Source organism: Spea bombifrons, chromosome 8 (genome assembly GCF_027358695.1).
Source record: "Spea bombifrons isolate aSpeBom1 chromosome 8, aSpeBom1.2.pri, whole genome shotgun sequence".
Classification (NCBI taxonomy): domain Eukaryota; kingdom Metazoa; phylum Chordata; class Amphibia; order Anura; family Pelobatidae; genus Spea; species Spea bombifrons.
The window spans coordinates 41,251,680-41,394,071 of record NC_071094.1 but is presented as its reverse complement, the minus strand read 5'-3'; the positions used below and the strand labels follow the sequence as shown (position 1 = coordinate 41,394,071).

At 44.8% G+C, this 142,392-nt stretch overlaps 9 protein-coding genes across 16 annotated transcripts; 3 read left to right on the top strand and 6 right to left on the bottom strand.

Annotated features, from left to right (window-relative positions):
* Positions 1-2,959: 2,959 nt before the first annotated feature.
* Positions 2,960-5,239, bottom strand: FOXA3 (forkhead box A3). Its single transcript, XM_053472673.1, has 2 exons — positions 5,067-5,239; positions 2,960-3,943 (listed from the first exon to the last, which is right to left on the bottom strand). Exons 1-2 carry the CDS (start codon positions 5,124-5,126, stop codon positions 3,095-3,097), a joined length of 909 nt encoding a protein of 302 aa, XP_053328648.1. The 5' UTR covers positions 5,127-5,239; the 3' UTR covers positions 2,960-3,094.
* Positions 5,240-9,884: 4,645 nt separating this feature from the next.
* Positions 9,885-14,010, bottom strand: MYPOP (Myb related transcription factor, partner of profilin). 2 transcript variants are annotated; one of them, XM_053472685.1, is made up of 3 exons: positions 13,810-14,010; positions 12,595-13,016; positions 9,885-11,565 (listed from the first exon to the last, which is right to left on the bottom strand). In XM_053472685.1, the coding sequence occupies exons 1-3, from the start codon at positions 13,920-13,922 to the stop codon at positions 10,946-10,948; spliced, it is 1,155 nt and encodes a 384-aa protein (XP_053328660.1). In that variant the 5' UTR covers positions 13,923-14,010; the 3' UTR covers positions 9,885-10,945. The 2 variants fall into 2 exon arrangements, with proteins under 2 accessions (XP_053328660.1, XP_053328661.1); XM_053472686.1 differs by having other exon boundaries at positions 13,822-14,010.
* Positions 14,011-20,367: 6,357 nt separating this feature from the next.
* On the bottom strand, positions 20,368-30,830 carry NOVA2 (NOVA alternative splicing regulator 2). Its single transcript, XM_053472892.1, has 4 exons — positions 30,131-30,830; positions 26,141-26,284; positions 23,501-23,667; positions 20,368-22,636 (listed from the first exon to the last, which is right to left on the bottom strand). The coding sequence occupies exons 1-4, from the start codon at positions 30,282-30,284 to the stop codon at positions 21,794-21,796; spliced, it is 1,308 nt and encodes a 435-aa protein (XP_053328867.1). The 5' UTR covers positions 30,285-30,830; the 3' UTR covers positions 20,368-21,793.
* A 14,260-nt stretch (positions 30,831-45,090) lies between these two features.
* EXOC3L2 (exocyst complex component 3 like 2) lies at positions 45,091-55,070 on the top strand. 4 transcript variants are annotated; one of them, XM_053473609.1, is made up of 13 exons: positions 45,091-45,162; positions 48,985-49,457; positions 50,118-50,554; positions 50,798-50,952; positions 51,126-51,240; positions 51,331-51,441; positions 51,562-51,662; positions 51,830-51,940; positions 52,293-52,428; positions 52,699-52,821; positions 53,526-53,681; positions 53,837-53,958; positions 54,438-55,070. In XM_053473609.1, the coding sequence occupies exons 2-13, from the start codon at positions 48,995-48,997 to the stop codon at positions 54,727-54,729; spliced, it is 2,322 nt and encodes a 773-aa protein (XP_053329584.1). In that variant the 5' UTR covers positions 45,091-45,162; positions 48,985-48,994; the 3' UTR covers positions 54,730-55,070. The 4 variants fall into 4 exon arrangements, with proteins under 4 accessions (XP_053329584.1, XP_053329583.1, XP_053329582.1 ...); XM_053473608.1 differs by lacking the exon at positions 45,091-45,162 and adding an exon at positions 48,175-48,342; XM_053473607.1 differs by lacking the exon at positions 45,091-45,162 and adding an exon at positions 48,177-48,354.
* A 12,589-nt stretch (positions 55,071-67,659) lies between these two features.
* LOC128503876 (Y-box-binding protein 1-like) lies at positions 67,660-68,538 on the top strand. The gene has a single exon (XM_053474071.1). The coding sequence runs from the start codon at positions 67,660-67,662 to the stop codon at positions 68,536-68,538; it is 879 nt and encodes a 292-aa protein (XP_053330046.1).
* Positions 68,539-73,734: 5,196 nt separating this feature from the next.
* Positions 73,735-92,605, top strand: MARK4 (microtubule affinity regulating kinase 4). 3 transcript variants are annotated; one of them, XM_053473449.1, is made up of 18 exons: positions 73,735-73,933; positions 74,812-74,997; positions 75,244-75,297; positions 83,893-83,941; positions 84,232-84,297; positions 84,459-84,529; positions 85,735-85,791; positions 85,978-86,214; positions 86,419-86,538; positions 86,630-86,729; positions 87,511-87,620; positions 87,720-87,870; positions 88,306-88,520; positions 89,001-89,104; positions 89,386-89,622; positions 90,230-90,309; positions 91,516-91,560; positions 91,683-91,892. In XM_053473449.1, the coding sequence occupies exons 1-18, from the start codon at positions 73,892-73,894 to the stop codon at positions 91,745-91,747; spliced, it is 1,989 nt and encodes a 662-aa protein (XP_053329424.1). In that variant the 5' UTR covers positions 73,735-73,891; the 3' UTR covers positions 91,748-91,892. The 3 variants fall into 3 exon arrangements, with proteins under 3 accessions (XP_053329424.1, XP_053329425.1, XP_053329423.1); XM_053473450.1 differs by lacking the exon at positions 90,230-90,309 and having other exon boundaries at positions 88,306-88,451; positions 91,683-92,605; XM_053473448.1 differs by lacking the exon at positions 90,230-90,309 and having other exon boundaries at positions 91,683-92,605.
* Positions 92,606-94,933: 2,328 nt separating this feature from the next.
* Positions 94,934-99,439, bottom strand: CKM (creatine kinase, M-type). 2 transcript variants are annotated; one of them, XM_053472699.1, is made up of 8 exons: positions 99,298-99,439; positions 97,465-97,677; positions 97,031-97,185; positions 96,611-96,743; positions 96,248-96,419; positions 95,893-96,016; positions 95,607-95,796; positions 94,934-95,463 (listed from the first exon to the last, which is right to left on the bottom strand). In XM_053472699.1, exons 2-8 carry the CDS (start codon positions 97,655-97,657, stop codon positions 95,285-95,287), a joined length of 1,146 nt encoding a protein of 381 aa, XP_053328674.1. In that variant the 5' UTR covers positions 97,658-97,677; positions 99,298-99,439; the 3' UTR covers positions 94,934-95,284. The 2 variants fall into 2 exon arrangements, with proteins under 2 accessions (XP_053328674.1, XP_053328675.1); XM_053472700.1 differs by having other exon boundaries at positions 95,337-95,540; positions 95,582-95,796.
* Positions 99,440-105,226: 5,787 nt separating this feature from the next.
* ERCC2 (ERCC excision repair 2, TFIIH core complex helicase subunit) lies at positions 105,227-112,250 on the bottom strand. Its single transcript, XM_053472780.1, has 24 exons — positions 112,100-112,250; positions 111,759-111,858; positions 111,375-111,452; positions 110,956-111,018; positions 110,495-110,608; positions 110,281-110,397; positions 110,006-110,122; positions 109,805-109,928; positions 109,617-109,713; positions 109,359-109,492; positions 109,099-109,267; positions 108,768-108,886; positions 108,613-108,682; positions 108,175-108,244; positions 107,940-108,041; positions 107,619-107,682; positions 107,283-107,404; positions 107,051-107,143; positions 106,882-106,954; positions 106,458-106,528; positions 106,220-106,363; positions 105,691-105,834; positions 105,453-105,574; positions 105,227-105,421 (listed from the first exon to the last, which is right to left on the bottom strand). Exons 1-23 carry the CDS (start codon positions 112,102-112,104, stop codon positions 105,482-105,484), a joined length of 2,283 nt encoding a protein of 760 aa, XP_053328755.1. The 5' UTR covers positions 112,105-112,250; the 3' UTR covers positions 105,227-105,421; positions 105,453-105,481.
* Positions 112,251-114,738: 2,488 nt separating this feature from the next.
* Positions 114,739-136,342, bottom strand: PPP1R13L (protein phosphatase 1 regulatory subunit 13 like). Its single transcript, XM_053473144.1, has 12 exons — positions 136,300-136,342; positions 121,736-121,827; positions 120,330-120,442; positions 119,412-119,916; positions 119,209-119,304; positions 119,032-119,117; positions 117,376-118,269; positions 117,078-117,215; positions 116,536-116,669; positions 116,285-116,451; positions 115,989-116,185; positions 114,739-115,427 (listed from the first exon to the last, which is right to left on the bottom strand). Exons 2-12 carry the CDS (start codon positions 121,788-121,790, stop codon positions 115,389-115,391), a joined length of 2,424 nt encoding a protein of 807 aa, XP_053329119.1. The 5' UTR covers positions 121,791-121,827; positions 136,300-136,342; the 3' UTR covers positions 114,739-115,388.
* Positions 136,343-142,392: the final 6,050 nt, after the last annotated feature.

The window sequence follows — 142,392 nt, the reverse complement described above, 5'->3', positions numbered from 1 at the left end:
TGGGGGCAGCTGGGGGGGATTCTGCATGAACCCCATGAAAATATACAGGGACCATCAGATGCATCAGTGTGTATCAGTGTATCAGTGTGCATCAGGGTGTGTGTATCAGTGTGTGTGTGTGTATCAATGTGTATCAGTGTGTGTGTGTGTGTGCGTATTAGAGTGTGTGTGTATCAATGCATATCAGTGTGTGTGCATATTAGAGTGTGTGTGTATCAATGTGTATCAGTGTGTGTGTGTGCGTATTAGAGTGTGTGTGTATCAATGTGTGTGTATCAGTGTGTGTGTGTATCAATGTGTATCAGTGTATGTGTATCAGTGTGTGTGTGCGTATTAGAGTGTGTGTGTATCAATGTGTATCAGTGTGTGTGTGCGCGCGTATTAGAATGTGTGTGTGTGTATCAGTGTGCCTATTAGAGTGTGTGTATCAGTGTGTATCTGTGTGTATATCAGTGTGTTTGTGCGTATTGAAGTGTGTGTGTGCATCAGAGTGTGTGTGTGCATCAGTGTCTGTGTGTATCTGAGTGTGTGTGCGTGTGAATATTTTCTGTGACATAATAACAATACATCCTGATACAGTAAATGTTGTGTATCACACGCCTTGAGCATATATGCGTGTTGACTCGGTTTGTGTCAGGTGGCCGCTCAGGTGATCGGGGATTTGGCTAGTGGTGTCAGACTGTCTGGCCAAGCGTTTCTTGCTAGCGCCCAACGTCAGAGAAGAAACAAAATCCTCTGACCGCAAGAGAACGAAACGGGAATTATTTCACTAGTGGATTGCTGCATAATCCGGTATATCAGAGAGAGATATAATAGATAGAGAGAGATATAATAGATAGAGAGAGATATAATATATAGAGATATATAATATATATAGAGATATATAATATATATAGAGAGATATATAATATATATAGAGATATATAATATATAGAGAGAGATATATAATGTATATACAGAGATATATAATATATATAGAGAGATATATAATAAATATACAGAGATATATAATGTATATACAGAGATATAAAATATATATAGAGAGATATATAATATATATAGAGAGATATATAATAGATAGAGAGATATATAATATATATATACAGAAATATATAATGTATATACAGAGATATAAAATATATATAGAGAGATATATATACCGGTATATAATATATATATTAAATATCGCATGGATTTAGAAATAGAAAGAATATGAAGAAGCTGTGAGGGAACGCTGAGGTTATAAATCAGCAATCATTTCTTCATCAAATATCCACTACACGGGGTTATGTATAAAAACTGATTGTGGTGCAAACTTTGAAAATTGGTTTTATCACCATAGCAACCAATGGAATGGTCCAATAAGCAGGAACATTCCAATGGTTGCTATGGTGATGTGAGTGCATTTTGAACTTTGCACTTGAATCACTTCTGATAAATAACCCGCATTATTAGCCTTCTGGCTGTATGAGTGATTCCGAGCTTGATTGTGGACTCTTTGGCCCTACCGTTAATTTTACGCAGAACCGGGGAGGAAATAGGATTTTTTTTTTTTTTTGGAATTTTATTAAGCTGAGTCGTTAGACTCTCCTGCTGCTCGCAGTCTAAGACTTGGCCCAGACACAATCTGAATCACTCTCTCCATTCCCTCTGCTTCCCCACATTCATCCCTTCTCTCTCCCTCTTCCATCACTTCTCCCTTCCCTCCCCCCCGTCTCTCACAAGGTGGTGTCAGGTAGAAGGCTCCCTGTCTGTCTCCGGCTGTGTATGAAAGCTGTCTCTGTGGTCTGAGGACATCCGTCTAATGATGCAGCAGGAAGCCAGGGAGAGAAAGATGCCAGTGTGTGCGAATATTCCTGTAAATGTGTATATATATATATGTAATCTATATTAAAAATGTATAGAAACATATTTGCATATGTGCCGAAATATAAGATTTTATATCATTAAATATTCCAGATATCTTACATAAATATTTTATTTTTATTATATATATATATATATATATATATACTTAGAATTTTTATTATATATATATATATACTTAGAATTTTTATTATATATATATATATATATCTTAGAATTTTTATTATATATATATATATATATATATATATCTTAGAATTTTTATTTTATATATATATATATACATTTAGAATTTTTATTTTATATATATATATATATACTTAGAATTTTTATTTTATATATATATATATTTCTGCCCAGGGAAAATATAGAAATAACAACAACAGAACTGATCGACGTTAGAGACAACGTTGAATTTTTTGTTGTTGAAAATTTTTCAAAATGTGAACTACGCTATGGGGTCCTGAAAACGGATGTAACTTTGCATCTTATTCTATCAACGTCGCCTAAATACTCTATGTTCTCTTGGGCTAATATGGCTTAATCTATTTCTGGCCTATATTTTGGGGAATTTTAGAATTTTTTGAAAGTTTACTTTGGCAGGAGACATTTGTGAGAAACATATATTTCGGATACAGCTCCTTGTGTTTGTGGCAGCGTGTGGCAGGGCCGGTGCTGTCTAATCAACTTCCTGTCCCAAAGTTCTCTTACTTCTCCTCTCTCACCCTTACAAAGGCTGCCTGAGCCAATCAGAAGCCATCAGGAACTTGTTCGATTAAAAGGTTAGCATACCTCGGAACTGCCAGCTTTTTGGGGAAGTGGCTTTGTGAGGGGCAGGGCTATTGACATATGTGGGCGGGGCTATTGACATATGTCGGCAGGGCTGGCTCCAAACACCTTAAATTTGTATGGGAGTGGGAGGGGAACTGGGCAGAGTGGGCGTGCCCAAATGCCACTCCCCTGCGACCCGGCGATTGAACACCGTAACCCAGAGAGCCAGAAATGCCGAGCTTCACCTGGAGTCTCCCGATGAGACCCGCAGAGTTCCCATGGGATAGACATTAAGTGGGGGTTTTCAACATGTATACATTGCTTATTTAACCATCGTATAGGTTTATTGAGCGTACAGAACTGTAAAATACCAGATTTGGGACAAAGCGATGGATCCACTTGGCCGCTCTTGAGCGTCTGACATTCAAGGCTCCTCAAATCCTCACTCAGAGAAGAACTATGATGCGTTTAGGAGGGACCTGGTATACACACCCTGGAAGAAGCTCGAGCCCTCCCCGGCTGTCTCTTGGATCCTGTACCCCATCAGACTCTGCTCCCCGACCCCCATTAGGCTGCTAATGGAGAACGGGTGGCTGAAGTCGTAATGGGTATCTCTCACCAGCTCATCAATGTCCAAACCCATAAAATGTCCACCTGCAACAGTCCCACCCTCTCTGTCTTCCACCATAGAGCCTTGGCATGCTCCAAGCTCCTTTTTCTCTCCATCGAGTCTCTCTTTCTCCCGGCTCCGGTTAGCCTCCGTGTCCTTTGTGGTGCGAGAGGCCGGCTTGTTTTTTTCTGGCAGTTTAAACCTCTTCTGCCTCCTCAAGTAACATCCATTCTCAAACATGTCTCCTGATCCTGGGTGCATAGCCCAGAAGGAGCCCTTGCCAGGTCGATCAGGGGCCCTGGACACCCTCACAAAACAGTCGTTGAAGGAAAGAGAGTGGCGGATAGAGTTTTGCCACCGCTGCTGGTTTTGACGGTAGTAGGGAAACAGGTCCATGATCCACTGGTAAATTTCGTTGAGTGTCAACATCTTGCTTGGGGCCTGTTGGATGGCCATCGTGATGAGGGAGATGTAGGAGTACGGGGGCTTGGAGTGGGCCGCTGTTCTCCTCTCGTAAGCCTTCAGGCTCTCCCGCGGGCGACTGGGGCATGCATAGGCTTGATATCCTTGGCTTGGGTTTGTGGTAGGTGAAGATGATCCAGGGTATGGGCCAGGGGTCGACAGTCCCACCGTATTCAGAGTCATGTATGAGTTGAGGGGTGCCAAGGGCCCCATGGTGGTTCCAGTGGGGTAGATCTGGAAGGGGGGGAGTTAATTAATAATCGATTGATGAAAAGTCCCCCAAGTACAAATTTGCACCCCCGCCTACTCGCTTGTCTTTATTGCATTCAACATACTTTCTTAGCTCCCTTTTCCTTCCATCTCTCTCCTCTCTCTCTCTCTCCCTTCCCCCTCGGGGAATAGAAAGATACACAGATATGTGTAACCTGTTCTAAATCCGGGATCACTTAACCCATGCCTTGCCAGGCAAGGTTTAACACATTCACAGCTTCAGAAAATCCATAGGAACAATTAACTCATTGTTTTCCAAACGATCACCAATGCATTTAACCCCCAACTTGAGAGACAGAAGTTTGTAAACCTTCACACCTCCTTTGGTCAAATAATCACTTGTAGGATATGTAGCCCAAATATCAGAGACCAAGCTTTAACCCTTTCCAATAAAAAAAAGGATGCAGAATATTTAACCCTCTGCATAGCCACACTGAAGAACACGAGTCGTGCCCTTTGGGTACAGCGTGTTTAACCCTTCTCGAGCTAAGAAATAAAGGAATAGACACCGTTACCCCTTCCCGGTCTGTAGAATCGCTTTAGGACACGTCAACCCCTCCGCAAGATACAGAATGAAACACAATTTAACCCTTTGTAAGTCAAAAGCATCTATACAGTACCTTTAACCCCCGACTCCCTGCTCTGGTACACAGTGCCTTTAACCCTTGACAGTTAAGTGGAAATGCATCTATTCTGTGTGGGAAGGCAAGCTGTGCGGAACAGTTAACCCTATCCTTGCCTTACAGAACTGGAGCCCTGTCTACCGTGATACGAAGCGTTTAACCCCTTACACTGCAGTAGAAATGCACCCTTCTATACAGAACAGTTCCCTGCCAAAAAAAAAATCAAGCAGGGCCAATAGCCCCCGCACACACTGCCACAGGTCTCCACCATTTAATCGCAAGAGGAAAACACGCTTTGGGGTTTGGTATTATTGTATCCGCTGGTTTCCGGGCTAAAAGGCCATATTCCAACAGCGATTGTGTTTCAAACAACATTCCAAATTGTCCCGGCTGGAGTCTTCACAAACCCTTTTTTTTTTTTCATCTTTTCTACCCCACTTTCCTGGTCAGCCGCCGCCACTTACCTCCACCGGCTCCTGACTATACGATGCCCACTCTGGTATCTCTTGCCCCTCCATCCTCATTGCCCCTTGCCCCCAAATGCCACCTCTCTTGCTTTCTTAATGGTCTCCGCTCTGGGACTTGTCGTGTGTACGGCCTTTAAGTCCGGGCTAAGTTTGTATAAGTTGTGAGACCCTCTGTGTTCTCTCGCACAGGTATATATGTGTCTCACGGGCCGTCACGCCTTCCTCCTCTCCCTCCTTCCTCGCTGTGTAAATACGCTTATGCCAAACACACATCGCACCTCCGCTGGCCTGTTATGGGCTGTCACCGAGGGGCAGAAAAGGGCCGAGAGGTTTTGGAGGGCAATATACTTATTTACAAATATGACGTTCAATCTTACGTTCACGTACCCATTATATATATTTTTTTAATGATTTGAGAACTAAGGTTGGGACGAAGCGCTGCAAAATATGGAAGAGCCATTTTTATTGTAATAACGGTGGGCCCGGTCAGAAGTCTCAGGGGAGGAACGAGGGTACAGGTTTAGGTGAGGTGGCTTGGAGTTACCCTCGGGGTTTAAAGGGCCCATTTGTCGTTAGGAAAAAGTTTAGAAATATGACCTCATATCTCAGCTCTCCGCTTTACGCGGACTAGGAAGGACCACGAAGCAGTAAGGAGCAGCACTACAGGGCTTCCTAAATGCAGGGGCCGAGGCAGAAGCCCAGCTTGACCTCGCCTATGGGCATCCCTAGGTGGCTGGGCTCCTTGCCCTGACCCCTCGCGATGGCGCCCATCCGATCTCTCTTGCATAGAAACGTAACCCTCATCAGGTCCTCGGCCTTCTCTTTTGTCACAGGTGGGTGAACACTGAAAAAAATTACTCTCGCACAAGTTACCATGGAAACCTCACTTTTCTGCCTGTTTCCATGGTAACTCCCCTCTCCCATGTTCTTTCAATCTGTCCTTTAGTCTTTCTTGACAATATTTACCTCGTAAATCTGGAGCGTTTTAGTAGCCCCTTCCTTTCTTGTTGTCTTCGGAATTTCAACTATATATCCTTCTGGAGGTGGAATAATAATAACAATACAATATACAATAATATACAATATATATAAATAAAAAGAAGCAGAAGCTGCGGCAACATATATAGTCGGTGGTCTCCTCTTAGATTCAGTAGCCACATGTTTAAATACCCTCATTGTACTAGCCTCTACCACTTCTGCTTAGAGGCTGATCCATTTATCTACCACCCTCCCAGTAAAGTAAAACTTCCTTACATCCCGCTCTGAACCTCTAGTTCTAGATTAGGACCTCTTGTTCTCCTCCCTTGGAATAAATCCCCTTTAAGTATTTAAATGCCCCCCCTTCTCTCCTCCAAGCTGCGCATATAGGTTTGACCCCTATAGCCTCTTGCTCTGCTTTTAAACGTCTTATGGTGGCAACAAAAACTATGGTCCGATCTCCAAATTTTGGTCAAGATGAAAGAAGACGGGACATATAATGGAGGATTAGACGGAGGGCCACCCCGAATTACCGCTCGCCGGGATATTAGCATAGAGGCCGCGTTACCCCAATTGGTTTGTCGCTAATATTTTAGGTTTAAAGTCCAGCACGGGGGTATTTGCTGGAAATGCTGGGAGGTGGATCAGTACACACTGTCTCTCTTTGGGGTTGCTCAACTCTGAGTGGGGGATGATGTTTAAAAAGTTACATATTAGGAGAAGTCATGTGGTCCACGGACAGTCTGTTTCATTGGCCCCGGGTTCATATGATCGATTCTTTTTTATTAGGCATGTTTTAAATGCATAACGGTTTCTTTTAGCGCGGCATCATACATGTTAGCGTGGGTGCGTAGAGGTCATAATCTACAATTAGAAGGTCGGAAGTAAGGAAGTTTTACTTTACTGAGAGCGTGGTAGATAAGTGGAACAGCCTCCCATCAGAAGTGGTAGAGGCTAATACAGGGATATAGCCCCTGAGACCAAGGACTGATTAAGGTTTGAGTCTTTGCTGTCACCTGCTGTCAAATTCTATGTTTTGTGGTTTACATTATAATAATAGGGAGCAACAACATGTACAGTTGTTTAACCTTTTCTTGGCCAGAGCTTTTTTTGCCATTTTTAGAATATCGTTCAACCATCATTCCCTGTTGCCGTGTTTAGTGAACCCACATAAAAGGGCTTTCTCTTTCTATCCATTTCTGTCATTTATTATGATTAATTTGTCAAAAAACATTTGTATAAAAATACAGAAAACTTTTGATTCATGTTCAACATCAAGGGAGCAAAATTCTTCCTTATCTACCACAATATTTTTTTTTTTAAACTTTCGAGGGGCAAGAAAGGGTATTTTTTTTGTTTATTTCTAGAGGGACACAAGGGGTTTGGGACCTATTTTTAAAGTTCAAATATTTTTTTTTATTATTGCTTTTTACACTTTTTGACTGGAGATTTTCAGTAGTCAGAGAGTCTGACTGGGTGATTAAGACCGAGTCATTCTATTGTTTCCCACAGGCAGTATGATAAGGAGTCCGGGGTGTTTGGCTAGTAGATTTGGCTCAGATAACAGAGCGAGAACTCAAACAATCGGCTGATATACAGCCGCCTGAAAAACGCGACATATTCTACAAACTAGAAAAGATTCAAAACAAAGCAAACAGCGCAATATTTTTTTTAAGCTTTTTTTGTAATTTGCTACTAGTAATATATATATTTTTTAATTATGGAAAGTTCTCCTTTAAGTGTACGGCAAAATAGACCGCAAAGAGTGTAACGCGTGACCATGTGCATCCAGCAGGCATGTGTGTTATTTTTTTTGGCTGCTGGCCTTAAAGAGCCAGGCGCTATTTTAATCCATAAACATAAAATTGCCAGAAAATGAATAGTTTCCCATAATCACCTCATTCTTTTGCAAAAGGGACAGAAACAGAAATTTAAAGGGACATCTCAGCTATCATATGCGTTACAGGCATTCATGGGAAAAAAAAGTGAAAAAAACAACGAAAATATTTTTGCAACATTAAGCTGAAATACAAAGAAAAGCAAAAAGCTTGAAGGCTTCCTAGTGACTGGAAAAACACAGGGGGTTATATATAATGAGCAATTCCATGGGAAACGTGAAAAGTAGTCTTATCACCATGGCAACCAATGAACTGTTCCCGCGTGTTGAACCATTCCGTGGGTTGCTACGGTGATAAGACCACTTAAGCATACGGATTGCAGCAGAAACCAGTCTTTCCAGTTCCTAACTGCTAACATTTCTTGTGATGAATACGTTAAATTTCACACCAAAAACCAAAGTGGCTTACGGATGTGTGGGTTTCCCGACACCTGGCGCGCAGCATAGCTTTTATTATATATATAATATATATATATACACACATATATATGATCTGCTTATGGAAGGGACTCGGCCCCTATGATTTGCCTGCATTCTATTCTCATGCGAAGACTAAGTTGGCTACAAACGATTACTGTTGTGTGTCTCCCCCCCCCACACCCTTAGTTTGCCGTGGTCCGCATGCCCTGTGGCTGCTGTTCAGTTTGAATCACACCGACTCTTTATTAGGGTTATTAAAAGGTTCTCCTCCTGTACTGTTTGTCTATGAAAGCGCCTCAGGCTTTAAACGGTCCGTAGAAGTTTGACGGCAGATCAGACGCATTCAGCCCGTCTAGTCGCCCCTTTCTCCTGCTGTAGAGACGCAAACCTTAATCAGTCAATGGTCTCGTCTTAGATTCAGGAGCCGTATCCCTATCCCATGCATGTTTAATCCCCTCGCTGTATTACCCTCTACCACTTCTGGTGGAAGGCTGTTCTACTTACCCACCACCCTTGCAGTAAAGTAAAACTTCCTTACATTTCATTGCATATGGTTGCTGCTAAACGCTCTGCAAGCACTGGCCGTAAGGTGCTGTAATTGGTTAGATGGGCTTTATTATATATTTTAAATCACACGAGTGCACTGTATATAGATGCGATATCACAGACACCCTAGAGCCATAGAAAAACTATTAGTGTTATCTATTTATACAGCACCCACATATACTGTAGCGATGTACAACGGGGTATAACGAATTTTACCTATAGTTTTATTTAATGTCATTTTAACATACGGTTAATTAACCTCAGTGTTAAGCACAGCGCCATCTAGTGACAGACAAAGGTAACTACATAGATCAGTCGATAACACCGAGAACAGCTGTCCGCTGCACGACTACGGAAGGAAAGATAGAGGGGTTCCAATATCTGGTCGGTATTAACTTAGGAGACAACTTCAAATTCATTATAAGAAGTTTCCCTACTGATGGCAAAACACGAGCGTAACTAGGAAAAGGCTGTCATTGTGTCCGAATTGCATGGAGCTAAGATGCGAGCGCAGTCCCTAAGTCGTACCCACATGACCCCATAAACTGTACACCCCAGAAAAAGGATTTAGCATACATTGGCTGCACCGTAAGGACATAAATATAGAATTTGACCACACAGCAGATCTATTCTGTGTTTTTTCTGCTGTAAAGACTCAAACCTTAATCAGTCGTTGGTCTCGTCTTATATTCAGTAGCCATAGCCCTATCCCATGCATGTTTAAATTCCTTCCAAGCCTCTACCACTTCTGCTGGGAGGCTGTTCTACTCATCTAACACTCTCTTTGGAGCAGATGTGATATACCGACAGCAGACACGGAACAGGTGCCTTTCCATATAACTCCTCATATACAAGAGTTCAGCTCCGACACCGAGGAATCCATTAAGGTGACACTATCCCCAAACTCCTACTTTCTGTATTAGCATAAAGGTAGGCGTATGCCCAAACCTGCGCGACTTCACAAACACAACATGTTATGAATCAGCTTCTTTTAATATGTAGTTATTTACATACATAATTAACACTCCCACATTAATTACAATGTGCCTAATTAACGTAACAAGGGGGTTCGTGCTATCTACAGCTTGTATACGGTTCTATATACAAATATATTGCTTTCAGTGGGAATCGGTATATATGGCAAATAGAAGATACCAGAGAGAAGGCAGAGAGGGGGCAGCGTGTTTGGGTCCCACAAACATTCGTCTATTTGGAACAGGAAAACATGTGATTGGACGGTCAGAATCCAATGCACATAATATGCAAAGAAGACCCATGTGTGCCCCCCCCATACAGTTTGCAATATCACTCATCTGATATTTTACGCATGTATTTCGCTCTCTGTGTATAACGTCTTGATTACCTCTTCCCACTACAATGTGGCTTAGTATAGTAACTGGTAAATTTGTTCTCCAAGCAATTTGAGGTTAAAGAGGGCAAAAAAAAAAAAAATAGGATGGAGGCAAATAACCATTACTCTGGGAAATGTTTTATGACCACTCGGAATGGTCAGGGATGGTAAATGCCTACAGACTTGCCTCCTGGAGCGTATCGAAAATGCCCCAGATACCTGCCTTATGGGAAATCCGGCCCTGATTAGAATACAGAAGGTGTCCGTATTCTAACTTTTTTTTTTTACCTCTAACTACATCTAAGCCATAATCGTACGTCATGCTATCTACATAAAGGAGACTTTGGACTTAAAAAAACAGTTGCGCTTGCGACCCCTGGATCAAAAGAAAGGGGCAGAGAACGGGAAAGCGAGACAGCCTCCGGCAGGTAATGCCCTTAACAATGGTTGCCTTGGAAGGGTGGGCTGCAGTCCCACGGCTGCTTACTGTTCAAGCTTTTGATTGCTAGATGCCCGTTGGTTTGTCGCTCATTAGCTTCCCATGGGCACCCAAATGGGACAGAGAGAAGAAAAAAAAGTCCTGAAGGTTTATAGAATCCCCGACGTACTGCAGGGAATTAGTTCACAATGGCCATTCTCACCCTCATCAGCGCGGCACAAGGAGGTGAGACATAAGAACAGATTCTATGGGCTTTTCCATCGACCCCTCCGCTTACGTGGAGTTAGGTACCCGAATCTTTTTCTCTTGTTTGGAGGCGGAGGGGACTCTGGGGGCTCTGCTATCACCTTCTGAATCTCATCCTCGGCTACGTCTCGGTGGACATCGTCTTCGTAATCGATAGGGCAACACGGCTCAGTGTCAGGCTCTGTCTTTGTTGGATAGTAGACCGGAGGCATAATGCCAGAGGCCGCCGGTGAAGCTGGTGGCTGCGTTGGCACAAGAGGCAAAATGGCTGCAAGGACATTGGTCAGGCGGTCCATGCTCTGCCGTAACGTATAGGTAAGATGCCTTATTGCATCAGCGGTCTCCTGCTGTGCCCTCAGCATAGCAACGGATGGGTCGAAATGTGAGGAGACCCCGTTAGGGGACAGCAAGGGCGATCCTGCGCCGGGTGGAGGTGGTGGTGAAGGCCCCTCAGACGGATCTGGTGAAGGAGTGAGGTGAGGCAACTGGACAATGTGGAGCTGGGTCGTCGGCGAAGGCGAACCCTTGGGTCGGAGCATAAGCGGAGCATCTTGACTACCACACGGTCCACTGAGGGATGTCTCTGGACTGGAAGAGCCTGTGCCTGGCTGATGATAATCTGTAGAAGCAAGAGCAAAAATAAGAGAATAAGGACACCGTAGCCGAGATAAAGCTGACTTGCTCTAGTAATATAGCAATATCTCATGGAATGTTCTGGCGCAAATAGCTTGGAGCAACACATACTTCACACAAAACACAGGCTACCTCAAAAGCCATCCGTTTCGTTTCAATGCAAGAAAAAATGAGAACAGCTCTGCGTGGGCTCTCTCACCTCTCACACGGTGACCTGACGTTTCCTCCTCTTATCACCGGAACTTCCGCCTCAAAAATCTAGCAGAAAGCAATTTGTCGCTTTCTTAAGTGCAGCGCCATAACAAACTAAAGCTGTGATCACTTAGCACTAACACAACTTAGCGTGGCCTTCCTCCTCTTTATGATCAGACCCAAGTCATCTATTTGCAACGTGGACCGCATCAAAAAGGACAACCTCTGATGTTCCTACGGCGCTACCCTTACCTTTCCGAAATACAAAACAACTTACAGGCGGAATGTGAATAAACGCACCGCGGGGAGCTTCCTCAATGGGCATATCAGGTAGAGCAGGGATAACCAGCAAGTACATTTCCCGGTGGTCCATATCACGGACATCCAAGTTCCAGAACAGTGGGATTGTTACTTGCTGGCTAACCCTGAACTAAAACAGCGAACGGGTTCAAGTGGCTCTTATATATGACAAGAGGTCAAGCGTTCGCTACAATGTTTATGGTCGTCCTGACCTCCTAGCTAAACTTTGTAGGCTCCATCAACAAGAAGCAAGTGCATTGTGAGATGTTTGATCACGCCGGGTCCAGCCATGACCTTAAATCTACACATAATCCCCACTAAAATCACACCCAGCATCCGCGCAAGCGCCTCAAGGTACATTCCATGTTCAACTCCATGTCCATCTAAGTCAACCGATGAAACCTGTAGGTGAGCCAACATGCCCTCGAGTGATTAGCACACAATAACCTTTGTATACTGTAAATCTACCTACACTCCAATATAGACCTGTTTACGCGTAAAGGCGCAGGAACGCAATACTCACCCATCCCCCTCAGCCGCGCGTCTGAGCTGTAGTGGCCCTTCTCGGACATCACTTCTGGTCCCAAGATGGCAAAAATAGTCTCCTCTTCAGCAGTCAGCGCCTCCTCTGGCGTCCCGCTCTGGGTGGAGTGCGGAACCCGGGCTAGCTTCTCTTTGGTTCGCCTTTTGAAGTCGTTCCAGCGTTTCTGAACCTCCTGCGCGGTGCGCTTCCAGTTGGTGAGGGCGTTGATCTGAGCAGCGATGCCCTCCCACACTTGGCGGCGCTCTGCCACGCTCAGCCGGCGGCTCTGTGCCCCATAGAGCAGAGGATAGTTGGCCCGGACCTCTCTGATTAGGATTTGGTTCTCTTCGTAGGAGAAACGAGGCTTACGCAGGCGAGTGACCTCCTCCGTGTCACCTGACATGCCGGAGTCGCCACTATTTCTACAATTATAAAATAAAAATGGTGACTCCGGGTTAGCAAAGATAACATCTTTACTAGCAGACGATACCGTACACCGCTGGGAAAAAGTAGAGAAGACAGAGATTAGAACGGGGCATTAGAGCGCAGAGGGAGCGTCACAAGAGCGAAACGAGCGTGCGGAGAGGAAACTTTAGGGGAGATGTACGAGCGCATGAAGTGAATACAATCCAAGCTTTGAAAAGAGGTCTTATCTCCATAGCAACCAATGGAATGTTCCTGCTGACTTAACTAGTCCATAGGTTGCTATGGTGATAAGATTCCTTTTGAAACTTTGCACCAGAATGCCTTTTTTTTCTTTTACAACCCCCACTGCACGCAGAGTAGCGATTAGTACACATGCATGATTAACGCGTGTACTTTAGCGTGTAAACTATCGGTAAGGAAAAGATCCTGCGCATACGCAGAACAAAATGCCCCGTTTAACCCCAAAGCGCTACATTAAATAATAAACAGCGTGACATAATTTATTACTATAGGTTACTCTATGTCTTCCCGAACGTGCGTGCATCTTAGATTAGACGTAAGTGTGTGCGCAACATATTAACTCTTTCAGGGCCTAAGGGGATGTGTAACCCCAATGATGCTTAGCACTGTTTAGTAGAGTGAGCCCTGTGTTGTAAGCAAGCATTATTATAGGTGCAGTGTCCCAATACATGATGGTGTAGCCAAGGACAGTGTACACAGAGGGTTAACAGGAATACAGGAAGCAGAGGAGAGAGCAGTACAGATGGTTACATATAGATATACACATACATATATATATACCCTGCATAGGAAGGCACCGGCGTCACTGCAGCGTCTGTAGACTGGCGAGCGGCACCGGACGCTAGGGGTAGTATATTCACTATATGCGCTGTGTTTAGCATGGTTGGTATGCGTGGGGAATGCAGCGCTCAGTGCTGGATGCTGTGTGTGCAGATGTGTACTGTGTGGGTCTCACCTATCGCCTGCCTTCTCCGCTCCACCCCTTCCTCTTCCGCCTCCCACCCGCCCTGTGCGCCACCGCGCATGCTCAGCGCCGCGTTACCGCATCCACCCTCGCATCTCGCAGCGGCACTCTGGCTTGCGCGGAGGATTCTGGGATAGGAACCCTGCCGTTCGATTGGCCCATCCCCCCCACACCAAGAATGCGCGTATTCCTGATAATGGCCGCTAGAGGGCGGTGTGGACGCGCTGAGAGAAGCCTCAGCAGTTTGTTTTTAAACCTTTTTACAGTTTTAATGGTGGTGATAGGGTATTCCTAATATTCACATACCTCCCAAGTGTCTCTCTTTAAGAGGGACAGTCCCTAATTTGTCTCTAAATCCAGCCTCTTTCCTCCCCTCATGTCTCTCTTCTCTGTTATCTAGTAACAGCAGAAAATGTGTTTAAAAATCAATAGGTATAATAAAATTAATTCACTAAAAATGTATTGCAAAGCCCCACCCCCTAGCCACACCTCTAACCACACCCCAACCAAAGATGCCCCTGTTTGGCTGTAATGTGTGTGGGGGGTGTAGGCGCTGATTACAGGGGGACCTCCTGCAAAGGGGGGCTCTGGGTAGCTAGAGCCAGAAGGTTCGCAGGTGTGGTGGATAGGTGGCCCAGCTGACAGCGGTAGGCAGTCCCACTTACATCAGTGGGCGGTCCTGCTGACATTGCAACACTGTGGTGGGAGGGGAAGTGGGCGGAGATTGGGGGCGTGCCACATCGCAGCACTCGTGACCCAGAGTTTTACCAGCGGTTTACCCGGAGTCTCCGGACGAAACCCAGAGAGTTCCTTGGTCTGATTATTAGGCCGATGGCCTTAAAGTGCCGAGAAAGATGTTTATCTCCAGTTTGTTCCTGAGAACAATATGCAGCGTTACGTAGAACTGGGAGAAATACTGAAAAATATATATCTTTTAACGCCATGCCACACGAGGAGTCCCCTCAAACACTGCAACGGAATAGCCGATGTGACATTGTGACTTGTGACATCATACGTTCCCGGGAAGTGAGCCGCTGGAAAAAAAAAGCTACTTTCCAGCCTTTTTCGTATACGGGACAGTTCCGTGGCAACCTCCGGCCCTTACATTCCTCTATGGTCAATGCACTTGCGCCAACAGTCCTTCACACGTTTGCTGCTGTTCCTATGAGCCTGCTTTTCTACCGTGTATTTCAAGCGATTAATAATAATTACTAATAACGACTCACCGGCAAAAAGTAAAATCCAGACTTTATTTAGCATATTTCAAATGACACAAACAATACTTACCAGCTTCCCGCAGTCCCTCTCCAGGACACGTAAGCTCATGTGCTGTCATGTATGGATCTGCCCACTCCAAGACACGCAAGCGCATGTGATGTCACATGTAGCGCCATCCACTTGAAGGCACTCATGCATCTATGATGTCATGTGTGAGTTTTTAACCCATTTCCATACGTACAGCGGCCGTTTCGGGCTCAGCATATGCAAAATCATTTGCCAGGACAGCCAAGATATAAATCCATTTGTCAGGAACGTGCTCGGAAATTTGGGATTGTTGACAGCTACCAAAGTTTGGTAATTCACACAAGTTTGGTAACCCCCTCTAAGAGGGGACTTCAACAAATGGCTCAGACTTTACCCATTCAAACATTATACGGAGTGGCGTAATTTGGGCATTTTCACGTTAAAGCTGTCGTTATTAAGTTGGTTGCGGCTCATTGGTTGATTATGGTTGTGTCCACCCCCCCACTTAGTATTATTTAGCTGCGCACTTCTGTACCTTGAGGTCTTGGCATTTGCCTAACCCTGTCTGGGGTTATCCTTGGAAAAAATAGCAACCTAATAAGTACAGTATTGGGCTTTTTCTGGATGTTCTAGGCTTCGATGCACTCTAGAACACTGGAGTCATGACCAGTTTCACACTACTTTTGTAAAGGATCATGGGAGTTGTAGTTCAGCTGCAGACAATTTTTCACCCCTGCTATTCTATATTATTCAGGTTCCTGGTACTTGTTATATTTCTGAATGGTACAATATATTTTAATGTTTTAATATGTACCCCCCCCCAAAAAAAAAATACTCTGCACCGCTGCAGATCTGCCCCTTAAAGGGTTAATTTTTGTTATATGTTATGCGTTTTTTGTCTAACACTTCATTCACAAACAAATGTTACACTTGATCAGATGTATTGGGAGCAAATACCTATTGATACTGACAGACACATGTAAAGTGCTGCCCCCGCAGTATGTGGGATGTAAACGCATAAGAGAATCCGTCATACACCCCAAACATGCCAAACTATGTGTGTTCTGGGGGGGGGGGTGGCTTACTTGGTCATCTAACGGTTATACTATGGATGAAAGTGGTAATTTTAACAGAAATTACCCAGGGACATGAACATGTACAAACAATTCTCATATTCCCAGTAATAATTTATTAGATTTGTTGGCCTTCAAGTTATTTATTCATTTATAGGACAGTCAGTGATCTAAAATGTGAGATTTCCCTTCTGAGAGTTTATACATTGTACGGCGGCAAGACAAAGTAAGTGAACCCTTTGGAATTACCAGCCCTTGTGTATAAATATGTCTTAAAATATGGTCTGATCTTCACCTAAGTTACAATACTGAACAAACACAATCTGTTTTAACTAATAAAACTCAAATTATTGTATTCTTGTTCTCCATATTGAATACATCATTTAAACATTCACAGTGTGGGCTAATCACTTCAACAAAAGCTAATAGGAGTCAGGAGTTAGCAAACCTGGATCACTCAATGAAAAAGGATTGGAGTTGTGTTTTAGAGCTACTTTAACATGAAGGAAACACTCAAACATTTTGAGTTTGCTGTTTTCAAGAAGCATCTGAACCACGCCTGAAGAATTCGCAGAATCAAGAATTGTTGATATGCATAAAGCTGGAAATGGTTACAAAGTAATCTCAAAGACTTTACATATTTATCGGTCCACAGTCAGACAAATTGTTTACAAATGGAGACGATTTAGTACTTTGACTACGCCCTAGAAGTGGGCGCCCAGCCAGGATGACACCAAGGATACAACGCAGAATACTCAAATAGGTAAAAAAGAATGCTGGAGTAACATCTAAAGGCTTGAAGGACCATGGGAACTGGTTAACATCGCTGTTTATGAGTCTACCATATGTAAACTACACTAATGAACAGGTGTGGAGTCCATGATAGGACAGCACGGAGGAAGCTGCTGCTCTCCAAAAAAACATTGCTGCACCCCTGAAGTTTGCCAAATAGCACCTTGACACCATGCAACGCTACTGGTCTGTAGTAGGTCTGTGTAGGTCTGACCCGCAGCTACTGGAAGCGTTCGTGTGAGGTTATTGCTGCCAAAGGAGAGTGGACCGGTTATTAAATCCAAGGGTTCACTTACTTTCTCCACCCTGCACTGTGAATGTTTAATAAAGACATGAAGGATAATCATTGTGCGTGTTATTAGCTGAAGCGCATTGTGTTTGTCGATGCTTGTGACTTAGCTGTAGATCAGATCACATTTTATAAACAAGTAATGCAGGAAACCAGGTAATTCCAAAGCTTGTATACTTATTCTTGCCACTGTATATACTGCAGGGCAGGACTTCACTCGTACTGGTCAGCAACATAAAAAATGTGTATGTGTCGTGTGAAACATGGCTGAAGTAGTCACCATAACCGCGGCACAACATCTTTGCCAACACAGGCACGTATCTTTTCTCCTAATTGTGTCTTCAGTGCTCCCTCAGGATACTGGTGGGGGTCATGAGGACTATATGGGGGGAATACTGGTGGGGGTCATGAGGACTATATAGGGGGGATACTGGTGGGGAGGTCTGAAAACTTTATAAGGGAGGGGACTGGTGGGGAGGCATATGGATGATGGGGCAATGCTATGGGGGAGGCAGGAAGACCATAATGGGGGAATACTAGGGAGTCATGGAGATAATATGGGAACAGTGGTGGTGGTAGCATGTAGGTAATGTGGCAAAACTGCTGGGGTGTAAGGATGATGGGGGAACACTGCTGGTGGTAATACGGGGTTATCTCAAGAGCATGTTTTTGTCTTCAGTGTGTTGAGTGGGGCTGAGCAGCAGGCCATCTGGCCACCATATTTAGAGTGGCTTTCTATATTAATCCTGAAATTCAGTGCAGAGAGTAACAACTGAACAGTACTGTGTGTGTATATATATATATATATATATATATATATATATAGAGAGAGAGAGAGAGACAGATTGTAGAATACACCTCTGGTTTGTGGCTGAGTGTTTGGTTTGTGGCTGAGTGTTTGGTGTGTGGCTGAGTGGTGTGATGTGTATGTGTGAGTGCATGGTTGAAAGTGCTGTGTGTGTTAGCTTGGCTGAGAGTGGTATGAGTGTTTAAATGGAAGTTAGTGTGGCTAAGCGTGGTAATTATGCTTGTGTTAGTGGGGTAAAACATTTTCAGTATAGGTGTGCATTTTTTAAAGGTTTTCAATTAAAATTTGATTTATTTGGCCACAGGTTTAATCTAAATTTTAAACTCTGCTCTCTCGGTTTATCTGGGAGATTACTTTGGGGGGGGGGATATGACAATATTGGGGAGGATGAAAGAAGCGGAAACTAAAACTTGCCACATATACATGCCGTGTGAGTAACAATGGCAATTATTTCCAGCCTGGCCCCGCTGCTGAACGTATTGTGCGCCTGTCCGCCTTCTTTTTTTTTTTGCAATGTGTGATGTCACAGTCACACAAGAAGATGAGGTAAACGCTTGCTGTCGCTCAATTTTCATCTCCGAGCCCGCGAATCCCTTTACTCAGCGCTGGCTACAATGCATGGTCTCTTTTATGTGTAACAGGTAAGCTCCAGCAAGATAATGGCAACGGCATCCATGATTCCTTGGATCCCTTTTACAAAGAATAATCACGAGGGTGCGATACATTTTCTGCGAGACGGTATTAATAAAGCCCTGGTCATTTTGGATCACAATGTGTAGCAAGCTGTCACTCTCCATGCCTGCTCACGCTGTATATTATCGTTGAGGAGTGCACATGCAAGGATATGAAGGTGTTAAATAGATCATGACGTGAAATGGTTAACACGTGACTTATCTAATTAATGGGTGAGTTAAGAATGTCTGGACGCAGACATGCAGCCTGTTTCGATTCCACTCAGCCCCCTATTGATAATATTATAATATTTTATATAGTATCACTAGGGGTGGTTTATAAAGACGTCACAAGATCGTGCTGAAATAAGCAGAACGTTCGCCGTAATCACAGGTATAAACGAGTGTGATACGTTCACTACAGAAATGGTGATTTTTTTTGGGGGGGACACACACATTTCTATATGTGGGATTCACTTCTTTAAAGGTGTCATTGTGAATCTGTTCGTCCACAGATTTCATTTTTGGTCTGACGGTTACATTTCAGAACTATTTTTTTGTTGACATAAGGACATTTTTTTTCATGTCTTTTTGGTGATTGTGACATCTTTATAAATGAACCCTTATACGTCTCAATAAGGTATGTTGGTTGCGGGTCTCAAGAAGTAAGCAACTTGCTTAATTAATGATTTAATGATTTCTTTCTTTAAATCTAACCCTGTTATTAATAGTTATTTAGACCTGAGATTGTGTTCTGCCTTGAAACAAATTTATGGTCACTTGGTGAAAATATGTATTGACCCCAGAGGGCCTTTAATAGACCTTCTATCACGAGCAAATGATTTAATCATACAAAAATTAGATGACACAACACAGTATGTACAAAGTTGGGGCAATTAAGTCAAAGGAGTGAGACATACAGCAGAATCTCAGTTTAGAATAGTTTAGGAAGCAGAAATGGCTCCATAAAGATCTCAATACTTTTTTGGCTGTAAATTATTGGACACTGCGGCTATCTGACTCTCGGGTTGGCTAGCCTTGGATATGTTTAGATGCATATGTCGCCGTTGGTTTCTCCCCTCCATTCGCTAATTGGAGGTGCAAATGTCAGAGGCAGATCTAAGCAGCTGATATTATGGTGGGGCCACCTGCAGTTGACTTATGTCCGCCATAACCTGTACTGGGCTAAAACCCCAGAGACCCATTTGAAATCATGGTCCAAACCCAAGGGACCCATTTGAAATCCTGGCTCAAACCCAAGGGACCCATTTGAAATCCTGGCTCAAACCCAAGGGACCCATTTGAATTCCTGTCCCAAACCCAAGGGACCCATGTGAAATCATGGCCCACCAAGAGTAGATGAGCTTCAGTGGACAAACTGGAGGTCTTCAATGTTATTTTTTTTTTAAATATTTTGTTTGTAAACCATTAGATGCAAAACCCATTCCCTTATTTCCCATAAAAGACAGACACGTACATACGTATTTATAATATAAATACTGTTGTGTTTATCTATACAGTGACATTTTAGGAGTCTACACACAATCACCTCTGATACCCAGGCAGTGTTTGGCACAGTCAGCATAGACAGGGCGCTCTGGCGTTATACAAAGGTGTATGCGTGGGTTTGAGGTTCTAGGCAGGAATAGCAATGCCTTCTTCTGGATCCGTTTGTCGTTTTCAAGAACCTTGCTATTCCTGCTCCCCTCTTTTTATGTGCACAGAATACTACTCAAATCAAAAAAGATCCTAACACATCCCCTATATTCCCATATATGCTATGCTATATATGACCTAAAATGTATAAGCTCGGATTTATGACCCAAATCAGTAGTTTTTACACCTAAGTACTAATTTGCAAGACATTTGGCTAGTTTCAACTCAGAATAGAAATGTGTGACCCTGGCAACTTTCTCTGTGATCTTAACTTGCAAACCTGGACCCAAAATATATAAGCAGCTACAAAGCAGTAAAATGGTTCACAGTAGCTCTAGATGTAGACAATCTAGCTTGCGGAGGTGACATGCAGGACTCTATGGTAAACTCGAAATGTGGGAGTGGAGAATGGTTTTGGCACTCATTTTAGAGGTAAAAAATGTAAAGTTTGGCACATATTTGTGGGCTCAAGGGAAATGAATTTATGAGAGGGTATGAAGATGTGATGATGTCATTGGTGATGCAATTAGAGCAAGCCGGAGTACCAGACCTTATCTGAGATGCTTTTCTGGAGCGGGAGGACTAGTTTTGAGCTTTCCTCTGCCTCAGTCGGTTGATTTAGTTGCTCTCCTTTAACCTAATAGTAGTTATGAGTTGTGTAACCGGGTATGGGTCCCCCCAGTCCCTAATGTCCCTCTATTGCACTGTCTGGTTTTCCTGGAAAATGACATCACAGAGCAGGTGAGATTTTGATTCTGCTCTCTGCCAGTGTGTCACACTAAGCATGCCCCTCTCTGTCTGAGTCCTCCAGCTAGGGTACGGACAACTAATTCCAGTGCAAACTTTGCTCTTATTGCTATTTCTGATATGTCGGTTTAAAAAAAAAATCTGTTTTTTTTCTTCACATTATTAAAGGGTGGAAATAACACATTATAATCTCAGCTAATAAGTAGTACAGGAGTTAGGTTCTGTCTTCCATCCACAGCTAGGCTTAGCTCCACCAGCCTGACTGCCAGTGGTGCCAAGCTTTGTGACCCTTACCCCCTCCTGTCCTATAGTTGGTACTTGGTATTTCATTTATAGCCTCTACATGCACAAGTCAGTTCCTAGCAAAATACACCAAAAACTGTCCCTTCTTACAACCCTGGCTCCTCCATCTGTTTTCCAACATCAGAGGTGCCAAACTCACCCCCCTCTTTATACCCTCCTCTCTCCCACATTCACCAACCTTTCTCCCCCATCCCTCATTTCAAATTAGCCCACTTTTTGAGGGTTGCTGGACCTTACCCCCTGCTCATAAGCCACACGCTGACCAATCAAATACTGTGCCGCCTGCGTGGCTCCTGGTGGTCCTGTGATAGTCACCTTCCGGCTTCTTGTACCTGGCACAAACTCCCCCTTCTTTGATATCTGAATGCGAGCTCCCGTCAGCTCTTGATACTCAACCAAAGTTTTCCCACCCTTGCCCAGGATAGCACCTACCAAAGTCTCTGGGACTGCCATCTCTAATGTCTCCTTGCCTGCTACACTCTCTGCTGCCAGTTTATCCATCAGAATACCTCCACCTCCCAGCCCCAGAGATGGTGCTGCCTCACTACCGTAGGATGTAAGCAGGCTCACGGCAGCAGGGTGTACACTCCCTACCAGTGGGTTGAAGCCCAAGCCTGTGCTGTAACCATAGCTTGCCAGGGTGTTGAGGGCAGTGGAAATTGCCAAGAGATCTCCTCCAGTGATGGCTGGTGGAGCCGGAGATGCGACTGGGAAAGGTGAAAGAGTTGGCTCTGCTGTTCCACCAGCGTAAGGTGAGCCTGTGGGGTTGGAATTGGCCACGGGACCTTGCGAGTTAGTGTAGCTGATGTTGAGGTGGGCATTTCCTTGCGGGGGATCCTCTTTGGCCTTGTTGATAATGCTGCGCACGGCGCTTTGGACCTGACTGGCTTCCCCACTCACTGTCACAACACGTTCATGGAGATTGGGCCCTGCTGGCTTCTGTGAAAGCTGTACCCAGGCCCCTGATTCTTCCATGATGCTTCGAACAGTGGCACCACCCTTGCCAATGATCAGCCCAGCTGTTGTGTTTGGAACGATCAGCTTGGCCTTGGGATGAAACAAGAGAAAGGAACAAAGTATCTTATAAGTATTACTGGCTACATCATTGCAGTCCTTATATTACAGTCAGTATACAACAGCCTTATATATATATATTATATACATTGTAAATATATTATAACATATTATATCATTATATGAATTAATAACATTATATTACTTCTGCGTAGTTTTCTCTTTATATTCATTTTAAGTGTTTTTATGGCATGACGCTTGCTCCTAAAAAGATAAAAGTGCTATGCAAGGTTTTAGTATAAGACTCTGTAGGACTAATTGGATGAGGCTCCTGGGAGTTGCAGCTGGCAAGCTTCCTAGTAGCCAGGGGTAATTCAAGCACACACAGGTATGACATGGATTTGATTTATTTCAATAGGTTTTCCCAGATATTTCTTTTATTTTAATGAATGCTACATTAGATCATTTTAATAACTTTTTCTACTCATTGGTTGCTGTCATCTTTGTGTAAAAAACAATTAACAAATGTGAAGTGATGTGTCGAATTATGTAAGAAGGCAAGGGACTGGATGAACACAACCCTACCTTTGAACCCTCTGGATTTGAGGATTGAGGACACTGGTATATATACCATATTCGTATACCAGGACTGGTATATGAATAGTGCACCTCAGGGGCTGTCTTTAAAGCTCCAAGTGGGAGGAGTGGTATGTTGCCCCACCCACTGCCTGGTTTTGCTAACTTTTTTTTCTGACCAGTCTCTCACCCACTTCTCCTGGAAAACTACCGATCTTGACCTGGAGAAAGCCTAGACCTACACTAGGAGCTACACGGGAGCTATAACCTGCCGATGTTTGGGTACAATGCCATTTTCACACAAGCAAAACATTTAAATACCTGTTTGGCACGCTCCACATTGACGGTGGTCTGGGGGGGCATAAGGACCCCAATGTCTGTTTTGGCTGCTCCTTGTGGCACCTCCCGTATTTTGTCTGCAATAAAGCTGTGCACAGATAGCAGAGCCTCAGCTGGTCCTTGCACCAGACATACCCTCTCTGTTGTGCCTGCGGAGTGAATGACATATAGAGCATGTAACTATACAGGGTTCACCACTGTTTGCACATTACTATAATTTATTGATTTATATAGCACCATCATACTCCGCAGCTCTGTACATTGGGTACACAGGCTAGAACAAGAAATGCATCGCATAACAATTTGGACTTAAAAAAACATATACAAACAGCTAAAATACACAACTATGTTCGGTGACGCTATATATACTGACTCTTTTCTAGAACAGAATGCAATGGCCCTCTTCATGCAGGGCGACCATATGGCTGCTTTAACTGGAAGCACATACTGAATGCATCACGCAGGGCAGTAGCTTGACGCAGCCACGTGATATGATTACATTATTTACCAACTGATAACCTAAAGGGGGCATTAAAAGTGTATGTAAAATATAGCCTATATAAATATATACACATATTATATTACTTTAATATAGTCAAGTGCATCAAACATGCTGTTCTGCGTTATGTATAGCTGTCAACAGTCCAGATTTGGTGAGAACAGTCTTGTTTGGGCTCTCCCTTGTCCTGACAGCTAACATTGGCCAACAATACAGTAATGATTAGTAGTGTAGTACAGTATTATTATTTATATCTAAGGGGAGATAACACTTACTCTATGTCTCAAAGTTACCCCCCACCACTTTTCCCTCCCTTCAGTAAAGATATGCAATATGGGACCGTCATTTTAGCAGCATATTAAATATTATATATTAAAGTAATTATATATATATATATATATATATATATATATATATATATCATAGCAGGCATTATTAAGCACTCGTCTACATCCACCAGACAAGACAAGTCTTTTGTGGTGTTTAATAATGAGGGTTTTCCATCACACTTTTTCCCCCACAACACTAATTCTTGTGAGTTTACGCATTCCACATACTTCAGGGGGCAGCACTTTATATTTGCTGGCCAGAAACATGTGATGCCATTATGGCGACCATAGAAGGACATTTTCACCTGTGAATACAGTCATTTATAATATTCTTATTGCTTTAATTCCGTAATCAGCCTCTGATTGATATCATAAAACATGATTCAATAATTAATTGTATATATAAGATATATATATATATATATATATATATATATATATATATATAAAATATTCTCAAGACAATCATTTTTGCAACTGAAAATTATTGGAAGGTTAAGAAATTGTGATTGTTGTGTCAAAAGTGCTGTGTATTGAATGCCACGTGTTTAAGAAATATATTGTTATATTACAGTAAAGTAAAGCTTGACTGCTGCAGGTTAAACATTCAAAAAAGCCTACACAGGCCTGTCAAATCTAACTTGATTCTACCATGACAACCTGAGCCCACAATGGCCCAGACTGTGGCCTAAAAGAGCCTTTGTGGCAGCGTGATCTCCACAGCAACCTGGAGGCCTACAAGGCATTGCCAATCCTCCCTGGCATTAAGCTGTTTCCATGACAACCCATTATAGTCCAGGCTGAGGTCTGCAATGGCTCACAGAAGCCTAAACTGTGGTTGGCTATTTCAGTATAGTAGTCTATTATTACAATGGCTAAGGCTGCGGCCTGTAAAGCCTGGGATGAAGGTAGGTGTTTCCATGGCAACTCGGGCCTTACAATGTCTTATCAAACCAGCTCGACTGTGAAATCTTTCAATGCTAACCTATAATAGTCCCAACTTCAGGCCTGCAGGAAATCGCCAAGCCTCTGTTGTTGGGAGCACAATGGCCTATCGTACGCCCTACAGCAAAGACACTAATCCCTGCAGCATACTCCATAATTTGATACATAATATATTAAATAAATAGCCTAATGCATCCAAGATGGCGTCACCATCCATACTAACTTACATGGGTACAAGCACAGAATCCTGTGTATGTAAACTGACCAGAGCAAAATCGGGGGCATTTTATGCATCTGCATAAGTAACATCTGGATAGAACGTTACTTAAACAAATGGCAACAGTTAACTGATGCAAAGTATGTTAGACCCAAAGTCTTAAATATGAACCCCCCAAAAATCCATTATCCATATCTCGCTGGTCCACAGGCCCAAAACACGCGGCTAATCTCCTCTGATCATGAAAATCAATCTTCACCAACAAAGGGTTGGTGGACAATGTTTAAAGGGTCCTCTCCTAGACCTCCCATATATATAGATCACATAAGGTTTATAAAATGAGTGCCAGATGTTCAACACGCATCTCCACCATCTTTTTTTTTTCTCTCATTTGCCTTTACAGAGTGAAATCTCCATCACATCAGACTGATGCCAAACACAAGTGAAGTGCAGACTCAAAAACAAAAGGCGTATATTCGCTGTAGTGAAATAAGATTTCTAAGGCTGTAGATAGATCAGAACTCATGAGGGTCTTTAGATGAAGTGGAAAATTCTTAACGCAGCTAAGAGAAGATGAAGTCAGAGAAGCCAATTTCCTGATACTTTGAGGCTTTGCTTTAATTCTCAGTTACCTGGGTAGAAGTCCTTTGACTTGGACAGCTTGATGGTGGCCCCCGTCTCTCTCTGCAGTTGGACAATGGTCTGACCACCCTTCCCGATTATGGAACCGGCGGCATAGCTGGGGATCAGAACCTTGAGGAAAAGCTCACCTTCTTCTGCAGGAGAAAACAAACATGGTTACTGGTGGTATTCAAAGAACAGTGATTGCTTAACAAGTTAAAACAGATATTAAAGGGACACTCCAACCTGTTTTATGCACTTTAATGTACGTGTCACCCATATGCATATATAACCCTGCGTATGCGTTTGCGCCAAAATCAGGCTGGGAATGGCCATCAGGCGAATGACTGCTACTTTTACACTTTTTGAAGTGTAGTATAAACAGCAGTCTAATCTAGATTATCTGCTTTATGTGATGAAGGCAATGTCTCACCACTGTAACTATGTAACAAACAACAGTAATGGGCAAGTGCAGAATTCTGAATGAGAACAATGTGCTTGATTGGATCACATAATAAAAGCTTTTGAACAACCGGAACTGAACAGCTGTTGCAATAGTCCATCCATCACAAGGGTCTATCCTACAAAACCCCCCTTCCATGCGCTGAAGGTACCTGATCCAGTCTGGGGTTAGCATGACATCCACCAGGGAACTCAGAGAAGGAGTGCTATGTTACCTGGGACACTCAAACAATAACCTCTCATTAGAACATTTCAGAAGACCCTACCGTCAGTGATTTATCGGGCACACCTTTCAGACATTCCTGGGAATCCTACATATCTGTAGAGGGTCCGGCGATCACAGCTGATTAATTTACCCTCCCACCTAGGGTTAGCCATCCCCACATGCAAGAATAGCCCATCTCCCTGGCTCATTTCTGCCCCCTCTGGCTCATATATGGAGGTTCCAATGCATTCTTGCCAGCTTCTAGCTTGAGCATTATATAAGTGGCATTGGCCTGTAAGGCCATCTGCCCACAAATGGCTTAGACTGGGTAACAGTTTACATATATCTACATATATTTAAGTGCCATCTTACTTAAATATGATACTAAGGTATATACTGGTTTGAGTGAAGCCCTTCATGCTACAATGCCTGTGCTAAAAAAAATTAAATTGTGGTACGTGAACTTGATAAAAAGGCCAAACTGATAAACTTTGGACTGCAACCTTGCACTGACTTCCCATGAGCATCCTGTTTTGAAGCCATTCCTTTTCCCCTATCTGGGTATGGAAAAGGAAATGTACGGTTGTTAATGGTTCCTTCACTTATGTTCTTCCTTAATTTTAACTTCCTTTGGTAAAGCTTTATCGTTTCTGCTCCTCTTCCTACACCCTCACACACCAAAGGCCCTCTCCAGTCTACCGCTCTCCACCATTCACCCCTCCTCTGCCCCCTCTCCTGTACCTTCCTTTCACCCATAGTCTAAAGTCCACCTTCTGTAGCCTTGTCTTCCCATCCCAACAATGTCCCTGATCTCTATCCCATCACTTTATTGTTTCTCTCCCCAGCATCTTGTTTTCTTCTCCCTTTTCCAATATATCTGCCATTGTGCTTTTGTACCTTCACCCAGGCATTGAGAGCACACAGAAGCTTTGGCATGGGCCAGACCAAAACCCAAATGTCCCCTCCCCCCATCAAATTCTATGACATATACGACCCATGGGTCCCTATACTCTGACCATAAATGATATTGCTCCAGGCCTACTGTACATGGCTATTCCTTTTGCGAAGGTTGGAAAATATAATGTACCGTCAGGTATTAATGAGGGCTAATTTATTTCTCTCTACCAGGAATAAAATAGACCTGAGCAAATGAATGGCTTCCTCAGGGGCCTAATTCATTTTTCATATTGCCCCTTTTGTGTACATTCCGGGGCCATTTTGTTCTAGGGTAACTGTCTCTAGGACATGTTGCGTAGATTTGGGGTAATTCTTTATTCCATGACTATATTTTTAAAAACATAAAGGCCTTGCTTTTAAAATCTCAAATCTGGGGTATAAAAATAATTTATATATTGCCTATTTTACTTCCATTCCGAAATCTAATTAAAACAGCAATTACCGCACAAAGAAATGACCTTGTGCAGGTTACTCAAGAGGGCCCAGATAATACAGATATCAAAAAAAATGAGAGTTAATGGGAATTGGGGGAATTTATCAATTCCAAGCAATTGTTGACAGTGATGAATAGATGTGGATAGGAATATATTAAAAATACATGACATGTTCTAAATCACTAGGCCGCAAAAATCCATTACGGGCAAATGGCAGTAACCATAGAAACCAGTTTATAGCACCAAACAGATTTTAATTGGCTTAAAAAAATAAATTAAACAAAAATAAAAATAAGAAATAATATATATATAGTGTTTTACATTGGAAACCTCAAAATGAGCATAAACCTTAAAAATGATATTAATGATAAAAAATAAATAATAAAAAGAGTGATATAAAGACAAATCAGAGGCTAAAAAAACCAATCACTTGTTCACCATCTCTCCGGTTCTAGGCCACAGAAAATCCATCTGTATCCATTCTAAATCCCTCTGCGTGTATCAAAATGTAACAGCATCTGGCGTCAATATTCACTGAAATCCTCCATTTCTTTCAGATTTCACTTTCTCTTTTAGCAAATCGGACAAAGGCCGTTTCACGAGAGTGTAACCAACCGCAACTTATTCACACACCGATCATTTATTTTTTAACTAATTTCATAAAACTGTTGTGTACAGCTCCATCAGTTAATGGAAACCGCGCAAGCTTTTAACGCCAATCTCCGTTACGGATATCCGCGCAGGATGACTACGCCACAATCTGTTCGATTCGAGAAATGGGAAGCATATATTTATTTTTCATGTTAAGACCGGGGACAGATTAAGGTTTGAGTCTTTACATGAGGGAAAACGGGTAGACTAGACGGGCCGAATGGGTCTTTTCCGCCGTCAGATTCTATGAATACTACATGCTAGGTTGATTTCGGGGAGAATGCTTTGTTACAACCATTTCCATGAGCTTCGTAGCCCCAAAAAAGGCTAATTAAACTCCATTAATCTTTCAAATTATCATACAAAATATTTTCAATCTCATTCCTTGTTGGGCTTCGAATCATGTCTGGTTTGGTTAATGACAGGTTAAAAAAATGAGTGTTACTGGAGTCTGCAGATGTTGCATGAATTCGGCCATTGTCCATCTCACACATGGTACATTTACATTAAAAAGGTTGTACGTGGCTATCTTGTAGACAATAGGGGGTTCTGCTGTCTTCTTCCACCAGTGATGCCACCGGGAAATACTTTGTGTCTCGGAACCCTATTGTACTCTTTCAGGATGCCATAAAACCAGAGGGGCAATCATTATCTGAGACGCGCATCTGTACGCTCTCGTGAAACCTTAGACGTCTCCATGAATACTTTGACATCAAGAGAGTTCCAGAACACTGATTTCTTAAAATGAAGATCAATACCTTAGGCTCACATCTCATTTTTAGATCTTTTTTCGAGCGAGGCCTTCTGCACGTTCAGCCTCTGCTGGTTTAAATATGTCATTTTTATGTAAATCCGTCTCGGTGGAAGCTGATGGAGCTATACATTTAAAAATGACGGAAATAATAATAACCTACGGGAATCTTTGTGGGCTTGTGTAGGAAATAGACATTCGCATCTCCTAGATTCTGAAAACCCTACGTGCAAGTTCTGAAACTCATTATATATATATATATTTTGCATAAAAACCTTTAGCTAATCCACGTTTTCTAAGATTTTAGGAAGGGTGAATAATGATTTTATAAATCTACATCAACTGAAGCATCCCGTGGTCCCCTAAAAACCCTACAGATGCTGTATTAAAAAATCACAATAGTTCTTAATAATAGGAATTAAATATCATTAATTTTTTTCCAAAATACGCAAGCTTGGACCATTTTTACTAAAAAAATGTCCTAAAATCCTACAAAAATCTACATCACGCCGATCCCTCAGCCTCCCATCCATGGACTGACCTGCTGTGTTGGACCTCTTGGTACTGGTAGCCTCTGTTGGGGTCTCTAAGGGTCTTTTCCTGGAGTCGGTGGTTTCTGCCTCCATCTGTGGGGTTTGTTGATGTTGTGAAGGTGGATAAGAAGCATTCTGGTGGAGGGATCCACCAGCCATCATGTCCTGAAAGGCTGAGACTGTCACACTGAGACAGGAGAGAAAGAGAAGAAGAAACAGAGGAGGGGGAGTGGGGGGTGGAGGTCTCAGAATCCCATTAATTAAAGCAGACCCTATAGATTGTAGTTCTTTTATGGCCAGAACCCCCCTTCTTCTTTGTTTGCCCTATACACTCTCCAAGGTTTTCTTATTGATGTTTATTCATTTAATATCTCCCTCCCCCCACTGTTGGGAAGAAGGAAAAAAAATCAGGGATGGTAAAAATACAAAAGGAGGAAGGAAATAGGATGTGTAAGGATTTTGGCTATAGGAAAGAGGATAGCAGAGGGTGGGGGAGGGGGTTAGCAGGGAAGAATGTCCATGATTGGGAGGTTAGGGACAAGGATCTAGTGCCTGTTCATTAAGTTTGGGGGTGATTGGAGACACCCCCTAATTTTGTAAATGACATAATCTACTAGGACTAGCACACTGGCTGGGAATCAGCATCCCTTCACAAAGGAGGGGGCATTCAAAGGGGGTGACGTCATAGTCCCTTTAAACCAGCCCACCTTGATCTCTGATTGGTCAGCCGCTGCCCCCCTTTGCACACACCCGTTGCCTGCAATTGGCTGAAACAATCCATGCTTTATTCTAAGGATGGAAGCAAAATAACAAGTGTCTTGTGTGCTGCACTGATAGGCAGGCACATGATGGGGTTAATATGCAGATATGATTTATTATTATTATTATTATTTATTATTATTATTTATACAATTATTGTTCATTAATAAAGAAAATAGTGCTGCTGGAGAATGCTAATTACAAATGATCAAGGCTGAGGATCATAGGAGCTGCAGTTCCCACTCTCCATGCCCATTCCTAATTGGCTGGGCATGTGTTTTACTCACTGACAATGAGAAGCAACTTCTGGCATCCCATCTGCTGTCATCCACAATGCCAGAGATGGGCATACCTCCCATGTGTCTCTATTCAGAAGAGACAGTCCCTCTGCAAGACCAAAGTACGTCCCTTTTTCTGCCCCTGATGCCCATTTTTTTTACTAGGAGTTCAGAATGCTTCCGGGGTATGAGGGCATCGCAGAATTCTACAGCCATAAAAGCCACAATAATGTGTATAGAAACAGCAGGAAATGTGTTTATAAATTAAATGGTGTAAACAAAACACGTTATTTTTCTTCTAACAGTGAGTGTTACTTAGTAACATTAATAGCTATCAATAAGTAACAAAGTGGCATAAAAGGTGTTGGTAACGCAATGCATCTAAGTCATCGCTAACCAGAGCGCCTTTAAACAAAAGTACATTATTAGGATGTATGGTTTCCGGTTTAATTGCTAAACCACCAACTTAATCCAGCATGGATAATTACTGGGGATGAACAATTAACCACTTGCATATTCACTACGAGTGCACTCGGCACGGCTGAACTTCCATGAGTCTAACATAATGGATCCTCATCAGTACTCCAACGTTCAATGTTATGTCTTTAGATAGTTGCCAACCATCACTGGAGGACTATTAATCCCCGGTCCACAGTCTACGGGTCCCGTCAGCCCTTGGCCTTTTGGCATATCCCTTTCTACCAAATCCCTTCACCTCAACATCCTCATAGGCCATTCGTACTCCAATACCACTACCTTGCACCCCTGGAACCTTTTAATGCTGTTGCTATGAGACACAATTACTGCTTCTTCTTTGTATTTCTGGTCTTCTGATGTTAACTTCAAGGTAGCTTGAAGACGGAGATTCTTTTGAGCCCCCCAAATAAAGCCCAACCTGATGGTGGTCCATGCCTGGCTTGGTAAAGGTACACTGTGACGACACTAATGATGGAGCTCAGTGCTCCTTAAGATACATTTTTTAATTGCCTTGCCTTGGACATGCCTCGGGGCATGTAATGGCAGCTTCTTTTTTCCCCTTCCACCTATTACCCTCTTGCACATGTGCCAATGATTCATTCAATTTTTTTATTTAAAATATATTTTATTCAGTAGACGATTTTTTGGTGTCCATGAAAATGCCACGGTGGAGCCAGGTTCCTGAAGACTAGGTTTTTGCGACGCAGGAGGTGGGGCTGGCCTTTTGGCTGCCATCTACCCTTGAGGACTCCAGTGGCACCGTCTTCAGGGAACAGGTCGATTCCTACCATTCCAGTGGTTCAGATTTAACACAACACATTTATCTCACCTCGTCCCCGGGGATTAATAGGGCCTGCGGGGGGTTCAGTAACTATCAAAGGGGTCCATGTCTCAATGCCCAATGTACGGGTGGGGTGAACTAATACGTTCTGGCAAAATAGGCTAATGATGGAGGCAAAATCAACCGGGAACCCTTATGCTTCATCTGTGCTCTGCCAGACTAGGCCTAAAGATGCTCCTTAAGTGAGAAAGGTCATCTGGCTACTTAAAACACCCAATCGTTAAAATGAATGGGAGCTTTTTCTGCACACGCTCATGTGAGGTCTTGGAAATCTGAGTATAGCGCGCATGCACACTAATATGGTCAGCTGAAGCCTCTCCTGGGAAATGGGGATTCTCACATTTGTTTAGGTGGGGGGAGATATTGCAGTGGAATCTCATATCATGCATGCGATATTCAGCGGCTCTCTCAGATGGGGGGGCTGGCCATTCACAGCATTCCCTTGCTGTAAATAGGCTGAAGGCAGCTGCCTACATATCCCTACCTATACATACAACCACCTATATAAATGGTAGGTGATCGGCAAATAATGGGTCAGGATGTAGGTAGCAGGGATGCTCTTGGTATCTGATTGGCTGCTATATATTTATGTATTAATTGATTTATTTAAGCAGCCCCAGCATATATGGCAGCAGTGTATAGTTGTATATATAGGAATATTACATAATACACTATGAAGAATGCGCATGCAGCTACTGTGGTGCAAAGGGGGGGTCTGGCAATAGTGAAAGTGAAGCAGCACAAGCAGCACTTAAGGGGGAGGGGGATTGGGGACAGACAAAGAGAAGCTGCTAGTGTAAGGGAGGGCAGAGAGAGTGCAGTAGGGGGAGGGCGACCCCCAGCCGAGGAAGAAAGACGCATTCTGAATATTAAATTCCAGTCTCTTTTGTACCCTGTCCCATCTGTCTCATCCCCCTCATTCATTCACCTTTTGTCCTGGGCCAGCAAATCACATCTGGGGTTAGCAGGTGCATCGGCCCTCCGCTATCGGTATATATATATATATATATATATATATATATATATATATATATATATATATATATATTAAGTACTCAGTCAGCTTTACACGCAGGACAAGTTTGTTCAGTCTGGCTGTAAAAATGACATCTCTAAACACAAGTGGCTCAGCACCATACCTCCCAAGACTCGTTCTTTAGGAATGGTCGCTCTTTGGGATCCAAATCCCTCTTTCCTCCGCTGATCTTGTTGCTTTGTACGAGCTGGATATGAGTGTGTCACGGTGTTCTACATAAATGTAATGATCAATTAAGATACATAGAAAGACAGTTCAGCAAACCTTACTTGCACGGTATATCTGTTCTCTTAAGTGATTCAATAAATCAAGACCCTTTGCTCACCTCCGATACTGACTGTTCCTCGACCTGTTCTGGAGTGCAGAGCTGGTCTGCGACAGTACAGGTGCCAGCTGTGTCCATAACGCACCGTTGGATCCTCATTTCAGTATCAAAACATGCTCAAGTGCACACTCATCCAAAAGAGACGCTAACATCCAATTAGACTTTCCTATCAGCAAAGAACCAAACTGCAGGACAACCAAGTTTCGCCTCCCTGCCTCCTCTTCATTCTCACCTTGAAGGTTCTGGAGACTCTCCTGTTTCTATCCTATCCGCTATATCTTGCCAAAAGGTATGGGGAGAAGGTTGGAACTTCTGGCTGGCATGATAAAAATCTAAATCACCTGCTAGTCAAAAGCCAAAAGCAACGTAAAAACTGTAGCTGGATGTCGAGATGCCTCCAGATGCCTCAGCCTTCTGATCAGAGTCAATCTTCAATGTTCCCCTTTCACAGTTTTATTATATTTATGTCAAAAGGGATTGTCCAAAACGGTAAGCAAATGCGGGGGTATCATGTACTGAACTCAAGTGTAAAAGCACAGGCTCTGGAAGAGGAGGTGGGATCCTGGCCAAAATGCCATCAAGGATGTCTAGATCTTCTGGATCCACCAGCCTCAGGCCCCTGAAGAAGGGAATCACCAACATCTTCAAAGTAGGATCTCGCGTAAGAGACTCACCTCCTTGAATGTTGGTGCCGCGCTGCATTGCAGTACAGTCCTTGCAGATTTAATGTTGTAATGTTTAGATGTACAAATTAATAACTCAGTGCACACGCATGCCATGCCTACTTGTTATAGTTGTATGTTGTTGGTGTATGTGCTTTATATGTTGCATGTGTGTTGGAATAAACTCCATAAGCCAAGGTCAGACCCCAGGGAAGAGCCAACCAATATGGAGTACCCACTATGGAGGTTGTGGAATCGGCACGGGTTCTATAAACGGATAGGAATATAGAGGGAAAGGACTCGCGTGGCTCCAAAAACATACCCGTGGCCCCCTGAAGTGACGCAAACAGAGATGCAACAGCAGGACGAGTGCAAGAGAGGTGCGTGTGACGAAAGCAGAACGCATCATCAATACACTGGCAACTTCGACCTTCAATGATGCAACCAGGGAACAGTGAGTGCAATAAGTGACGTGGCACCAGGGGGCGCAATTCAAAACATGATAATGGTGAAGCAGCCTAGCATTTCCGTTCAGTCTGACCAGGGGTTCAACAGATTCGGATAGTCTGATAGTTTAGTGGAGATGGAAGGGGTCCTAGAACTGAGCCTTGGGGTATTTTAAACAGTACTGTGGGGAATGTCGATACCGACACGTTCTATGTCTGGGGCAAATAATCACGGCTTTCAATTTTCTTCTCTGCTGACCTTTGTTTTTTTGGGGGGGGGGCGGTATATGGTTATATGGTGATCAGTGGGTCAGTCTCTGCACTTATCCTTGCTTATCCAACTTTTTTTTTTTACTTTTAGGTTAATGGGGTAAATATATTTTAGGGGTATTTTCCTTACACTACAATACGTGCGTGCAATTATAGAAAAAGGCAGAAAATGTTTTTTTTCTCTGCATGTATTATTTTTTATACTAAATAATGGGTGAAATTTATAAATGTGTGTAGGTTCATTAAATAATAAAGCGATAATTCATAGTAGCAGAAATGGTCAATTTTTTTTTTTACAAGAAATATATCAAAAACTCTTGGATACGAAGGGGTTAAAAACCTAAAAATCTGCATATTATGTTTGCTTTTTTTTGGAAGGAAGGATTTCAATGCTTTGCATGGGTGCCACCTGCTGGTAAGAACTGGGTACTGCACAAGACCCTACTGGTTGCAATATAATGAAATCCATTCAGCAGTAATTCAGTGTGAGGTAACATTATAAAGTTAAACCTCACAGTATAAGTCACAATTCTGTACTTAATATTACTAATAAAAGAGCAACGTATGGTTGTGTTCACATGCGCCTATGTATTGCGTTGTTGCCATGGTTTACGGAGACTAATTTACTATTACTGACTACATTTCTGCACAGAGTTGAGGTATCATAAGAATTTTTATACATGCATGTACCGGAATAATAAAATATCATATATATACCTCTCGACATTTCAAATGGCCAAAGGGGTGCACTTTAGTTTTAGGGGTTGTGGTTAGAAGCGTGGTTTAAGGGGGAATAACAGACAAACATACATACTAACACGCAAACTTACCCTAACACCATACACTAACTCCAATATCATACACATTCACACACACACACACTCTCCCTAGGTAAAGCCTAGTAAACCCTAGGCTCACCCTTAACACCATATGCTCAAACCATTCATACACAAAGACTTTCTCTCTCACCACCTCTTCCTCTATCCCCCTCTTCCTCCCTCACCCTCTCTCTCACCTCTACCTCTCTCCATCTGTCACTCTTATCCTCCCCCTACTCCATCTCACTTACGTGGAGCCCTTATCTGTAGTGCAGCTGGCACTATATGCGTGTCCTGCTGCTACTACCACGGGGCCACGTAACGCACGCTGGGCGCCTCTGTTACCTGGGTGCCTTTATGCCGAGTGCCCCTGTTCTATAGGCTGTAGATCACTGGGATCCACTCATACCCAGCAGAACTTTCTGATCTCAGAGGCTCCTAAAGTCATACCTTCCATCTATCACATTTTTTCTAGGACAGTCCTGATTTCTGCAGCTCTATCGAGCCACTTTCGAGGGGGGGGGGGGTCAGAGTCATCCTGTGATCTCCCTGACCAGCTTACAGCGTTGTATAAATAAGAGAGGTCTGTGCATTTGGTGCCCACATCTCAGTGACAGCTACTACTTCATGCAACCTATTGAGGCAAGCATTGGGGTATGATGTCATAGCCTTGCACGGATCTTCAATAGGAAGCGCGGAGACCATGCGCCGAATTCTGTCGGTCCCGAATGCCGCTGTCACACCGAGCCCTATCTCTGTACTGGAAGAGGGACAGCAGAATAAAGTGGCAAATCAGGACTGTCCTGTGCAGAAGCAGGACAGTTGAGTGGCATGTATTTACCCAAAGGTAAAGGTCGCTTTGATACTTAACACTTTTTTTGGGGGGGGTGTCAGGGCACAGAGTTCACGATGAGGGCTCATCTGGTCATTCGGTTTCCATACAATTAGTTGGTAATCAATAGAACACGACACGCTGTCCCCTCATTCACGACAAATGAAATGCTGCATTGATCTGACACGTGCCTTAAACACACAGCTGAACCCAAATACCCAATCCATCTTCATACGGTTTCTACGTGTGTTCATCTGCAGTTCACACATACCTACCAGGTGCCCCTGTTTATCAGGGACAGTCCCTATTTACTCTCCTGACGTACCTGGGATAAGATTAGAGGTCGCGCCATGAGCTGATGTTACGTCTGCTTTCGGAAGCACGAGGAGGCGCAGGGGCTTTGCCACCAGGTGGCTCAAGTGCACCCCTCAGTGACAGCTCTGACCTCCTTTCTGTTTGTTGTGTGTGAGTGTATCATAGTGTTATAATGGGCATAACGAGGCATATATCGTGTGTAAAATACATTATTCTTCTTTTCATACACTCAATTACATAAAGAGAAATTAATAGCCACAGAGTCCCATAAAGGTTCCACTAGGTGACCCTCTTGTGTTCTTGGAAAGGAAGCCCAAGCATTGTCTGCACGACGCATTCATCATGGGCTGTTTGAGAAAACCCTCTGATCTCCCCCGATGGGCCCATGGATCTCCACCACAAACCTCCATCTTAGCTGCCTCCTCGCAGCACCCTTCCGCTGAACACCATGAGGTTGCTCTTCAGGTAAGGTGGACGGTGGTCTCATCCAACTGTGACCTCCAGTGCTGCCCCTCCTCGCCTCCAGCCACATCTCCCAGCGGGGACACCTGAAACGCTGCAGGTATGCCTACATCTCCCCGATTCACCTACTTAGGAGACGATCCCCACCATCTGAGTTACTGATTCAAAGTGAAGACCCAACCAGTGGGCTCCGAATAGTCCAAGTTCCTTGAAGGTTACCCTCCAAACCTTGGGGTGATTAAACGTGATGGTTAAGTGAAGTCCTCCAGATGGGGAGGAGGTTTAAAAACATTTAAAAATACATGACTGCTCCTTTAAAACATATTCCAAACATTCTTAGAAGATATTTCAAAGAAATTCTTCAAAATACCCGGTTTATCTCCATAAATTTCTTGTTTTTTCTTTATATTTTGATTTTTTTTTCTTTCTTTTAGATCATACACATTCCTTGGAACTGAATCAGTGGCTCTGTGTAAATTTTCATCAAAAGCTGTCCGTAGATTGTCTTTCCAGTCATAATCATCATCATCATCATCATCATTAGTGAATGGCATGTCTGCGGAGTTACGGCCAACAATAGATGTGCGATTCACTCAGAAGAATGCAGTCGGGATTCTTTCTTAAAGGGGCTCTGTTACCTAAATGGTGCCCACGTCATCCGATATATACTACTAGTGTCATTATTATTTTTATTGTTTTATATAGCGCCATCATATTCCGCAGCGCTGTACAACGGGTATATGCAGATACACACATCAGGGGGGTAAAAATAAGTTTTAATATTTTTAGAACAGTGTCATGTGACAATTCCGTGTAGCAGACGGTGACTTCGAGTCAAATAGTTTAATGACAGGGACTGAAGGGGCTAAAAATCTGCATATTATGTTTGCTTTTTTTTGGAAGGAAGGATTTCAATGCTTTGCATGGGTGCCACCTGCTGGTAAGAACTGGGTACTGCACAAGACCCTACTGGTTGCAATATAATGAAATCCATTCAGCAGTAATTCAGTGTGAGGTAACATTATAAAGTTAAACCTCACAGTATAAGTCACAATTCTGTACTTAATATTACTAATAAAAGAGCAACGTATGGTTGTGTTCACATGCGCCTATGTATTGCGTTGTTGCCATGGTTTACGGAGACTAATTTACTATTACTGACTACATTTCTGCACAGAGTTGAGGTATCATAAGAATTTTTATACATGCATGTACCGGAATAATAAAATATCATATATATACCTCTCGACATTTCAAATGGCCAAAGGGGTGCACTTTAGTTTTAGGGGTTGTGGTTAGAAGCGTGGTTTAAGGGGGAATAACAGACAAACATACATACTAACACGCAAACTTACCCTAACACCATACACTAACTCCAATATCATACACATTCACACACACACACACTCTCCCTAGGTAAAGCCTAGTAAACCCTAGGCTCACCCTTAACACCATATGCTCAAACCATTCATACACAAAGACTTTCTCTCTCACCACATCTTCCTCTATCCCCCTCTTCCTCCCTCACCCTCTCTCTCACCTCTACCTCTCTCCATCTGTCACTCTTATCCTCCCCCTACTCCATCTCACTTACGTGGAGCCCTTATCTGTAGTGCAGCTGGCACTATATGCGTGTCCTGCTGCTACTACCACGGGGCCACGTAACGCACGCTGGGCGCCTCTGTTACCTGGGTGCCTTTATGCCGAGTGCCCCTGTTCTATAGGCTGTAGATCACTGGGATCCACTCATACCCAGCAGAACTTTCTGATCTCAGAGGCTCCTAAAGTCATACCTTCCATCTATCACATTTTTTCTAGGACAGTCCTGATTTCTGCAGCTCTATCGAGCCACTTTCGAGGGGGGGGGGGTCAGAGTCATCCTGTGATCTCCCTGACCAGCTTACAGCGTTGTATAAATAAGAGAGGTCTGTGCATTTGGTGCCCACATCTCAGTGACAGCTACTACTTCATGCAACCTATTGAGGCAAGCATTGGGGTATGATGTCATAGCCTTGCACGGATCTTCAATAGGAAGCGCGGAGACCATGCGCCGAATTCTGTCGGTCCCGAATGCCGCTGTCACACCGAGCCCTATCTCTGTACTGGAAGAGGGACAGCAGAATAAAGTGGCAAATCAGGACTGTCCTGTGCAGAAGCAGGACAGTTGAGTGGCATGTATTTACCCAAAGGTAAAGGTCGCTTTGATACTTAACACTTTTTTTGGGGGGGGTGTCAGGGCACAGAGTTCACGATGAGGGCTCATCTGGTCATTCGGTTTCCATACAATTAGTTGGTAATCAATAGAACACGACACGCTGTCCCCTCATTCACGACAAATGAAATGCTGCATTGATCTGACACGTGCCTTAAACACACAGCTGAACCCAAATACCCAATCCATCTTCATACGGTTTCTACGTGTGTTCATCTGCACTTCACACATACCTACCAGGTGCCCCTGTTTATCAGGGACAGTCCCTATTTACTCTCCTGACGTACCTGGGATAAGATTAGAGGTCGCGCCATGAGCTGATGTTACGTCTGCTTTCGGAAGCACGAGGAGGCGCAGGGGCTTTGCCACCAGGTGGCTCAAGTGCACCCCTCAGTGACAGCTCTGACCTCCTTTCTGTTTGTTGTGTGTGAGTGTATCATAGTGTTATAATGGGCATAACGAGGCATATATCGTGTGTAAAATACATTATTCTTCTTTTCATACACTCAATTACATAAAGAGAAATTAATAGCCACAGAGTCCCATAAAGGTTCCACTAGGTGACCCTCTTGTGTTCTTGGAAAGGAAGCCCAAGCATTGTCTGCACGACGCATTCATCATGGGCTGTTTGAGAAAACCCTCTGATCTCCCCCGATGGGCCCATGGATCTCCACCACAAACCTCCATCTTAGCTGCCTCCTCGCAGCACCCTTCCGCTGAACACCATGAGGTTGCTCTTCAGGTAAGGTGGACGGTGGTCTCATCCAACTGTGACCTCCAGTGCTGCCCCTCCTCGCCTCCAGCCACATCTCCCAGCGGGGACACCTGAAACGCTGCAGGTATGCCTACATCTCCCCGATTCACCTACTTAGGAGACGATCCCCACCATCTGAGTTACTGATTCAAAGTGAAGACCCAACCAGTGGGCTCCGAATAGTCCAAGTTCCTTGAAGGTTACCCTCCAAACCTTGGGGTGATTAAACGTGATGGTTAAGTGAAGTCCTCCAGATGGGGAGGAGGTTTAAAAACATTTAAAAATACATGACTGCTCCTTTAAAACATATTCCAAACATTCTTAGAAGATATTTCAAAGAAATTCTTCAAAATACCCGGTTTATCTCCATAAATTTCTTGTTTTTTCTTTATATTTTGATTTTTTTTTCTTTCTTTTCCTGATTATAATGAAAGTTCTTTGGTTCTTCTATTATTTCACTGAAATCGGCACTAATGTATCTGTAGCGTTCAGTGATTTTGGGGAGATATCTAGCATTTCAGTGAGAGTAGCTGCTTTTAGTACCTTTTTCTTTCTGGGATATTTCTGGGTCTGGAGACCGCTGGGGACCGTTTGATAACCATCTGTTGTTCTCCTTTTAGATCATACACATTCCTTGGAACTGAATCAGTGGCTCTGTGTAAATTTTCATCAAAAGCTGTCCGTAGATTGTCTTTCCAGTCATAATCATCATCATCATCATCATCATTAGTGAATGGCATGTCTGCGGAGTTACGGCCAACAATAGATGTGCGATTCACTCAGAAGAATGCAGTCGGGATTCTTTCTTAAAGGGGCTCTGTTACCTAAATGGTGCCCACGTCATCCGATATATACTACTAGTGTCATTATTATTTTTATTGTTTTATATAGCGCCATCATATTCCGCAGCGCTGTACAACGGGTATATGCAGATACACACATCAGGGGGGTAAAAATAAGTTTTAATATTTTTAGAACAGTGTCATGTGACAATTCCGTGTAGCAGACGGTGACTTCGAGTCAAATAGTTTAATGACAGGGACTGAAGGGGTTAATGAAATCATGATAAGCACTGGAATCCTTGCAACCCCCTCATGAGTAACCATATGCAAATGAAGAACTGTAATGGAGAATCATTTGCATATAGAGGCAGATGGTGATGTCAATGAAGATGAAGGACCGACAAACACATTTTTTTCTTTTGATCTGAATTCACTTTATGAAGTAATTTATGACATCATTAAAGCTTTCAACAGCAACATGTCAACTGTAAAATGTGCCACAATGTCATAAAATGAGACAAAACAGGGAGGAACGCTCTATCTTCTCCACTTCTGCTCTACTGAGACAGTAGAGTCATAAGCATGTTAAGCAATGACCACACGTGTGTTATTATATGACGTAGAGCCGATACCCGGATGGACTAAAACAAAATAACCCTACCGATCCCACCACAAAACATACATCGCTAATCTCAGCACTTTAAATAATCAACAGGTGCCCCCCCCCCCCGAGTCCTGTATATACGGCTGAAGACCATCAGCTGATTACCGCTGGAACCTTCACAAGAGATTTCATTGATATCATTTATGATCTCATTGATATTTTTATAGGTCTGGGAATTAGCGGATGGCACCTTATAGAGGGGCAAAAGAGGACACTGGTGCCCAATAGAATCCTGCTTGAGGCAGCTTTTCCTTCGGCAGCCTCTTCAGAGCTGGCGTTACGTCGTTCAACATTCTTTTTATTAGAATTTTTAAATGATTTACATTGTTATTTAGGTTAATAAAAGAAACAAAGTCCATCAGGTTCAACCATTCCACAAACCCATATTAGATGGTCTGGAAGAAGCCCCCCCCCCCACTGAGTCGGTAAGGTCGGGTACACTGGGGCTATTGGCACCTAGTTATTCCCCCACCTATGCCAGTGTATTCCATTGAGGCTTTGATTATACCCCATACACCCCACTCTTGTGCCCTAAAAGTTTCTTGTATCAAATTACTATCACTTATCAAAAATTCTAAAATATATAGAATGTGAGATATCATATAGGTTAAAATTGTATATTTTTACCTAAAACTCATATTTTAGTAACTGTTTCCTTGTTTCTATCCAAAACCCAGTTTCCTGACTCATAATTCAGATGCAAACATTTCTGCCAAGCCGTCAAGACCCCCATCTGTGCCCCCAAAGGTCTTCTGAACCCCCTCATTAATGCTGTCGTTATTTTATTGATCGCAGGGGGTCCTCTCCGCACGCGGCTCGTCTCCTTCTAGCCACGTCACCGATGTCACTAAACGAGCAGAAATCACCAAGAGGTGTGATCTGTACCGCTTGTAAAAAAACAAGGGATTGGTTTCAAACACACAATGTCAGAAAGGTCACTTCCAATCCACAGAGACAGCGATCGGAGACACGGAACCCCGGACCGGTGACATCACTGAAACAGGCAATTTACTGGGGAAAATTGGGAACAAATCGGTAAAGAAAAATATATATTGTTATATATAAACATTTTTAAAATATTAATCTATTCTTTCACAATTTTATGGGAGGTTTGGGTTGGAGACGCTCGAGTGTGTAATGCGATAAAGTACTACTTTACAGAAAGGGTAGTAGATACCTAGACTAGCTTTCTGGTAGATGTGGTAAATGACTTTAGCATGGGTATTATGTGTACTGTACACATAATGTTACTGTATGGAAGACCCGATATGCCACTGGAGCAGCAGATCCTGTAAGCATGCGGCCCTACTGGCCCACTGGGCATCTGCCAGACGGCCAGTCAGCTCTCGGGGCTCTTGGAACTATTTCATTGAAGTCACCATCTTTTATGAAAGATCAATCCCTGTTTGTTTCTTCTGCAGGTAGGGCTGAGCTGAGCTGATCGTATATAATAAGCTACAAGGGTATCGTCCAGCTGGATAAGAGTGATAGGTGTTGTATATGGAAATATAGAGAATGTGTGATAATGAATTGCTCCCCGTGTATCACAGCTCTATTATGTGCACTTCTAGGGTAGGGTGACCAGGGATCCCAGTTTTTTCCAGGATTGAGTCTAAAGGTTAATTCAACTTTTTCTCTTATCAATAACATTTTATACGTTTATTTCTGATGACATTTTCTTTATTACAAATAGTCCGCCTGGACTAACACCATGTGCCACCTGGACTAACGCCATGTGCCGTGTGGACTAACGCCATGTGCCACCTGGACTAACACCATGTGCCGTGTGGACTAACGCCATGTGCCGTGTGGACTAACGCCATATGCTTGCCGGACTAACACCATATGCTGCCACCAGGTAGATTGCAAGTCACACTTCTGGCGAAAGAGATGAACAGAAGGATCAGAGGGAAGAAAGGAGACTACGGAACATGACAGAGGACGAGAGCGGCTGAAATATGAGACAATGGCTGAAGCTGGACTTTTATAGACGACCCAGGAGAGCAAACGATGACTCATAAAAGTATTTGGTATAATGAAAATAATAATGCAGGTGAAGAAAAGATCTGCGGGAGAAGTGAGAAAGATATAAAGACCAAGGGAAAAAACAAAGGATCGGAGGTGAATTGGCTGGAGAGAAAAGGGACTGGACAGCAAGGACCAGCAGATTCATGAGTGGGAAAATACATAGAGCGGACACTACCGGCAGCAAAGGGACCAGGACCCACTGTGAACCGGTACATGGTGGGCGATCACCCCAATGCTTCCCTCTCCTTCTCCTTGGGGAGAGCTGGCTGAGCTCTGGAGTCAGGTTAGCGTAATAATATTAAAAGGACACAGAAGCCTGGTGGGGACCATGAAGAGCCTAATGCTCGCTTTCCAGCCGGAGATCAGACTGGTAATGAGCGCCGCTTCCAGGACCCTCCAGGGCGGAACCTACGGAATTTCCATGTATAAAACGGACCAATCGGAAGCCTCAATCAGCCACAACGTTGCCTGTAGGGGCGAGTGACGCCGGAGATCTCAGATCTACGATGTAAACGTTACTGCTATCCATGGGAGACCCTCGACCCTCTGGGTTCAGATAAATATCGCCGATTTGGCCTAGTCTGCCATTAATTAAAGGCCTAGTCAAAGGAGAGCGGGGACAGCAACGCATAGAGAAGACACCCATCCACCTCTCCTATCAAAGCAAAAAAAAACACACAAAAGCACCCCAAAAAACACCTAAAACAACAAAAAGTTTGAGGTGTGACTATTGTGAGGAAATTCAAGGAAAAAAACACTTAAGTTATTTTTATGGTTTTATTTTCCTGTTTCTTTTTTTTTTTCCCAGGCCTTCACATCTCTACCCCTCACCACCCTCTCATTTCCTCGGCGGGATATTTAAAGATGGCTGCCACCAGGTCAAGGGACCTTGGCATTTCCTTGGGACTGGCCAAGGCTTCCTGTATACGGGGAGGGGAGAGAGGTGACAGGAATGGGACGGGATGGGGAGGGAGGCTTCCTGTCTCCATTTATATCCCCCGCACACAACACACCAGCAGGAATACAAGAGGCATTCACTAATACCGGGGCCAGGGTGTGGGGAGGCTGGTCTCAGCTGGGTAAGTCGGTCTGTGTGTGTTGGGAGTTGTGTTATTTCATACAATGTGTATAGGTGTACGAATACGTATTGTCTATATATTCCTGTGTACGCCGCTGTCTGTACGATGCACGTTTCTTGCGCATGCACAATGTTTCTGTACAGGGCTTTTGTTCCGAGAGCTTGAATGTTGAGACCTCTAAAATTCTATCATGGAACTCATACAAAAAATCCAGCGCTTTTTAACGCTTTATTTATATGATTCCCACACGAGCAGTGGGTATCCCCTGGATATGATGAAATAAAAATAAATGCATCCAAAATAAAGGAAGTGACATCAGAAATCAACTTGTTTAATACAAAACAATACTTAAATAATATATATAATATTAAATATATATATATATATTTTTTAAAGTACATTATTAAATATTATTTGCAATATAGAATTTATTGGCTCTTTAAGTGGAATTTACTTTTAGGCTATAGAGGGTTTTAGGGGATAATTGTACGGAAAAATAGAGTCTCCTGCTCACACGACAATACCATGTGCATCTGGCTGGCTGAATTAATGGGAGTTGTAATCGGCAACATTATTAGGGAGCTTTTAGTAGCGTTATGTTTCATTGTTTCCGTTTCTAAGTATAATAAGAACTTGAAATATTTTATTTTATTTATTTTTATTTACATAAAATTGTATAAGCTAAAAAGTATCAGAAAGTGGCGGATGTCGTCGGTAGGAGTAAAGAAGCGGCGCATGTCCCCGCCACGCTCTCAGCGCGGATGGTATTGTTTTATGCCACGGCTGGACGTTACGTTGTGAGAGGTCTTTAGAAAGGACTTCCACGCACTGAAAACCCAAACAATGGTCTAATCATCAGCCCCGGAATCGGCCCACGTTAGTCTGATGTCACGCTTTAAAGTGCGTTCCAAGGAAGGGAGCATTAAAGAGGGTCAGGGAGCTGTCTGGGACTGCCACTCCCATTATGCACAGATTGTTATGTTAATGTTGCATTAATGTACATGTATCTATGGATAGTTGGCGGCAGATCAGATCCATTTGGCTCATCTAGTCTGCTCACCTTTTCTGATGTAAGGAGTCAGACTTTAATCAATCCTTACTGTATTAGACTACCACTTCTGCTGGGAGTCTGATCCACTTATCTACCACACTCCCAGTAAATCATAAATCCATGGAGTATGCGTAGATTCTGTTCCATGAATCAACTCTCTGTTTATGAAGCCATTAAGGATTTGGGGCAGAAATCTAGACATACAATTAATGCGATCTTATATTTTATTTATATTGTGTAGTGCTGTATAATAAGGTTACATCCTTAGATTGTAAGCTCGTGAGTGGGGCTCTCATAAGCCCACCATTCCTGGCTGGAACTTTGTATAATGTACTGTAAGGATAGATAGCAAGCTCACGGGCCGAGTTCTCAGCTCCTCGTGTGCCTGTATGTATTGATGTATATTATGTTTATGTTAACTGCCCCAATTAAATTGAGACTAGACTGGAGTTATAGAGGGTCCTGCTTTTTAAAGCACACAATGTAAATCAAAGTGGGATAAAATATATGCATAAAGAGAAGCTAATAATATGTCTGTATCTGTCTATACTGTATATATACACCTATATATATATATAATATATATATACCCTATATGAAAGTCTTCAATTAGGGGGTGATGTTTCATCCTTCAGATATAAATGTGTGTTCTCTATCTGTACGTATGAGTATATATATATATATATATATATATATATATATATATATAATGTATATGTATATAGTACCGGTACGTATTAAAGTAAACCTGCCGATGATATAAATGGATTGAAAATAATAATTCATATAGAACTGAAAAGGATCACTGGGGAATGTTTATCAGTCACGGTTATATTACTATATTTTAATTCATTTGTTTTCATCTTTAAAAATGTTTAAGAAGTTGGCAGAGAACATTGTATAAAGTTTAAAAAGTGATACCAGGTATTTCCACATATTCATAGTTTATATCCTATTATGCCGCGGACACATATGGAAAATGTATATTGTGTGGCTGATTTAACAGTATATTTTTTTATTTAATTTCTGGACCGGTCACATACAGGATAGTACTATATAGACAGGAACATGGCGTTCTTAATATCTATACAGAGATATATTATGTTCTTACTTTTATAAAGGAAAAATGGTATATAATATATATTATATTATATATATATTATATTATATTATATTATATATATATATATATATATATATATATATATATAATATATCAAATAACATTTTAGACTTGAGAAAGGGAGAAGAGCCCCCGAAAGCTTGTCATTCCAATATTCTGTTAGTCCAATAAAAAAGGTATTATCACAAGATACTTATTCCATCTGTTATTTGATATTCACACCACTGGACTGATACGGCTACAACCTCTACTCTACTAATATATATATATATATATATATATATATATATATACATATATACTGTATATATATATTCTACTGTGCTGTGATCATATATACCGGTAAGACTCCCAATTGGTGCTTTTGCTCCTAGTATGTTATGGTTGATATCCCTGCTTGAATGCAGGTGTATCTTTATGAGGACCGGTGTTAGAGCCATTTGGTTAAAACATTTGGCGAGTAACTATATAGAATCTTCACGATGGGCTATTATAGGGTTAATATCTTAGGGGTATTGCATGGTACATATATATGTCCTGTTCCCCTGTATAGATATACTCTGTAAATAAATGCTGTCACTGTTCTTGAAACATTCACTTTGTTAACCAAACAGCACGATGTAGCGTCTCGCGTGTGAAAAAACATTTGACGATCTGATATGCAGGCTAATAAAATAAATTTGTTATGGAAGACCCCAGATAGCAATCTGTAGGGTGTAAGCGTGAATTCATGTATGTTTACATATGGTTCACGTGACAGCTACTTCCCAGTCCAGAGTTCAGTAGGATGGAGCCAGGTAATTAGGTAGTTTCCAGTAAATCGGTAATTTATCGCCCCGGAACAGGGTGGTTTTTGTCCCAGAGAACGGAGATTTTATAATAAAGTATTTTTGGGGTTTTTTTTTGGGTGTCTCACATGCCAACATACAGAGTGCACGGAATAAACAGGTGACGGGGCTGATTGTATGCTTTTTGGGGGAGGAAGGAGTCGGTTACAGGAATTGCAGTGCACACTTTGGTGAGTTAAAGACTTGAGAGGCAGTGAATCCAGCCGGGGGTGTCCGGGAACGATCCGGGGTCTCCTTAAAAGCCCCGAGAAGGGTCGGTGGGGGGTGAAGATAGCGGGATATTTCGGACGGAGAGGAAGGAGCGGCGTTTGGATGCAGGTGGACTGTACAACCCGCATTGCAGCAATTTCTTTACATCAGCCTGTGACAATGTGTGCTTATAGAGCAACTATACTGAAACAGAAGCAATGCGTCATTGTTATTATTATTTTATATAGCACCATCCTATTCTGTAGCGCTGTACAATGGGTAGACAGGACAGAACAAGTAGTATAGTGGAGAGGGTGCGTGTATGCGAGACCCCCCTAAAAAATCTGTTTGTTAACCGCATCTCTATGACATTTTACTTTGCTTATTAGTTATATATAAGCCAGTTTATATTTAAAGTTATTTTATATTTTATATATTTTATAAATTTTAAGTTATTTTATGATGGGACTGGCGTTTTGGTGCCCCATATGTTTTACGTTCGTCAAATGTCTACAAAGTTCTAAAAAGATGTTTCCACCGGGTGGACACTTTGTGTCAACGTTATTGTAAATTATTTCACCGTCTCCTTCTCCCCCCCCCATATTCTATAGGACTGAAACCATGCCAGTTGTTGCCCCAAACCCATTTGATGAGGATACTCCTATGGATCGTCCCTCCCCAGAGGGTGGAAACCCATTCATTGAAGAAGAAGTGGAAGGGAAAAGAGAACACATGGGATCAGACGCCAAGCGCCGGGGAACACTAGAGAAGATTGCAGGCCTGTCTCCCTTCTGGAAGAGCGGAAAGGGTCTGCTTGGGGTACGAGGAACCCCAGAAAAAAGACGAGGTCGGAGAAAGTCAGAGGATGTCAGCCTGCTGTCAGCTGGCCGCAAGAAAGACACAGGGTGTGGAGAGGAGGATGGAGGAGGTCCTGGTGTTGGCACCAAGCGCCTCTCCTTCTTGTGGTTAGGAGGCGGAGGAGGCAGCGGAGGAAACCGTTCACGCAGGGAGTCCATGGTAGAAGTCGTGCCGGAAAGGAATGAAGTAGCAAATGAGAATGAAAAGGTCCGGGAGCCACTTTCAGGTGAGGAAGTCCAAGTGTCTACAGATCTCCAAAACTTCTAGAATCAGAAGCAGGATTTATTCCTCCTCATTACGTTATAGCTTCCCCTGATGTAAAGTAGCTGAATGCTGTTGATTGGCTGATGTAGCCTTATTGCCGCCAGGTTAGGGGAAAAAGAAATAACTCGAGGGAGAGAATCTGATTAGTTATGGTAGTTTTGCCACTTTTTGCCGCATATCTTAACAGATAGCAGTTACCACGAGTGAAATATTTTATTGGCATTATTTCCATGTAAGCTACCAAGTACTAAATGATGGCTTAACACATAGATACTCGTTAAAAGAACTTGTGTCTCTAATGAGCACTAATTACCGGTATGTCACTAGTGCTCTACACATAGGATGATGGTGCTTCAGACCTTTTGGAGTTAGATATGGAGACCCAATAAAAGCTACAGGGTTCCGTTACTCACTTGTGGCTAAAGTCATTGCTCCTAATACGATAAAACTCAACATTTTAGTTAAAAGAACACATATTAAGATCCCAGAAGAACTCAGCGCCTCCTTATATTCCGTTAAAGGTTCCTAATAGTCTCTGGCTGTGAAACACAGACCCTTAAAGTGCTTCATATCTGTACTACTTAAACTCATTGACATGACCAAACCTTATTATCCTTTACAGTCCTGGAAATCCTCCACCTGATCCAGCAGAGAGAGCTGCGGTCAGCAGACCAGCACATTATAGAACTGGAGGCAGAATGTGACGGAGGGGGAAGTCCGGATGGGGTCCTCAAGAGTCCGGGTCGACAAGCTAAGGATGTAACACTACTTTACGAGGCCCTTATGAAAGAGATGTGGGCCGTGGTGGACGAGTCACTTAACAACAAGGGTAAACACCTGAAACTGGACGAAGTCATTGGGGTTATCCAGCAAGAGGAGGCCCGTGAAGGACCCCCAGGGAGCAAAGACGTGAGAAGACATTGGGTGGAAGCAGTTGGGAGGAGTGTGGATCAACGACTAAAAAACAATTTAGAGGGCAAAATGGGCTCGCTACCGTCACAAGCAGAGAGGGTGAAGAGGACTGCAGTGGAAGATCTGACATCAGTGAAGAACCATCTGGTGAGAAGAAAGCATGGACAAAGGGCTGGGGAGTCCAGGGTGACATCGGGATGCAGACATGCGGGTTATGGGACTCTGCGGTCTCCCGTAGGACAATAACGTATCAGAGACAGTTGTGACTTGGAGATCCGTTATTCCTGCATGCCAAGACATACTTACGTTGACCGTGGACATCTATGAATGAAATTATTTTTTTCCGCACGGGATAAGTCACAATATTCGCTAACCTTTGTTCTCCCCTAGGTCTGCTCTTACCCAAAGGACTTTGAGGTTTTCCGGATCTACCTTTCGGCGTATCATCGAGGTATTGCTGAGTGGCTCACCACAGCGGCCAAGCGAAATCTGGAAACCAACGAGATTTACTTCCTTCTGGACTGGAACAGTAATGTCTACTGCAGGTCAGTACCAAAACCCACCCGTAGCCTAGCATATCGCATGTCTGGCAGAAGTAAAGCTCAAGTAGGGTAAGGTGACAATCCACCGGGAATTGTTTTTTGATGTTGTATGTTCATGTTGTGGGGTAAATACAGCAGCCATATACAAAATATATCAATGTTTCTCTTTCCCACAGGGATGTCCTCTCTCGACCTGAGATTTCCCTCCTTATTAACCCTTCGGAGCTGGGTCCCCTCCTGTCCCCGGAAATACAGAGGATGCTGGAAGAGCAGTGCGTGAATGCGGTGCAGGTAAATCACAGGTAGCACAGCATGAAAGTCACCTGGAGGCTTTACGGGTTTATTATTGTCTAACGCACCCTCGTCTCAATTGTCCTCCAGCTCCGTGTGTGCCAAAGGCTGGAAGAAGAGCTGAAAGGAGAGCAAGAGCGATGGAAACTAGAAGCGAAAAACGAGGAGATGCTTTCAAATTTTAGTGGCCGGGTCATCCAGGTAAATGCACAGAATGGATTCCCATTACCCTCCCGATCCAGGAGTAAAGGGACAATAATCCGGGGATTGCCACGTCGGTACGTGGAGTATTCCTCGTAACTCTGATCCTTTCTCTCCTAGATAATGAAGCCCCACGTGGACCGGGCACCTGGCATTAGCGAAGGCTTTGGAGTCATGATGTCCCGATCTTGCCTAAGCTGCTTCTCAGAGTTCCTGCACAGGTGATAACGACATTTTCTTTCTTCACTTCATAGCCACGGTAAAGACCTGGCTTCCATAGGGGCAGAATGCCCTCGAAATGTTTTTCTGTATGCATATGACAGGGCACCTTGATTTCATCTTCCACATGGTGATAGTACGAACCCTTCTTTCCCGTCTTCTTCACCAGCTTCCAAAAAACTGTAGAAAAATACCACGCCGAGAGAGACGAGGTGACCGAGACCTCCGAATCCTACATCTGTAGAGTCATCAGTGTTGTCAACTGCTGCCCTCCATTTAGGTGAGTGACACCATTTATTTTTTAAGTGGGCAATGCTAGAAAACCCAGATTTCTGATATTCTCTTGAATTAAAATATTACACCATGTTTAATGTACTATAAAGCAGCTTGTATTCGTATTATGATATTCAGGCATTTATATCTGGATTATTTATTCGTTTATGGTCTACTAAGAGAATTGAATAAGGAAATCTTGGGTTTAGTTTACTATATTTTTCAGTGAGGCACCTGTCTTCAAGCAGGGTTATATAATACCAGCAGGAAAATTAGCCTTAGTTTTTTGTGAATGCTCAGAAGAACTCTGATTCTGGGATTTATACATGTATGTTAATTTATTTTTTTACCGTCTACAGGGAATTTGCCGCTCGCATGGCACAGTTAGATGCAGAACTTGGGCGCGAGCCTCTGCGACAGGCAGAATCCTCTCTGGACCGCATCACCGGCCTCTGCACGCGTGGGATCTGCGACCTGGTGCTGCGCGACTTGAAGGTATTTAGCCATAAAGACGACCCGGTCTGAAGAATGACTCCGTCTTACTTGTCTACGGCTCAGACCCAACACTCTAAATCCAGACATTTAGCAGATTAGATCGTCTCCTTTTTTCAAGCAGATTCCTTTATCACCTTAAACTATTTCCCACTTTCAGAAACTGAAGGTTCCACCTCTTTTGCTCCATGTCAATAGAAGTCCTCCCTTCTGGTCAATGCCCGGCTAATATCCATCGACAATATTTTTTTCTTTTTTTCCTCTGTCCGGCAGCCCTGCTCCCGGAAGCTCCTGGGCCGTCGGTGGCTGAGCAGTTCGGAAGCATGTGACGGCATGGTGTCAACTTTAGCAGAACGAGCTCCTTCTCTACGCAAAATGAGCCAGGGGCCCTACCAGGTATAGCCTTTGTGACATTAGCATTCTGGACCATGCGCGAATCACCCCAGTCTTTTTAGACCAAACTAATTCGTATACCACAAATATTCGCCCATTCCCGTGTCTGTTTCGGGGGAATATTCATATACGTTCTCCGTGTTCCTTTTTCTCTTCGTTTTCTGCCAGGGGTTAATACGGGGTTAACCTGGTAACAGTTAGCAGCAGCTTTGGCGCCAGGATTTTAAAGGTCCGTAAGAGCGACTCTATTGGTCGCCGGAAGGGGGCTCCTCTTGCATCAACCAATGAAGGGCAGCTGCAAACTATTATAACTGTATAATAGTTTGTACAGCTTTCATAAAATGTTTAAATTGCCAGTATATGGATCTTTTCATAAGCCTGACAAAAAAATATAAATGTATATGATTAGAATGTTGTAAACAATAAGAAATTGGGGTTATTATTGTCATTATTATTGTTATTATTCTATAGACAATCACTATGTATATGAGCTGTCTCCTAATCCACAGACCTTTGCTTGAAACCTCTGATAGGGCAAACTCATAATGTGAGATCTAGCAAGACGCTAAATTACTTTACCGCATGTTACGAAACATTCCACACCAAAAATCTTTTGCTGTTAATTCTATTAAACAAATAGATATTAAGTATCAAAGTGATTACAGAAAACGTAAAGGGTAATTAGAACTCTTTAACCTTTTGTTCAGGTAGCGGTCTCTGAACTCCATCGAAAGGTGCTGCTTGAGCTCGTTCGTCCGCTTGTTCAAGGAAAGATGGCCTGCACCACCTCGAAGACCAGGAAAAAAGTGGCAGCAAAACTAAAAGAAGAAGCTAGACAGCTGGGGCAGATCTTCAGCAGGCTGGTAGGAGGACATCCGTTATACATCCATCCCAGTATAAACCTGTAAATATTATAATACCAGATGACCTCCTGCTGACCTTACGTTGCACATAGACCTCTGCTGGTTCCAGTCTCTGTTTAGTCATATTGTTTTCTCTTTTTTATCTGCCCCAATAGGAATCTCCTCAACCTTCTTTGGATACAGTAATCCCACGCCTTGCAGAGATTCTCGTCCTGGACGACATTGCAGCCATTCAGATGGAGGTTGGGATGTTAGCCGCAGACTTCCCCGACTTCAGGTTCGTAGCCCTGAGGCTACTTTCATGATCTGGACTTTGTCTTTCATCTCTTTCACCTGTTTAATGAGACTTTTCCTTCTTTTCAAGCCTCATCAAAGCTGGACTACCTGGTCATATTCCACTGGATCTTGGATCTACTTTCCTCCTTCTTCTATCATAGCACCTTTCTTCACCCTTCCTGTTTCAAACCTGGAACAAAGTCTTTTCTTGTCACTCAGTAGTTCCTAGGCTCAGTGCCTTGAACAACCCTCTGCTTTTCTCTTCATCTAGTCTTGCTGGGGCCGGGTTTAATTAAATTCTGCCCTCTGTGTCTGGGTATGTATATTTCCTCCAGCTCTAGAGAGCATGCTTGCTCCTCTTCATTGCTCTGAATGTTGTCCTTTTTTGCCTCTACTTTCCTTAAAGTGAAATGTTCTGAGCCGTATTCCTCTCCTAGAGAACCAATGAAATAACGATTATTATTATTCTCTGTCTCTTAGAAAGCGCCACCTGTCGGCCCTTTTGGATGTTCGAGGCCTCTGGGATCCAGGTCCCAGGCATGAGATTCTAGGCGTTCTCCAAGACCTAGAAGGTACAGATGTTCTAGTGCCTTCACGAGGTTCTCCAGGATTCTTTGCAGATATTCTTATCACACGTGACACGCGCTGCATCAATGTTAGCCTCTCCAGAGCCTCGCAACTGGGCAGAAGAGCCTTGAGTCACCTCGGTCGGCGACAAAGGAGCACTCAGAACCGAGGTTTAGGACAAGGGGAAGAAGACACGCAGCTCTAATTCAAACAGTTCAAAAGGTGGTTCCAAACAAATGCTGTTTTACAAAATCAGGTCAACTCTTGACCTTTGTTTCTTCTTGAAATTCCACTAACTTTCAGGACCATTTTGCCAATATTCCGGGCCATCAATGGACAATGGATGTTTTGGAAAAGCATGGCTCAAAACAGAGCAGAGCTCTTACTGGCCCTGCATATAATGTTTATAAACTATTGACACACTCAGGGACATCTTTGGAAAGGGCTGTTCTCTTTATAGGTGTCACACTGTATCTCACTTTCTTTGTGTATATGAAACGGTGTATATTGAAGGTCAAATTATAATAAATATTAATTTAACATCAACCTGGTGATACTGGTTTTTATCACATCCCATCATCTACCAGTACGCCGTGTCCAAAGTAGAATAAAACAGCAAACAGTAAAATAAAGTCTCGGCACATGGTGAGGTCACAAGAAAAGAATGAGTTTGGAGACATTAATGAGAGGAAAATGATAGGAAGAAGAAAACCGAAGTAGGAGACACAGAGAAGAAGGTTATTGACCAAAAGGAGGAAACGACAGACGGGAGACATTGAGGGGTAAAGTGAGAGATGGAGAGGGAAAGTGATAGATGGAGAGGGAAAGTGATAGATGGAGAAGATGGAGTGCAAGAGGTAAAGGGGAAAGTAGAAGAGGGAGGGAAGCGACGTGAAAGGCGGTAAGGGGCAAATATTCGGAGGCGACGTTCTCAGCCAGAAGGGAGTATGTTACAGTGATGCCATAACTTTGATACATGGGAGATAATAGAGAGTGGAAACAGTAACCATCTGATAACAGAACAGGAAGCAGCGACCTGGGGAAATAGGGACAGGGATTTATGACGTATAGGGGACAAAAGGTTGGCATTATCTTCTGCTCCGTGTCTTGAAATGAGTCTGAAAAGGACAGCCACCCCTCCTCCTCTTCCTTGTTGGTGATCTTGGGATGTTTTCCTTGTGACCCTGAGGTGATAGGGAGGTGTCGAGAGAGGGGATATAGCAACATAAACAGGATACAGGAGGGGACAGAGTCACAGGTCACCAGGACATCCTGTTTAGATGCCGCTCTGGAGAGGTGGCAAGTCCAGAGTCACTTGTTTAACCTTTCCGAGACCACAACCTAGTAGACTGTCTCTTCCATTGTTTGGGGGAGCGGGGGCATTAAGAGTTTCTTAAAGGATAAACGTTAAACACTCTGTGAGAAGAGACATGGATTGTTGGGTCTTCTCTGTTTTTTTTTTGCCCCATGGCCACCAGGAGCCAGATACCCTCAAAAATACAGAGGAACGTATTACTTATAGGAAGGGCAAATTCCAGACAGGTTGCCCAATCTGTTCCCATATACATCAAGGACTCAGACACGCAAAACAAAACCGGGGTAACTTTGGCAAACATCTTGGGGTGGGGTATATGATATGACCTGAGTTGTTCCCCATCTGCGTGATTGTTACCTTTCTCCGAACAAGATATATAAAAACTAGAAGTTACTACGGAAACGGATTATGTGGGGAGTCTTGGTTGCCATCGAAACGGATATATATCAAAACATAGTGTTCGTTATTTAGGAGGAAACGTTAAAAATAGGGAGTTATAAATATAGCTCTGTCTGTTTATGTATCTCACATTCTCCATCAATCATTGTGTGTGACTGCCTCTTATCTTTGCAAGCATCACTCTGGGTATCTGGCTTTATATAGCTTTGTGAGGTTAGCACTGGGGCAAGAAACACTTACTGGGCGAGGAACCGTCTACCATTGAAGGGGCTAATAGCGGATCTGAATTCCGAGTATGGAGTGGCTTAGGACTGTGTCACTTAAGCCTTTAATAGTCACCCCTCTAACCCTAGTGGACCCCAGTGGTCTAAGGGACACCTCGATGGAAGAAGGTGGAAGGTCTATAACAGATTGATGGAAAATCCTCATAAAGATATATTCTTTAGAATTCTTAAGAGTAAATTCGGTTATAAGTATTGAGTTCCATGAGTTTGCAGAATTATTAATTGTATTACTTGTATTAAAGATGGGACCCTGATAAATGATTTGGTTTGAGGGATCATAAGCTATGTCTGCACTCAAACATATAGGTGTTTGGTTGTAACCCTGGGAGAATGTGTGTGAAAGGGATGTTGAACAGGATGTGAAGTTCCACTACGGAATTCTGAAGACACGTTCATAAAGAATGCAGAAGAGGGAATTGTAGTTCAGCATTTTAAGAATGACCTGAATGCTCAAGATTCAGGGACAAAATAAGGAAGAGAGAGCTCAGCGGGGAATCTGGAAATGATGAGTGCAAAGCATGTTCAACTGAACAATGAGCGGAGAGCCCTGGCCTTTCAATGGAATGACCACCAACAAGAGCGTTCTAAAGGTTCAGGTGTATTGAATTTTAGGCAGGTACACGATATAGAAGGAAGCAATGTTGCCTTTACCATCACACCTAAAAGATGATGACATAAAGTATCACTAGATAAACACACGGGCACCTTGTTTAGGAGTTATAAGACCTGTTCCAGAGGTTCCAAATGTAAGATCCATGCTAAGGAGTTGAGGAACAACACTATACAAAATATATGAATCCTGTAAAGGTCAACGAATGTATCCCAGAAGAGTTTGATCCATTCTCACCATAGGGTGAGGGTATCTAAGGAATGCTCAACCACATGTACGTTGAAGATATTGTTCACCCTTTTGGATCTTTGCTTGACTTCCTTAATATAAGATCGGATTCATTCTTTATACAAATTCATTCACCTCCCCTGTGCAAATCGCAGTAAGATTGGCGTCTTTTGGAGAGCTCCCAGAAGACTCCCAGGCCAGCCGGCATTTACTCAGCAGGTAATAAGTTCCATTGTTCTAGGCACAAGATATAATGGAGGACGGATAATTAATCCTATCCTGTCGGGTTCTGACAGGAAAGGATTCGTAATATCAAGTCCTGCGCCGCATGCAATCAGACTCAGCCCCATGTCATTTTGTTAGCGGCAGCCGAGAGACAGAACCGAACATATTGGCGTGCCGGCGCTGGATTAACCCCTTAATGACAAAGCCCGTACATGTCCTTAAGGGGTTAAAAGACCATGATGATGGCGGTCTGAAAACCTAGGGACCCAGTGCCCAGCAGTATAGAAACATATAAACATATAAACATAGAAACATAGAAAGTGACGGCAGATAAGAGCCAGAAGGCCCATCCAGTCTGCCCAACCTCTGAGTACTCTCCTTTAGTACTTGCCCTTATCCTATATCTAGCTTGGCATTATGCCTATCCCATGCTTGCTTAAATGACTTTACTGTATTAACATCTACCACTTCCACTGGGAGGCTATTCCATGCGTCCACTACCCTTTCCGTAAAGTAATATTTTCTGATGTTACCATTAAACCTTTGCCCCTCTAGTTTATGCTTATGTCCTCTTGTTGTGGTAGTATTTCTCCTTGTAAATAAACTCTCTTCCTTTACCTTGTTGATTCCCTTTAAGTATTTAAATGTTTCTATCATATCCCCCCTGTCCCGTCTTTTTTCCAGGCTATATAGGTTAAGATCCTTTAACCTGTCCTGGTAAGGTTTATTTTGTAATCCATAAACCATTTTAGTAGCCCTTCTCTGCACTTTCTCCAACATTTCTATATCCTTCTGGAGATATGGTCTCCAGTACTGTACACAATACTCCAAGTGAGGTCTCACCAGTGATCTGTACAGCGGCACGAGCACTTCCCTCTTCCTACTGCTAATACCTCTCCCTATACAACCAAGCATTCTGCTAGCATTACCTGCTGCTCTACTGCATTGTCTGCCTACCTTTAAATCCTCAGAAATAATTACCCCTAAATCCCTTTCCTCACACGTTGAGGTTAGGACAGTACCAAATAGTCTATACTCTGCCCTTGGGTTTTTATGCCCCAGGTGCATTACTTTGCATTTATCCACGTTAAATGCCAATTGCCACAGCTCTGACCATTTTTCCAGCTTACCTAGATCGTTTGCCATTTGGCTTCTTCCTCCAGGAACATCAACCCTGTTGCAAATTTTTGTGTCGTCGGCAAATAAACATACCTTTCCATCAACACCATCTGCAATATCACTAATGAAAATATTAAAGAGAATGGGTCCAAGTACAGATCCCTGAGGTATCCCACTGGTAACAAGACCTTGTTCTGAATATACGCCATTGACTACAACCCTCTGTTTTCTGTCACTCAGCCACTCCTTAATCCATTCAACAACATTGGGATCTAAACCCAGAGATTGCAGTTTATTTATAAGTCTTCTATGTGGGACAGTGTCAAAGGCCTTACTGAAATCCAGATACGCAATGTCTACTGCACCACCTTGATCAATTACTTTAGTCACCCAATCAAAAAAATCAATAAGATTTGTTTGGCAAGATCTTCCTGAGGAAAACCCATGTTGTATGTCCAGGAAAGTCCAATTTATCTGACACTAAAACACAATAAAAATGGGTAAAAGGAAAAATAAATAATTTTCTTTGAGCATTAGAGAACTGTATACAGAAATGTAGGTCGGCTTTGACAAAAACCTGTTTTTATCTTATTTTGTTCCAATAAACTCCCTTTATCTGCAGACCTGGAGGCCGCCATTGTTGTCAGTCATGTGATGTTTTGGAAGACTTTTCCGGCTCAAACACCACACTGAGCTGATGCTTTATGGCGATGCTAATGAAGTCCTGCTTGTCCAATGGACAGACTTTCATTAATCACAATGTGTGGGTGTCTGGTGATTAAGACTGAGATATTCTATCGTTTACCACAAGGCAGCATAACGAAGAGTTGGTTTGCTTGCCTTGTAAACAAAAGAGCTGGAACATAGGATGCAGTAACTGGTCGGCTCTACTCGATCCTACAGAGCAGGAAAAGTAACCCAAAATATGGCGACACAGTCCTCCATTATATAAATGGGAAGCTTTGGGAGATCAGAGATCTCGTTTGTAACAGGCCCCCTACCCACCCAGAACCGTACTGTACTGCGCTGCAGAGTCTGTTGGTGCTATACGAATTTAAAAATATCAGTAACGATATAAAGTGCTTTAGGTTTTGGATATCGCGTTGGGGCAGTCAATGACTACTACTACTTCTCTCTCCCTTCCTCTCCACGCTCTCTCTCTCCCTCTCGCTGTTTTCCTGCGCCGGCCGTCGGAATGAGGTGTGAACAGGATATCGAGCGATCCGTCAAGCGACCGGGCATGAGATCCGTAATAGCCGCCGAGGAGGGTATCTGCGAGGCGAGCGGGTTTATAAATAGTATATCGCATGGCATGCGATGGAGACATTGTGTATTTCTAAGTACATGTGAGACACACACGCCGAAATTCCCACTCAACCCCCAAGAACGGAACGATGAATTAGTAATTGTTCTGTAATTACTCCTCCAGTCTCCAGAAGGTAGCTATTTGCTTAATTAAACGAGGCATTTAGAGGAAGACGAATGTATTTTATGTACACAATTTAATTTATAGGCGCGTTCTCTGTGTTTCCCTGCACATTATTTTATTGTAGAACGCTGCGATAGCCAGCGAACGTTCCTAGAAAAGAGGGGCATCGTGGGGAGGAATGACGGACACTGGGATTTGGGTGGCAAAGAGGGACTGTCCCTCCTAAACAGAGACACTTGGCCGTTATGAATGTGTGCCACCAGCACTTCCGACCGAATTCATTCTCAACCTGTGGTATCTAAAAAGATTATTTATAACGAGCTATTCCAGTGCAGTGTTTTTTTTTGTTTTTTTTTTAAAGAAATGATCTTATCGCCATAGCAACCAACTGAATGTTCCTGCTGCCCGGGCCAGTCCATTGGTTGCTATGGAGATAAGACACAGATAAAAACTCGAGCAGGGTCTCGGTCTAGAATAGGAGGTGATCGTCGTGATTGTTTATTTATTTATATAGCGCCAACCTATTCCGCAGCGCTGTGCAGTGCTGCGGAGCACAGAGCAGCACCCCGACTGCAAGTCCCATCATCCCCACCCAAACACTGCATTTTTCTCAGGCGAGGAAACGGTTAAAACGGTAGTTTAATGTTTTGCGGGTCCGATTCCTGGAAGAAGCCGTTTCCTCTGTATGATGGAGTGGATAGCGATATAATTAGTCTTGTTATATATTCCCGCAGCGCCAGAGCCGTTGATGACTTTGCTCCGGAAGACGTTCCGCTCCTGTTTATATAATGGAGATGGCAGGCGACAGGGAGGGGATGAACAAGGGAAGCCCAGAGGCGATAAGAGTCTGTGACAAACTATTTCTTGAGTGTATATATTTTTCTTGGATTGTCTGCGCCGTCAGCCTGGGAGAATAACAATGATTCTCGAGAACGCGGCTGAGAACGCTTCCAAATCCCCACAAATAGAGCTGATAAGTTACATCAGGGCCACGTGGGGAGCACAAAAAGGGAAAAAACAAAAAGCGCTTGCTATGCAGGGCACGGGGCGGGTTATCCGCTCCCATGGGCTTCATGGCCGTGGCATTATGGGGGTAACTAGGCCGGATTTACATACCAACTGCCCCTAGGTTCCAAAACCGAATGAGGACATCAAGGGGTAAGGGCAAGTCTGAAACCTGTGTGATGGAGGCTAAAACAGCGAGGGTATTAAACATGCATGGGATAGGCGTATGGCTCCTCAATCTAAGACGAGACCAACGAAAAACGGTTGACTAGATGGGCCGAATGGGGCCGATCTGCCGTCACATTCTACGTTCTATGAGAAGACTTCTTCCTTTGTGTCTTCTCTAAATCCATAGTGCTCCGGATACAAGTCTAACTCTGTCACCTTCCGCACGCGTCCTGTTACATTTCTCTTACATTTAGAGGTATTAAAGATCTTCTAGATTAGGACACATTCGCCTTCTCATTTTAACTGTTTAAAAATGTTAAAAAATAAAGAATTTCTTATTTAAATTGTATTTCTATTTTATAATAATTTTTCAAGATCATCACACCTGTAAACATAGAAAGTGAAGGCAAATAACAACCATTCGGCCCATCCAGTGTGTCCAACCTATATGCCCCAATGCTCCTCTTCCACCCCAGACCGACCATCCGGCACGCTGGGCAAATGCCAGATGGGCCGCTGGCAGAGAGCGCCGAGCAGTAGCCCAATCAGCCCAACCAGCAGCAGATCAGGTCCTGTGGCCCAAGCCGGCCACTGGCTTTAAAGAAAGAGGGCTGCCTCGTCATCGCCAGTCCGGCCCGGCTCCAATCTAATAGCCGGGAAGAGAAAGGGGCTGACTGTCCCAACGGGGCTCAACTAACCACATGGGGGCAGAACTGGAAGGAGTGGACAGAGCCGGATGCCACTTGCCCCCAGCCCCAGTAATCAGATTTAACACCCTGAACTTCCAGGGCAAATCCAGCGAGCCCCACAGTACGGTTGGTAACAACAAATTCATACGCGTAATACATCAATCACTATTATATATGGCTGCCTGTTCTTACAATAACATTTCTTTGGTATAATTAGCCAGAAAATGCTTATCTCCCTGTTATTAGAACGCCATTAATAGTTACGCTTCCTGACAAAGTTCATCATAACAAACAGAGCGCGCATTATTCTTCATCCAACAACCCAAGTGTTAACATATTCTACCTGCCGGCTATTCCTTAAACTTCCTATTTACATTACGACGTAGGGCTTGAAATCGGCTAACGTGTTTATCTTAGCAAACAAAACATTTTTATATGTCGGCCCGGAATACACGCTCGCCAGGGCCTGGGAATTTCGAGGAAGTCGGTAACACAATGTTGTATAAATATATTTACATTAAGTGGGGGTAACGCAAACATTCTTGTGTCTATATATATAGATATATAACAAAATGCTACATTTTTGACAGTTTATTGTATAATTCTTATCTACTCGGCCAAACAAAATATCAACCTTTTTTTCTTTTTTTTGCTGCGTTTCACAAACAAAAGGAGGTGCTGATAAGCGTTATTTAACTGATACGGAGAATTCGTGACTATTAGAGAGATCATCAAAATCGCTCAATTGCTTTGTTGACTTGCTAGAAAAATGATATATTTTTTTTTTATCACGCGACGGCTTGGCGGGTGTCTCGGCGACCAGGAGAGACCCTAACGGCAGTGATAGAGTGACTAGTGAGTGTGGGAAAGTTCTCACGTTAAAGTCACCTTCAGAAATCTAATTGACCCTTTTAATATTTTTTATATCTGAACCTCCAATTATGACTGTTTTCAGGGCAAAATTCTTGCTATGGGGGGAGGGGGGCAGCATGCATCATCCAGAGATATATTACATTGTTTTATTGGGAGATGATGACGAATAAGAAGTTCGTTGTTGCCAAAATGTTGAAATCTGAACATTCTCAATTGGAAAAAGAAAAGTTTTTTTTAAAATTCCTATGTGGATTAATAGATTTTTTTTTTTTTTGCTTGATTTATTGGAAATCTGCTTCCGTAAAATTTTTGTAAAATTCCACCCCTTTCTAAAACTAACATTAGCCGTGATTATTCTGGGAATTCTACCAACATTTATTTGGACGCTTGTTTTTATATTTAAACGCTTTAAATCATTTTGTTCTAAACAAAGGGCAAAATTATAGCAGCTCTACAAATAGATCCGATCGCATTTATTTTTTTTTTTAGTAACGGATGCATTTTTTTGGACCAAAAAAAAAAATATCTAAAATTCACAAAGGCAGAATTTAGAATTTTCCAAATGAAAATTGAAATGCATCCGTCTTCTGAGTTTTTGTGTAATATTTACAATCCTGTAGTGCTCTGGAAAGTCCAGAAGTGACACAAACCTTGTTTATTGTGGGAAGAACGTATTTTTAGTATTTTCCTTAAACAGGGTTTCTATTAATAGATGTTCGTCTCCAGGCGCTATGAGGTTTTCTCCATTATGTCCAACCAGGGACCATTGATTTTTCTTTGTAGTTCCAGGTTTCTCAGCGCGCCATCTTTGTTCTTATCACTGAGAGTTGTGAGGGACTTCGTTCCCCACTTCTTATGCTATGTAGCTATGGCCAGGAGAACCAACATGGTCTTGAGGCCTCCACCTAGTTTGACTCGCCTCAAGTGTGGAGTAGTGTGAGGCTAAAGGGTCTCCTTGGCATTGATATTTTGGTCCTCTAGACACCTTCCACACATAGCTGCTGGGTCTGGCTCAATGGGCTATACTGGGTCGGCTTCAGGACAGCTTGTACTGACCCATTTGTTGGCTCGCCCACCTTGATATCCAACAAGTGCTCTAACGTTAAGGACGATACTCATAAAAACACAGAGATGTCCTTCAAGTTAATTCTGCAAACCTCACCCAACATAGATCCAGGTCTAACACTGCTCCAATTAAGCAGGAGGTCCACTTTATCAGGGCCAATCCTCATCTTACGCAGCCGCCTCAATATGGCAACAGTTGGCCATATACAATGTATCTGTAGGCAAAGGACGATTATAATGTCTACCTACCCTGCGGAAGAAAATGGTTTAACGACTAAATAATAGCATTAGGGATATCATTCCTATTGTGTCCAGTTTTACCCCATGGATATTTTTGCCTGGCCAGCCTTATTCTAGCTTGTAGTCATGTGATACAAAGAGAGGCCACCGATAGGTTGAATGGAATTGTTGCCACAGTAGCAGAAAAGATGTGTTTAATGATTTTTTTTGAGTGGTTTCTGTTGGGTTAAGAATACAGAGGTTTGGCCACTTAACATGCTAGTTAAGCGTGCAGCGATTAGTCTGGGTGTTACTTTAAGGTCACAGCGGGGGCGTAGAAGAGGTCTGGAGGTCCGCTGTCCCCATTCTTTCATCTTGCAGAAGGATATGTGACTCCTTGCAGCCGTCATATAAACAAAGAGCTGAAGAGGGAATTCGTGAGAGATGAAGAGGACGTATAATGCGGTAATGATGTTTGAATAGCTTATTTTGGTACCGCGGTAAGGGTTCGTGGCCTGGTGTGCCGGGTCCTCGGTGTCCACAAAGTGACAGGAAATCTATTTAGAGCGTATGCGTGATAAGAGGCGATACGCGCTTTACTGCACCTCCACCCTGAGAATCTCTGCTATTCCTGTCCGGGCCGCACACGCAGACACATTGTGGCAGCCCGGCCTCAACATGCAGCCCCGCTACCCGCTCATAATTCACCCTACAAGGTGGCGTTCAGCTCCGCCATCCTCCCCACAGCGCTGGGGACCTTGGCTGCTTCGATGCAGTACATGGACGTCTGATATGGGGTATAATGTGGACAGCGGCATAACCCTAAATCCCAGGACCCTCCTGCGGCCAGCGTTCAGAGGCTCTCCTATTAAATATACATACATCCCAAGTGTCCCATTTTCCACGGGACTGTCCTGCTTCTGTAGGTAACGGGACAGCCGGCAGATCTTTTAATTTTCCATAACCAGTCCACTGAGCTGTGAAAGATAAAGGTCTGTGCTCCCACCTGGCTTCTTTATGGCGCATATAACATCATATACCTTACCTGTTGGGGGGATTCTGTTTGAATTTAGATGTTTCAGTATTTGCTTTCTAATGGAAAGTAACCACAAGGTGCCAACGGGGAGAAAAGTGTATTAGTCCCCCCAACAAGCCCTAAGGGGTCCCGCGGAGTTTGAATGGTCCTATGTATTGCCCCTGTGTGTGTACAGATATGCTGTATGTGTCGCAATCTACATGCATACATGTGCGTGTGCTAAATCTACACAGGGGAGGAAACGCTAAAACGCTTTGTCATGTTTGTCTGGAAATGTCCAGGTGATATCTTCAGCCGGTCACCGAATGTGCGACTGAAATCCAGCTCTAGATATTAAATGAACACGGAGTCATCCAAAAAAGTCATATAAAAATATATTTGAAGAGTCATCCAAAGGCAGCTATTATCATCGCTCATTTATCCAAACAACATGTAGTCTTATCACCATAGCAACCAAATGGAACGGTTCTGCTAATTGGACCATTCAATTGGTTACTATAGCGATAAGACAATTTTTATTCATTTGAACCTGAATCACCTTTCATAGCGAATCCCCGAAGCCCGATAATGTGTGTGTATCTGCTGGCACCTAGTGTTCAGTCTTGGTAATGCACCCTGGTAATCATCCCTTCTCTGTGTCTCTGCCCTTCTCCCCTGGACAAATAAACATTTTTGTTTACATACTGCTGCCGTCACCCCTAAAGCAACCCCAATTAAATGTTCAAAAAAAATTGGCCCCGTATGCAAATGAATTACATTGCATGCAGCATCCTCAGGTGATGTCATATTTAGAGGACAGGACAACCTAATGCAAACCCAATTTTCTATCCGCCTATACATTATACTAACCTTGTATGCTCTACACTCTCTATTTAGACGACGGTGCCTTTAAATCACAACTGAAAACAGTTATTCGGTTTGTTCTCAAGGTATGGCAGATATATTTTTTTAACTACCTCTCACAAGCAATTAATCAATTAATTCTATGTATCGCAAGGCTTTACTGGCGGATGAGAACCAAGAATCAAAATGAATGCCCCATAAATAGAAATGTGTTGATGTTTTATAGTAGTTACTTGGTAGATAAACGGAACAGCCGCCCAGCAGAAGTGGTAGACGCTAATACGGCCAGGGAAATGAAACACGCATGGGAAAGGGGTATGGCTCCTGAATCTAAGACGAGACCAACGAGGTTTGAGTCTTTACAGCAGGAGAAACTAGATGGGCCGAATGGGGCCGATCTGCCATCAAAATCAAATTCTTTTAGTAGGCTGCCAGTTTTGCAGAAAGTAGATTCTGCCTAAATATAAGCGCGTACCGGAGACAGGAAAGGCCTCCTTCCTGAACTTATTAATAACAGCGGTGGCCAGGCAGACTGATGAGGTACCCAGTGTCCTGGAAAAATGATTCAAAACAATACGTTCCGCCAGCCTTTCAGGGACCGTCCCTGGAGAAAGCGCGGCACGGCACCGAAATATCCAGCGGACACAAAACGCGTCTGGGGAGTTTGCGAAACGAGGCGGGTATTCTGTGATCCGGGCATCGTGGAGGACACTACATTAAAAGGAATAAATATTATTTTCTCACCGGCGTTATTTGGCAGGTCCCAAATCCAGACTGTCTGGACAGGAGAGAAAGGATGAGGAAGTGCGTTGTACGTAGAAAAGAGGGGGAAAAAAGGGAAAAGAAACAAACATGCGATGGCGGAATGCCAAAGAAAAGTCTGGAGTCCTTGATGAACACGGGGACGGGGTTACGGGTCCATCCTGACACCGGGAGGGGGAGTTCATCAGGTCTTAGGTCAAGGGAGGTGTATTGATTAGACGTCAAGGCCTCGGATAGGACGGAATGCACAGGGCACAGTTCACAAAGGGGTTAATTTACTAAATATATATTTAAAGGGACACCTGGGTCATGGCATACGCAGAAAACGCTCCCATTGATTGGCTGCTTGAACCAGAAAATAGGACAACAGAGGAGCTGCAGCTTCTCCAACAGTAAGTGAGATTTCCTTAAGTAACTTTACCGACTTAACTCGCTTATGAAAAAGCCGTTTTTGCAGCAATAATTTACCATTCTTGGCCTTTTCTAAAGTATATGGAAGTCACAACTCTCAACTGTATCGCAAAATATCAGCTGCGCCGACGCGTTCTGTTGTGTTTGGTCTACGTGGCCCACCATAGAAAGTGCCATGTTTGGTCCAAGCGGGCCACCGTTGCACGTCATGTGACTATTCTGCAACTGTAACATTTTTACTGTTGATACTTTAAATTGCGTCAGTTAATAAGCGTTGATACACGCAGGTTCCCGATCCACCTCTATATTACATCTTGCCGCTCAAGCTATTGTTATTGAATGTATGAATTCATCTCCAGCAAAGCTGACCCATCACCTGAACAATAAATACAATTTAATACGACATTCGAAAGCCACCGCCGGCAAGAGGAACCTCCAGGAACGCAGAAGTCACCATGATCAACGAGGAACAGGTAGCCATCTTGGACAGCAAGCCTGGTGATGAACCGGTGGCTGCCGTAGGAGAGAAGAAAGTTATCGCCACCAAGGTTTTGGGGACTGTCAAGTGGTTTAATGTGAGAAGTGGATATGGTTTTATTAACCGGAATGACACCAAGGAAGATGTGTTTGTACATCAGAGTGCCATTAAAAAGAACAACCCCAGAAAGTACCTTCGCAGCGTGGGTGATGGGGAGACTGTGGAGTTCGATGTAGTAAAAGGAGAAAAGGGATCAGAAGCAACTAATGTAACCGGTCCTGGTGACGTTCCAGTCCAAGGCAGCAAATACGCCGCATACCGTAAACGTTACAGACGCTATCCGGGCCGTAGGGGTCCATCGAACCACCAGGAGAATTACCAAAAGAATGAAGATGAAGGCAAGCCAGAAGAAACTGAGAAATCACCAAAAGGAGACGATACTGACCAAGAGTACCCATACCGCAGGCGTCGCTACCCACTGTCCAACCTGCGGAGAGAGTATCAGCGCAGACCTCAGTATTCAAACCCCGCAGCCCAGGGAGAAGGGGCAGAGGAACCGGACAACCAAGCTGCAGGAGACCAAGGAAAACAAAACAAGGGCTTCAGAACAAGATTCCGCCGGGGGCCACCTCGCCAGAGACAACCCAGAGAAGACTGGAACGAAGAGGACAAAGAGAATCAGGGAGACGGTACCCAGGGTCAGCAACCACAACCACGTCGATACCGCCCTAACTTTAACGACAGGCGCAGACGCCAGCAAAACCCTGAGCCGAAATACAGCAAGGAGACCAAGCCACCCAGAACATCGTCTGAGAACACCTCCGCTTCCGAGGCTGACCAGGTCGGGGCCGCGTAATACCGACCTACCAACTCTACCAACATCCAGTTTCGATATCAAACAAGTCCAAGATTGAAGTGACCTGCGTTTGCATTGCGCTGTTGCCAGACGTCATCCTGCGCAGAATGCCGCAGAGGTTGTTTTTACCGTTACGGACTCTTCTGTTATATGTTTTTGGTATCATAGGATTTATATTCTTGTTTATTGTTCTTTATCTTTGTTTCTTCTGGGGGGTTCCATTGTTTGGAGGTCCCCCACGGAAAGCGTTGTTTGTTCTACATGGTTTGCGTGTCATGTGACTGTCCTGTTTGCCGTAACAGTTTAACCATTGATGGGTTGTCTTGTGTCCGTTAATAAAAAGCCTTAAAAAGCAAAACTCGTGTCTGATTCCTAAATTCCCGATGATATAAATGCCGAATAAGGAAATATATTACATGTTCTCGTTCTACGTCTATATGATTCATTTCTTTCATCTCTAGTTCCCAAACATTCACTTCCGCCTGCCTGCTTTGAAGCCCATCGCAGTGGTATTTATATTGCCACCTCTCATTTTCTCATAATAAGTCGGATGTAAAACAAGCGACGTCCGATATCCCTCTTTCACTATCCTTGCTCATACTTAATATGGGTAACGCGACGTCTGCCGCAGGATTTATAGTTCAATAAACAGCTTGCTATGCCTGCGGTAGTGAAATGGGCGACTTGACGCCCCCCTGCCGTTGGCTTAGGGTGATGGAGGTGGCAGTACAACAGAAGATGGAGATCCCCCATTCTTGATAACACAATCCTAAATCACCGCAGCTCTACCTACGGGATTTGTTCCACTCAGCAATAGTCTAAATGGCTTAAAACCGTCTGTTCCAGTATTCCATGGATGTTAGCCGGGGCCCAGGGCTCTGTCCGTGGGATCCGTGTGTCTATTTGCCGCTTCTTGAGAAGACTAACATTAACCGTACTTCACAGATTACTTTTTAGGCTCTGCTCTTTAGGCCTAGGGTTCTGGCTACCAAACCAGATTTCTCTCATTCTCTGCTTTTGGTTCCTCTGGCGGGCCAGACTATGCAATCATATCCAGGCTCCCTTCGTTCTGCGTTCTGGCGAGGGTCGAAAGCCACAGATTTCTGCTGGCGGATATGCACCAGGAAATTAGGAACTCAAAAAGTGTTAAGACGGGATGTAAACAACCCCAGAACCGCACAATATATGTGTCCCTGTTTTCTAATGAACACCCCTGTCCAGGCACCAAAAATAACCTCATGCGGAGGCCCCCGCCAGCTCTGTGCATTAGGTAGCTCCCCAGTTTGCCTATTTGGCATGCCGGTCCTTGGAAACATTGCATATACGCTGCAATATACTCCAGTTCAGCAACCGTCCTCCTCAGTTCACTGGACTTTGGTGAATTGAACGTTGCCTCGATGAGAAGCGAAAGGGTTAGGTTAACGTGAACGGGGACACGACGTCATCCAGACAGGGAGACGACCAACTGGGTAAACAGAGAATTCGCAGAACCGTGACCACTTTCTGCACGCCATTAAATCGGCTCTGCTGGTAGCCGGAACCCAGGGTCTAGAAAGCACGGTTTATTTATTAGGTTCCAGGGTGGTGAGCTTTAAAAGAGAAAATTGCTGGTTCTCAACTTGGAAACCCAACAAGCCAGCATATTCCCAGACGTCCCAGAACAATCTGTAAGAGGATCGTAACATAGGGTATCAGGCTCATGGAGACATCTGTACATTTATCAAACGTGTGCAATATTTTATTGAGTTCTCAGGCGTTTTCTGTTAGGATAGAGTTCCTCTTTTTGCGGTGTTTGGGCTGATTTTTCTTCCTGTCCGCATCGCATGCGTACCCTTCACATGCTATTGTGTACGTTCTGTTGCGACAGTAACTTCCTGTCTTTGCTACAATGTAAACGCGTTTCTAAGAGAAATCCTCTAGACCCACAGCAATGGAGAGCTTTAGGATTATAAGCACAACTCATACACTACAATGGGCCCTTTAAAGGGACACTCCATCCATCACATGCACTTGGTCATGCACTCGGCTGCATGGTCCCTGTACTAACCATGCATAGCGAGGGAACACAAATATTTATAAGCACTCATAAAACCGAGTGGAGAATAGAAGACTCGTCACCTCCGATCTGTGACCTCACCTGGAATTTGTTGTTCATCAAGTACTGAATCATTAATGGTCAGCGTGCGCCATGTACCTCATTCTCAGGGACAATCTTTTACTTTTGTTGAACCCGCTGCATAGGCTAGTATGTTCTATACAGTAATATACAGTAAAAGTGAATGAACCCTTTGGGATTACCTGGTTTGCTGCATTAATTGTTCATAAAATGTGATCTGATCTACATTTAAGTCACGAGTATCGACCAACACAATGTGCTTCAGCCAATAACACGCGCAACGATAATCTTTAATGTCTTTATTGAACAGATCCATTAAACATTCAGAGCTGGGAAAGCAAACCCTTGGATTTAATAACCGGGCGAACCTCCTTTGGCAGCAATAGCCTCAAACAAGCGCTTCCGGTAGCTGCGGGTCAGACCTGCGCAACTTTCAGAAGGCATTTCAGACCATGATGATACCTTCATAAACTTGGGATTCATTGTCCCCACGATGATGGGAAGCTGTCCAGGCCCTGACACAGCAAAGCAGCCCCAAATTATGATGCTCCCTCCACCGTACTTCACCAACGGCATGATATTTTCATGTATATAATGAGTGCCCTTTTTTCACGCCATGCTTAGTGCTGCATATCCTTTCTGAACCATTCAACCTTCAACAGTCCACAAAACATTTTACCGGTAGCGTTGTAGTGTCAAGGGGGTCTTTGGCAAACGTCAGCAATGTTTTTTGGGAGAGCAGCAGGTTCTTCTGTCATGGACTCCATGTCCGTTCAATGTTTTGTATACGGTAGACTCGTGGACGGCGATCCTAACCAGTTCCAATGGTTCCTTCAAGCCTTCAGATGTTACTCCAAAGTTCTTTTTTACCTCGTTGGGTTTCTACGTTTCCACAGTACTAAATCGTCTCCATTTATAATCAATTTGTCTACCTCCAGACTGATGAATATGTAAATGCTTTGAAACGCTTCCCAGCTTTACGCAAATCAACAATTCTCGATTGTAGATTTTTCTGAGACTTTATTTTTGTGAGGCACAGTTCAGATGCTTCTAGATGTTTAAGTGTGTTTTTATGTCAAAGCACCTCTAAAACTCACTTTGACTCCTGTTTCAGTGAGTGATCCAGGTTTGCCAACTTCTGACTCCAAGTAGCTTTTGTTGAAGTGATTAGCTGAGGCGTTCGCATATTTTTTCAAACTCACACTGTGAATGTTTAAATGATGGATTCAATATGGAGAACAACAATACAATAATCTGTGTTTTATTAGTTAAAATAGATTTAAGACAAAATGTATACATATTTGCTGTCAATTCCAAAAGGGTTCACTTACCGTGTGTGTGTGTATGTGTGATATAGATTATATATATATACCAAAGGATAAGGAACAATGAATACAAATGATAAATGCCTGCTTCCAATTTTATTAACATAATTTAATGTACAGCGCTGCGGAATATATACATATATATAACCATAAATAATAATGTCTTATGAGCAATGCATAGATTTTAATTCAGGCAGCAGACAAATGGACCAACAAGTGACTGCAAACAAGTCCACATCATTTCTAAAGCTGGCTGAGACTCATGGGAGTTGTGGTCCACTGCTGCTGGGCCTGACTGCAGAGTAATTGATATCCGGTCTCTGATGGGTTAAATATGACTGCATTGCCTGCAATTCTAACTATTTATATGGACTCCCTGTAAATTGGATATAATTATATATTGCGGGTGAGGCCCGTGTAACTCAGCGGGTGTTTATTAAAAAAAGCCTCACCACACCCCACAAGATGACAGTTGCCTCTCAGGCCAATAGGTCACGCTTTGCAAACACCCTATAATATTATATATATTTCATCATATATTCGTTAGGCCTTCCTCCACCCCCCGCCATCGCATGGTGCAATCCTCTATAGCACCCGCTCGACGACCGGTCGTCTCGGGTCGTTCCAATGGAAATAAACAAGGAGGGGTGGTCGTTTGTGTCCTATATGCATAAATTACCCATCACCTCTTGCGAGCAACTTCACGCATAAATTACCCCTCCACTCAGAGGGGGAGGTACGTTTTCGTTGTCACTCACAGCCGGGTTAATAAGACTCTTAGCCCGGCCTCACTACTTTGATTGGATAAAGGGCTGTCGCTGGGTCCCAGCTTGGACCAATCCCCTTTCAGCAATGCCTTTGATTGACCCATCCTCTAGCACAGTGACCTGCAGAGCAATTAACCCTTTCTTTCAGTCAGATAATGCTTAATCAACAATTAACCCTTAACCTACCAGGATGGAGGAAGTATCTTCCTTTCCGGAGTTAACTCATCACTTGCCAGACGCCTATCCTTCTAGGTATTCAAAGCCCCCTCAACTCTTCAACAACAGCTTTATTTTACATCCTGTGCCAAACAAGACTCAGATTTCCTGCCACAGGGGGAGTGGTTAACCCTTCACCTGTCAGGTCCCCCCCACACACATATGAAGGGGGTTAACCCTTATTATGCCAGGAAGACCTCTGCTTGTAGCCAGGGAGACATCTGCAGAGCACGCCCTCCCCTAGCCGTGACTGCCGCTCTCTCCCCTCCCCTCAGACACACGCCTCCCATTCATTGTCAGCTCTCTCCGTAGGTGACTGTCTTTTTAAGAGGCTGGAGAGGGGGGAGGGGGGCTGTCTGTGAGCTGAGCCCATCCCAGAGAGACAGCTGGGGAGGAACAGAGAGAGGGAGAGCAAGAGACAGCTGGGGTTAGCGAGGAATACTAGGAAGAGACATCTTGAGAGGGGAAGATCTAGCGTGGGCAGGGTGGAAAGAGACACTCGGGGACAAGGAGAAATGTCTAGAGACAGAGGCATCCATAGAGAGAGACGGAGAGGAGACCTCTAAGAGTAGAGGAAGGGTGGGAAAAAAGCCAAGAGGAAAACATCAGAGACATCCATTGGATGATAGAGTTGGGAGAAAGAGACATTGATTTAAAAAATGGTGGAGAGACGTCTGCTCTCGGTGACCGCATCCTGCTGACAGAGAGAGCTATAGACCGGTATTGGAGGTCTCCCAAGGCACCCTGTCAGACGGCACTGATTAGAGTACAGAGGAATGCAATTAGAGTGCCAGGGTCCAGGTTAGAGTGCCAGCAGAGGTCTGTAAGAGATTACGCTGGGCCCGACGGTTTGAGAGAGAGTGTGATGTTGGTTTGAGGGTCTCTTTCACACCCCCCAGTGGGTTGGCGCTGTCTCTACTGGCCCGAAGATGTCTCGTGTTTCCGCTGGCAGCGAGAGGATAAATGACACGGTGAGTGGTCTTGCCCCGGGGTGGGCAGCACTTGTTTTGGGTGATGTATGTTTATTTTGCGTCTTTGTGAGTGATCGTTTTTGTCTCGTTGGTCCTCGGCTGCGCCCGTCCGCTTCGGTTATCTTGGTATTGGGCTGTCGTGTTTGTGTCTGGTGCCAGTGGGTGGTTCGGCGTGTGGCCAGGCGGTGGAATAGAGGTGCTGCTGGTAGGTATGTAGGCGGGTAGGTATGGTGCCAGCCGCTAGGTAAGTGCCCACTTATTAGACGGGTTTGAGCGGACCTCCACTTGGGTTTCCGATTGGCTGGCGGGGGTTTATTAACGCTCACGTTCCTAGAAGAGAGTGCTAGGCGGTAATGCGTTGGCGTCTTCTCCGTGCTCTCTCTGGTAGAGGGTCCTTCAATTTGGGCCCTCTTTGGTTGAGCGTTTGGCGCCGTGTCGCAAGTGACTCTACGTAAGGGTTCATATGGGAGAATTTTCATTTTATGAGTTTTTTTTGTAGGGTCCCATCGGAGGGGACACGGAATTTGTAACGGTGCGGGTCTCCTATGTGTACGTGAGATGGACGTGTTCTTCAAAATGGGGAAATTCTCTTTAAAATAAGGGCAGAGGAGCCATCCACGAGGAAGTAGTGTTATTTTTGAACATCTTTTTTTAAAACCGTGACGTAGAAGGAAGGCATCCTGGGTTTACCGGTAAGATGGCGGCCGTATCGTGGAAGGTGGTGAGGGTCCCGTTTATAAGGGGTCGAAGAGGATAACTGGCTTCCTGCTACAGCAAAGTTAAAGAGGATCTTAATATCCGTTGTCTTTCTTTAAGTTGTGGTTCTTATGTTTATATCTCATTGTGGTACTTATTTTTTTTTTTTCTACAACCTTTAGTCTGGCTCCACCCGCTCTGAGAAAAGCTCCTCTTCTTCGTCATGGCCTCCCCGACCTCCAGGAGCACGGTCAAGAAGTTCCGCCCCCGAGGAGCCACATGTTGGCAATTACAGGCTCCTGAGGACCATCGGGAAGGGCAATTTTGCCAAAGTCAAATTGGGAAGACATGTTCTTACTGGAAGAGAGGTGAGAGGGCTGTTGGAAAGGGCTGTAAGAAGGGGGATGAGGGTGTGCAGAGAGGTACGGAAAGCCCGGTGGTTCATAAATTGAGCAGCATTTAAAGGTTTGATTTGGGCCGGATGTGGCTGCTAATGAGTATTGGATGGAGAAGCTGGGTGCGTGTCTCCCTTCATCTCCTCTAAACACTGGTGCTACAGATATAGGGATCCACTGTCTGCGACATTTATATCCCTCACCTCACTATCCTTTCAGGTCGCGATAAAAATCATCGACAAGACCCAACTGAATCCCAGCAGCCTGCAGAAGGTGAGTTAAGGCATCTCCTTTATGTTTCTTTACTGCGAGATATGAATGTCTTTCCATGAGAAAATTAATGTTTTCAGGTGAGTCTAGCCAGGGGCCGCGTGTCCGGGGCAGTAATACGTGGCTTGTTTGTATAACCGTACCGGGCAGAGCACAGGGACCCTTCGCTAGTGTTTAGGAGAACATGTGAGGTTGGATGAAGGTCTCAGGGTGTTATGTGCGATGGACTCCAGAAACAGAGTTGTGTAGGATGGATTTTTCTTGCGTTCCTCCCCAATAGTGCTGGCTTTTCATGAGTTTGAAGGATACCTGAAAGGTCCATCCATGTTCTTCTGTGGATATCTTTAGAGCGACCGCTGTCGGGTAAGCTTATGAGCCTATGTTGACAGTCCATGGCACGGTGTATTTGGTAGACGTAGGGGTCTACAGCTTCTGAAACCGAGGTCTGTGTGCGCCGTGGACCGTTCCTGATGAAGGCCGGGTGCGCTTCAGAAAGTGTTCGTTTTTATTTGATTTTCTTCTTAATTGTTATTCGTTAGTTGTAATAAACATTTGCTACTATTTCCTATTTACAATGTTCTTGAAAATGTCGAAATATACTGATCTGCGCCAGGTCATTCTAGATTACTGGTTGGGGCCGGTCATCTCTCGAACTAAATGCTTGAGGCCAACATCACACCAACAATTTGATTTCGGTAACTAATAGCCGATCGGCTCAATTACATTTACCCTATGTCAGTACATAAAAAATATTTTTTTGATGAAAACCTGATGGAGCTGAGAGCAGTTCCCAAGGATATCGGTCTAGGAAAAATGTTTTGGGCGCCGTACTATTCTGGATAATTGATCTAGAACGGAGATTGGTATAATTGCTGAGAACAGATATGTTTACCACCGAACGGAAGATCCAGAACGAATGCAAAGAGAGACAGCTTGGCTGGGGGGATCTAGAACAGGGTTTTAATTCATATGGATTGCATGTAGAACTTTATCAGGACCGGCCTTCGGAGGCTGACAAAGCCCGGCGGGCCGGTGCCGGATGGCGCTCCTCGCTTAACCTTTATTGAGGCTTGTGTGGCGGATCCCGTTCGTGTTTTGGTGAATTTATCAGTCGGTCGAAGGGGTCTCTCCACGTGGCTAGGCCCTTCGCGATCCCCAAAATAGAACAGCAAAAGAACATACCGACGTCTTCCTGGTTCTCCTCTATATGAGGAAGTCGGCAGGATATTGTGTCATCACATTGTACAGAATTCCGAGGTTGCCTGGGACCGCGTCAATCATCCAAAAACAAAAAATGACTACCGTTCTGGAATGCCCTGGATGCCTTCTTCCTCGTATGACCCTTTTTGGCCAACATGATACTTAAATTAAATATTTCCTTATGGAAATTCTACAGCAGCGTTAGGATGGCAGCCATATGTGCTGTCATGGCCTCGTTTCCTCCGTCCTCACTTTATGTTTTTCAATAAAATATTTAAGATTCTAAGGAACTTTTTTCTTTAATTTATGAGATTATCTCATCCCGCTTTGCCAAACGCAGCCTTGTCTGCAACCAAACGTCTACAGAATAGAAAGCATATTACTAGAGCTCGACATAGCTTCTGATTTAATACAGATATATCCTTTTTTAACCTCAATTTACATGTCCTACCTAAAAATACAACTGTAATTATTCTACTTTTTATAGTATATATTTCCCTTTTTAAGCCTGTTCGTCTAGTTCTGACACCATCCATCCCATAAACCCAAGTGAAACACAGTCATCAAGGGGATTAGTCATTTTTAATAGTGATTACTCATGTTTTATCTCATGCCGTACCATATATTTTGGAAAATAAAAATGCATCCAGCTGAAAAAAAATAAAAAAATAAAAAATAGAAAATAAAAATGCATCCAGCTAAAAAAAAATAAAAAAAATAGAAAATAAAAATGCATCCAGCTAAAAAAAAAATTAAAAAAAATTGAAAAAAATAATACTAAAGTTTAGATTCTAAATGATATATTTTTAAAATAAATTATTTTACTTAATTGAGGAAATACCAAATGCGCATAGATGGGCCATTCGTTTTGAATGGAGATAAAGCGCTTTTAAGACGACAAATGACATCATATATAAGAACCCCCAGAGGAAGGGCTTGAAGCTGGGATCCAGAAAGATGTAGCTGCTTTGGACTAGGCTTTGTCGTGTTTTGGTCTTTTACCTTTGATGAAACTGAATAATGTAAGATGACGTACGGACCCGTGCCACGGCTTCGCAGAATGGTTTTTTGCAAGTTCACAACAGGAATATGGAGCACGGGCTTGTAATGGAGATGATGAAGGGGAGTAAGCGCCGCGAGAGAGGTCTTGGTTAGAAGAAATCACACGCAACAGAAGAAGGGTTTCCCGTGAAATAAAGCGTTGACTGAATCACCTGTGCTAATGCAGCCATCTTTTTAAACCCCTTCCCCCATCCAGTGTATGCCATAACCCAACCTTAGAAAACACGGTCATGCGCAGAGGTCTTCTGGCGAACTATAAATGCACGATCTTGTGCCGTTCTAGATAAGAGAAAGTGTCTCGGCTACGAAGCTGTGGTTTTTGAGATAAAAGCTTCGAAACGAGTGTTAGTAGGGTGTTTCTCTCCCATTCCCCCCCAACTACCTATTTCCCATAAGCTCGCATGCCCTCAGGGTCCTCTTCTCCTTCCGTACCGGTTCGTGTTATTGTTCGTTTTGTACTCTCCCGTATTGTATTATTCCGTAATCATGACTTTTGGGCTTTTCTTTTCGTATGTAATATTATAAAATGTGCAGACGTACATTATGTGTTCTTCTTATACCTGGGAACCTGCAGGGTTTCATCCGGAGTCTCTAGGTGAAGCTCTCCTTACCTGGAGAAGCAGCGATTGATCGTTCCTCCTTCTCACCAACCTAATCTCGGCCCACCACTCCCTGCCCGCTTCCTGACCCTTTAAAGTTCATTTGGGGCTAGTGCTGCCCCCCCCTGCACAGCTCCCTCTGCCTCCTAACTGAAACCACACCCCCAGAGGGGAGGGACTCTGGACAGCCAACCCAGGGAAGCTTCCATGTATGTCCAGGTGTAAGGAGTTAATACCAGCTCAAGACACGCTATGTGTAGTATTTAGGAAAAGGTATCATTTTTTTTACCGTGTAGTTGCCATGTTTCCCAAGAACGGCCAACAGCCCTGTTCTCGTTTAATCGTTAGTTTATTAGCGACCAAGGATTCCCCTACCCGGAGCTCCTAACTCTCCCACCTTTAGGAGTGTGGCTTCATTTGGGAGATGGGATTCCTGCGGTCGGGGGCAGCTCCGCTTAGACTTTATTGGGTGGGAAGTGGGCAGGAAGGACCCATGACCAAACGCCCCTTCCTTGGCCTGAGATTGAAGAACGTGACCCAGGGTCGCAGGAGAACAGTTCTTCCTCCGGAGACTCTGGGTGAAGCCCGTTGTGCTCCAGGTTATGCTGGTGGCTTTATAGCAGGAGACTCCAGTTGGTGGCTGCCATTGCCATGGCAATTAGAGGAACGTTCTTGAAACCTGGATCCAGACCCCAGGAGTTTCTTGGTCTACCTGCTAACTAACTTCATACAACAACAACGACATAGAAACCCTCATAGTCCATGGAGCGATCAGAAGATCCCAAAGTTCCATCAGAACAGATTTGTTCTTGTAGGAATCTCTCAGATAGAAGTGGCCTACAGAAATAGTGGAATGGAAGGCCCAGGGGGGCCGGTGGCAGAGAGACGTCAGTGCTGTGGGAACCGGTCTCCTTTTTTTACCCTTTTATTTAAACCGTAACAAAATGTTAGCGTGGCACTCGAGCAATCTATGTTAAATTAATTAGAGTGCGGCGGGGAGGGGTTCGATCTCGGTGCCTGGGGTGGTAACGTCACAGGCTGAAAGAGGAGATCAATAAGAAGCACAAGGCCTCGCCGGGAGTTCGGGGGAGATACGTGTAGCGAGGGCCCGTGTGATATATATTCTGGAATTAGGTTATCTACAGTAACGCTACGGTGTCTTTAAGAGCCGGGTATCCGGATAACGTCCAGATATTGCCCCTCCCCCCCAGTTACGTTAATGGCGACTCAAACCATGAAAACGATAAAGCGAATCGATTGTTATTCCCAAATCCTACAATTTATAGTTAAGTACAGTAAATAAAACCGAATTAACGGCATTTGGAGATTAAAACAAGCACGATACTGTAAGAAACCTACCATGCCTGCTCCATGGGAGCAGCTGTCATAACTTCCTGTTCTAAGGATACGAATTGTTATTCCTCCCCGTTATTATCTCTACCCTGTTGTCCAGTTGTTAATTGGATCAGGCAGCCTTTGGTTGGATGAGGAAAAGCGAGAGGACCCCAGGGCAGGAAATGTGTGCCAGTTTATGCCACAAAATGCCACAGATCTCAGCTTAGCTGGGGGTATTATAGTCTCTTTTACCCCGATGGACACGTAAAGTGACGCGCTGAGCTCGATTAATACTAAAGGCTGAATCTTATGAGTGTCCCTCGAACGCTGTGTGGCCGGACGCCCGTGCCGGGACTCTTCAGATAGACCGAGGAGTCAACAGACAGGACGGGCCACTTGGCTTGGGAGCTTAGAGGTTTTGAAGACCGTGATTGATGTGTTTATGCTTCAGGCTTTCTTAAAACGAACCGGGTGTAACCCCAAGACGAACAAAGTGCCCGTTAGACATATATTCTGTACGGCCGCATGTCTTGTGGATGTCACGGAATGCTTTAACATGGTACATGTTACAAAGTAGCCTCCCAGCAGAAGTGGTAGAGGGTAATACAGTGAGGGTATTAAACACGCATGGGATCGTGACCAACGACTGATTAAGGTCTGAGTCTCCACAGCAGGAGAAACGGGCGACTAGACGGGGAGAATGGGTCTGATCGGCCGTCAGATTCTATGCTTTTACCTTTAAGCAACGCTATATTATATTTAGCAAAAGGTCATGTGACCTATTAATGTATGGCGGGTATGAAGTCCAACGTTTTCTAGATTACTAGTTGCCGGTAGATACATTATCTAGATGAGCTTTTCGTCAGCACTCTCTGGTGTCACCAGTGGCCGGGTCTTTCAGGATCTCCTCATGGGGTGTTATATTTTTTGCAGCCCCCTTGGGGGCTTTCATGTCATGCGCTACATTTGTGTGTTTTTTTTTGTTTTGTTTTTTTTAAATTTAATATCAGCACCTGGACTTTGTTAGGATTAGCGTTAAGCGCAGGCTTATTTTGCTTTGACCCGGAGCGTTCTTAATGGTTTCGGTGCCTTTCACGTACGTTCTGTGCCATCCTAAGATCGCTCCTTTTCATTAAACGTGGCTCTGCGCCGGAGGAGTTAGTCCATTGGGGACTAAAAATAAACAAATTGCCCATTTAATATTCTTGAGATTAGCCATCCGATGTTCCAAAAAAAACCCATAATTCCGCAATTATATAAATAATGTCATTTAAAATAAAAACGGGATGCCTTTTACATAAGTTTCTCCTGTTACCATGGTGTCCTGGCAGAAGATATTCCAGCTTGATCGCTCCCAAAGAAAAATTGCCTTCATATAATTGTCTTCTGCGTCTTTTGTAGGCATTTTCCGCCGATAGTCACATAAATAGTCCCTCCCAAAATCAATAACCTTCTGTCTCCTTAATATTCTGCTCCTCCGGGGTCATTAATGGACGAGCGGCGGGCGTCTCTGCCAGCTGTGCCTGTAGGTTATTTTAAACCCACCGTGTTTCAGCTATGAAATCCGTACATTGTGGGTTATTCCGTCCCAGGGCGTTCATCTATCGATCGGGTTTTTTTCTGGAAAAAAAAAAAAGAAAAAAAGAAATAGCTGATCGAGTGCCATCTAGAAAGAAGTAACGTTTCTCGTTCCTGCCGATACGGAATTCATTAACCTTTTCAGCTGGCACAAACTCTTTGGAATGGCAAGTGCCATGGATTCTAGAACATGAAAAGATACATGTCGTAGATAGCATGAGTTCTGTACCCTGACATGGTATATCCATTGTGAGGACAGGAACCCGGGCGTTTGATGCACGTTGGGGTTTTGACCCCGATTTTAGGGTCTCCCCTAGGCCTGACGCGTTTTAGGAGGCCACGTATTTTGGTGCTTGCGTTATGTTTGGTCCAGTTCTGATGTTTTCTGGGGTTTTGCTTTCCTAGCTTTATAAATAGCATTCTGTTGTTCCGCTTTTTGGCACCCGGTTAACGTTCTACAATGTAACAAGGAGTATCTTATCAGGATCTGTTACAATCAGGTAAGGCATGTCGGCCAGAAGGTATTTACAACGAGGGCTTGCGGTGTGTTCATCGAGGGAATATTCAGAACGTTGGCTTACGGGACGTAAGTTTATGAGCGTTCCTTAACCCCTTCGCGACCTTTGCCGGTTCAGGACCGTCATGACAAGAAGGTCACTAAATGACCTTTGACGGTCCTGAACCGTCAAAAAGTTAAATAAGCTTAGAAAGTGATCAAGGATCACTTTCTTCGCTTAAACGGCCTTGCTGCAATGCCTCGATGTCGAGGCATTCAGCAAGGCCGAGATCGGCATCGGGGGCCATGTCTGGCCCCTCCCCGGGGCGTCAACAGCCGCCATACATTGTATGGCGGCGGACGCCCGTTTTAAAAGCGTTTAGGAGGCGATCAACGATCGCCTCCTAAACTTAAATGGTGTCGCTGGAATGCCTCGATCAGGAGGCATCCAGCGACACCAAACACTTACCTTTAGGTGGGCTGTGACCGCTCCGGAGAGCGGTCACAGCCGCAGCTGCCGGTGATCTTCGCCATCAAGTAAGATGGCGGCGGCCCGGGAACTACAACAATAAAGACGAAAAAGTTCGCTAGAGGGTCTCCAGACCCTCTAGAGAACTGGCTCCACTTGCTGGTTGAATACAGGTACTGCATTCAACCATGCAAGTCAATGGAGCCCAGCTTTCTAATCACTATGTGATTAGTAAAATATTCAAAAAAAAAATAAAAAAAAAAAAATGGAAAAAAAAAAAATGTGCTAACATTTAAAAATAATTATGCAGTGATGTCACTAGATGAACCATCCAGTACCAGCACAATGTGTAAAAAAAATATAAAAAAAGTATTAAAAAAATAAAAAAAATAAAAAAATAAAGTTTATTATTTTGAGCAAGTGCTAAAATTTCTCAAAAATCTCAGAGTTAAAATAAAAGCACTTCAAATACCCAAGGGGTGTCTAATATATAAAAAAAATGGCTGATGGGGTAAATTGGAGTGGCCTAGCTCACAGATAGGGCATAGGTACAGACTGACCAAAATGGAGAAAAAAAGCGCACTTCCCAAATGTGGCATTTTAAATCTGAAACAACCCGACAAACCCATGCATGTCGGGTATCACTGCACTCAGGAGATGTTCCTGAACACATATTGGGGGGTTGTTTGACAGTGACATATACCAGAACCTGTATATCTATAACTAAAGTACAATTTGTGTGAAAAAAAATTACTATTACAAAGTTTGACAAAGTGTAGTTCTATAATTGGTGCATGGAAAGGGTTAAAATAACAGCATTCGGAATACCCTGGGGTGTCTAGTTTTCCAAAATATATGGTTTGAATGGGTTAAATTGAGTTAACCGGCTTCAAAGATATTCCAAAGAGGAGATGGAGGCAGAATGACCAAATGACCACCTGGATTACGCATGCCCCAAAAGTAGCCTTTTACCAGCCAAACAATCTGACAAACCCATGCATGTGGGGTATCGCTGTACTCAGGAGATGTTGCTGAACACATATTGGGGTGTTGTTTGATAGTGACATATACCAGAACCTGTATATCTATAACTAAAGTACAATTTGTGTGGAAAAAAAAATAAAAAAAATTACTATTACAAAGTTTGACAAAGTGTAGTTGTATAATTGGTGCATGGAAAGGGTTAAAATAACAGCATTCGGAATACCCTGGGGTGTCTAGTTTTCAAAAATATATGGTTTGAATGGGTTAAATTGAGTTAACCGGCTTCAAAGATATTCCAAAGAGGAGATGGAGGCAGACTGACCAGATTTGTTAAAAAAGATTTGGAAATCATAAAACGCTGCTTGTACTTATTGCCCTATAACGTACAAAAAACAGCAAAAAAACATAAAAACATTGGGTATCTCTAAACTCGGGACAAGTAGTAGAATCTATTTAGCTAGTTTTTTTACTTGCTTTTTTAGGTGAGTAAAAGATTTTTCAAATAAAAGTCATAAAATGTCTTTTTTTTCAATTTTTCACCATGTTTTTTTTATTTTTTTTATAGTAAATAAGATGATACGATCAGAATAATGGTATCTGAAGAAAGCCCATCTTGTCCTGAAAAAAACAATATATAACTTATGTGGGTACACTAAATGGGTGAGGAGAAAATTACACCTGAACACAAGCACCACAAAAGTGTCAAAACAGCCTCGGTCCCACAGGGTAGAAAACGAAAAATGAGCCCGGTCCTTAAGGGGTTAATATGAGTATCGGCGATGTGTTGGCAGAGACGGACTGACCTCTCTCAGGCTGCGTTGAGGACCCTCCGTAGACCACGGCCTTGAAACTAACCCCTCGTTGTCTTTTAACAGCTCTTCCGTGAAGTCCGAATCATGAAAGGACTCAACCACCCAAACATAGGTAAGACCGCATGCGACTCTGTGCTATTTGCCCCATACCTGGAAACGTCCCAGCTGCCCAAAGCGTCCTCTCTCTTGAGGGTGTTGATATAATTAGGGTGCGGAGAAGCTGCGTGTAATGGCAGGGCTCGCCCCGGTTAGAAGTGGTCGGAGAGTAAATGGGACGTTGGCGATGAGTTGACGGGGTTAATTCCGTGGCTCGTCATCGAGAGATGCCAGGCAAAGCCCAGCATGTATCCCGGAACGCCCAGCCGGTGAATGTCCTCCTCACTTTCTCCTTTTCATCCATAGTGAAGCTGTTTGAAGTGATTGAGACCGAGAAGACGCTCTACCTGATCATGGAGTACGCCAGCGGAGGTACGCAAAGCCGTTCTTCTTCACGTTACCTTTCTGCTTTTATTTTCTACCCTCCTCCCCCACCACGTCCTCCTCCCAGCCTTTCCTCTTGTTTAATTTGCGTTATTCTCTTTTCTCTCCCGCCCGTATTAAACCCCCTGCTTTGTCTTTGTCTCTCTCAGGCGAGGTATTTGATTACTTGGTCTCTCACGGTCGTATGAAAGAGAAAGAGGCTCGTGCCAAATTTCGACAGGTGAGCAGGTGTCTCGTTCCTACGCTCCTCGCTCTGCGTGTCCCCTAACTGTCCTCCTTCTCTCTCGCTGCTTCCGGCTGTTGTCTCGTTGTGAATCTCCGCGCGTTACTGTAGCAAGATTTCGATTATGTATAGAATAAGCGGGTATTTGTTTACCTGCGGGGAGGTTGTATGGAGCTTTTTGTTCTTGGTTTTATTTTATTGTAATTTACTTTGTTTTCTTCCCCCTTTGGCTGTCGTTATTTTATTTAATAAATAAAATGAATTAATTGGAATTTTTAATAAATAATTTAATACATTTTAATTGAAAGAAAAAATCAATAGACTGTTCGATTTAAAGGAATAACTTTCTGAAAGGTTTAGGAATATTTTACCTGTTTGGAAACAATTTGCAGATTTAAATTAGCTACAGTCAGTAGCAATCAGTCCAGAAAAAAACGTAAATCCTTGTCTGTAAAACTTTTTTTTTTTATTTGCTGACGTTTGCGGCAACGAAGCAAAATAATGGCGTCCGCTTCGCTTTGAAGGTAGAACAGCTGCGTAAAAAGGGAGCGAGCGTCTAATGATGTTGGGAATCCTCCTGTGTCTGATCAGGAGGGTTCATGCTCTTTTTGGACGGCTACAGAAATAGCACCCTTTGCTAGTTCATGCGCAAGTTTTTGTTTTTTTTTAGAGCAGCCTGTTTTCCATAAAGATATTGAAAGACATTCAGAGAGTTTTCTCCCTTACAAGTGATAATTCCAGAAGGAAGTTAACCCTTTTCTGGGCTTGTGATTAAAAACCGCTAGTTCTGGGTAGATTTGTTGCTTCAAACTTTGCAGCCAAATCAGCCTTTTCAACTCGATTAAGTTCGATTTCAGGTCCCCGTCACGGAGGAGCAACGTCTTTATAACCTACATGTAATGTGCACTGCCTACAGGATTTGTATTACATCAGTGATAGACAATCAGTATGTTAGATGTGTAAACGCTTGTTGTATCCGCTTTGTGTTAACAGCCCGGCAAACCAATTCGTCCTACGCTGATTGCGTCTCCCACCTGGAAACGGCAAATTGTTGCACTCTTTTCTCCCGTTATCCACATATTATCAGCTTACCTCTCTCCCTTTTGCATCGGTTGCTTTTCCCCTGTGCGGGACGCCCGGTAACAACCCCCGGCATAACAACTCCTCGCGCTCACTGCCTTTCTGTCTCTTTATCTTTACAGATTGTCTCCGCAGTCCATTACTGCCACCAGAAGAACATTGTTCATCGAGATCTTAAGGTTCAAACTCTTTCTCTGTTCTACGTTGGTTGTTAATATCGCTAGGGTTCTGTGAATCTCACATTTTGGGCCAAATCGGGGGAAGGGATGGTTTAAACCAACTCTTGACGTTACCACCACCCCAAACTCCATTGCTCTCGCTTCTTCTGTTGTTCCTTCCTGAAGCTCCTCTGTTTGTCCTGCTAGGCCGAGAACCTCCTTTTGGACTCCGAGGCCAACATTAAAATTGCAGACTTCGGGTTTAGTAACGAGTTTACCCCAGGAGGAAAGCTGGATACTTTCTGCGGGAGTCCTCCCTACGCGGCTCCCGAACTCTTCCAAGGCAAGAGGTACAACGGGCCCGAGGTAGACGTCTGGAGCTTGGGGGTTATACTTTACACCCTGGTGAGCGGGTCCTTGCCCTTCGATGGACAAAATCTTAAGGTGAAGTTATAAGACGACGCTCTGCGTTGCGAATCGCTGGTTGTCGGCTCTTCGTGTGCCGTGCATGGTTTGGCCACGTGCTTTCTTTTCAGGAAAGTGAGGGATGGGATACCGAAGACAAAGAGGTCTAAAGAGACCAGTTAGGAGATGGAGAAAAGATATGAAAACATGCCTGTTAATTGGTTTATTTTAATGTTTTTTTAGGAGCTTCGGGAGCGAGTACTTCGTGGGAAATACAGAGTCCCGTTTTATATGAGCACAGACTGCGAGAGCGTCCTGCGGAGATTCTTGGTGCTTAATCCAACCAAGAGATGTACTTTAGAGGTGATATTGAACGTCTATCCTTTCGGTGTCCTTATGCGTATACAGGCTTTATCCTCCCCGTTCTGAATGTCTCTGTGACCATTTCTCCCAGCAAATAATGAACGACAAGTGGATGAATATCGGCTATGATAGCGATGACCTGAAGCCCTACAAGGAACCCGATGAAGACCACGCTGACCCCAAGCGTATCGGTGAGGATGGACCTGATTTCATTGATAATTACAAGTCAGTTATGGGCTCCATAGGCATACGTCGGTGAATCAAACCTGTGGAAATAATTGTACAGGGCTGCCGTGTAGTGTATATTTAATATTTAAACCCTTAACCCTTTATAGCAAGAGCTCCCATAATTATTTGCTTGGAAGCCAAGGTGGTTTTATAGTTCATCAGCCCCTGGAGAGCGTCGACGTGGAACATTGTTACAAACCCCACCGCGATCCGGAATTACCTGCTAATGTTTTAAAACATGGAAAGAAAACCGAATGTTATCACTCAGTGTTGGTTTGCTAAGCAGCAGTGGGTTGGGAAATGGCTAATTAGTCAAATAGGTTTGAAAGCTGTTTCCGTGTGGGGGAGGGGCACAGCACGCTACATGTTACAGATCTCCGCGTGTCACGAAGCAACCTACAGATTCAGTATAATTAGAACTGCCACAAAGCAGCGCCTAGAACTTCCAGAACTCTCTGGAACCATGCGAACCCATGCCACCGAGCGAGGTCCGTAACAAGATGTGATCACGAGAACCACGTGCCCTTCTTAACACGTGGTGTACAAAAAATGATTTTACAGCTGGCCCTGCAGATGGATTTTAAATTAATATCACTGGTTAAGAGATTTCTAAGGGATGTAACGGTTGAAGGAGAAGTCTGGTCACCCCAACCAAAGAGGTACCAGGAGAACGTTGCTATATGAAACGTTAAAGGAGAAGTTCTGTTCGTCTTCATTTATTTCCTCTGTTTCTCTCTAATCCAGAAGTCATGCTAGATATGGGGTATTCCCGTGACGAGATTAAGGATGCCCTGACCAGCAATAAGTACAATGAAGTAATGGCCACGTACTTGCTGCTTGGAAGGAAAGCCGAGGTAACGTGCCGAGAGGCTACCAAGTTCTTGAGCCGGCTCGGTTTGCTGCTTCTGGTCTGGGACGCCCGCCTGACCTCTCGATATTTTTCGCTCCCGTAGAATGAAGGTGGAGACCCTCGTACCGACAGCACACTCTCTCTGCCCCGCTCACGCGTCACCTCCGATGTCACCAACGGTGCCACGAAATCATCGTCGAGTCACAGCAAAAACCAGCGAGGATATCAGAGGCAGAGGAGACACAGTGACTTCTGTGAGTTGTTGTTGTTTTTCCTTACTTTATTTCTATCCTGTATCCGCATGCTACGGCTACTTGGAAATTAGGATTTTCCCCTGCTGGGTGACAATAAGAAAGCTGACCTTTAGCGCTGACTTTCCTCAGCAGGATAGCGCGTAAGCGGAAACCCCCGGGCGGTCTATATGTTTTTAGTAAGTGGCTAAATCAACGTCCAGTGGAGTTTACTTAATACAACCCGTAGATGTACTCCAGAGCTGATGTGACGTGGTTACATAGTTACTGTGGCTAAAAATGACCCAAACCTTCCGTTTCTACATTTCCAGTTGCCCCAAGTTGTAGGGAATCCATTTCAGCGTCTGGAATCGCTATTCCTCCTTAGAGCTGGACCCTTTCCGTCTAGACTATAAATATATTCGTAAACCTGTATATCTCTACTTTGTCTGCTTCCAGGTGGTCCTGCTCCTGCCCCATCTCAGTCCAAGCGAAGCCCCCCAGGGGCGGGGGATGACGGAACAGTTGGGGAGCGCCTTACCCCCAGGAGGGGCAGCGGATCAGTGGGTGGGAGCAGCCGGCCTCCCCCACCCTCTAGCCCTATGGTTAGTCATGCTCACAACCCCAATAAAGCTGAGATTCCAGAACAGCGCAAAGAGGCCCCACCTGCCACGGTAAGGTCATGGCTTCTACCTCCTAGTCTGCATTTAATACGCCTAGCCTAGCAGCACCCCGACCAGAGACCAACGGCCCACATACCCCTCAAGAGCAGCCATGGTCCATGGCCCCCAAACCAGTGACTGCCACCTGTCTCTTGGGCATAACAGATAAGAATTGTTTGGCCCATCTAGTCTGTCCTTGGGTTCAAACTATAATCACTGTTTGGTCGCGTCCCAGATTCAGGAGCCATATATTTAGAAAAGTAGAAAGTGGGAAGAAAGGGGTTGATCAAAAAAATGGTTAGAGACGAAAACCGAGGGATGGGATAAGAGTGGGGCCTTAATCTTGGGCCACAGCCCTTGACTGCTTCTTCTTTTGAAGCTCATCCTAGAAACTGTCCATGTTACAGTCAGTATTTCACACGATCTGTCTGTGTTATCAGACTCTTCTCATTATAAAGTGATTTATCATCTGCGATCTGCTCTTCTTCTCAGGTTAACACGCCTCCAGGTGTGATGGGACGCAGGAACACGTATGTTTGCACGGATCGCCATGGCTCAGAACGTCATTCCCTCCTTCACAACGGCAAAGAGAACAGGTGTGATCACGTGTCTGTACCTCTGAGCGCTGTCATGGCAGTGGGCACCATAACCAAAAGGGCAGAATTTCAGAATTTAGAAGGAAAACCATTAAAAAAAATGCAATTTGAGTAGAATTTTGTTACATATGTATTGCTTAGACACAAGTGGAGGCACATTGGCAGCTCCCAGCTCTATACAATTGTGTTTTTGTATTTATATTGATTAGTATTTACGTTACAAATCAGATGTGGTGGCCACGTGGCTTATAGGTAGCTGTGTTTTTCTTTTACTGTTGCAGCTCGACCCCCACGCGCCCACCGGCCCCGTCGCCTTCCACCCAGAGCATTGCAGAACGGAGCAGCCTCTCCCGGGGGTCCAATGTGCGCAGCACCTTCCACGGAGGGCACGTGAGAGATCGGAGGGGGCAGAACCCACCCCCAAGCTCACCTACGCACCCTCATGAGGGACTAAACCAGAGCAGGACCCGAGCCACCTCCAACCTGTTTAGCAAACTGACCTCCAAACTGACCCGCAGGTAATTGAGACGAGCTGGGGGGACAGAAGGGGCCGCGGACCCTAAGCTCCTTGCAGAGTATTGCACGGTAACCCCGACAGACCTACCTGAGAATCCACCAACCACATCTCCAATGGAACCATCATGAATGTTGAACTCGGTCCTTCCTTGTACATTGTGGCACGCAGGGGAGACCAGGATTTGCCCTCACCCCTCACTGGGCATTGATTGTATGGCTCTTCTCCTTCATAGCTGGTAGCGTGACATAGTGGCACAGAGCCAGCCCTTCCCTCCATAGAGTGATAAAGGGAACCCTATGCCGGTGACACGCTGACTTGTAGCCGGAAGGCTTGGATTTCTTGCCGTTTCTAGCCTGGCACACTGACACGGATGTGGCTCATGTATTTGTGGGACCGTATACACCTACTGTAGAAACTGACGGATACCCTGGGATACCCCTTTCCCTTGCCCAGGGTGTTTTAGTTTGTGCCCTCCCCCCTCTCTATGCTTTCTATAACTATCTCTGAAACCCCAGGCCACTGCTCCCGCTTCACATGCCCCCCCCCACTTTCCCTATTCTATTCATTTCCACTCTTTTCTCTCTCTCTATCTTTACCTTCCTCCTTAGGGTCGCTCTCGACCCCTCTAAGAGACAGGCGTCTCATCGCTGTGTGTCTGGAGTGTCTCTCCCTCAGGACAGCAAGATCAGTAAGTGTGATGCTCTAATACTCGGTGCTTTGTCTCCTCTTAGTGTGCTAGATGCTTTAGTCCTTCTAATGTTTTCTCTCTATACCATCCCTAATAATCTGCTTCTAACGCCCATCCAAACCATCCTCTAAACATCTTCTAATAACCCTAAACGCTTCGTTATATTCAGCTTAGGTGACAATGTCATCCTTGTAAATATTTTATATTTTATATATATATCTCTATATATATAATATATATATATATCTCTATATATATAATATATATATATATATATATAATGTGAGTTTGATGTATTTTTAGGTTGTTTTTAACTCCATGTGCTGCAATTATTATTATTATTATTAACTAGTATTATTTGACACTTTGGTTACCTATTTTCTAAAATATTAGGGTCTTGGCAGCAATAAAAGTCAGAACAGTCAAATATTACATACTTCTACCCTACCTCTCAGTTTGCTTTTTCCGTAGAGCCTATAGTTGTAGTTGATACTTTTATTGGACCGACATAGAAAAGCGAAGAAATCCTTGAGACCCCGAAAAGCTTCTGTAACTTTTTTATACGATGTTATCTGGTTTTATCATCTATTTTATATGGAAACACAGCCCACAGTTACTAACATTCTAGTACTAGCAATCTCATAATACGGCCAATGTTTCGACCCACCACAGGTCTTCATCAGGGCAAAAATATGGCATAAGAATTACGCCATTATGCCGTATTATTACCTTGATAAAGACTGATGTCATTGAGCATCGCGTGAATAAATACTAAAATTTATTGGCGTGTGCCGAGATGTTTTTATTATTTCTGTAGCTGACTGACAGACAGGAATCATGGGAATCCACATTTCTTTTTTTAAAGTTTAGTGACACTTTAAGATGTCTCTGCTTTGCATGCGCTTAACCCACTAGCACAGTATCTCACCTAGTGACTTGCCACGGTCCAGAAAATATGGTGTTTCCATACAATGAAGTATCTGTTCTTCACTCTGGAACATCTCACGTTCCTTCCCTAGTGTCTTCTTGTCTCTTGATGGATCATAGTTGATACTCTGTAGCTCCACCAGGTTCTCCCACCCATCCTTAACGTACCGCACCACATCTCTGACTCTTTATATTTCCTTTCTCTGTCTTCCTTCTATGATTTTTAATACTCCCGGGTATTAGATGACCGACTCTCGCTGTTATTTTTTTTTTCTTCAGGGTCACAGACGAATCTGAGAGAGTCTGGGGACCTGAGGTCGCAGGGTAAGGATGCGGAATTCTTATTTCATGTATAATAACCTCATCTTTTTGTCTGTCCCGCACCAAATTCCTCCATGATCTCTCTGCCACCCATTCCTCAAATATCTCTCTTTTTTCCTCTACAGTAGCTATATACCTTGGTATAAAGCGTCGGCCAACTCCGGCCTGCTCAGACCTCCCGGGGATGTGAGAAAGTCCACCCGGCGCCCCCCCTCGCATTCGCCAGCCCCTTCCACTGCTCCCAACGAACCTTCCCCGTCGGGCAGACCACGCCCCCTTCCGGGCAAGCTCCGCCCGCTTATCACCGTTGGGACACTGGGACTTTAAGAGGAGTCGTACGCTCTCTGGAAATCCATTGGGACCGTTTTAGCTTTTAAGAGCTGGGACATAAATCTTTGGGGCAGCAATGCCCACTCGTGGGTAGTTATGCCCACCCCGCTATTGGGAAGCTGTGCCTTTAAGATGGACACATCCCTTTTTACTGGATTGCCTCACCCGCCACACACATTGTGGGCGGTGCGCTGGCTTTAATGGGAGGGACTCATCTGCTTGAAGCCAGAAGACATGCCCTTTTGGATGTGCCATGCCCCGTTATCTCCATGGAGAGGACAATGACTTCAAGATGATGAGCTGTGACATCACAGGGGGAGGGGCCTTGGTGATGGGATACCCCCTTGCACTTCCTGTCCTGCCCACTGCAAAATGACATCACCATGATATGTTTAATGTGGGAGTGTTACATGATATTAAGAATTTCCTCTCTTAGTAGAAATAATCTTGTTTAACGAGCCCTCACAATACTGAACTTTCCCTCTAGCCTCTCCCCACTCTCCACCATATTAACAGATCCTCACCCATATTTCCAAGTAGCCCTCCCCACACACTTCATGCGGATTGTGTTTAAGCCGTCCTTGTTTTTTTAGAAGTTAGAGTGTCTTTACTAATATCCCGCAAGGAACCCTCGCAAAAACACCCCCCACAAAAACAGTGATTGATCCCGCTCTTCAACAAAGTATCTTACCTGTAAAAATCACACAAACATTAAAAAGAGGAAAAAAATTACCCCTAATCTTCCCATTATGAAAAAGTTCATTATTTGGTGCGGGAGCCTTAAAATGTGCCACGTGATGGCGGCAACGATGCAAGGCCCGCTCCAGCTCTATTTTTATGTTAAATGCATATTGGCGTCCACTGCGCATGTATATCGGAGTTAGAAAACGAGACTTTGGTCTTATTTAACTCCTCCCCCAGCTGCCTTTACTGGAAACAGGAAGCATTCCTGCGTATGCTCAGGAGTGCACTCATTGACATCAAGGGGAGTAGCAGCAGCCAATCACATTGTATTTCCTCTGAATTGAAAGGGGTGCTACTGAGCATGTGCAGTAAGTGTACCCATGCTTCCTGGTTTAAGTAGAGGCAGATAGACTAACGTTTTGCTTGCCGCCACTCATAACGAAATAATAAGTGCTTCGATTTACTGTTCCTGTAATATCAGTTAAGTGGCTGCATCCATTTTCCCTTTTTTCATGTTTGTGTCTCTTTTTCCCTCCCTTTCTACTTTAACAGATATCCCTTTAACGGCCCGATCACTTAATTATTGAGAGGTATACCTTCCGAGGACCCAAGCGCACTCTCACCCATTGGTCGCTGGTTATGTGGGTGGGGTCTATATATATATATATAGTGCGGGTCACACGAGTTATTCATTTAAAGACTGTGTGTGTGGGGAGGGCTGCCATGTGATGATTCCTCAACGTGCATCTCATTCTGTGCCGGTCCCGACACTCTGCTCACGCACACTCACTACCGTGCACTCTCCTGCATATTACATCCTAGAACCCCGTCCTTATCACTGCCCCGCGCATGCACTGGCGTTTACTGCTACGGAGACACCCCGGACCGGTCACCTGTACACACACCGCACCGACTGATGTGCATACATACCGTTTACTTCCGTGACACCGATACAATACCCCACACTCAGTATTCTGTAGTTATTAGCGGTGCACTTATCACTACTGTGCACACTCACTGCAATCAGAAGTATTCGCAGCTTAAGAACTCACACGGCCTCAGCACAGTGTAATCGTGGTGTACATACACAACCGAAACCTACTAACCCCGCTGCTCTCATATATAATATATATAAATATATACCTGCTTGTACATTCTGCATCCTGTTCTAGTACCTGCATGGCGCTCAGTCGTAATCTTATCCTCACACGGACTTTCCTGTTCTACACACGGATTCGCAACAAACAATGCAACGATGTAACAGGCCCGTTTAATAGACACGTACCCCGATCCTTACCGGGCCCCAGGTGCCCCCTAACCGGTGACGCTGATTAAGGAAAAGTGTCTCCTGCAGGGCAGCGGCGATTTAAATCTCGTTCCGCAGCGTGCGTTTTTCAGCAGTGTCCTTGGGCTATGGGGCAAATCGGCTCGATTCTCATTTAACGAATGCTTTACACGCACGCAACTCGGCTGGTCTCAGCATCGTGTGCACAGACTAGATCTGCTTTCAGTGGTGCGCGGCTCTCGAGGGACCACAAACAGGCACAGGAATCCTGATCAAAGATTCATGAATCTACCTGTTTTCAAGCAGGGATGCTCATAATTCCCTGCCCGTCTGTGGCCCTCGAGGGCTGGTGTTGGACCGCTTATTTAATTACTATACTATAATACAGTTGTGCGAATGCTACACGCTGCAATAGGCATTATGCACAAGCACAGAGCATCAAGCAATAATTTTTGATCTATACATGCCCAATGCACAAGTCACCGCTCTGTGTTTTCACACGCTAACCCTTACACAATGTTGTGTACCCCAATACACGCACTAAACACGTTTTACACGTGGCTTAGTCCACGGCAGCTGGAACGACACCGGCCACCTGTCTCAGACACCAAATCCCAACAATACACGCCAGTACGATCAGCTCGCTCCTGGCGTCCGTTCTATAACGACGGGTCTCTGTTCCGCGTATTTGTTCTGACCGCTCTCCGGGCTCATCGCTGCTCCCATTCGTTCAGTACTGATCACCGCTCCCACCCCAGGCACACATGCGATTAGTGGAACGCCCTCCCCTACGATGTACCCCAAATATATTTATTAAATAATCTATTCCCTCTTAAACCTGTTCTGTGGCGTCTTGTGTGACACGTTAGCTGCAGCTTCCACCGGTGATGCGAGGAAAAAAAGAAAAGTTCTCACTTTTTTTTTATGGATCCATAATGCATAAAATAAACGATTGTGTTGATTTTTTGACGTGGTTCAGGGGTCTTAATATGTATTCATATACTCCTATACATATATATAGTTCTAGTAGACATACTATAGTGATAGGGTTGGTCGAAAGAGACTAGGAAACATCAGTAGAGGTCAAATTCTGGTTTTATTGTCCTCAGCCAATCAGAGGAGGATCACAAGCACATTAGAAAATGAGGAACGGGGTAAAACTGTATAAGTAGTTGAAGTAACCCAATGCCGCTGTTACCGCCCTCAGTTTGAGAGCTACAGGCGTCTTCGGTGGGTGGATTTTCGATCTTACGTCCCTGTGTCCCGTTTCTACCGTTGGACTCTTTCTTTCCCATCTCAGTGTTTTCTCCATATTGATGGCCTATCTTTTAACCTCTAACAATTTTAATGGGGTCTCCTCTACTCCCCCCCCCTCTTCCCGGTGGTCACTTTGAGGGGAGGTCAGGCTTTGTCTGTGTCTGTTGCTCTCTACTTCTGTGCTGGAATAAGGTCATCGATGGACTGTCCCTTCTCCAGCCTCTTCTCCATCTCAATCATCAGCTTCACACCATCAATAACCAACTGGACCTGCTCCACCTCAGACGATCCCAACCTGTCAGCGTTGGAGACGTCAAACACTCCACCAACTGCAGCAGTGTCCACACCACCTGCGGGCAGGGTAAAAACGGACGTTAAGAGAATGTAATGTTGACGACGGAGCCTTTAGGGTAGTTAGAGTAAACAACTGTGTTAGTGTGACAGATGTGGCATACCCCCAAAAGGCACAACCAGAAATATAAAAGATCCTTACCGGTGCCTCTCTTCTGCAGGCGCAGTCTGTTGAGGATCTCCTCAAATTTGGGGTGCTTGCTAAGGTTTGGAAGCTTGACGTGGACACCACCTCTCAGACCTGTGCCCAAGTTGGAGGGGCAAGTAAGGACGTAACCGAGATGCTCGTTCCACATGAAAGGATGCCCTGCTGCCTTAAAGATCTCCTCAATCTTTGTGAAACAGAAAGGTGCATTCAGAAAGTTAAATTATGTGAAAAGGGGAAAGTTACATCAAATGGGGGGGGCTATAAATATGTCATTTTCTACCTTCTGGAGACCAACGCAGAAGCGTCTGAAGACCTCCTTCATGTTTCCTCCTTTCTGCATGGAAATGACCCTAAGGTGATCCTCTTCATTCACCCAGACCAAGAAAGTTTTCTCTTCGTTGTGCCTGAAGAAGTAAAATTAAGAGACTGAGTTCAATCGGCTAACATTCTTTCGACAATCAAAGAAGCTTGGAAGAGGGACTTAATATTCCATGACTACCGTGTGATTTCTTACAATGGGCCAGAAAAGACAGCAGTGCGTATACAAACCCACCCAGTGGAGAAGTGACTAGTGTGGACCCGATACTGTAATTAATTAAAATTCAACGAGGTCATAGAGATGTTGCCTCACTTACCAGATACCACGGGCATCGGGCCAATCACGGGCCATACCGGAGGCCAAAAGCAGAGGGGACACGGGCTTGTCAAACAGGAAGTGGTCATCAATCAGCTGCTGTTGCTCAGCATCGCTCATGTCCTTGAGGGGATAATATTTGCCCTTGAGTTCTCCAGTCAGGCTGTTGAGGGCTGGAGCAGATGGAAAAGAGATCGAGAGAGGGTGTTAGAATGTGGTGGGAGTGTTGCATGTCCCCGCATGAACCCAAAAGTCACTCGTATTTATTCTTCGTCCAGACACCTCAGATTCTGTCTTATTGTTGATGACATGTAGTCGTGTCTGCGAAGAATCCGTGAAACAACCTGACAAATAAAAGACGTACCTTTGATGGACAGTTTCTCGATGGCACGGCGCTCGCCGCGGCTGCAGTGGGGTGGAAGAGTGTACCCCTTAATGCTGCGTCCGGTTCTTACACGGCTGCTCAGGACGTAGTTTGGGTCCAGATCATCACCTCCCTAAGGGATGAAACTCAACGTCATCCTCTGTGTACAATTGTTGTGCTACTATATTCCCGCTCAATTTTCTGTTAGGTCTTTCTCAAAACGCCCGTTGGAACAGTAATTAATTATCTTATTAATTAACAGCTGGATGGTCTGGTAAACAACCTGCTCTAACCTAAGCCAGCCAGATGATTGTTAATCTTGATACATTCCTTACAAACAATGCTTCCATGTCAGTGTTCTACTTGGTAAACCTCAACAGAACTGTGTCACAATAGACATCTTTCTAAATCCCTCAATACCTTAAGGTTGCTGAAGTTGAGGTCGGTCTTGTGTTTGTCTGTGGGCTTATAACCTCCGTGACGGTCTTCGATGACTGGGTCAAGAAGGTCCTTGAACACTTCATAGGTTTCCTCGTCTCCAGCAACACAACCCACAGTCATGATGAAGGGGTGACCTACAGGGAGAGACACGACCCCGCGTATTACTACACCTGTCCTCTTATTTCCCACCATGCCGTTCCAAAGAAAGAACTATCTAAGGATTCCATCCTAACAATGCGTCTTAGCACAGTCTGAAAACTCAACCCGTCATTAAATGCCCTTAGCAAACATTCTAAAACAATATATCTAATAACCTGAATGTTCCAATGAGGTCTACTTCTAAAGGAGTCACCAAAATCCTACCCTCTGGATAAAATAGCCCAAATATTGGATGATCTGGGCTATGGCATTACCTGGGTTGTCAACACCGGTCTGGATGGTGTCATCAAGGGTGAAGCCACTTGGTGTCTGCTTGTCCCTGAGCTTCTTGTAGATGTCAAGGGTCAAAGCCTTGGCCATGTGGTTGTTGTGTTGAGAGAGGTCAGGAAACTCATCTTCTGCTGAAAAATTCAGCTTGTAGTTGTTGTGGGTGTTACCGAAAGGCATGATGAGAGATCGGGCTGGACCTGCGGTGGTAAAAGAAAGTTCAGACGGTGAGAAAACATGATGCGTATTGTTTTTGTTTTTTGGAAAATACATAAATGGTGGACATGGAAGTAGAAAAGAGAAAGAAAGCCCTAGATGTGCCAAGTGTTCAACTCTCCATGCGCCAGCCTGAGTTTTAATGGGTAGACCAGTCCTAATGGCGTCATGCTACTTGTCAGCTATCTCCTTCTAGAGATTGCAGATGTCCAAGTTGTGGCATAACACTCAGCTGTTCTGCCCCGGGGGTGTCAGATGTTGTAAGCCTACGTCTATGTGTGTGTCCAGACTGCTGATAGCAAGAGGTGAGCAAGCCTTGGAGATACCCCTCTTTCCTGCAATCTTAGAGGTTCTCTTTTTTCTGACCACTGCAGTCCTAGAGGTGCTGGATACGAAGCGGGTGACCTTCTGAAGGAAAGTGCAAAGCATGATAAAAGTTACACAATGTGCCTGCGTGTCTCACGGCGCACGGATCAGTGCGTGAAAGTGACACTTTGTGGAACGGTTGCGCATGTGTGTGACAGGAGCAATGACAAACGATAACATTAGGATGCAGAGACAGCACATTCCGGGTATATATAGATCGCAGGAGCCTTGTACTCCGAGCCAAGCCTGACAGGTGGCAGTAAGCTGTGATACGATATAGGAAAGAAAGCAGGGGGGGTTCTGGGAGACATGCGGGGGGGTAATAGAGGAAGAAATGGGGGGGGGAGTGATTGATCAATGGGGACAACCATCTCCCAAAACATGCCCTTCCCTTCAAAATGTCATAAGAGGACAGGATATCAGCTGTTATCGGATTGGAGGAGAAATAAGTGTTCCGAAATACCCGCTACTGCTACACCAACCCGCAACCACCCGCTACAAATCTGTCGGGGCAGAACCGGTACTGCAGCAATGGAGCAGGATGGGCCAACCCGGTTTCTACCTCTACAGGCCTTTAAAGGTCTACTAGGGGTTCTCTGCAAGGCAAGACCCCCCAAATCCTCTGCACTCTTTATAGGGATTTAAACAGGGATTTAAATGGTCAGCTGGACTTACCTTCTGGAGAACAATTAAAGGCTCTGCAAATGCGTCATGTCTGGACGTTCTAAATGCTCTGCAGATCCATAGTACATTGGGAATTCTAAATGCTCTGCAGATCTATAGTACATGGGGAGTTGTAAATGCTCTGCAGATCTATAGTACATGGGGAGTTGTAAATGCTCTGCAGATCCATAGTACATTGGGAATTCTAAATGCTCTGCAGATCTATAGTACATGGGGAGTTGTAAATGCTCTGCAGATCTATAGTGCATTGGGAATTCTAAATGCTCTGCAGATTCAGAAAACCTTGGGAGTTGTAAGTGCTCTGCATATGCACAGTCTGGCAATTTTAATGCTCTGCAGATCCATAGTAATTTGGGAAATGTAAAATGCTCTGCAGATGCACAGTGTCTATACAAATGTAAAATGCTCTGCAGATCTATAGTACTTTGGGACTTTTTAAAGCCCTGAATATTCTGCTTGGGCAGGAGGGATTTAAATGGTCATTTTCTTCCAAGGAAGTTTTCGGCGGATCGGATTTTCTCTGGGAAGGAAAAGGGTTAAGCGATATGCATTACCTGCTGTAGAGACGGAGCAAACTTCAGGGTGACCCGTCCGACTAGCCCAAAATCACATCATATATAACCCAGAATCACGTTCTATTGGCCACTTCCTCGGAGGTGTGAAGTATGTCATCGTGATGTCATAACGGAAACTACCTTCTGATTGGCTCCTATTATATCTCTGCTGATGCCTTTATCGGGAGCAAGAGCTCGGTTTTCTGTGGGTTATAATTAGAGAGAGGGGGCGAGGCGGGAGACACACGCAGTCCGGCCACGGGGTGACAAACAGTAAATCTGACATTCCTCTCAATTCCAGGTGTCAGGGACTCCGAGGGCCAATCCTTCAGAGCGACCTCGCAGCCGTAACGGGCCATATTTATAAAGAGACTGCAAAATGTGGCGCGATCAACGCCAATATTCCACTGGTTTCCATGGTGATTGCTCCACATTTAGAATTAAACAGATCGGGAATGTGGGTCCTGCTCGTGCGCTCCTCGCATTTAGATGTCATTTTTTCTGCAGTTTTTCCCTAGAATACAAATGATATCATGTGTTAAATGTTGCATCTGCCCCATTACGTTGCAAAATGCCCTGCTCCTGGTGACCCAAGGGTTAACGTCCCCACAGCTGAACTGCTGACACACACAACACATGTGATTGTATATTTTATACTGACATCGAAATTTGACTCTCTGCCAGTCCTAGCGCTCTCCGACGTGGGTCCCCCTCCTCGCTGTCCTTGTGATGACCGGGCCCTTAAAACAGATCTTACCCCAAGAGTCCAGGAGATGCCCCCTATATAACCAAGTGCAAGCAATTCTTATTTTCTGCAGAAGACCATGCGATATAAAAAAGCTCTGATCCTGCTGTATGGTGCAAGGGCTAGCAGAGTCTGCATGGTTATTCCTCCCCATTAACTCTTCCCTATTCTTAAAATACCAATTACCACTTATTGAGTGGGGCGAGGAGGAGGGAGAGAACAGAAAACTGATCTTTAATCTCTTTTTTAAACATTTTAATGCACGTTGCAATCCATTTTAATGTATATACACTGGTGCGGGCATTCTTTTATTACTGGGGTGAAAAAGATCTCCTTTAAGTCCTCCCCATCTGGGAAGCGTACACAGGAAGCATACTTAAGTACACATCCTTCAGTGTTCTCTTGCACCGAGGTTAAATGGAGCTGATCTCCCTTTCAAATCAATGGAAGGGACAGCAGCCAATCAAATGCATGCTAGTTTATCATCAGGGGACTTCTTTTGAGCATGCACAGGAAGTATACTTATGTATACTTCCTGTTTCAGTGAAGGGAAGCTGTGGGAGAAGTTAAAGGCGACATTTTTAAACTCCAATAAGTAAAGAATGCCTGCACCAATTTTCATGCAGTAAAATAAATCGGACTTCATGAAAAATGGTGTCTGCCGTGCATTAAAAAATAGAATTATGGGGGCTTTTCTAACCAACGCGACCTTAAAGCATAACAACTAACGCTATTGGAATTAAAGCTGAACACAAATTGGAGTAGCTGAGTGTTCCTCAGATTTCTTTCCATGCGTTTTTGGAAATGTGTTTGGAAGATATTGATAAAGGATGAAGTTTGGAGCTTTGCCGCATTTCTCTTCCCCGTGACACCCGTGCCGTATATTGAGATTCAACGGAAGAACCCCCAGGGCTAAAAAAAAATAAACCCGTGTACATAGAAGTCTGTTTATATGAAGTCTGTCTATATGTATACATTATTAAATATTTATATATAATTTCTTGATTCAGAAAATGATACTTTAATCTCATTCCTTCCTCTCCCCGTCTCCACTAATTTCAGTGTGGAGCGAGCGGCCAAATGCTTCGTGATGCCTTCAGCTCGTCTCTCACGATGACCTCCCAATAATGTCAGTGGAAGGTGAACTTGGTCGCAAGCTCCTGGGAGCCGGGCCCTCCTCGCCTTCCGTACCACTTTGTGTGTGATTTTAAATGATTCCACTGATTGTAACACCACTACGGAATCTGCTGGCGCTATATAAATAATAGTAATGTCAACATGGAACCTTGCAAGGTGCTGCGGCGTGAGCTAGAAACCCCTTCTTCACATGTTACACTGTCCCATACATCCCTAGTCTCCTAATTCAGACAGGGCAGTCTTTGGGAACTCAAACCCCACTGTCTCTTTTTCCTCCCCTGGTACCCCTCTTTGCTGGGTACGAGGGTATCACAGGGTTCTACAGCCATAAACAATTACTTGTATAGAAACCATTTTTACACAAAATCTCATAAAAAGTCTAAAGCCCGACCGCCAAGCAGACCCCTAAAACTAAGGGTCCTTCTTCAGCCATTTGACATCGGGGAGATGTCGGGGGGGGTCCATCTCCGTATCGGGCAGAGTTGTTAATCTTCGCACTATGTGCGACGAGGCTGGACATATACAGTTACAGTAAGTGTGTAAGTGTCGCCCATGCTGCGTCCCCCGGTCTTTTCTCCCCTCAGTGGGCTCTCTCTACGAGTCTAGGACAGACCACCGGATACTGGAAGTGCCAAAGATTGTCCAACGCACAAAATCCACTTAGAGATACTTAATAACAGAGATTATTTTATGGATAAAAGGGAATGCCGCCGCAACGTGTGAAAAGTGGTCTTGTCACCATAGCAACCAATGGAATGGTTGGGAACATTCTATTAGTTCCTACGATGATCTCCTTTCAAGCTTTACGCCAGAATCCATCCCGGTCATGTTGTGTACATGTGATATGTCACGTAATATGTCTATTTAGTCTCTGGGAACATGAAGTAGAGGAAGAGTACTTAGCGTGAGGTGAGAGGTCACCTCCTTATAGCGCAGGTCAGAGACATTGATACATCGGCAGAGGGAAAATATAAATATAGATCGGGAAGGAAAGGAAGGGGGTTAGACAGCAAAGAGAGGGCTTAGCGCAGGATTTATCCTAATTTAAAGGTCTGCATGCTTTCCCGCAAACCCTACTTTGTCTCAGGTGTCGCAATAACAGTTAACAGTGGTGATGAGTGTTGCACCTGTGGTAAAGCAGGGGTAGTCTCAGACACAGCTTGGCGTTTGCCTCTTTGGAATGCCCTTGGCACGGACTGAGTTGTAGGGGGCTGGGGAGAGAAACCGAGAAGCTTGAAGGTGCAGTTTTTTACGCTTGAGACTTGCATGGGTGGCATTGGGAAACCCAACACCGCGGCCGCCCCTTCCCCAAATAGGAATAAGCGTTATATCTGATTCGCTAAGCCGTGGACTGGAGCCATGAGAGAGAATGCGAGCCGCTCACGGCCGGCGCTCTCCACGTCCCCGGGTTTCATATAGTAAAGTCTGAACCCTCTCTTTGCTGAAAGCGACAGTCGGGGGTGTCCGAAGTCACTTTTGCCTCCCCCTAATTTGTTCATCTCTTCTTGTTACAATCGGCCTTAATGGGTTCCACACATAGTTTCCGGTTACGGTGAGCGTTCCGCGGCAGGGTTCCAGAGCGTGTGGGGAGAAGAGGACCTCTTGGCCCTACTTGAGCTAAACGACTGCGTACAGATGGAGAGCTTCGGGGAGAGCTGCTCATGACCACCGCTACTTCAATCAGCGAGACATCCCATTTTATTTGATTTTATTGATTTTTACACTATTATTATTCCTATTTTCTGCACTTTCAAGGATCCCTCCCCCTGCATCGGCGATAAAATCGCGTTGATGAAATGACTCCAAAATAGTTGCTCACATTGTAGGAATTTGGTTCTTTTTATCTTCTTATTTAATGTATGTCATGTATATAAGTGTATTTACCATATCTTATCTGTAGATGGAGACAAAGCACATATAATATAATGACACCTATATAAATATATACATATATATACATATATATATATATATATATATATATATATATATATATATAAATACCGTATATATATATATATATATATATATATATATAATGTTACCTACGCATCAATAACAATTCACTGGCGGTGAAAAGCAGGACAGTTGGGTGGCTCAGCATAAAAAGTCATGAAGCCTCGGCGGTACGGTATTAAGTTACAGTGTTAGGGATGTCACGGCCTGTAACCGCGGGTCTCGGATTTGCCCGTATATTTTACTGGCGGGCATTTTCTTACAGTACGTTTTATTTCGCGTCGGCGCATTCCGCGTCATTAGACGGTTCAGAATGACAACGCACTAAATCAAGATTGTGAAACGCTCTGCAGAGACGCTCGACCATCGACAATCTCATACATTAAGCAGCTTGGAAGACGTCTGTTTTTTATATGGCGTTTGCTGGGCACGCGCTGACTTCTTGCTGTTTTGTGTGCTTATCGGTCATTATTATTTTAGCAGCAACCCTGGAATCTGAATGTCTATGCCTTGTCCGCTTCCCTTTCTGTACAACGTCTGCTCCTGAAGGGTGGCCAGCGGCCAGGCGCGAACCGAGCCAACTCAAATTCCTCCTTCGCTTCGGTGCCACGGTCCTCGCGCACATCCATATAGAGACACGCGACGACTCTGGCCGGGCTCGCCCCCCCACCACCGGCCAGCTGCCCCACGGTCTGGGTGTTTTAATTCACACGTTTAATTCATTAGTGTTCAGCTTAATCTGAATGCTCGTTCCCACGAGATCAGTCGATTTGGAATGTTCGTGTGAGATTAGAGCGCCTGTTCACACTTTGTGAGCGTTCTGTCCCGGCCAGCAGCGGCGTAATACGGTAACTGCGGAGTTCCTGGTGCGTTCTCGGTCCGCAATCCCCTGTTACCTCTGCATCTGATTCCTGCACGATATCCGCTCTGACCCGAACGCGGGGCAGCTGCTCCCCCCCTCCACATCACGAGACACCGCCAGACAGCACCTCTCACTTACACTTTCATGCGCGCCTTGGAGCACATGTCCAGAGCGCAATAAATTAACGCCAATCATCCCATATTAACAGCCCAAACGCTCATCCTCACAAGGAAAAACGAAACCTGGCCCCCCAAAAAGCACCTGATCTGCTGTACTGCAGCTTCTGAGCCAGCTTCACGCAGGAGGGTGACATTTAGAAGTCACGGCCCGCACCTTGAATGCCAGCGTTAGTAAGATGGGGGGGGGTTGCAGTCCGTACCTTCCCTAAAGGCTGGGAACGGGAAGAGATACCCCCTGCGGTGCTCCCCCCACTACAAAAGCTGGGCAGAAACACAGCAACTGCTACATAACCACCAGCCACCCGCAAAAGGCATTAGCCACGCGCGTCTAAATAAGGCAGCATTCCACGTATCTCCTTTAGTGGCCACTAACGCACACGCTGTGCTAATAAGTACCCGTCAGACCACCATCATCATCAACAACCAAACAAGGCAGGAGTCCACCAACTACCTCGAAAACCACGTATAACGATTCACTTTGTGAACCCACCGCAGCCGACCGCATCCGTTATCACGGAACATCAATCTCCTGCATGAAAAATATCTCGGGGGGGGGGGGGAGTAAGGAAAGGGGCAAATACATACGAGGTTTCTGCAGGACCCCCCCCCCAATGCATTCGCTAGGTGGACCCTGAACATTTAAAGGGACCGTGCAGATATCTTGAAATGTCGCAAAGCCGGGGCTCCTGCTGCACACGCGGCGTCTCTGCGGGTCGGAGTCCGAGCCGGATCACGTTCTTCATTCTGATGACCACTCAGGATCGATAGCTTAAGTCCTGACATGCACTTTGTCAGCCCCGGCCAAGTGTCTCGGACAGATCGCTGAGTGAAGTAATAATAGAACAAACGTGTTAACACTCAAGGACCCGATCACATTGCCATTTATATTTAGCATTTAAAGCGAGCCTGGGACCTTTAAAAAAAAGAATAAATAAAAGCTTGGCGCTGATGAGAGCACCCCGTATCTATTAGGCGCCAGGACATTTTGCCATGTTCTGGACTGCCCTATATTTATATGGCTGGTTTGCCAGTATTTAGAGAATAAATGCCTTGTATTTGTTACAAATGTAGCTTTTTATTACAGTATGTAAAAACACATACAGTGTACAGAGGTGTGCTCTATATACAGCGCACACAGATGAAGGGACTCTCATACAGAGCATTAGAGTTAGCAAGTCCATCTTGGTGTAGATTAGTCTGCATCCTTCGCTGGTCGTCTCATGGGCCGCTTCCGGATGTCTCTAGGTCACACCTGGACACAGGTGATGCTGAGCAGGTCTCCGACAGGTGGTCTCAGGATAGGTCTCACACCTGGTGAGCGATCTCCTGGATTTTCTGTAGCATCTCTTCCGACTGCAGCTGTTCTAGAGTCAGAAGAGACAATCCTAGCTGGTCCTCCTAAGGATGAGAGTGTAAATGAGAAAAGAGACGTACAAGGCAACATGGAGGACAACAAATGGACCGGAGGAACAAACAGAGGACGTTCCAAAGGTGATTGAACAGGCTGCTCTCACCCTCCGGAATGGCTGGGCCATGTCTCTGAGAAAATGTCTGGACATGTGGATGCATTCGTCCACCGTGAGGTTCAGGTTGGCATCGGTCAGATGTTCCTGGATCCACAGGGGTAACTTTCCTCGCTTGTCAGCACGGGCATATCTCTACGAGGACAGAGGACGGGATATTAGTGTCACCGAGGAGCACTGAGCGAGGATCTCCAGAACGATGCTACTATGAACTCGCGCTTAATGAAGATAAAATATCGCACTTGATAATAACCGTCATTACAGAAAGAGTTCCAAGCCCTGATCAGACTTCGACATTCCATAATGAACCCCTATATATACCCAATATTATATATAAAAATAACATCAAGTAATTCTGGTGCATCACCATAGTAACCAACATCATTTAAGATGCCTTTTAGGCACTCCACCATAATATTATTATATGCAACTCCCATTATGTTATTGCATGGGTAACCCCACACAATAAGGTATTATTTGGACCGCAATAGGCATTTACTGTATTCACAAACGCCGATACCTTGTCTGCAAATAACATGATCCCGTAGTCCGTCTTGCCGCGAATGGCGCGACCCACGCACTGAGCGGCGTGCCTCATAGCATCAAACGTCAAGAAGTCATTTTCGCGCAGGTTAAACTGGTCCCGTAGGAACTGCAGTCGAGCCTGTAAGGGCCGAGGAGAGAGGGGTATTTTAGGAAAGAGGGGAATTAATCTATAGACTTATAAGGAAAAAGATAACAAAATGATCTACACTTACCTTCAGTATCCGGCTCTGTGTATATACATACGGGACGCCAAACATTATAACGGCCCGACCGTAATGATGCACTAAGGAAAAAACAGTGAATTAGCCCCAGTGATGCACGGATTTATTTTTAGGGATAAAAGAGGTGGATCACCGATTTCTGCCTATAAATAATTTAAATTATCTGGCCTGATTGTTTTGTCCTCAAAAAGTTGGATTTATTGTGTAACCTAAACAGATGTAGGTCAACCGAGTTCACAATTATTACTAATAGGCTAAGTAACAAGAGGCTGCGCTGCGTTCCCACCCCTAGTCTGGGCAATTTCTATCTCAAGCACAACATTAACAAGCGAGACAACGACTTACCCCATATTCCTAAACACAATAATCTTACACCCCAACATCTAAATCCGGGCTGGTAGAATGCAGTACTTACCAAAATCAATTCCCTCGGACACTTTCCCGCGAGCCACGGATAACAGGATCGCCCCCCGGCCGTTCTCACAAGCCTGTGATTTCATCAACAAAAAAAGGGGGGGGGGATTAACAAATAGCCATAAACGCAAGCCACGGAGCCCTTCACGCGATCCCCACCAACGCCTCACCTCCTGGTATTTCTCCAACGCCACGCTGGTCTCCGCTCCGTCCTGCGTCTCGATGAAGATGAGTTTGTTCCGCTCGATGTTGTCCAATATTCCCTAACAACGAGTCAAATTGGCAGAATATGTCACCTGTGACTACATTTGTGATATAATTCCACATAAAATGACAAGGTGTGAAGTAGTGGTAAGTTTATCGGACTCCTGATGCTGGGACAGGCGATCGTGGCCGGGTTACCTGCTCATACCACGAGGCCACGATGTTCTCCATGTACTGGTAACTGGTGAAGAAACACACGATGCCGTCGGGGACCACGGCAGACATCTCCAGGAGAAGGTTCCCATAATTGCGCATCACAGCTTGAAAATAAAAGGTCACAAAGCAGATTATAGGAGACGTGACGGGGGCAGAAAGGCTACGAGGGGTTAATTTACCGGATATATCGATAATATAAGAAGGCTATACATGGTTACGGAGAGAAGTACAATACAAGCATTAATCAGATGACCCGCCGTAAAACGCCAGTTAATAAGAGACCGATTATTAGAGAGTTTTAATAATCCTGTTTCTCACCCAGATCTTCCCTGGTCTCGAACTTGGAGCTCATGGCGACCTGATCATTCCCCCGGCTCACAACCTGAGGAAGACATTTCGATTGAACATTCTTATAGGAAGCATAAATTCCACATTCTGCGTTCCTACCAATTTTACAACCCCCCCACACGCTATATTCGCAGACCTCACTCGGCGCCGTACCTATTTATTACCCAAGGCATCCTTAAATCGTCCTGGCGGTTTCTATGAGCCCATCCATTCCCATGTATGCCAGGCTATTATCTTCTCGAACGGACACATCTCCTGCCCCCACCATTAACACGTAACTAGAGATCTTACCATAGGACACAAGCAAACGCGAGCCAGGGTCATGGTGAAGGTTGCCATAGTAACGGGCCGGAAGTCCAGGATTTTCGGGTAAATATCCAATGGGGAGAGGGTCTGCAAGCCAGATAAACGTGTTGATTAATGCAAATATGCCTGTGGGGGTGTAAATGGTGGAAAGTGACACACACGGGGCTGTAAGGGATGGCGGTGGCGTAAGGTTAGATAACGGCTGTCATTTGTTTCTTACCCCAGATGTGATGATGACCGATTGAAACCTCTGGAAAACAGGCTTAATAGCGAGGGACGCGTCCAGGCAGCTAGAGAGACAGAGAAATCATGTAAGGGCGATCACGGGAAAGGAATAGACAAGAAGCCGAGGTCAGAAACTACACAGGATAACTACAGAGAAAAGGGTGCCGGCAGATGGCTGATGGGCAGGGGGCCATGTGTAGGATATCGAAGAATAAGAGAGGGGGGAAAAATGGGTGAAAATTTATGTGTGTGGGCAAAAGGGATGGGTTGGGTATCAGGGCAAAGGAAGTTGTATTTAGTAAAGGGCAATTGAAAAGAGCAATTGAATGGCTGGGGTGGAAAAATGAGAGTAAAAAAAGACAGGGCACAGACTGAGAAATGGGGGAGAGAGGGGGAGGGGGAGAGGGAGAGAAAGAGGGGGAGAGAGAGTCACCTGAAGTGTAGCACGGGGTTACTGATACTAGGGGTTCTGTCTTCAAACGGCTCGATGATGATCATAAAACCTGCCGAAGAGAAGAAGTATGAGCTTGGAGCTGAGAACGGCGACGAGCGGGAGAGACAGCGAGGGAAAGCAGCGTGCGCTCTCACCTTTGGTGTACGTGCTCACGAGCGTGGCGAAGTTGGTGATGAGGGTGAGAGGAGACAGGTCTGTGATGTCCGCGATCTCCAGGGTGCGAGTGAGAGAACGCAGCCGCTCCGCGCAGAACCTACGAGACACAGCGTTACTACGCACCAAACCCCGTCCGGAAACGGAGGCTCGCAGCCGGGCCCGGCTCTATCATAGCACGCGGCGGGGAATGGATACTTTCAGCTGGAATACATGGCCCTGGATGCCACCATCTCTCCACGACCTCCGTTGGCACCGCGCATGGCAGTTTACTTACTAATGGTAGGATAGAGAGATATTATATGGACTCACCTCATCGGCTTCCGCTCGATGCACACTTTCTCATAGAGGTCTCGCAGGAAAGCGGCAGGGCCCTCCTGCGTCACATGACCCGAGCGGAGACGAGATTTGATGTAACCCACCAGCCTCCGCAGAAAGCCCAGAAAGTGTAAGCCGTTACGAATACAGCCCGGAACAGCCTCTGGGGGAAAATATATCCATAGGGTTACTTAAAATTTTCACATTATAGGGACATTATGGGCGAGATTCTGTATAACAGAGCAGCGACTCACCTTGCAGGATCTCATTGGGTAACACGGGATTGGAGAGGTAGACATCTGTCTCTCGGGCCACCGTGGCCTCCCGCAGACCCTCCACCAACCGGGTATATTCCTCCCTAAGCTTTCGTTCATCGGTTTCTTTAATTCTACGGGAACACGAAGGATCAGACTCCTAGGACCCTCTGCCAAATGCCACCCCACCCCATATACGATTTTCTCCTCCTCTATCCCCAGACCATTTAATTACCCCTTCAATCACCCCTTCCTCACTTCTCTAAAGCCGTGCTGAGTGTCTCGATGTTATTCTGACAGCGCTCGAGCGTTCTTCGCGTGATGGTGACGCTCATGGAGTCGATGCAGACATTATCTAAAGCGAGAGGAAGGGACAGCTTTAGAGTCAGGCATGACGAGCCGCAGACAGACAAACAGACAGACAGACAGACGAGACGACATCTTACCGATATTGTGCGCCTCGTCAAAGACAACTACAGACTTCTTGGCGAGTTCCCGAGAGACGAGGTCAGCAATTTTAGGGTCCAGTAGGTAGTGATAGCTGTACACAATCACATTGCACTGCGACAACTGAAAAAGAACACACAACGTGTCAGCAGACACATAACATTACGAGACACACACTACACTGCCACAAAGACACTCACCGCATGTCGGGCGAGGAAGTACGGACACCAACCTCGCTGTCGCCCTAATACCCTGAGGTCATCCAGGTTATATACCCCAGGGGGTAGCGGAGTCTGTCTGCCGATGGCATCGAATTCCTACAAAGAGAATGAAGTAAACTATATATATATATATATATATATATATATATATATATATATATATATATATGTATATACACACACACAGCATATACACACACACAGTATATACACACACACAGTATACACACACACAGTATATACACACACGGTACCTCATAGAAGCGACAGGAGGGCATGCCGGGTTCTCTGTGTCTCTGCTCTCGCACGAAGGAGGCGGTTAGACTGTGACAACGTCCGTCTATCTCTTTTCCGAATCGCAGAGCGCTGACCTGAGCAGAAGACCGAGAGAGAAGATCGACGTGAGACGGACGGACAGACTAACAAACACGGAACGTTCCAGAGGACGTGCAGATCCGGAACCCTTACCTCTGGATTCACACACAGGTTTTTCCTGGAACTCAAAGCCAGGGCCAAAAAGTTGAGTTTCTCCCCGGTTTGGGATTGCGTGTACTCAATCAGCTTCCTCAGCTCCTCCATAACCTGGTGAAACGGTAATTACCATTACTTTACAGCTTGGAGGAAAGAAGAGAGAGAGAGTTGGAAACATTTAAATAGATAAAGGGAATTTTTTACTGAGAGGGTGGTAGATAAGTGGAACAGCGTCCCATCAGAAGTGGTACAGCGAAGGGATTTAAACATGCATGGGATAGACGTATGGCTCCTGCATCTAAGACAAGACCAACGACTGATTCAGCTCTGAGTCTTGACAGCAGGACAAATGGGCAGACTAGACGGGCCGAATGGGGCCGATCCGCCAGCAAGTTCTGTTTAAATAAATCAACATACAATCATCGTCCCTGAATCCAGAACAATTCAACACGCCTCACCTTCTCAAGCTCTGGAACAGTCCTGGAGCAGTATATTAACTTGGTAACTTCTAGCGGGTACGTCTATAAAAGAAGGTGTAACGATGGGTTAATGACCTGAGCCTTAAAGAACTAAATGTAGGGATTCATATATATATATATATATATATATATATATATATATATATATATACACATACACACATATATATATATATATATATATATATATATTTACACATTCATACACACACACACACACACACACACACACACACAGTTTCTATGATCCCATATCTTTGTCACTTGAATTCTTAGCCCCCCCCCCCCCGGCCATTCATGGTTTGTTTTTTTTAAAATATGAATTCAAAGGATAAAAATATTAATTATACTAAAACCATAACTGAAATTATATTACGTTGAACAAAACTATATCTCACCCTCTGATACGCCACTATTAGTGACAGCAGAGAGACGGTCTTCCCCGTCCCCGATGGCATCTCCAGGACCCCATGACCCTACGGCACAAAGAGGCGACAGGATCACGAACATTTCTTCTACTGCATTCTTATCCCGAGGCGGGTTAATCAGTTTATTAACGGATGGCATAGATGACATCTGAGGCTGGGGTTTGTAGACTGCAGGCTCTACAGAGCATCTAAAAGCTATGAATAGAAGTAGATCTCCAACGCAAAGCAACCAGGGGTCCAACGACGGTCATCAGCGGGGTCCACGCTATAGGTGAGAGCGATGACGTATTCCTTCTGTCTAACCGGTAAGATAATTAGAACCTCAGAGCGGGTCAGTACGGTATATATACCTACCTTAGCGTCCAGAGTCCTCTTGAGCTCCAGCATATAGGAGAACTGTTCTGGATATATGTATTCATAGGGGAAGTACACCAGCAATCCATCTATATTTAACCTGTAGGAAGATATTGGATAATTATGTAATGTATGTATGTATGTATGTACACATTATATATATATATAGACTGTAAGCTCTTTGGTCCAGGGACCTCCTTTCCTAATGTATTTATAACTATTGTACCCAATCAGTATGGCCGCTGAGTATTAATGCGTAGGAAAGAATGTAACGAATTGACAAACATACAAATAAAGATTAGAATATACAATAAATTAACTCCATTAAAATGATCTCTTACTTCATGGCTGCTCCAAGCTCCGCCCTTCTTTATCCCCCGCCCCTGTTATGGAAAAGTCACCTTCTTACTGGTCGCCCGAACGTCGAAAGCCCACCCAGGGGACTTAGTGAGGGCACGGGAATACCCGGTCGCCATGTTGTTTCTGGGAATAGGAACCAATAGCAGAGCGCTAGGGACGGGGTTTCATGACGCAGCTCAGTTACGCTAAGAACTCAACTTCCTGCTTACTAATATTGCCAGGGAAATCAATCGAAAACCTTAAAGCACGTTGCTAGACTGAAGAGGCAGTAATAATCAAACGCCGAAACAGCCCAGTTACACAAGGCACTCAGCTTCCCGATACTAATATTGCCAGGGAAAGCAATCGAAAAGCTTACGCACGTTGCTAGGCTAAAAGAGGCAGAGATAATAAAACATCGAAACATCATTAGTCGAAGAAAGTCATCTTGCCATGTTTAGCCGGTTGCGCAGCTCCGTTAGGGAGCCCCCTAGTGCCCCCGGTGAGGTGAATTATAACATGGACTTAAACTTAGCCCTGGGAGCTCTAATTTCATCTGTTTTATAACATATATGTATAGTGTTTGTTATATACTTTGTTATATACTACTTGTTATGTCCTGTCTACCCATTGTACAGCACTACGGAATATGATGGCGCTATATAATACGATAACAAAATAATAATACTGTCACGCTCCGACAGCAAGATAGCCGGCCATGTGTGCCTGCGCAATGTGCTCCGGAACTTTGTTCCCATCGGCTGGAACTAGGTTTTTCCATCGTGGGGTCTTGTAATATTATTTGTGCTTCGTGTGCCAGAGATGTTTATTATGCACCGAGAAAGTTGATACTAAAGCCTAAATAGCTCATGTGCCGCGGCTTCTAAACTCTTATTATTGGCATTAAACTTTTTTTTTTTCCCTTTAAATTCAATTTTTGGCAGCTAAAAGTTCATACAGGCTCCAGAGATGCCCTCGGATTAGTCCAGGTTCTTAGTCCAGCCACGAGGCTCCACCTGGACCTACGTGACACCGCTGAGAGATCTACTGCAGCTTTGCCGCTGCAACCCGAGCTGCAGGATTTCCTAATTTCGGATGTACTAATCCCCACAGATCATTTAATATGCATAAAACATGAATATTTTATGGGGTTTGGGACGGGCGTAACTTCGCCAATGTTTTCCTGATGCGTGGCCTCATTTTCTGAGAATTATTTCAGGGCGAGCATTGTGTGCGTCGATAATAAGATTATGTCTTTAGTACATGATGTTCTGGTTCCGTGCAGATACTACATCGGAGGGGCAAGTAGGAACCTGCCCCCTGTATCCACGGATTAGTCTCTACTCATTAACGGTACATTATGTTTTTACAATCTTTAATGCAAAATCAATCACAATTAACACCACATTGAGCTGATGCTTTATGGCAATGCTAATGAAGTCCGTTCCTCCATAGACTAAGTCATTCTATCGTATCCCTACAGGCAGTACAATAAGACGTCGGGGTGTTTGTTTAGTAGATCAGGGATCAGATAACAGAGCGAGAACTCATACAAGCGGCTGATATGCAGCCGCCTGAAAACATTATATTACGCGGCAAAAACTACAACTGGTTTAGAAAACCACAATATTTTTGAAAAAGTCTATTTATTTTGAAATCAGTAATACAAAAAAAGTAATTTCCAGATACAATGTTAATTATATTGCATAATACCGTTTGTAGAAAGATATATACTCGTGTTGAGTGACAAATGCTATTTGTAAAACCCGTCCGACCGGTCTAACAAGTAATTCAGCTAATTAATAAGCCGCTAATTACTGCCGTATAACGCAGAGTAAATAAAGAAATCAGGGCGCTTTGCGTAACTTGGGTGGAAACGAACGTTCTAAACAATGTAAAAGCGGAACCAAAGCAGGTTATTTACGCTCACGTGGCGGATCTGGTCCATCGCTGTACAGCCATTGGCTCCATGCGTTTACGGGCTGGTGGCCTTAAAGTGCCGGCGACGATTTTAATCCTGACTGTCTCCGCCGTAGCTTTTAGTATAACTAAGTTCCTAAGCGATAGATCTGCTATAAGGCAAGTTTGATTACTTCTGTCTGGACTTGATTCTGGGGGGTCGTATATATTGGGAGTTTGTCCGATGTGGTGAAAAGTATCTCCAGACACGACCAAGAGGTGGCTTCCGGAGGCTTCAGTGTGACAGTAACTCGGGTTTAACATGTTTGATGACCGCATATTATGTGGATCCCATCTCACCCAGATATTTCCCGAGCTCCTTGTCGGTCAGGTTCCTGATTTTGAAGTTTTTCCCAGAAAGAGACCAAAATTGGGTGAAGCAGGCTACTACGTTTTTCTCAAATCCGTCGGCTAGTATTATATGTCTGAGCGATGTTGTGAGATCAGCCGTTTGTAATATATTATGAGAAGCTGATATGTGCCGAGTCTTCCAATGGAACTGGGAATCAGAACAGAGTGAATTGGTCCATCTATATATCTTAAAGACGCAGTCCTGCCTGAATATACATTCATTTTATATGGAAAAACACACTTTGAGACGTCTGTGATTGTATATAAAAGTAAGGGTGCGTGATCCACAACAGCAACAAATCACAGAAAAATAAAGCAAACTGATCCAGGGTTGAATTTCATCTTTATTCTGATTGGCTCTTGACCTTTTTTTGGCCAATCGGCGCACAGATAAGAATTGCGACCGACGGCAGAGAAAAAAGATGGCCGTTTTAATGGCGCCACAGAATTTATCTTAAAATGCAAACATACGGGTGCGATAGAAGGACACCGTTGGCAATTCTGACAACTTCATATATATATCTGAAATTCTATAAAACCGCTCTATTTTATGTCCAACCTTTTGCGTTGAAACCATCGTTTAAAAGACGAGCATAAAAGACGTCCGTTCACAGCTAATTATTTTATTACAAAATTGTATACAAAGAGAGGGCGGCAGTTACACAAACTACACATTCACTGCTGTCCCATTAACAACACAACAACCGTTCAGACACACAACTCTTCCGTAAGCAAGTCTGGCGCATAATAATATCACAGCGAGCACACACAGTGTGCCAGATAAACAACACACAGTTGTGACATACATAGCAGTCCTTTCATAATGTAACCGACAGACACACACAGCAAACATATATGTCGGACACGTAACACAGACAAACTTAAGCACAGATACATGCTCTGTATTCGCCCAGCGGATGGCGGATCTATTGGCTAATGAAAGCTCCTCGAGCTGATGATGTCGCTTCTTCCAGGGTTTCATCATGGCGAAGTGCGTGGGGCGTGAACTCTGGGGTACAGCTGTAATTGAAGACAGGAAAATAAGGTCAGGATGATGAGACGTGTGGTCATAAGAACGATACAAAAAGGTAGGAAGCTGTTTTTGCCTGTGTCTAGATTATCTATCCTGCCTACATCTATGTTGAGGATCCCGTAATAACCGCCTGGCGGAGCCAATGCGACAGGCAAACAACTTTGGATAACAAAGGGGGCCCAGCCGTAAAACGGCTAAAAACTTCTGTATGTAACTCGGCGTAGGGAAGAACTCTGCCAAAGACTCATGCCATTGCTGGCTGTTCTTCTATTACATTTCCATAACCTGTTTTACAACTCAGAGGACAGGAGACAGGCTGGCCGAGTGCCCAGAGTGTCCAGAAACTCAATTCCTTCCGCAGCAGCTAAGCTGATATTTTAAACACAACAGCTTGCGTATAGAAGCATAGAACCTGAAGGCAGATCAGACCCATTCGGCCAGTCTAGTCTGCCTCTTTTATCCCACTGCTCCAACCTTAATCAGTCCTTGGACTCGCCTTACTCCTATCCCATGTACGTTTAACCCCCCCAATAGTCACAGAAACTCACCCCAAAGTAATTGCGGGGTACATAGCCTTCTCGTCCGCAGAGAGAAGCCCACCACCATGTACCACCTTCCCCATCCTTTCTAAGTACGGTAACGGAGTCTCCCTCCCGTAGGGACAGCTCGTCTGCAAACTCTGCAGAGTAATCCCACAGCGCGTAAATGACTCCGCTCTGCGTTTCTCCCATGCACTCCTCCACTTCTGTAAGAATAAAATGGTAGGTAAAAAAAGGGTTAATGAATGGGGTGGCTGTAAGCAGAGAGGGCAGTAGACACATAATTGACGGGGAAGGTAAGTTACCTGTCAGGTAAGTGATGCACTCTTTGTACCCGTCCCTGTAGGGGTCACACTTTTCCACAGCCAGGGAGCCATCACTATACGTCGTAGCAAAGATGGCTGCCCCATGTCGCACCAAGAGCGAGCAAATCTGTAGGTCATTGCAAGAGGCCGCGCAGTGCAGAGGTGTCCTAGATAAGAGGTAACCATTAAACGATGTGCTTCGTGTTACTTTCCCATCTGTAAACCCCCCCATTCTTGACTCCGGGACTCACCATCCATGGCTATCTGCTGCATTAACGTTGGCGCCGCTGTCGATGAGCAGGCTGACAATGTGGTAATTGGCGCCGCAGATGGCGTTGTGTAGAGCAGTGATCCCCTCCTCGTTGGGCTGACTTGGGTCGCTCACCTGGTGGAAGTAAATAAGAGGAGCAGGTTATGTAGGAGACCTTTGAGGTTCCTTCCACTAAGCCTCAGCAATTATTCCAAGCACTTCAACGATGCCCATGATATATATTCAGATGATGAAATAGACTGAGCACCAGGACATGATGTCAGAAGAATGGATGGCAACCAGCTCCTTGCTCTCTGCTGCACCCCTCCCTCAGTAAGTGTTGGGATATGATGTCATAACATGGCACTGCATGATATCCAGGAAAGCACAGAGGAGCAGGGAATGGAGAGAGAAGCACAGAACCAACACTATGCAAGAGAATGAGTTAGTTGGGAAGACCCTCCGTAGTTAAGATGGCCGACCTTACGGCCACAGAGATAATCACAGAGCAGTACCGCGTTTCAGCGCTGGGCCTGTACCTACCTCTTTAAGAGCTTGAGTAACCACATCCAGTTCTCCAGTGAGAGCCGCATCTAACAGCAGAATGAGGGGGTCCAGTCGGGCACGTTGGGGGCGATTCCGTCGGGGGACACTGTGTCCCTTTAAGACTGAACGAAGCTCCTGGACAAACATTAGGAAACAATGATCATCCTCCACCCATGCGCTCTCTCACTTTTGTCCTCTTTTCGTAACTACACCCATCCGTGACCTTCTCTCCCTCTTGTTTAAGTTGCAGTTATCTTGTCTACCCTGCCCTCTATGTTGTCCCCTTTCTTCTTACCGGCACTTGAGTTCCGCTGATCACCACAGGAACGCCAAACTCCAGGTCTGGTTGTCCTGGAGCCGATGCCCCGACCCTTGATTCCGATGCCTCTAGGATGACGCATACCGGGTCGTCAGGGGTGGGAGCAGGCTTGGGAGCGGATACTTCCAACTTTTCTTCTGCTTTTGGTTCCTCAGGAATGGAGTGAATCTTGTATGTGGCGTTTAGTGGACCCTCTTCTGAAATCTGCTCCTCGGGGGCGGGGGCCTTATTGCTTGCAGAGCCCTGCAGCCTCTCCTCATCCTTTGGCTGTTCTGGGACGGTACTGGCTTTAGACGTTGCTCTCCCAAACAGTCGGCCCATGATTTGCCGATACTGACGACGGTGAGAGGGAAGTAGTGGGGCCTGTGCAGTATGTTCTTGGGAGCCTCGTCTCCTCAGCGGACGAGGCATATCCTCTAGCACCCGTTGAACGTCCGCCATCGAAGATGGAAGGTTAGGCTGAAGTCTAGTGGGGCTGAGAGGTCGTGGCACTTCTTCCGGAGCCGGCGGAGCTACTGCATTGGTAGAAAGGCTGGGCAAATCAGAGACCACGGGAGTAGTTGGTGGAACGTTCATGTTCATGGTAGGAGGTATACCATATGCATTAGGCATGCCTTGCGTTGAAGGAGGAACCTGGTGCTCCCAGAACGCATTCTGCAATTGGAAGATCATCGACAGAGGGAGGGGTCTGTGTGCTTGGACCTTTCCCATAGGCGGTGGTACAGGTATACGGGAGATGGGCTGCTGGGGTGGCAATGAGCGGGGCAAGGTCCCAGTTCCTGACCTCCATCCCGAATCTGGCGCTTGCGAACCACGTTCAATCCCACCGGAGTATTTATAGCTCCGGGGTAGGGTAGCAGAGCTGTCATTCTGGAGATTGGAAGAGGACACACAATGTAACAATAAGCTTAGTGATACAACGGCACCAAATACAAGCTAACACAGGGACAGTAACAGCGACAAAAAGATTACACCAACAATTAAAATGAGATTATTCATTTATTTAATGGAAGTGATCATATAGTAAATTCTTCCTCTAGATCAAGTTCATCGATATCCGGCAGCTTTCTGAATTCATTAATTAAAGAAAGCCGTGAACGCCGTGTCACATAGTTACTTTTGGAACATTCAAAACGATAGTCGTGTCCTTTTCTATTGATTACGCCAGCGGCCAGGACTATAAATACACCGGCAGGACGTAATAACGGATTCGCTTAGTCAAAGAAGTCGGCCGACGGACCACCAGCCAGCCGCGGGTCTCCCACAGGCCGGCTCTGCTTCAGAAGACACTTTATGTAGGTCGTGCTGGCTTCACACATTCAATCACGGAGGGTGTGATTGTTATTACCGATTGTGAAAGATCAGATATGATGCTGGGCCGTGCTTCATCATTTAAAAGCCAGTGGAGATGACGGTGCAGTACCGCTCGCGGCCTTAACATCTGGGGCGGCGCTATCACTAGTCTATGGAATTCTAAACTATGGCTGGAATTGTAGTAGTTTCAATGAAGCACCGACCAGCAGCAAAGCTACCCATGTGTTTTTCATAATATAGAATGGTATCCCTTTCCACAGTCTAAAAAAATAGGTATTTCACATGTATGATTCTAGGACTCTGATGAGCAAAACTTACCTTTCCTTTTGGAGGGACCGGGTCCAAGCTGCTTTCCCTCCAGGCTTTCACCAGAGGCACTCCACCAAGGGACCCTCTATCTGCCCCTAAAGCAAATGTTATGGGAAAAAGGTGAGTGTTTCCGGCAGTAACTCTGCGTCCCCCATTCCTTTTTGATTCTCCCAATGGATCACTTACTGTCCTGAGGAGCCTTTTTCTCAAAAGCCATGTCCAGATCGGATTCATTCCAGTTACGTTGTTGAAGGGGACGGCGGCGGAGAGAATTAACCTCATCTAATATTAAACAAAATCTGTTATAAATAAATGACATAATAGACGGAAGGATAAGCGATATTCTACAAGTAGAACGTTATTGAGATCAAGAATGGCTCTTCAGTCACCTGAGAAGTTCCTGTATGGTGCGAATCCTGGTGGGCCCTCATAAGCCTGAGGCTGTCTCTGTGGTGGGGCTCGGTCCGAATAACCTCCCATTCCGGTAGAGGAGATCTCAGGGACAGGGGACGCCGACCGGGGAAAATCATAGGAACCCGATGACAGGCGAGGAGATGATGACCGTTCGTGATATTGGGGGCGAGGAGATAAAGGATGGCCACGTTGGGCACGAGAAGGTGGGGGGAGGTAGGAGTCCATGTTCTCTGGGGGAAGGGACCGACGAGTGAGGGTTGGCGAGGGGCTGAGGGTCAGTGTGGGCATTGGAGGGGTGGCACTCATAGAGAGAGGAGGTGGCATGGCGGCAGGGAGTGAAGATTCCTGTGGTCGGGGTCTGTGAGAAAGCAGGGAAGGAGCCATGCCAAGCGACGGGGTCGGCTGAGGAGGAAGAGACCGGCGTGTTAGGGTCGGGGAGATCGTGGCGTTAAGCATTTGAGATGTTGGAATTTCCAAACTCTGAAAAAAGAATAGAAACAGAAAGGTTAGTGATGACTAAATGCATGTCCATGGACCAAAATATATCAGCGTAGGGTTAAAGACCGCGGCGCGGGAAACAGAAGTCCATCCAACGTGTGAGGAACAGGTAAGAACACGTATGAGAACGTCCAATCCCGTGTAAGTCGGTGACATTTAAAGGTTACTATGCGGGGAAAGGAGGTTCTGGAATCAAATTCAACACAAAAAACTTCATGAAGGTTTCAGGAGCCCCCAGGGCACCATCCTGATTGGCTCCCTGGACAAAGTTAACCTGTTAAGGACCTCTCCACCACTAATAATTGTCTGCTGAAGGTGATACAATGTCACGGCTCTGCAATGGTTGCCTCACTAGAAAGATATGTAAAGACACGTAAACATCTACGTCTCCCCACCTGAGGCTGGCCTGCGGACCTCCTGTGTTCCAGTTCTTTTCTAAGCTGGTCCAGTTTGGCCGTCGCCGAGTCCAGCTCCATCTGCTTGTGATCCAATTCCTGCGCGGCCAGAGCTGAAAAGCAGAATGGAAACTTTAGATCTCCTCGCGGCCTCGTAATATACAAAAATATCCCCAGTGCTAAAAACGGGTGAATTGGTAAACGTAGCCGGCCGTACTCCTGGACGGATTTACCAGCCTGGCGAAGGTCCTCGGCTCCCGTTACCTGCCTGGAGGAATGGCGGCCCGACGCGCTCAGACTCCGTTAATAATGACAAGAATCGGTTATTAGGGTGTCAGTCGCAACTTTTCAGGGTTCTTTTCTGACCTCGTGCCTCGGAATGTAGTTTGCTAGAATCACAGAGGGCAATAATCTAACCCCCCCCGTCCCTGATTTTGTTGGCTATTTTTTCTTGATGGCCCTCGGCTCTGCGTCGGCCCGCGTTACCGTACGGTCTCTCCATACGTCTGCGGTGTTACGCAATCTGTTATTTTATAGGCTGGGAACGGCGGCTCCACCAGTGAAAATAACGATTAAAATTCCGCCCTCGCCAGTCAAAACAAACCCGGTATAATAACCGCTTTATATATTATGTGTGTGGAGCAATCCGCTTCAAAACATAAAAATACACCCTTAAAAATGATGCACGTTGGCCGGCCCGGGGCGCAGAATGGTTAATTAACCCCTCTCTTGCCAGAGGGCTGCGTGGCGCACCGGAGGTCTCACGCACGAGGAACCCTTGGTTTATTTGTGCTCTAAATTCCCAAAGTTTGGGCAACAGCCCCGGGACTAATCGGAGGCCGGGGCGAGTTTTTCCTGGCTGCCTTGAGTAGTTGAGACAGGGGTGTTCCGCCGCACGGTCATGCCCCCAATCCTTTACCCCACACAGTGTGGTAAGGAGTATCGTGTGTTTTCCTATGGCGCATGCATATTCCAGCGAGCAGTACAACTCGTGTGTGTACGTCACTCCATTCATGCTAAAGAATTGCCCCTTCAGCATTCCATTATTGCGCATGATCTTTCAGAGCATTATGTTACGACAGTACTTCTCTTTTTTGGCATAAAACCCATTTCAGTTGTTTTTCTTTTGTTCTTTTTTGGGTGTTAAACTCAACATGCGATAGGCTATGATCCCAGAGCCATTTATCTTATAATGACTGATTATCTCAGTTTTTACTTTACTGAGAGGGTGATAGATGCATGGAACAGCCTCCCAGCAGCAAGGGTACCAGTTGATCCCTTAATACAGTGAGAGAATGTAAACATATGGCTCCAAGGTTTGAGTCTTTACAGCAGGAAAAACGGGGCACATTGGGGCAGATTCTACCCTCTTTCCTCCCCAATAATAATAATAATAAATAACTTACACTGGAAGTTGAGATCCATGAGAGACTGCGCGGGTTTCACCTGCTCTCCAGCCATCTTGCGAATGGTATCTCGCCAACCAACGAGCTTGGTCCTTGGGAGAAGAATGACTTCCATTAGTACACTGAGAACGCGACAACGCGGGGAGAAGATGTTGCATGAGATCAAGATAATGGAGGAGACGGGGAGAGATCCGGTTTAGCGCTGCGAGGCAGGAGCGCTGCTTATAAACTAGTAGGAGGGAGCGGAGGGAGGTGAGGGAGGAGAGGTGAGTCAGAGAGGGAGGACCGGTGTCTAGAACAGACAATGCCGTGGGAGCGAGGGGTAGAGGAATGGTGTGACGGAGGGCAGATCGGGACGGTGAGAATGTGGAGGAGGAAAGGTGAAAGATGAGACATACAGGAGGCATGCGGGGGGGGCAGGTAGAGGAGATTAGTGAACATATTCAAAGAAACTATGAGAAAAGTGCGTGCGTGAATACAGAGCGTGAGTGTGAGTGCGAGTGTGAGTATTTATAGACGGGTATACAGTGTCACACAGAGGCATGGGAGTAATCATTTGGGGACACTCTGTCTTTATTCTGTCGCACCCAGGATTACACAACTACAGTTTCACCCACAACACAACACACACACTAAACAGCAACACACTATAAATATACACACACACTATATACACACACCGACAACAACACACAATATACACACAATAACGATTCCTGGAACACAAGAGACAGTAACGAGACGGTCTGCAGAACCCCCCCCCATGCATTTCCAAACCGACACTATAAAGGGGCCACACGGCATTTCTTCCATGTACATGGTAACCGTATGTCTAGCCCATGCATGTTTAAATCCCCTCACTGTAATACCCTCTACCACTTCTGCTGGGAGACTGTTCTACTTATCTACCACTCGCTCAGTAAAGTAAAACTTCCTTACATTCCTAAGCCTCTGACCCTCCTGTTAAATAAATAATGATTGGTTTGAGCGGAACAGCACCTTTAATGCTTCACATAGAGCGGAGCGGGCAGTTGGCGCATGCGTGTCACGTGTTCAGGGACCGCCGCGCTCCTCGTGGGAGGGCCAGCCGCGCTCCTCGTGGGAGGGCCAGCGATCGTAGTGGATGTTCTGCTATTTGTTACGCGTTTCTAAGTATAGCGTTTACAGGGTGATTATTATCTCTATTATTTGTGAATTCCAAAACCCGCAGCCTCACAGAACTCCTTAACCGCATCACACGCTGCCTCGTCTTCCCAATTATTACTTAACCCTAATTACTGAGATTCAAGGATGCATCGACGACTGAAATATATTGTTGCCATAGCAGCATAAAGCTTGTTTAAACCTTTGAAGAACGGCATTGAAATGGGCATTACTAACTAAATGAAGTACCCAGTGGGGTTTCCGAACATTTCCAGCGGAGGTTCAACACAGAAACATGGAATTTGATGGCAGATCGGGCCCATTCTAGAGGTATTAACCTCTACCTCTTCCGATGGGAGGCTGTTCCACCTATCCACCTTCCTTACGTCCCATCTAAGCCTCTGACCCTCTAGTTTTAGACTCTGACCCTCTTGTTGTAACTTTTCTCCTCCTTTGAAATAATCTTCCCTCCTCGCTTTGTTAAATATTAGATTATCCTCTCCTCCAATCGCACGCTGTACATTTAGGTTGGGTCACGCTGGACGATCTATTACATCATCGCTGTGACTCACGGGACAGAGCCGCCGATCTGTGGACACAGACAGAAGACGACGAGGAAGAGGGGATTCCATTCTATTATAAGGAGAGATATCTGGGTCAGATTGATAAATACAGATACCGGGGTTTTCCTTATATAACCATCCAGTATCCCTGGTTATTACATCATCGTCATAAGGCGTGAGTAATAATCATATACAGGGAAGCTTCAAACGCCTTCAAAACGTCCAACCCCATCGCTTGCTTTACCGGCCGCAGATAAGACCCACCCGGCGCGTCTAGCCGGCCCCCGATATAAAGACTCAGACCGTAATCAGTCGTCGGTCTCGTCTTAGATTCAGGAGCCGTATGCCTATCCCACTCATGTTTAATACCCTCACTGTATTACCATCTACCACTTCTGATGGGAGGCTGTTCCACTTATCTACTACCCTCTCGGTAAAATGAACACGTGGTCGGTTTACTGCAAGAATATTGTGATAGAAAACAAAGAAAGCCAGTCACGGCCGCCACGGCTAACGGAACCGAACAGAATGACGTTACTACAAATAAGAAAGGCTCTGGAAGCCGCGCTCAGTGAGTCAAAAGTCAGAGGCGTTTGGGCCCAAGCCGGTTACTTCCTTCTCACTCCACGCATCGCGTCTCGAGATCCTACGAAGAATCTGGCAGAGTTGGTCTGCCGGGCGGATTTAGGTCTCCTGCCCTCAGGCAATGGATCTGCGGCCCACGGCCCCCACGGCTAGTGAGTAGGGATGAGCAAGCCAGAAAGAGAAATCCGGGAGCCGGCCTTAGGAGCCACATCCAAAAAAAATCAAGCAACTAAATGGCAGGCAGCATGTGACGTCCGCGCACGAGCCCCGCACAAGCCACGCAACCAGCCACGCAGGCCACGCACCAGCCCCGCACCAGCCACGCACCGGCCCCGCAGGTTACCCGCGTAGAGCATGAGGTATAATCACCCCGAGAGAAAAGCATCAGTGACAGAGAGGCTCAGGAATATTTTAGACGGCACCCGGGGGGCTCGCGTTACGCGACCCACGATCACCACGGATTCCTCACACGTGAAAAGGACAGACGTGGCCCCCAGGCTGGAACACCCGGGAGCCAATATCTGCGGTGCGTTTACACAGAGACGTCGCGATCTCAGACTCCTCGTCACACACGTAGTCGAGTTGCATTTTTAGACGATACCCAACACAGTGTACACACCGCCTATATCCACAGGTACAACGCCGAGCGCACTGTCTGCATTCATACATACTACGGAAATTTCTATCAGACTTGAAGGGGAACGTCGGACCCCCTGCCCCGGGTACCCCCCCCCCCTTACCATACACCCGACAGAGCAAATCGGGGGAAAGATGACCCCTTTATTGGCTGAAGTATAATGGATCGCAAGCTTTTAAGACCAGCTCTCTTCTTCAGGATTCAAAAGCTTACAATCCACTCAGACAAGAAAGAGATCACTTTTACCAAATACGGCCAACACGGCGGCTTCTATACTTTATATATATATGTATGTGTGACGATCATCATCGTCATCATCATCATCATCGTCATCATCATCATCGATACATGAAAGCTGCACGTCTCGGATTAAACGCGAGCGATTGGCAGGCGTTTGGCGACGGCCGCGAGTTATTATATATTATTATTATTCATTATATATTACAGTCATCACGCGGAATCCTCCCCGCAGACAGCGCTCTCTGCCGGTCTTATATACAGAACCCCCCAACGAGCCGCGTACACCGACAGCTCTGTCTCCTGGGGTCCGGGCTCTTCAGAGTCTGTCGGTGTACCCGGCTCGTTGGGGGGGTTCTGTATATAAGACCGGCAGAGTCCGGCAGCGTCTGCACCAGGAGGGAGCCGGGGAGCGCCAGCGAGCACAGAGCAGCGCGATAATTATTATGTAATAATAATAATAATTATAATAATAGCTGGGCGGGGGAGGGGAGACCGAAAGGGATTTGTTAAAGAATCCGGGTCAGGATGAAGCATTCAGACGATTCCTTGTGATGTAATAACGAAATACCCGAGAATTATCCCGAGTGGAAGCCTCGGCAGTCTCCCGTCAGGCTGATACCTTTAACTACAGCCTGTATCTGCTGCGGGGTTAAGGCGGTTATATGCCCTGTATGCGGAATAGCGTTTAGCATGGGCCGGCTGAGAGTCATAGGAGTCACTGCCACAAAAACATATTTAAATACATACACAGCACCGTATACACCGACTCCACTTCGTACATACAATATATTGCACTATGCCCATCATTTAATACACAGCACCGTATATACCGACTCCATACATATAAAGCATGATATACTGTCACTTAATACACAGCACCGTATACACCGACTCCATACATATAAAGCATGATATACCGTCACTTAATACACAGCACCGTATACACTGACTCCACTCCATACATACAATATATAGCACTATGCCCATCATTTAATACACAGCGCCGTATACACTGACTCCACTCCATACATACAATATATAGCACTATGCCCATCATTTAATACACAGCACCGTATACACTGACTCTACTTCATACATATAAAGCATAATGCTATACCGTCACTTAATACACAGCACCGTATACACGAACTCCACTCCATACATAGAATATATAGCACTATGCCCTTCATTTAATACACAGCACTGTACACACACTTTATACTTTTAAAACATAGCACTGCACCCATCACTTAATACACAGCACCGTATACACCGACTCCACTTCATATACATTACGCCTTCATTATAAACACCGCCAGGACTATATACCCAAACACAGCGCTGAGCACACTGCTGTTACACACGAGACGGGTACACGGCGCCCGTACAATTTATAAAGCAGCACCGAACGCACTGCCAGGACCGCGCAAACCCCAGACAAGTACAGCACAGAGCGCCCAAGCATTCAGCCATTTACCATATCCGACTGCGAAGCTTCTTGCCCCCCGAGAGCGACGCCACGCTGCCGAAGCGGGCCAGTTTGCTTCTGGGCTGCGTCTGCACCATGGTGAAGAGGTAGTGGACGCGCGGGACGCTGCATAGTGTGATGAGCCGACGAGGAGGAGGGAGGATTAATACCGGGTGCTGGGCGGGGGTGGGACAATAAATACAGGATAGTCAGCAAGTATGACAGATCTGACATACATACAAGTGTGTTACGGGGAGGGAGTGATGGGGAGAAATAAGAGCTGTGGAGAGTTGTGATGGAACAGGGTGCGGGCGGAGGTGGTACTGATGCTGTTGTTGGTCTGCAGTTACTTGTGGCCCCTCGGCCCCTGTGAATAAACCCCTGATTCTTCTCTAGGGATTTTCAGGAGACCTGCAGGCTTTAAGGGGCAGGGGAGAAACAAACCCCCCAGGAAGAAGCTGCAGCTGCCCTTCTCCTCCATGGGCTGATAATGAAGCGCTGCAGCTGTCTGCCAGTAAGTTCATCACGCAGGTGGAAAATAGCAGAGGGGCGGTAAATGCATATGGGGGGTTCCAGACCCCCCCCAATGCATTCGCAGGGGGATCACCATAAAGGGACAGCTGGCGTGTGCATTAAAGCACGTATGACGTTTACGATGCATTACGATGGCCAAAGAGCGTAACTCAGCCTATCGGTGTCCGCTTTTGCGTCACGTGACGATTAGGTATTCCCCGCGGAGGTTGTGAATGTAGTATACGACATATATCACTTATATAATATACGGTATATATACACATCATATCCCCATGCTAAGCAGTAAGGACGGCGACGCAGGGAGGGTAAATACAGCACTGGCATGCGCATATTTAAACATCCCATCAATGGTGCAAAAATCACAGGATCACAGGGAGGGGTGTTGGGCTGCAGCTGTGGAGCTGCAGCTTCTCGTAAAAGTACTGTGGTTATGTCAGGAATGTTGGTAATGTTTCGTTACAGAAGTCGAGGCGGCGCGGCTCGTTAATGAGAGGTTTCTCTGTTCCCGATAATTAATTTCAATCAGTAACGAGCCTCCCGCACGTGGCGCCGTCCGCATACACGCTGCCAAGTCTACACGGCTATCAAAGAGTTAATATCCGAGCATCAGCTGACCGATTACGGCTTGACTTCAACACCCATCACCCCCAGCCAGCCAAATACCCACTCCTTGCCCCAAAACCCCGCTCCTTCGCCCTGCGGCTGGCTGTGATAGGAGTCGCGGCTGCGGGGTGGCCCGACCCCCTGTTGCTTGGGAGCCGCAGCGAAAGGCGAGGCCCGGATTTAGTTTTTATGTACACAGAAACTATTACGTAACGGCCCGGCGCAGGAGCGGAGTGTCAGCACGCGGCGGGGTCATTATATATCATTATTATTATATATCATTTATACGCTCATTATCGCATTCCACGGCGCTGTACAGTGAGTTACACAGACGTGACACATGTAATCGCGCAGGCACTGCAGCGTGCAGACGGCGTCGGACACGTTGGGGATAAAAGCGTGATATTAAAAAGTAATAGCGTTTGGCTTTTACCAGATACATCATCCACAATTATGATGTCATCACCGCTCGAAGAATTCTGTCTCCCTTACATCATTGTTCACCCCGCTCGCCCCCGACGTAACCCGGCTTCATCCAGCACCCAACCCCCCACTTTCTGCTTATTATTTGTGCTGCGTGGATTTATACAACCCCCCCCCCGACGGAGGAGAGTCGCCCCCCCCAGAAACCCCGTACAAGAGCCGCTTCATAGCCCCGTCCCACACTGGGGCGAGTCGTCACTTCAATTAGTGTCACATATCTTCCATAGAGATGGAGTGTGCCCCCCCCATGGTGATTTATATGCCCCCCTAAAGTCTGAGGGGGGGCATGGAATTCGGACCCCCGAGATATCATCTGGCCTGGGATTTCCCACTAAATATTAAGCATCGTTGTCCATGCGCAGAACATCGTAACGGGGATTTAACCATTCACCGCATGGAAAGAAAGGAAGCCGGAGGAAAAAGATTCCGTGCACGCTCTGCCGCGGTGCGTTAACCCATCACAGCTCAGCGAGAAGTTCTTATATAACGAATAAAAACAGAGTCATAGAATTCACGGCTTCACTTATGACATCACCGGCTTTCCAGGAAAACCCACAAGACACCACAAGCATCTTAGCCCATAATCCCATAATTATTATTATTATTATTATTACGCTCCGTATTCAGGTGGATTCTGGAATCCGTGTTTCTATTAAAAACAATGGGTTTTTTGTTTTGGATTAAAACGGGGTCACCCCTAAAATGTCAGGTGCTGTGAACCCACTCCCATGATGCTCAGCCAGCACCTTGTCATATCCCTGGCACATGTCCGCTGGAGTGCCGCGGGTGCCCATCCCTCGAGTAAAGCACGGCACGACAAGCCACGACTGCGTTATGTGAGCGTCAGCTTTAAGGTTATCTGTCATCGGCAGGGTTGGGGTAACAGACGGGAATAATACCCCAGCGCAAGTAAATCAGCATTCAGATTTGCCCCCGCTTGCATCCAGATTTAATTGCTGTTTAACCCTTTCAGTGCTTGCCCAGAACAGGCAACGTTGCTCGGTTCACAAGGCATTACATAAAGCTCTATTTAAAGGGACAGGAGTGCTTTCCGCGCATGGAGATAAGTATATCATGTGCAGGAAGATGCACAACCCCCCCCCCCATTCATCTTGCAAGGGGGCACCATGAACGTTTAAAGGGACCACCCAGCTGCCACCATATGCATTAAAGTGATGTAATGTCCCGAGGCAGAGTCCCGAGACACACACCGTATATATATAATATATATATATATATATAATATATATATATATATATACACACACACACACATACCGTATATAGAAAATATATATATACACACACACACACATACCGTATATAGAAAATATATATATACACACACACACACACACATACCGTATATAATATATATACACACACACACACACACACCGTATAATACACACACATATATATACACACATACCGTATATAGAAAATATATATATTATATATATATATATACACACACAAGCTTTGCACCAGAATGCAGTTTTATAGAGCAGGAACATCGCGGGCTGACCGGTGTGGCAGACCTTGGAATGCCGGTACAGTCTGTATGTAACATGTATATAACATATGTCACAAGCGTGTCGTCGATATCTTTTGACCTTGGGATGACTTTGTTCTATGGAAGAACAGGACAGGCGACACAGGACAGTCACGCCCCGCGGGTGACATGCGATAGGATTTTTGGGGAGTATTTTGGAACGGCAGGATTTGGTATTTCTCTGCGCCAAATAGAACGCAAATCTGACCCCAAACAGAACCAATTTAACTCCGCGCGCGGCAGAGGGGCGCACCATGATCGCCAAATGGCTGTTAACCCCTTCATAATCAACTACTTGCTCACCAGAACCGGTCCGCAAGCACCTGCCACTTAAGCCGGGGGGGGGTTAAAGAGACCCCCGTATGGCTGTGTAAAAAGCAGTCTCGTTGCTTTCAATTAGAATGCTTTCCTGACAGCGGCTGCTTGCTTGCGATAGCCAATCGGTCGCGTGAAAACTAGACCACAGAGGGGGCGTGGCTGTGCAGCTTTGCTGCTGCAGCTTCTCCTAAAGGATGCATGTTAAAGAGCTTACAAAGTGCTTCAAGGCGCATTCTTTACTGGTGAGGCTGTCTGGGACTGGACGTTGTATCAGCGTTTAATTACAGCATTCCATCAGTTGCCACGGCGATAACTTCACTATTCAATCCTGATATTTTGTTTGTGCGTAACGCCCGCATCCCAAATGACCCAATTAAATCTCCTGTAGTGTATATTTTCCCACATACATTGTTTGGTACAGAAAGTGTTAAAGTGAAACGCGTTGCCGTTCACCGCTCGGCGTGGCAGGCCCGGCGACGGAAAAGGAGCGTGTTTGGTGACACGGGCGCACCAAGGAATTTTAATGGATCCCGGATTAATTAGCTAACAATAGCTTTTATTAACGCGCTCCTCTCCCCGTTACGCATCCGCTCCCAGAGAGACGTACCCCTCCGGCATGACAGGGGTTAATATCGCGACATGACAGGCTTTGATAGACGGGACACGGAAGGGGGTGTCGGGGTATGTGACGGCAGCGACAGGCGTGTGACGAGGCGGAGGAGCGGCAGGGATGCTTCACATGATCAAAGAGGTAGGAATGCTTGACATGACAGGCGTGACGGTTACAGGGGGAGAACACGCAATAAGGACACAGGGATCACATGTGACAGATGATTACACGTCACACCCCTATAGATCGGCGCTATTTATAGAAAACGTAATCAAATTAAAATAAAAAAAAAAACACAGTAGCCGAAGGGTAAAACCATCTTTTCTCACTCACACTCACTCACTCCCTATCTACTCCACTGACCGCCTCCGTGTCCCCCGTCGGAATAACGATGAGAAAGAACAAGAAGAGGCAGGAGAGGAAGACGAGCTGCGGGGACGAGGCGGACGCGGAAGGGGTCGGCGGAGAAGGTTGGGAGAATATTTAAACCCCCGATTATTAGGGGGAACCAGTGCAGCCTATAACCGGGACAATACATTATATATATACACACACACATACTTCTATTCAAAGGTTTGGGGTCACTTAGACATTTCCTCGTTTCTGAAAGAAAGGCAAAATTTTGTCCATGCTTTAAATAACATGAAAAAAAGATCAGAAATCCAGAGCAGACGGGGTTAATGCTGTAAATGACTATTGTAGCCGGACACGGCGGATTTTGAATGGAATAGGCGTACAGAGGCCCTTTATCACTCCCATCACTCCCGTGTTCCAACGGCCCTTTATCACTCCCATCACTCCTGTGTTCCAATGGCCCTTTATCACTCCCATCACTCCTGTGTTCCAATGGCCCTTTATCACTCCCATCACTCCTGTGTTCCAATGGACCTTTATCACTCCCATCACTCCTGTGTTCCAATGGCCCTTTATCACTCCCATCACTCCTGTGTTCCAATGGCCCTTTATCACTCCCATCACTCCTGTGTTCCAATGGCCCTTTATCACTCCCATCACTCCTGTGTTCCAATGGCCCTTTATCACTACCATCACTCCTGTGTTCTAATGGCCCTTTATCACTCCCATCACTCCTGTGTTCCAATGGCCCTTTATCACTCCCATCACTCCTGTGTTCCAATCACTCCTTTATCACTCCCATCACTCCTGTCTTCCAATGGCACGTTGTGTTCGCTGATCCGAGTTTAAGTTTAAAAGACTAATTGATCGTCACAAACCCTTTTGCAATTATGTTACAAAATCCCCCCCCCCCGTGAAAACAGCGAAGTGACCCCAAACACCTGAGCGGTGCACACATACACACGCACCTATACACACACACTACATCAAAGCACCCCCTAAACACCTGCATTCATCTATTAGGTAAAGGGAAATTGTCTTTTTTTTCCACTCATTGTACCGCGCCGCAGAATATGATAGCGATATCTAATCAAATAATAATAATAGTAATAATAATAATAATAGCAGATCCCGTCCAGCATTACAGCAAGATTTATTAAACCAGAACACATTGTAACGCAGCATTAGATGCATGAACGCAACCGATATCCAGCCCCGGACCGGCCGTGTGGCACACGGGGCAAACTCCCAGAGCGCTGCAGAGTCCCACACTCACTACATTAAAACGGAAGGTGCGGCTGCGCATGTCCAGCCGGTGGCCAACTAGCCAAGCCCAGTCCAAACCCCGACTTAATCTCTCATATGACACATTTCAACTGGCCAAAGTGTCTGTTAGGGGTGTGGTTAGAGGTGTGGCTTGGGGGTGGGGCTTTGACAGAGGCAGTTGGGCCCCAAAGAGGGACACACGATGAGAAGACTAATATTAGGGAACTGCACGATAGGCCACCGAGCAGACATGGCCTCACATTCATTACAGAATCTATGATGACATAAGGGCTGGGATGAGTAAGCGGTGATGTAACAAGTATCCGATGAACAGAATTTTCAAGGAGAGACGTCAGTAGGGTTTGTTACACTTAAAGAGTGATTTCAGAGAGCACATCCAGAGCTCTCCTTTCACAATCATGGACTCGCTGTAGCCGGGCGAGCTTGTGATAAGAACTGAAGTGCTTAGCAGAGGCAGCCCAAAAGCCTTCTCTTTGGATTTTTGGTCCACTCGGGTGTCCGTATGGAGAGTCGCTACAACATATACCGCTTCCCAGTCCACCGGGGCACAAATAACCGCGTATAATGTATTCGGATATCTGAAGCAAACTATAATCACCAGATTACTGCAGCGGGGAGACAGAGCGGAGAAACGACACACTCATCCTCAGAGGATCGACGGCCACTAGTGACCTTCCGCTGCCCTGGGGCGAGGGGGAGGGGCTTACACAGAGAAAATGGCCGCCCCCGTGCGAATGCTCCACACACTTGCACTCTAGCTTAAAAGTCAAACTTTTTTTTTTTTTTTACAGATTTTGTTTAATAGTTTCAATGTAGCCAAAAATTGTTAATAATAATATTTTAAGTGTATCTGTAAAAATGTTTGCTATCCATTTTGATGACGGGTAAATGTGCCATTATCCGCCGGCCGTGCCACCCCCTCACGCCGCTTTGTTAATGGTTGAGAAGCCATTTTTGGGAGTGCTGGGCCCGCCAGGCGGGGGACACACCTTCGTAAGCAAACGGAACGCAGGAAGATGCAGCCGTGCCAGCCGCGCACACTCTGCCAAGTTCTGAGCCATGAGGTCATCCCGCGTGCCTCGGAATCTCTGCCGCACCAGGGGCCAAACTCTAATTCCCATTATCCTCAGTCAGAACAGGCCCCTCTGGCACCGTGCCAGCCAGGGCCAGACTGAGGGAGGTGAGGTGGCCCTGACCTCTTTAAGTGGGTGTGAGTGTAGCCGGTGGAGAGCAGAGCGTGGAGTGGCCCCCCAGGCATTTGCCAGACGGCCGGTCCGACCACCATAACCCCACCAAGTTTCTCCAGCAAGGTCTGCGCTGGCCCTGCCTAACACATAGCTAAGCCTGCGACTAAGCCATCTCACTGCATTAACTATACATCATGCAGGGCCCGTTATACATGCATAAAGGAGACTGGGATTATCCCTCTATGGGTGATGAAACTCCAACTCTTCTGTAAACCTAGCTGCAAACGTCTGCTTTAGTGAATAAACCCCTCGCCATCTTTAAAATACCCTTTGAGTAGCACTCAATAAAAACCTAATTCGCTATAATCAGCGGCTTTCTCTATTAATCTGTTGTTAAAAACCAGTCTGACCGGAGGAGCAGATTATTATAATTATTATTATCTTTTATATATAGCAACAACTATTCACGCAGCGCTTAAATATTATATATTATTATTATATATTATAGCGCAGCAGATATTTCACCCCAATCACAGCCCTCGGTACAGACCGGCGGGCCCTCTATAATAACCCCCAACAATCACTTGCCACCAACACGGAGCATGAAAATGCCCCCCCCTCCCGGCTGCATATACTCTACTCCATCACATCACCCTAAACTTGCTCCTTGATGGGATGTTATGACATCATCAGTGATGGAGACTCGGTTGGGGGACGAGCCGCGAGCGTAACGCTCTGTAGTTAGACCGGTGACCCCAGACTGCCCATTGACTTGAATCTCCTGTACGTGTTGGAGGGGCTCTGGGAGTCGTATTTGGGGGCAGGAAGCACCTGTATGGAGACCTCGGCCCCTCCTGCCCCCTAAAGAGCTCCACCAGCCCCTTAAACACTCCTTCCTGATTATTAACCTCATCCTGACCGCAGCATCATGCTCACATCTGCCTCCTCTCCTGCGTCGCTCCCTTGGCCCCTCTCGCGCCAGAATACCCTTTATCTGCCGGAGGTATCCGCGCCGTTTAGTGTGTCTGCCCCATTCCATACAGCACTGCTCCCTTCAGAGTTTAACCCTGTCTCGTCTGAGCCGTGCCAAATGTTAACCCTTGAAATAACTTGCGCATTGAACCACCGCAGAGCCAGAGGGAGCGCCATGAACTCCTACGGCGATCACTCGGTATTATACACTCTGCAGAGCATCACTTTCAAACAGTCTCCTGGTGCAGAGCGTCACTCGCTGACATTTTGTGAAAAGGTTCCAGACGGTTCAAACGTATATATTCTGTAGATGAATATAAATCTACTTTTTAATTATTTAATTTTTGGGTCCATTCGACAGAATCTCTCAAACATTAGACAATAAATCTGCAGATTATCACTCCCTAAATAATTAGCGGAGCAACTCTTTCTTAAACCCCTAAATCAATAAATATGCAGATTATCGCTCATATCATCATCTCTCGGTGAATCTGATCATTATGTGTTTATGAAACCTATTCTTCAAAGCATATGCAGAACATCACTCCCCTAAAACCCCTTCTCCAGTATATCTGCAGAACATCACTCCCCTAAACCTCTTCTCCACTATATCTGCAGAACATCCCTCCCCTAAACCTCTTCTCCAGTATACCTGCAGAACATCACTCCTCTAAATCCCATTCTCCAGTATATCTGCAGAACATCACTCCCCTAAACCCCTTCTCCAGTATATCTGCAGAACATCACTCCCCTAAACCCCTTCTCCAGTATATCTGCTGAACATTACTCCCTTAAACCTCTTCTCCAGTATCTCTGCAGAACATCACTCCTCTAAACCCCTTCTCCAGTATATCTGCAGAACATCACTCCCCTAAACCCCTTCTCCAGTATATCTGCTGAACATTACTCCCTTAAACCTCTTCTCCAGTATATCTGCAGAACATCACTCCCCTAAACCCCTTCTCCAGTATATCTGCAGAACATCACTCCCCTAAACCCCTTCTCCAGTATATCTGCAGAACATCACTCCCCTAAACCCCTTCTCCAGTATATCTGCAGAACATCACTCCCCTAAACCCCTTCTCCAGTATATCTGCAGAACATCACTCCCCTAAACCCCTTCTCCAGTATATCTGCAGAACATCACTCCCCTAAACCCCTTCTCCAGTATATCTGCAGAACATCACTCCCCTAAACCCCTTCTCCAGTATATCTGCAGAACATCACTCCCCTAAACCCCTTCTCCAGTATATCTGCAGAACATCACTCCCCTAAACCCATTCTCCAGTATATCTGCAGAACATCACTCCCCTAAACCCCTTCTCCAGTATATCTGCAGAACATCACTCCCCTAAAACCCATTCTCCAGTTTATCTGCAGAACATCACTCCCCTTAACCCCATTCTCCACTATATCTGCAGCACATCACTCCTCTAAACCCCTTTCTCCAGTATATCTGCAGAACATCACTCCCCTAAACCCCTTCTCCAGTATATCTGCAGAACATCACTACCCTAAACCCCTTCTCCAGTATATCTGCAGAACATCACTCCTCTAAATCCCATTCTCCAGTATATCTGCAGAACATCACTCCCCTAAACCCCTTCTCCAGTATCTCTGCAGAACATCACTCCCCTAAACCCCATTCTCCAGTATCTCTGCAGAACATCACTCCCCTAAACCCCTTCTCCAGTATATCTGCAGAACATCACTACCCTAAACCCCTTCTCCAGTATATCTGCAGAACATCACTCCTCTAAATCCCATTCTCCAGTATATCTGCAGAACATCACTCCCCTAAACCCCATTCTCCAGTATCTCTGCAGAACATCACTCCCCTAAACCCCTTCTCCAGTATATCTGCAGAACATCACTCCCCTAAACCCCATTCTCCAGTATATCAGCAGCACATCAGACCTTTAACTCTTCTTCCTTTCTGCTCATCCTCATTCTATCAACATGTCTGCAGAACATTGCACCACCCTCCATACCCCAGTCCTGCAGACCATTGCCCCCCAGTCTCACCTTACAGTCTCGGTGCAGTGTATGGCAGCTCCTCCATCCGCTGGGCGTTCCTCTCTCCTCCGCTGGCTCTCTCACTCCCTCCTTTTATTTGTTTTTCTCACTTTTTCCTTCCTCTCCCCCCTTTTTTCCTATCACCCCTCTGTCTACCCTCTTTTCTTTCTCTCCTACCGCCTTTCTTATCACTTTATTTCCTCTCCGTCCTATTCTCCCCGTAATACTCCTCCAAGTTTCTTCTCTTTCTTCACTTTCCCTCTCACCTCCAGCTGCCTTTGTATTCTCTCTTCTCCGCCCTCTCCTCCTTTTTACTTCTCGTTGCTCTTCGCCAGTTTCTCGCACTCTCCCACCCCAGCACTTTTCCTTCTCTCCAATGTCTTGTTAATCCCCCAAAACTTTCCCTCTCCACACCCCTCTCTCCTCCTCTCACATTCCACCACACGCGCAGGTATGTCTAGACTCCTACAGGTGGGGCAACCGCACAGCCTTCTGGGACCTGTAGTTTGTAACGTCCCACAGCCCGTCCTTTCCCACGCACTGGTAGCGAATAAGAAACTACAACTCCCTGCATGCTCTGCGAGCCCTAGCAAACTACAACTCCCAGCATGCCAAGCAGACTAGGGACATGCTGGCAATTGAATGAGGAATGTGACAGCCTCTTGCTGCTCTTAATGCAACAGCTCTTAATCATCTGTATACTGATAGCAGGAGTATATATATAACTAGAGCTCAGCGATCCCTAGTATTGAGATGTGAAGAATGTGCTTTAGATACAATGTGTTTGTCTGTATTATATATATATATGTATAAATATATACTGTAGTTTGGGGTAGCCGTATTAGTCCAGTGTATACGAATGCAAAAAAACAGAATGTTGCAGAATCTTGTAATACCTTTTTTATTGGACTAACAGTATTTAAAATAATAGACGAGCTTTCGGGAGTCCTCCCTTTGTCAAGTCAAAAGCATTTCTGACCAAGCAAGTGAAAAACACAGTTTAAAACAGTTTAAAACTGACCAGTACATGTTCTGATGCAGGGTTAAAACAGGGGTTAAAATAACAAGATAGAGAATTTGCAGACAAAAAACTAAGAGGGTCGTAAATAGTGGCATATACTGCACAGATAAGGCTGGGGGGGGGAGCAGGGGTGAGCATGTAGGAGAGAGAGGGAGAAGGGAAAAAAAAAGGCACAGGTTAGAGGAAGTTTTGATAATGAGCTAAGAAGCTCAAATCCACATTAAGTCCTCTGTTTTTACAATCATAAAAATGTATCATTTTGGCTTCAAATGTCTTTCTTTCTTGGGTGTTTTTGAAATGACCTCTCAGTGTTTTGATTTTGAGGTCATGTATGGAGTGACCGGTTTGGGTAAAGTGGTGCCCAACTGGGGTGCAAAAGTTTTCTTCATCATGATGGTTGATGGAGTATCTGTGCAGATTCATCCTTTTATTAAGTTGCTGGCAGGTTTCACCGATGTAACACCCTATAGTACATTTGGTGCATTGAATCATGTATACAACATTCTGTGAAGTGCATGAGTATGATCCTTTAATATTGTATGTCTTGTTGTTGTGGGTGGCTGTGTTGCTGGTACAGATGTGTTGACAAAGTTTGCATCTAGCTTTGTTGCATGGTTTGCTTCCATTATCTGTGTGTGTTGTTTCAGTATGTAGTTTGCTACTCACCAGCTTTTGTTTGAGATTCGCTGGTTGTCTGAAGGCCAAGATGGGGGGTTCAGGGAAGATTTCTTTTAACGCCTCATCCTCTGCTAGCATTGGTTGCAGATCCTTGATGATTTTTCGGATTTCTTCTAGGGCAGGATTGTATGTGGCTACCAAAGGTATGCGTGAGGATGTTTGTTTGTCTCTGTATTGCAACAGGTGTTCACGTGGGGTTTGTAGCGCAGAGTTAATTTTCTTAATGATTATCCTGGGTTTGTATCCCTTTTGTTTGAGTGTCTCAGTGTTTTAAGATGCATGTCTCTGTCATCAGTGTTGGAGCAGATGCGGTGGTACCTGGTGGCTTGGCTATGGATGATGCCTTGCTTTGTGTGGGATGGATGGAAGCTGGATTTGTGCAGGTAGTTGGATCGGTCTGTGGGTTTTCTGTACAGGGATGTATGTAGTGTGTCCTTGTTTATTGTGACAGTTGTATCCAAGAAGTTTACACTTTCTGTGGAGAAGTCCATTTTGAGTTTGATAGATGGGTGAAATGTATTGAATGCGTTATGGAACTTTTTGAGGTTTTCTTTTCCGTCCGTCCAGACAATGAAAATATCATCAATGTAGCGATAATATTTGTAGGGTTTGTGAAGTTGTGTTTCCAAGAATCGTTGTTCCAGGTCCGCCATGAATAGATTGGCATATTGTGGTGCCATTCTCGTCCCCATGGCAGTGCCCATGGTTTGCAGATATATATTGTTGTTAAAACTGAAGTAGTTGTGTGTGAGGATGAATTCTATGAGTTTGGTGATGGTTTGAGGACTGTATTTCTGGTTATGAGTATGTTTTGAGAGGAACAGAGAGCAGGCTTCAATTCCATCTTCGTGTGGGATGTTGGTATATAGCGATTCCACATCCATGGTTACAAGTATGGAATTGGCAGGTAAGTTTGTAATTTGACTGAGTTTGTTAAGGAAGTCAGTGGTGTCTTGTATGAAGCTATTAGTGTTTTTAACAAAGGGTTTTAAAATATTTTCCACTAGGCCTGAAATTGGTTCGGTTAGTGTGTCCATACCTGTTATTATAGGTCTGCCTGGGTTCCCTGGTTTGTGGATTTTCGGAAGTATGTAGAATGTCCCTATGTTGGGATTGGTGGGTATGAACGTTTCCAATCCTTTTTGCTGTTCCTCTGGGACAGATCCGATCAGCTTCCTCAGTTTGGTGGTGTATTCCTTGGTGGGGTCTTTGGTCAGTTTCTTATAGTATGTGCTGTCTGATAGTTGTCTGTTTGCCTCTTCTATGTAATCTTGGGTGTTCATAATGACGACTGCTCCTCCCTTGTCCGCTGGTTTGATTGTGATGGTTTGATTATTCCTTAGATCCTTGATTGCATCTCTTTCTATTGGTGAGAGATTAGCTCTGATTTTATTATGGTGCTGCTTTGTGACTAAGGATGCAGTTCTTAGCCGGAAACTTTCAATGTAACTGTCCAATTTGCTGTTGCGTCCTGGTGCTGGATTGAATTGAGAGTTCTTTTTCTTGATATTATAATCCGGCGTTGTGGTAGTTTTCTCTTTATCATGAAAAAACTCTTTTAATCGTAGTCTCCTAAAAAATTCTTCCAGGTCTGAGTACAGTTCAATGTCATCTAATTTTGTACTTGGACAAAATGATAGTCCTTTGGAGAGGACCGATATCTCAGGTGTGGACAGTTCGTAATCTGAAATATTTATAATTCCTGAGCTGTTTGTGTTGTAGTCCGGGTTAGTAGTGAGACCACCGGCTGTTTCAGGTGCTCTGGGTGCTTTAGTGGTGATCCTGGTCTCTCCCTCTGTTTGGCGTTTGCTGACATTTTGGGAAAGCCTGTTAAGTTTGTTGTTTTTCTTCATGAAAAGCTCTCTCTTTTGTTTTGCGCTGAAATATTGTATTTCCTTTTCCACTTTTTCAGTTGCTTGTATGTTCATTCCCCGTATTTCAGAAACTACGGGGAATGAACATACAAGCAACTGAAAAAGTGGAAAAGGAAATACAATATTTCAGCGCAAAACAAAAGAGAGAGCTTTTCATGAAGAAAAACAACAAACTTAACAGGCTTTCCCAAAATGTCAGCAAACGCCAAACAGAGGGAGAGACCAGGATCACCACTAAAGCACCCAGAGCACCTGAAACAGCCGGTGGTCTCACTACTAACCCGGACTACAACACAAACAGCTCAGGAATTATAAATATTTCAGATTACGAACTGTCCACACCTGAGATATCGGTCCTCTCCAAAGGACTATCATTTTGTCCAAGTACAAAATTAGATGACATTGAACTGTACTCAGACCTGGAAGAATTTTTTAGGAGACTACGATTAAAAGAGTTTTTTCATGATAAAGAGAAAACTACCACAACGCCGGATTATAATATCAAGAAAAAGAACTCTCAATTCAATCCAGCACCAGGACGCAACAGCAAATTGGACAGTTACATTGAAAGTTTCCGGCTAAGAACTGCATCCTTAGTCACAAAGCAGCACCATAATAAAATCAGAGCTAATCTCTCACCAATAGAAAGAGATGCAATCAAGGATCTAAGGAATAATCAAACCATCACAATCAAACCAGCGGACAAGGGAGGAGCAGTCGTCATTATGAACACCCAAGATTACATAGAAGAGGCAAACAGACAACTATCAGACAGCACATACTATAAGAAACTGACCAAAGACCCCACCAAGGAATACACCACCAAACTGAGGAAGCTGATCGGATCTGTCCCAGAGGAACAGCAAAAAGGATTGGAAACGTTCATACCCACCAATCCCAACATAGGGACATTCTACATACTTCCGAAAATCCACAAACCAGGGAACCCAGGCAGACCTATAATAACAGGTATGGACACACTAACCGAACCAATTTCAGGCCTAGTGGAAAATATTTTAAAACCCTTTGTTAAAAACACTAATAGCTTCATACAAGACACCACTGACTTCCTTAACAAACTCAGTCAAATTACAAACTTACCTGCCAATTCCATACTTGTAACCATGGATGTGGAATCGCTATATACCAACATCCCACACGAAGATGGAATTGAAGCCTGCTCTCTGTTCCTCTCAAAACATACTCATAACCAGAAATACAGTCCTCAAACCATCACCAAACTCATAGAATTCATCCTCACACACAACTACTTCAGTTTTAACAACAATATATATCTGCAAACCATGGGCACTGCCATGGGGACGAGAATGGCACCACAATATGCCAATCTATTCATGGCGGACCTGGAACAACGATTCTTGGAAACACAACTTCACAAACCCTACAAATATTATCGCTACATTGATGATATTTTCATTGTCTGGACGGACGGAAAAGAAAACCTCAAAAAGTTCCATAACGCATTCAATACATTTCACCCATCTATCAAACTCAAAATGGACTTCTCCACAGAAAGTGTAAACTTCTTGGATACAACTGTCACAATAAACAAGGACACACTACATACATCCCTGTACAGAAAACCCACAGACCGATCCAACTACCTGCACAAATCCAGCTTCCATCCATCCCACACAAAGCAAGGCATCATCCATAGCCAAGCCACCAGGTACCACCGCATCTGCTCCAACACTGATGACAGAGACATGCATCTTAAAACACTGTCTGAGACATTCAAACAAAAGGGATACAAACCCAGGATAATCATTAAGAAAATTAACTCTGCGCTACAAACCCCACGTGAACACCTGTTGCAATACAGAGACAAACAAACATCCTCACGCATACCTTTGGTAGCCACATACAATCCTGCCCTAGAAGAAATCCGAAAAATCATCAAGGATCTGCAACCAATGCTAGCAGAGGATGAGGCGTTAAAAGAAATCTTCCCTGAACCCCCCATCTTGGCCTTCAGACAACCAGCGAATCTCAAACAAAAGCTGGTGAGTAGCAAACTACATACTGAAACAACACACACAGATAATGGAAGCAAACCATGCAACAAAGCTAGATGCAAACTTTGTCAACACATCTGTACCAGCAACACAGCCACCCACAACAACAAGACATACAATATTAAAGGATCATACTCATGCACTTCACAGAATGTTGTATACATGATTCAATGCACCAAATGTACTATAGGGTGTTACATCGGTGAAACCTGCCAGCAACTTAATAAAAGGATGAATCTGCACAGATACTCCATCAACCATCATGATGAAGAAAACTTTTGCACCCCAGTTGGGCACCACTTTACCCAAACCGGTCACTCCATACATGACCTCAAAATCAAAACACTGAGAGGTCATTTCAAAAACACCCAAGAAAGAAAGACATTTGAAGCCAAAATGATACATTTTTATGATTGTAAAAACAGAGGACTTAATGTGGATTTGAGCTTCTTAGCTCATTATCAAAACTTCCTCTAACCTGTGCCTTTTTTTT

What these genes read in the sequence shown, in the direction of transcription:
- LOC128503876 (XM_053474071.1), top strand. Translation starts at nt 67,660, where the DNA reads ATGATCAACGAGGAACAGGTAGCCATCTTGGACAGCAAGCCTGGTGAT.
- MARK4 (XM_053473448.1), top strand. Translation starts at nt 73,892, where the DNA reads ATGTCTCGTGTTTCCGCTGGCAGCGAGAGGATAAATGACACG. An exon ending in TCGATGGACAAAATCTTAAG is followed by an intron (nt 86,215 to 86,418) that starts GTGAAGTTATAA and finishes ATGTTTTTTTAG; the next exon opens with GAGCTTCGGGAGCGAGTACT. An exon ending in CGCTGACCCCAAGCGTATCG is followed by an intron (nt 86,730 to 87,510) that starts GTGAGGATGGAC and finishes TCTCTAATCCAG; the next exon opens with AAGTCATGCTAGATATGGGG.
- EXOC3L2 (XM_053473607.1), top strand. Translation starts at nt 48,302, where the DNA reads ATGCTTTTTGGGGGAGGAAGGAGTCGGTTACAGGAATTGCAGTGCACA. An exon ending in CATCAGTGAAGAACCATCTG is followed by an intron (nt 50,555 to 50,797) that starts GTGAGAAGAAAG and finishes GTTCTCCCCTAG; the next exon opens with GTCTGCTCTTACCCAAAGGA. An exon ending in AGTGCGTGAATGCGGTGCAG is followed by an intron (nt 51,241 to 51,330) that starts GTAAATCACAGG and finishes ATTGTCCTCCAG; the next exon opens with CTCCGTGTGTGCCAAAGGCT.
- ERCC2 (XM_053472780.1), bottom strand. An exon ending in TGGCCTCGTGGTATGAGCAG is followed by an intron (nt 107,144 to 107,282) that starts GTAACCCGGCCA and finishes ACTCGTTGTTAG; the next exon opens with GGAATATTGGACAACATCGA. An exon ending in CGTTGGAGAAATACCAGGAG is followed by an intron (nt 106,955 to 107,050) that starts GTGAGGCGTTGG and finishes ATGAAATCACAG; the next exon opens with GCTTGTGAGAACGGCCGGGG.
- MYPOP (XM_053472685.1), bottom strand. Translation starts at nt 13,922, where the DNA reads ATGCTAAACACAGCGCATATAGTGAATATACTACCCCTAGCGTCCGGT. An exon ending in TATGCAGGGTATATATATAT is followed by an intron (nt 13,017 to 13,809) that starts GTATGTGTATAT and finishes TTATAATTGTAG; the next exon opens with AAATAGTGGCGACTCCGGCA. An exon ending in CGCGCGGCTGAGGGGGATGG is followed by an intron (nt 11,566 to 12,594) that starts GTGAGTATTGCG and finishes TTGCTTCTACAG; the next exon opens with ATTATCATCAGCCAGGCACA.
- CKM (XM_053472699.1), bottom strand. Translation starts at nt 97,657, where the DNA reads ATGCCTTTCGGTAACACCCACAACAACTACAAGCTGAATTTTTCAGCA. An exon ending in GACCGGTGTTGACAACCCAG is followed by an intron (nt 97,186 to 97,464) that starts GTAATGCCATAG and finishes CTCTCCCTGTAG; the next exon opens with GTCACCCCTTCATCATGACT. An exon ending in CCTGCAGAAGAGAGGCACCG is followed by an intron (nt 95,464 to 95,606) that starts GTAAGGATCTTT and finishes CCCTGCCCGCAG; the next exon opens with GTGGTGTGGACACTGCTGCA.
- NOVA2 (XM_053472892.1), bottom strand. Translation starts at nt 30,284, where the DNA reads ATGATGGCTGGTGGATCCCTCCACCAGAATGCTTCTTATCCACCTTCA. An exon ending in CAAGAGGTCCAACACAGCAG is followed by an intron (nt 26,285 to 30,130) that starts GTCAGTCCATGG and finishes TTTCTCCTGCAG; the next exon opens with AAGAAGGTGAGCTTTTCCTC. An exon ending in ATGTGGAGCGTGCCAAACAG is followed by an intron (nt 22,637 to 23,500) that starts GTATTTAAATGT and finishes TTTCATCCCAAG; the next exon opens with GCCAAGCTGATCGTTCCAAA.
- FOXA3 (XM_053472673.1), bottom strand. Translation starts at nt 5,126, where the DNA reads ATGAGGATGGAGGGGCAAGAGATACCAGAGTGGGCATCGTATAGTCAG. An exon ending in ATAGTCAGGAGCCGGTGGAG is followed by an intron (nt 3,944 to 5,066) that starts GTAAGTGGCGGC and finishes CCCCCCTTCCAG; the next exon opens with ATCTACCCCACTGGAACCAC.
- PPP1R13L (XM_053473144.1), bottom strand. Translation starts at nt 121,790, where the DNA reads ATGGCTGGAGAGCAGGTGAAACCCGCGCAGTCTCTCATGGATCTCAAC. An exon ending in TTACTCAAGCTCTTAAAGAG is followed by an intron (nt 116,670 to 117,077) that starts GTAGGTACAGGC and finishes TACTTCCACCAG; the next exon opens with GTGAGCGACCCAAGTCAGCC. An exon ending in GCAGCAGATAGCCATGGATG is followed by an intron (nt 116,452 to 116,535) that starts GTGAGTCCCGGA and finishes CCTCTTATCTAG; the next exon opens with GACACCTCTGCACTGCGCGG.